The 144,179-nt window shown below is 49.7% G+C and overlaps 3 protein-coding genes across 5 annotated transcripts in view; 1 reads left to right on the top strand and 2 right to left on the bottom strand.

Annotated features, from left to right (window-relative positions):
* Positions 1–19,181: 19,181 nt before the first annotated feature.
* Positions 19,182–58,461, top strand: arsa (arylsulfatase A). Of its 3 annotated transcripts, XM_086010561.1 has the most exons (8): positions 19,182–19,506; positions 27,717–28,176; positions 29,174–29,343; positions 33,157–33,281; positions 33,969–34,096; positions 42,629–42,731; positions 45,718–45,893; positions 56,682–58,461. In XM_086010561.1, the coding sequence occupies exons 1-8, from the start codon at positions 19,298–19,300 to the stop codon at positions 56,694–56,696; spliced, it is 1,386 nt and encodes a 461-aa protein (XP_085866687.1). In that variant the 5' UTR covers positions 19,182–19,297; the 3' UTR covers positions 56,697–58,461. The 3 variants fall into 3 exon arrangements, 2 of the variants coding, with proteins under 2 accessions (XP_085866687.1, XP_085866686.1); XM_086010560.1 differs by lacking the exon at positions 56,682–58,461 and having other exon boundaries at positions 19,184–19,506; positions 45,718–47,797; XR_015081590.1 differs by lacking the exons at positions 19,182–19,506; positions 27,717–28,176; positions 29,174–29,343; ... (1 more) ...; positions 33,969–34,096; positions 56,682–58,461 and adding an exon at positions 34,103–38,308 and having other exon boundaries at positions 45,718–45,849.
* LOC147105802 (acrosin-like) lies at positions 57,592–80,885 on the bottom strand. The gene is made up of 5 exons (XM_086010562.1): positions 80,720–80,885; positions 63,418–63,631; positions 60,261–60,526; positions 58,288–58,430; positions 57,592–57,985 (listed from the first exon to the last, which is right to left on the bottom strand). The coding sequence occupies exons 1-5, from the start codon at positions 80,802–80,804 to the stop codon at positions 57,695–57,697; spliced, it is 999 nt and encodes a 332-aa protein (XP_085866688.1). The 5' UTR covers positions 80,805–80,885; the 3' UTR covers positions 57,592–57,694.
* Positions 80,886–114,431: 33,546 nt separating this feature from the next.
* Positions 114,432–144,179, bottom strand: part of LOC147105803 (protein tyrosine phosphatase domain-containing protein 1) — a 77,458-nt gene continuing 47,710 nt past the window's right edge. The window contains exons 5-12 of the mRNA XM_086010564.1: positions 140,427–140,564; positions 134,522–135,135; positions 132,922–133,155; positions 131,097–131,240; positions 126,514–126,615; positions 123,794–123,874; positions 122,915–123,025; positions 114,432–120,159 (exon numbers count right to left, since the gene is read on the bottom strand). Of these exons, the coding sequence (XP_085866690.1) occupies positions 120,010–120,159; positions 122,915–123,025; positions 123,794–123,874; positions 126,514–126,615; positions 131,097–131,240; positions 132,922–133,155; positions 134,522–135,135; positions 140,427–140,564 (1,574 nt within the window). The 3' untranslated portion in view covers positions 114,432–120,009. The remainder of the gene's footprint in view (positions 120,160–122,914; positions 123,026–123,793; positions 123,875–126,513; positions 126,616–131,096; positions 131,241–132,921; positions 133,156–134,521; positions 135,136–140,426; positions 140,565–144,179) is intronic.

Consider the following 144,179-nt stretch of genomic DNA (forward strand, 5'->3'; position numbering starts at 1 on the left):
TCTCTCATCCCCATTACTCCCCCTGGATTACTCTCTCTCTCTCCCTCATCACTCCCCCTGAATAACTCTCTCTCCCCCCATTACTCTCCCTGGATTATTGTCTCTCTCCCATTACTCCCCCTGGATTACTCTCTCGCTCCCCCATTACTCCCACTGGATTACTCTCTCTCTCTCTCTCCCATTACTCCCACTGGATTACTCTCTCTCTCTCTCTCCCATTACTCCCACTGGATTACTCTCTCTCCCCCAGTACTCCCCCTGGATTACTCTGTCCCCCATTACTCCCCTGGTTTATTCTCTATTACTCGCTCTCTCTCTCTCCCTCTGTCTGTTTGGCCGATCCCATGGCGCCGCTCTGCCCACTGCTGCTGCTCCTGGGCCTGGCCACCGCCGGCCACGGGGTGGTGGTGGTGTTCCTGGCCGATGACCTCGGGTACGGGGACCTGGGCTGCTTCGGACACCCGAGCTCCCGGACCTCCAATCTGGACCGACTGGCGGTGGTGGGCCGGAGATTCAGCGACTTCTACAGTGCGGCCAGTATCTGCAGCCCGTCCCGGTGAGAGAGACGAGCTGGGGAGAGACAGGGCGGGGACCCGGGGAGAGACAGGCTGGGGAGCCGGGGAGAGACGGGCCGGGGAGCTGGTGGGAGACGGGCCAGGGAGCTGGTGACCCCATTACTCCCCCTGGATTACTCGCTCGCTCCCCCATTACGCCCCCTGGATTATTCTCTCTCTCCCCCATTACTCCACATGGATTACTCTCTCTCCCCCATTACTCCCCCTGGATTACTCTCACTCCCTCATTACTCCCCCTGGATTATTCTCTATTACTCTCTCCCATTACTCCCCCTTTATTACTCTCATCCCCATTACGCACCCTGGATTACTCACTCTCTCCCCCATTACTCCCCCTGAATTACTCTCTCTGCCATTACTCCCCCTGGATTACTCTCTCACTCTCTCTCCCCCATTACTCCCCCTGGATTACTCTCTCTCTCCCCCATTACGCCCCCTGGATTACTCGCTCTCTCATCCTCATTACTCCCCCTGGAGTACTCACGCTCTCCACCATTACTCCCCCTGGATTACCCTCTCTCTCTCATTACTCCCCCTGGATTACTCACTCTCTCCACCATTACTCCCCCCTGGAGTACTCACGCTCTCCACCATTACTCCCCCTGGATTACCCTCTCTCTCCCATTACTCCCCCTGGATTACTCTCTCACTCCCTCATTACTCCCCCTGGATTATTCTCTATTACTCTCTCCCATTACTCCCCCTTTATTACTCTCATCCCCATTACGCCCCCTGGATTACTCACTCTCTCCCCCATTACTCCCCCTGAATTACTCTCTCCCCCATTACTCCCCCTGGATTACTCTCTCGCTCTCTCTCCCTCATTACTCCCCCTGGATTACTCTCTCTCTCCCCCATTACTCCCCCTGGATTGCTCTCTCACTCCCCCATTACTCCCCCTGGATTACTCGCTCCCCCATTACTCCCCCTGGATGACTCTCTCTCTCTCTCTCCCCCATTACTCCCCTGGATTACTCTCTCTCATTACTCCCCCTGGATTACTCTCTCTCTCTCATTACTCCCCCTGGATTACTCTCTCGCTCTCTCTCCCTCATTACTCCCCCTGGATTACTCTCTCACTCCCCCATTACTCCCCCTGGATTACTCTCTCCCCCATTACTCCCCCTGGATGACTCTCTCTCTCTCCCCCATTACTCCCCCTGGATTACTCTCTCTCTCTCATTACTCCCCCTGGATTACTCTCTCTCTCATTACTCCCCCTGGATTACTCTCTCTCTCTCTCTCTCCCATTACTCCCCTGGATATCTCTCTCTCTCTCTCCTATTACTCCCCCTGGATTACTCTCTCACTCCCATTACTCCCCCTTTATTACTCTCTCTCATCCCCATTACTCCCCCTGGATTACTCTCTCTCTCTCCCTCATCACTCCCCCTGAATAACTCTCTCTCCCCCCATTACTCCCCCTGGATTATTGTCTCTCTCCCATTACTCCCCCTGGATTACTCTCTCGCTCCCCCATTACTCCCACTGGATTACTCTCTCTCTCTCTCTCCCATTACTCCCACTGGATTACTCTCTCTCTCTCTCTCTCCCATTACTCCCACTGGATTACTCTCTCTCCCCCAGTACTCCCCCTGGATTACTCTGTCCCCCATTACTCCCCTGGTTTATTCTCTATTACTCGCTCTCTCTCTCTCCCTCTGTCTGTTTGGCCGATCCCATGGCGCCGCGCTGCCCGCTGCTGCTGCTCCTGGGCCTGGCCACCGCCGGCCACGGGGTGGTGGTGGTGTTCCTGGCCGATGACCTCGGGTACGGGGACCTGGGCTGCTTCGGACACCCGAGCTCCCGGACCTCCAATCTGGACCGGCTGGCGGTGGTGGGCCGGAGATTCAGCGACTTCTACAGTGCGGCCAGTATCTGCAGCCCGTCCCGGTGAGAGAGACGAGCTGGGGAGAGACAGGGCGGGGACCCGGGGAGAGACAGGCTGGGGAGCTGGGGAGAGACGGGCCGGGGAGCTGGTGGGAGACGGGCCAGGGAGCTGGTGACCCCATTACTCCCCCTGGATTACTCGCTCGCTCCCCCATTACGCCCCCTGGATTATTCTCTCTCTCCCCCATTACTCCACATGGATTACTCTCTCTCCCCCATTACTCCCCCTGGATTACTCTCACTCCCTCATTACTCCCCCTGGATTATTCTCTATTACTCTCTCCCATTACTCCCCCTTTATTACTCTCATCCCCATTACGCACCCTGGATTACTCACTCTCTCCCCCATTACTCCCCCTGAATTACTCTCTCTGCCATTACTCCCCCTGGATTACTCTCTCGCTCTCTCTCCCCCATTACTCCCCCTGGATTACTCTCTCTCTCCCCCATTACTCCCCCTGGATTACTCGCTCTCTCATCCTCATTACTCCCCCTGGAGTACTCACGCTCTCCACCATTACTCCCCCTGGATTACCCTCTCTCTCTCATTACTCCCCCTGGATTACTCACTCTCTCCACCATTACTCCCCCCTGGAGTACTCACGCTCTCCACCATTACTCCCCCTGGATTACCCTCTCTCTCCCATTACTCCCCCTGGATTACTCTCTCACTCCCTCATTACTCCCCCTGGATTATTCTCTATTACTCTCTCCCATTACTCCCCCTTTATTACTCTCATCCCCATTACGCCCCCTGGATTACTCACTCTCTCCCCCATTACTCCCCCTGAATTACTCTCTCTCTCTCTCCCCCATTACTCCCCCTCAATTACTCTCTCCCCCATTACTCCCCCTGGATTACTCTCTCTCTCCCCCCAATTACACCCCTGGATTTTTCTCTCACTCCCTCATTACTCCCCCTGGATTATTCTCTCTCTCCCCCAGAATTCCCCTGGATTACTCTCTCTCTCCCCATCTCTATCCCATTACTCCCCCTGGATTATTCTCTATTACTCTCTCCCATTACTCCCCCTTTGTTACTCTCTCTCTCCCCCCCATTACTCCCCCTGGATTTTTCTCTCCCTCCCTCATTACTCCCCCTGGATTATTCTCTCTCTCCCCCAGTACTCCCCCTGGATTACTCTCTCCATTACTCCCCCTCAATTACTCTCTCCCCCATTACTCCCCCTGAATTACTCTCTCTCTCTCCCCCCCATTACTCCCCCTGGATTTTTCTCTCCCTCCCTCTTTACTCCCCCTGGATTATTCTCTCTCGTCCCCCATAACTCCCCCTGGATTGCTCGTTCTCTCCCCCATTACTCCCCCCGTATTACTCTCTCTCTCCCCCATTACTCCCCCTGGATTACTCTCTCTCTCTCCCCCATTACTCCCCCTGGATTACTCTCTCTCGTCCCCCATTACTCCCCCTGGATTACTCTCTCTCTCCCCCATTACTCCCCCTGGATTATTCTCTCTCGTCCCCCATAACTCCCCCTGGATTGCTCGCTCTCTCCCCCATTACTCCCCCTGGATTACTCTCTCTCATCCCCCATTACTCCCCCTGGATTATTCTCTCACTCCCCCTGGATTAATCTCTATTACTCTCTCCCATTACTCCCCCTTTAATACTCTCTCTCTCCCATTACTCGCCCTGGATTACTCTCTCTCTCTCTCTCCCATTACTCCCCCCTGGATTACTCACCCTGGATTATTCTCTTTCTCCCCATTACACCCCCTGGATTACTCTCTCACTCCCTCATCACTCCCCCTGGATTATTCTCTCTTACTCTCTCCCATTACTCCCCCTTTATTACTCTCTCTCTCATCCCCATTACTCCCCCTGGATTACTCTCTCTCTCTCCCCATTATTCCCCCAAGATTACTCTCTCACTCTCTCTCCATTATTCATCCTGGATTACTCTCTCTCCCCACCCCATTACTCCCCCTGGATTACTCTCTCACTCCCTCATTACTCCCCCTGGATTATTCTCTATTGCTGTCTCCCATTACTCCCCCTTTATTACTCTCTCTCTCTCCCCCAGGAATTTACTCTCTCCCGCATTACTCCACTGGATTACTCTCTCGCTCCCCCATTACTCCCCCTGGATTACTCTCTCTCTCCCCCATTACTCCCCCTGGATTACTCTCTCTCCCCCCCCCAAATTACTCCCCCTGGATTACTCTCTCTCCCCCTTAATTACTCACTCTCTCCACCATTACTCCCCCTGGATTACCCTCTCTCTCCCATTACTCCCCCTGGATTACTCTCTCACTCCCTCATTACTCCCCCTGGATTATTCTCTATTACTCTCTCCCATTACTCCCCCTTTATTACTCTCATCCCCATTACACCCCCTGGATTACTCTCTCTCTCCCCCATTACTCCCCCTGAATTACTCCCCCTGGATTACTCTCTCTCTCTCTCCCCCCCATTACTCCCCCTGGATTACTCTCTCTCTCCCCCATTACTCCCCCTGGATTACTCACTCTCTCCCCCATTACTCCCCCTGGATTACTCTCTCTCTCCCATTACTCCCCCTGGATTATTCTCTCACTCCCTCATCACTCCCCCTGGATTACTCTCTCTCTCTCTCTCTCTCCCCCAGTACTCCCCCTGGATTACTCTCTCTCTCTCCCCCAGTACTCCTGCTGGATTACTCTCTATCCCCCGTTACTCCCCCTGAATTACTCTCTCTGCCATTACTCCCCCTGGATTACTCTCTCGCTCTCTCTCCCCCATTACTCCCACTGGATTACTCTCTCTCTCCCCCATTACTCCCCCTGGATTACTCGCTCTCTCATCCCCATTACTCCCCCTGGATTACTCACTCTCTTCCCCCATTACTCCCCCTGGATTACTCTCTCTCTCCCATTACTCCCCCTGGATTATTATCTCACTCCCCCTGGATTATTCTCTATTACTCTCTCCCATTACTCCCCCTTTATTACTCTCTCTCTCTCTCATTCCCATTACTCCCCCTGGATCTCTCTCTCTCTCTCTCTCACTCTCCCATTACTCCCCCTGGATTACTCTCTCTCTCTCTTTCCCATTACTCCCCCCTGGATTACTCCCCCTGGATTATTCTCTTTCTCCCCATTACACCCCCTGGATTACTCACTCTCTTCCCCCATTACTCCCCCTGCATTACTCTCTCACTCCCTCATCACTCCCCCTGGATTATTCTCTCTTACTCTCTCCCATTACTCCCCCTTTATTACTCTCTCTCTCATCCCCATTACACCCCCTGGATTACTCTCTCTCTCTCCCTCATTACTCCCCCTGAATAACTCTTCTTTCCCCATTACTCCCCCTGGATTACTCTCTCTCTCTCTCTCCCCATTACTCCCCCAGGATTACTCTCTCTCCATTATTCCTCCTGGATTACTCTCTCTCCCCACCCCATTACTCCCCCTGGATTACTCTCTCACTCCCTCATTACTCCCCCTGGATTATTCTCTATTGCTGTCTCCCATTACTCCCCCTTTATTACTCTCTCTCTCTCTCCCCCAGTACTCCCCCTGGATTTTACTCTCTCCCCCATTACTCCCCTGGATTACTCTCTCGCTCCCCCATTACTCCCCCTGGATTACTCGCTCTCTCATCCTCATTACTCTCCCTGGATTACTCTCTCTCCCCCATTACTCCCCCTGGATTACTCTCTCTCTCCCCCATTACTCCCCCTGGATTACTCTCTCTCCCCCTTAATTACTCACTCTCTCCCCCATTACTCCACATGGATTACTCTCTCTCCCCCATTACACCCCCTGGATTACTCTCTCGCACCCCCATTACTCCCCCTGGATTATTCTCTCTCTCTCTCCCCCTTAATTACTCACTCTCTCCACCATTACTCCCCCTGGATTACCCTCTCTCTCCCATTACTCCCCCTGGATTACTCTCTCACTCCCTCATTACTCCCCCTGTATTATTCTCTATTACTCTCTCCCATTACTCCCCCTTTATTACTCTCATCCCCATTACGCCCCCTGGATTACTCTCTCTCTCCCCCATTACTCCACCTGAATTACTCTCTCCCCCATTAGTCCCCCTGGATTACCCTCTCTCTCTCTCCCCCATTACTCCCCCTGGATTACTCTCTCTCTCTCTCTCCATTACTCCCCCTGGATTACTCTCTCTCTCCCCCCCCCATTACTCCCCCTGGATTACTCACTCTCTCCCCCATTACTCCCCCTGGATTACTCACTCTCTCCCCCATTACTCCCCCTGGATTACTCTCTCTCTCTCTCTCCCATTACTCCCCCTGGATTATTCTCTCACTCCCTCATCACTCCCCCTGGATTATTCTCTATTACTCTCTCCCATTACTCCCCCTTTATTACTCTCTCTCTCATCCCCATTACTCCCCCTGGATTACTCACTCTCTCCATTACTCCCCCTGGATTACTCTCTCTCTGTCTCCCATTAATCTCCCTGGATTATTCTCTCACTCCCTCAACACTCCCGCTGGATTGTTCTCTATTACTCTCTCCCATTACTCCCCCTTTATTACTCTCTCTCATCCCCATTACTCCCCCTGGATATCGCTCTCTCTCTCTCCCATTACTCCCCCTGGGTTACTCTCTCGCTCCCTCATTACTCCCCCTGGATTATTCTCTTTCTCCCCAGTACTCCCCCTCGATTTTACACTCTCCCCCATTACTCCCCTGGATTACTCTCTCGCTCCCCCATTACTCCCCCTGGATTACTCTCTCCCTCCCCCATTACTCCCCCTGGATTACTCTCTCTCCCCCCCATTACTCCCCCTGGATTACACACTCCCTCCCCCATTACTCCCCCTGGATTACTCTCTCTCCCTCCCCCATTACTCCCCCTGGATTATTCTGTCTCCCCCATTACTCCCCCTGGATTACTCTCTCCCTCCCCCATTGCTCCCACTGGATTACTCTCTCTCTCCCCCATTACTCCCACTGGATTATTCTGTCTCCCCCATTACTCCCCCTGGATTACTCTCTCCCTCCCCCATTACTCCCACTGGATTATTCTGTCTCCCCCATTACTCCCCCTGGATTATTCTCTATTACTCTCTCCCATTACTCCCCCTGGATTACTCTCTCTCTCTCCCATTACTCCCCTTGGATTACTCTCTCCCTCCCCCATTACTCCCCCTGGATTACTCTCTCCCTCACCCATTACTCCCCCTGGATTACTCTCTCCCTCCCCCATTACTCCCACTGGATTATTCTGTCTCCCCCATTACTCCCCCTGGATTACTCTCCCTCTCTCTCCATTACTTCCCCTGGATTACTCTCTCATCCTCCATTACGCCCCCTGGATTACTCTCTCGTCCCCCATTACTCCCCCTGGATTACTCTCTCTCTCTCCCCCATTACTCCCCCTGGATTACTCTCTCGTCCCCCATTACTTCCCCTGGATTACTCTCTCTCTCCCCCATTACTCCCCCTGGATTACTCTCTCCCCCATTACTCCCCCTGGATGACTCTCTCTCTCTCCCCCATTACTCCCCCTGGATTACTCTCTCTCTCTCTCTCATTACTCCCCCTGGATTACTCTCTCTCTCATTACTCCCCCTGGATTACTCTCTCTCTCTCTCTCTCTCTCCCATTACTCCCCTGGATATCTCTCTCTCTCTCTCCTATTACTCCCCCTGGATTACTCTCTCACTCCCATTACTCCCCCTTTATTACTCTCTCTCATCCCCATTACTCCCCCTGGATTACTCTCTCTCTCTCCCTCATCACTCCCCCTGAATAACTCTCTCTCCCCCCATTACTCTCCCTGGATTATTGTCTCTCTCCCATTACTCCCCCTGGATTACTCTCTCGCTCCCCCATTACTCCCACTGGATTACTCTCTCTCTCTCTCTCCCATTACTCCCACTGGATTACTCTCTCTCTCTCTCTCCCATTACTCCCACTGGATTACTCTCTCTCCCCCAGTACTCCCCCTGGATTACTCTGTCCCCCATTACTCCCCTGGTTTATTCTCTATTACTCGCTCTCTCTCTCTCCCTCTGTCTGTTTGGCCGATCCCATGGCGCCGCTCTGCCCACTGCTGCTGCTCCTGGGCCTGGCCACCGCCGGCCACGGGGTGGTGGTGGTGTTCCTGGCCGATGACCTCGGGTACGGGGACCTGGGCTGCTTCGGACACCCGAGCTCCCGGACCTCCAATCTGGACCGACTGGCGGTGGTGGGCCGGAGATTCAGCGACTTCTACAGTGCGGCCAGTATCTGCAGCCCGTCCCGGTGAGAGAGACGAGCTGGGGAGAGACAGGGCGGGGACCCGGGGAGAGACAGGCTGGGGAGCCGGGGAGAGACGGGCCGGGGAGCTGGTGGGAGACGGGCCAGGGAGCTGGTGACCCCATTACTCCCCCTGGATTACTCGCTCGCTCCCCCATTACGCCCCCTGGATTATTCTCTCTCTCCCCCATTACTCCACATGGATTACTCTCTCTCCCCCATTACTCCCCCTGGATTACTCTCACTCCCTCATTACTCCCCCTGGATTATTCTCTATTACTCTCTCCCATTACTCCCCCTTTATTACTCTCATCCCCATTACGCACCCTGGATTACTCACTCTCTCCCCCATTACTCCCCCTGAATTACTCTCTCTGCCATTACTCCCCCTGGATTACTCTCTCACTCTCTCTCCCCCATTACTCCCCCTGGATTACTCTCTCTCTCCCCCATTACGCCCCCTGGATTACTCGCTCTCTCATCCTCATTACTCCCCCTGGAGTACTCACGCTCTCCACCATTACTCCCCCTGGATTACCCTCTCTCTCTCATTACTCCCCCTGGATTACTCACTCTCTCCACCATTACTCCCCCCTGGAGTACTCACGCTCTCCACCATTACTCCCCCTGGATTACCCTCTCTCTCCCATTACTCCCCCTGGATTACTCTCTCACTCCCTCATTACTCCCCCTGGATTATTCTCTATTACTCTCTCCCATTACTCCCCCTTTATTACTCTCATCCCCATTACGCCCCCTGGATTACTCACTCTCTCCCCCATTACTCCCCCTGAATTACTCTCTCCCCCATTACTCCCCCTGGATTACTCTCTCGCTCTCTCTCCCTCATTACTCCCCCTGGATTACTCTCTCTCTCCCCCATTACTCCCCCTGTATTGCTCTCTCACTCCCCCATTACTCCCCCTGGATTACTCGCTCCCCCATTACTCCCCCTGGATGACTCTCTCTCTCTCTCTCCCCCATTACTCCCCTGGATTACTCTCTCTCATTACTCCCCCTGGATTACTCTCTCTCTCTCATTACTCCCCCTGGATTACTCTCTCGCTCTCTCTCCCTCATTACTCCCCCTGGATTACTCTCTCACTCCCCCATTACTCCCCCTGGATTACTCTCTCCCCCATTACTCCCCCTGGATGACTCTCTCTCTCTCCCCCATTACTCCCCCTGGATTACTCTCTCTCTCTCATTACTCCCCCTGGATTACTCTCTCTCTCATTACTCCCCCTGGATTACTCTCTCTCTCTCTCTCTCCCATTACTCCCCTGGATATCTCTCTCTCTCTCTCCTATTACTCCCCCTGGATTACTCTCTCACTCCCATTACTCCCCCTTTATTACTCTCTCTCATCCCCATTACTCCCCCTGGATTACTCTCTCTCTCTCCCTCATCACTCCCCCTGAATAACTCTCTCTCCCCCCATTACTCCCCCTGGATTATTGTCTCTCTCCCATTACTCCCCCTGGATTACTCTCTCGCTCCCCCATTACTCCCACTGGATTACTCTCTCTCTCTCTCTCCCATTACTCCCACTGGATTACTCTCTCTCTCTCTCTCCCATTACTCCCACTGGATTACTCTCTCTCCCCCAGTACTCCCCCTGGATTACTCTGTCCCCCATTACTCCCCTGGTTTATTCTCTATTACTCGCTCTCTCTCTCTCCCTCTGTCTGTTTGGCCGATCCCATGGCGCCGCGCTGCCCGCTGCTGCTGCTCCTGGGCCTGGCCACCGCCGGCCACGGGGTGGTGGTGGTGTTCCTGGCCGATGACCTCGGGTACGGGGACCTGGGCTGCTTCGGACACCCGAGCTCCCGGACCTCCAATCTGGACCGGCTGGCGGTGGTGGGCCGGAGATTCAGCGACTTCTACAGTGCGGCCAGTATCTGCAGCCCGTCCCGGTGAGAGAGACGAGCTGGGGAGAGACAGGGCGGGGACCCGGGGAGAGACAGGCTGGGGAGCTGGGGAGAGACGGGCCGGGGAGCTGGTGGGAGACGGGCCAGGGAGCTGGTGACCCCATTACTCCCCCTGGATTACTCGCTCGCTCCCCCATTACGCCCCCTGGATTATTCTCTCTCTCCCCCATTACTCCACATGGATTACTCTCTCTCCCCCATTACTCCCCCTGGATTACTCTCACTCCCTCATTACTCCCCCTGGATTATTCTCTATTACTCTCTCCCATTACTCCCCCTTTATTACTCTCATCCCCATTACGCACCCTGGATTACTCACTCTCTCCCCCATTACTCCCCCTGAATTACTCTCTCTGCCATTACTCCCCCTGGATTACTCTCTCGCTCTCTCTCCCCCATTACTCCCCCTGGATTACTCTCTCTCTCCCCCATTACTCCCCCTGGATTACTCGCTCTCTCATCCTCATTACTCCCCCTGGAGTACTCACGCTCTCCACCATTACTCCCCCTGGATTACCCTCTCTCTCTCATTACTCCCCCTGGATTACTCACTCTCTCCACCATTACTCCCCCCTGGAGTACTCACGCTCTCCACCATTACTCCCCCTGGATTACCCTCTCTCTCCCATTACTCCCCCTGGATTACTCTCTCACTCCCTCATTACTCCCCCTGGATTATTCTCTATTACTCTCTCCCATTACTCCCCCTTTATTACTCTCATCCCCATTACGCCCCCTGGATTACTCACTCTCTCCCCCATTACTCCCCCTGAATTACTCTCTCTCTCTCTCCCCCATTACTCCCCCTCAATTACTCTCTCCCCCATTACTCCCCCTGGATTACTCTCTCTCTCCCCCCAATTACACCCCTGGATTTTTCTCTCACTCCCTCATTACTCCCCCTGGATTATTCTCTCTCTCCCCCAGAATTCCCCTGGATTACTCTCTCTCTCCCCATCTCTATCCCATTACTCCCCCTGGATTATTCTCTATTACTCTCTCCCATTACTCCCCCTTTGTTACTCTCTCTCTCCCCCCCATTACTCCCCCTGGATTTTTCTCTCCCTCCCTCATTACTCCCCCTGGATTATTCTCTCTCTCCCCCAGTACTCCCCCTGGATTACTCTCTCCATTACTCCCCCTCAATTACTCTCTCCCCCATTACTCCCCCTGAATTACTCTCTCTCTCTCCCCCCCATTACTCCCCCTGGATTTTTCTCTCCCTCCCTCTTTACTCCCCCTGGATTATTCTCTCTCGTCCCCCATAACTCCCCCTGGATTGCTCGTTCTCTCCCCCATTACTCCCCCCGTATTACTCTCTCTCTCCCCCATTACTCCCCCTGGATTACTCTCTCTCTCTCCCCCATTACTCCCCCTGGATTACTCTCTCTCGTCCCCCATTACTCCCCCTGGATTACTCTCTCTCTCCCCCATTACTCCCCCTGGATTATTCTCTCTCGTCCCCCATAACTCCCCCTGGATTGCTCGCTCTCTCCCCCATTACTCCCCCTGGATTACTCTCTCTCATCCCCCATTACTCCCCCTGGATTATTCTCTCACTCCCCCTGGATTAATCTCTATTACTCTCTCCCATTACTCCCCCTTTAATACTCTCTCTCTCCCATTACTCGCCCTGGATTACTCTCTCTCTCTCTCTCCCATTACTCCCCCCTGGATTACTCACCCTGGATTATTCTCTTTCTCCCCATTACACCCCCTGGATTACTCTCTCACTCCCTCATCACTCCCCCTGGATTATTCTCTCTTACTCTCTCCCATTACTCCCCCTTTATTACTCTCTCTCTCATCCCCATTACTCCCCCTGGATTACTCTCTCTCTCTCCCCATTATTCCCCCAAGATTACTCTCTCACTCTCTCTCCATTATTCATCCTGGATTACTCTCTCTCCCCACCCCATTACTCCCCCTGGATTACTCTCTCACTCCCTCATTACTCCCCCTGGATTATTCTCTATTGCTGTCTCCCATTACTCCCCCTTTATTACTCTCTCTCTCTCCCCCAGGAATTTACTCTCTCCCGCATTACTCCACTGGATTACTCTCTCGCTCCCCCATTACTCCCCCTGGATTACTCTCTCTCTCCCCCATTACTCCCCCTGGATTACTCTCTCTCCCCCCCCCAAATTACTCCCCCTGGATTACTCTCTCTCCCCCTTAATTACTCACTCTCTCCACCATTACTCCCCCTGGATTACCCTCTCTCTCCCATTACTCCCCCTGGATTACTCTCTCACTCCCTCATTACTCCCCCTGGATTATTCTCTATTACTCTCTCCCATTACTCCCCCTTTATTACTCTCATCCCCATTACACCCCCTGGATTACTCTCTCTCTCCCCCATTACTCCCCCTGAATTACTCCCCCTGGATTACTCTCTCTCTCTCTCCCCCCCATTACTCCCCCTGGATTACTCTCTCTCTCCCCCATTACTCCCCCTGGATTACTCACTCTCTCCCCCATTACTCCCCCTGGATTACTCTCTCTCTCCCATTACTCCCCCTGGATTATTCTCTCACTCCCTCATCACTCCCCCTGGATTACTCTCTCTCTCTCTCTCCCCCAGTACTCCCCCTGGATTACTCTCTCTCTCTCCCCCAGTACTCCTGCTGGATTACTCTCTATCCCCCGTTACTCCCCCTGAATTACTCTCTCTGCCATTACTCCCCCTGGATTACTCTCTCGCTCTCTCTCCCCCATTACTCCCACTGGATTACTCTCTCTCTCCCCCATTACTCCCCCTGGATTACTCGCTCTCTCATCCCCATTACTCCCCCTGGATTACTCACTCTCTCCCCCATTACTCCCCCTGGATTACTCTCTCTCTCCCATTACTCCCCCTGGATTATTATCTCACTCCCCCTGGATTATTCTCTATTACTCTCTCCCATTACTCCCCCTTTATTACTCTCTCTCTCTCTCATTCCCATTACTCCCCCTGGATCTCTCTCTCTCTCTCTCTCACTCTCCCATTACTCCCCCTGGATTACTCTCTCTCTCTCTTTCCCATTACTCCCCCCTGGATTACTCCCCCTGGATTATTCTCTTTCTCCCCATTACACCCCCTGGATTACTCACTCTCTTCCCCCATTACTCCCCCTGCATTACTCTCTCACTCCCTCATCACTCCCCCTGGATTATTCTCTCTTACTCTCTCCCATTACTCCCCCTTTATTACTCTCTCTCTCATCCCCATTACACCCCCTGGATTACTCTCTCTCTCTCCCTCATTACTCCCCCTGAATAACTCTTCTTTCCCCATTACTCCCCCTGGATTACTCTCTCTCTCTCTCTCCCCATTACTCCCCCAGGATTACTCTCTCTCCATTATTCCTCCTGGATTACTCTCTCTCCCCACCCCATTACTCCCCCTGGATTACTCTCTCACTCCCTCATTACTCCCCCTGGATTATTCTCTATTGCTGTCTCCCATTACTCCCCCTTTATTACTCTCTCTCTCTCTCCCCCAGTACTCCCCCTGGATTTTACTCTCTCCCCCATTACTCCCCTGGATTACTCTCTCGCTCCCCCATTACTCCCCCTGGATTACTCGCTCTCTCATCCTCATTACTCTCCCTGGATTACTCTCTCTCCCCCATTACTCCCCCTGGATTACTCTCTCTCTCCCCCATTACTCCCCCTGGATTACTCTCTCTCCCCCTTAATTACTCACTCTCTCCCCCATTACTCCACATGGATTACTCTCTCTCCCCCATTACACCCCCTGGATTACTCTCTCGCACCCCCATTACTCCCCCTGGATTATTCTCTCTCTCTCTCCCCCTTAATTACTCACTCTCTCCACCATTACTCCCCCTGGATTACCCTCTCTCTCCCATTACTCCCCCTGGATTACTCTCTCACTCCCTCATTACTCCCCCTGTATTATTCTCTATTACTCTCTCCCATTACTCCCCCTTTATTACTCTCATCCCCATTACGCCCCCTGGATTACTCTCTCTCTCCCCCATTACTCCACCTGAATTACTCTCTCCCCCATTAGTCCCCCTGGATTACCCTCTCTCTCTCTCCCCCATTACTCCCCCTGGATTACTCTCTCTCTCTCTCTCCATTACTCCCCCTGGATTACTCTCTCTCTCCCCCCCCCATTACTCCCCCTGGATTACTCACTCTCTCCCCCATTACTCCCCCTGGATTACTCACTCTCTCCCCCATTACTCTCTCTCTCTCTCTCCCATTACTCCCCCTGGATTATTCTCTCACTCCCTCATCACTCCCCCTGGATTATTCTCTATTACTCTCTCCCATTACTCCCCCTTTATTACTCTCTCTCTCATCCCCATTACTCCCCCTGGATTACTCACTCTCTCCATTACTCCCCCTGGATTACTCTCTCTCTGTCTCCCATTAATCTCCCTGGATTATTCTCTCACTCCCTCAACACTCCCGCTGGATTGTTCTCTATTACTCTCTCCCATTACTCCCCCTTTATTACTCTCTCTCATCCCCATTACTCCCCCTGGATATCGCTCTCTCTCTCTCCCATTACTCCCCCTGGGTTACTCTCTCGCTCCCTCATTACTCCCCCTGGATTATTCTCTTTCTCCCCAGTACTCCCCCTCGATTTTACACTCTCCCCCATTACTCCCCTGGATTACTCTCTCGCTCCCCCATTACTCCCCCTGGATTACTCTCTCCCTCCCCCATTACTCCCCCTGGATTACTCTCTCTCCCCCCCATTACTCCCCCTGGATTACACACTCCCTCCCCCATTACTCCCCCTGGATTACTCTCTCTCCCTCCCCCATTACTCCCCCTGGATTATTCTGTCTCCCCCATTACTCCCCCTGGATTACTCTCTCCCTCCCCCATTGCTCCCACTGGATTACTCTCTCTCTCCCCCATTACTCCCACTGGATTATTCTGTCTCCCCCATTACTCCCCCTGGATTACTCTCTCCCTCCCCCATTACTCCCACTGGATTATTCTGTCTCCCCCATTACTCCCCCTGGATTATTCTCTATTACTCTCTCCCATTACTCCCCCTGGATTACTCTCTCTCTCTCCCATTACTCCCCTTGGATTACTCTCTCCCTCCCCCATTACTCCCCCTGGATTACTCTCTCCCTCACCCATTACTCCCCCTGGATTACTCTCTCCCTCCCCCATTACTCCCACTGGATTATTCTGTCTCCCCCATTACTCCCCCTGGATTACTCTCCCTCTCTCTCCATTACTTCCCCTGGATTACTCTCTCATCCTCCATTACGCCCCCTGGATTACTCTCTCGTCCCCCATTACTCCCCCTGGATTACTCTCTCTCTCTCCCCCATTACTCCCCCTGGATTACTCTCTCGTCCCCCATTACTTCCCCTGGATTACTCTCTCTCTCCCCCATTACTCCCCCTCAATTACTCTCTCCCCCATTACTCCCCCTGGATTATTCTCTCTCTCTCCCTCCCCATTACTCCCCCTGGATTTTTCTCTCACTCCGTCATTACTTCCCCTGGATTATTCTCTCTTTCCTCCAGTACTCCCCCTGGATTACTCTCTCTCTCTCTCTCTATCCCATTACTCCCCCTGGATTATTCTCTATTACTCTCTCCCATTACTCCCCCTTTATTACTCTCTCTCTCATCCCCATTACTCCCCCTGGATTACTCTTTCATCCCCCATTACTGCCACTGGATTACTCTCTTGTCCCCCATTACTCCCCCTGGATTACTCTCTCTCTCTCCCCCATTACTCCCCTCAATTACTCTCTCCCCCATTACTCCCCCTGGATTACTCTCTCTCCCCCCCCCATTACTCCCCCTGGATTTTTCTCTCACTCCCTCATTACTTCCCCTGGATTATTATCTCTCTCCCCCAGTACTCCCCCTGGATTACTCTCTCTCTCTCTCTCTCTATCCCATTACTCCCCCTGGATTATTCTCTATTACTCTCTCCCATTACTCCCCCTTTATTACTCTCTCTCTCATCCTCATTACTCCCCCTGGATTACTCTCTCATCCCCCATTACTGCCCCTGGATTACTCTCTCGTCCCCCAGTACTCCCCCTGGATTACTCTCTCTCCCCCATTACTCCCCCTGGATTACTCTCTCTCCCCCATTACTCCCCCTGGATTACTCACTCTCTCCCCCAGTAGTCCCCCTGGATTATTCTCTCTCGTCCCCCATAACTCCCCCTGGATTACTCTCTCCCTCCCCCATTACTCCCCCTGGATTACTCTCTCTCCCCCATTACTCCCCCTGGATTACTCTCTCTCATCCCCCATTACTCCCCCTGGATTACTCTCTCTCTCCCCCATTACTCCCCCTGGATTACTCTCTCTCGTCCCCCATTACTCCCCCTGGATTACTCTCTCTCTCCCCCATTACTCCCCCTGGATTACTCTCTCTCTCCCCCATTACTCCCCCTGGATTACTCTCTCTCCCCCATTACTCCCCCTGGATTATTCTCTTTCCCCCCATTACACCCCCTGGATTACTTACTCTCTCCTCCATTACTCCCCCTGGATTACTCTCTCACTCGCTCATCACTCCCCCTGGATTATTCTCTATTACTCTCTCCCATTACTCCCACTTTATTACTCTCTCTCATATCCCCATTACTCCCCCTGGATTACTCTCTCATCCTCAATTACGCCCCCTGGATTACTCTCTCGTCCCCCATTACTCCCCCCAGATTACTCTCTCTCTCTCCCCCATTACTCCCCCTGGATTACTCTCTCGTCCCCCATTACTCCCCCTGGATTACTCTCTCTCTCTCCCACCCCCATTACTCCTCCTCAATTACTCTCTCCCCCATTACTCCCCCTGGATTATTCTCTCTCTCTCCCCCCCCATTACTCCTCCTGGATTTTTCTCTCACTCCCTCATTACTCCCCCTGGATTATTCTCTCTCTCCCCCAGTACTCCCCCTGGATTACTCTCTCTCTCTCTATCCAATTACTCCCCCTGGATTATTCTCTATTACTCTCTCCCATTACTCCCCCTTTATTACTCTCTCTCTCATACCCATTACTCCCCCTGGATTACTCTCTCGTCCCCCATTACTCCCCCTGGATTACTCTCTCTCTCGCTCCCCCATTACTCCCCCTCAATTACTCTCTCCCCCATTACTCCCCCTGGATTACTCTCTCTCTCCTCCAGAATTCCCCTGGATTACTCTCTCTCTCCCCATCTCTATCCCATTACTCCCCCTGGATTATTCTCTATTACTCTCTCCCATTACTCCCCCTTTGTTACTCTCTCTCTCCCCCCCATTACTCCCCCTGGATTACTCTCTCATCCCCCATTACTGCCACTGGATTACTCTCTCGTCCCCCATTACTCCCCCTGGATTACTCTCTCTCTCTCTCCATTACTCTCCCTCAATTACTCTCTCCCCCATCACTCCCCCTGAATTACTCTCTCTCACTCCCCCCCATTACTCCCCCCGGATTTTTCTCTCCCTCCCTCATTACTCCCCCTGGATTATTCTCTCTCTCCCCCAGTACTCCCCCTGGATTATTCTCTCTCGTCCCCCATAACTCCCCCTGGATTACTCTCTCATCCCCCATTACTGCCACTGGATTACTCTCTCGTCCCCCATTACTCCCCCTGGATTACTCTCTCTCTCTCTCCCCCATTACTCCCCCTCAATTACTCTCTCCCCCATTACTCCCCCTGGATTACTCTCTCTCTCCCCTCAATTACACCCCTGGATTTTTCTCTCACTCCCTCATTACTCCCCCTGGATTATTCTCTCTCTCCCCCAGAATTCCCCTGGATTACTCTCTCTCTCCCCATCTCTATCCCATTACTCCCCCTGGATTATTCTCTCTCTCCCCCAGTACTCCCCCTGGATTATTCTCTCTCGTCCCCCATAACTCCCCCTGGATTGCTCGCTCTCTCCCCCATTACTCCCCCCGTATTACTCTCTCTCTCCCCCATTACTCCCCCTGGATTACTCTCTCTCTCTCCCCCATTACTCCCCCTGGATTACTCTCTCTCGTCCCCCATTACTCCCCCTGGATTACTCTCTCTCTCCCCCATTACTCCCCCTGGATTACTCTCTCCCCCATTACTCCCCCTGGATTACTCTCTCTCTCTCTCCCCCATTACTCCCCCTGGATTACTCTCTCTCTCCCTCCCCCATTACTCCCCCTGGATTACTCTCTCCCCCATTACTCACCCAGGATTACTCTCTCTCTCTCCCCCATTACTCACCCAGGATTACTCTCTCTCTCTCCCCCATTACTCCCCCTGGATTACTCTCTCTCTCCCCCATTACTCCCCCTGGATTATTCTCTCTCGTCCCCCATTACTCCCCCTGGATTACTCTCTCTCCCCCCCATTACTCCCCCTGGATTACTCTCTCTCTCCCCCATTACTACCCCTGGATTACTCTCTCTCTCCCCCATTACTCCCCCTGGATTACTCTCTCTCCCCCATTACTCCCCCTGGATTACTCTCTCTCCCCCATTACTCCCCCTGGATTACTCTCTCCCCCATTACTCCCCCTGGATTACTCTCTCTCTCTCCTCCATTACTCCCCCTGGATTACTCTCTCTCTCTCCCCCATTACTCCCCCTGGATTACTCTCTCTCTCCTCCTCCATTACTCCCCCTGGATTACTCTCTCTCTCTCCCACATTACTCCCCTGGTTTATTCTCTATTACTCTCTCTCTCTCTCTCTCTGTCTGTTTGGCCGATCCCATGGCGCCGCTCTGCCCGCTGCTGCTGCTCCTGGGCCTGGCTGCCGCCGGCCCCGGGGTGGTGTTGTTCCTGGCCGATGACCTCGGGTACGGGGACCTGGGCTGCTTCGGGCACCCGAGCTCCCGGACCCCCAATCTGGACCGACTGGCGGCGGCGGGCCGGAGATTCAGCGACTTCTACAGCGCGGCCAGCATCTGCAGCCCGTCCCGGTGAGATACCGACTGGGGACACGGGGAGAGACAGGCCGGGGACCGGGGGAGAGACAGGCCGGGGACCCGGGGAGAGACCGACAGGCCGGGGTTATGCAATAATCTGTTAATATATGATAATTAATATGCAATTGATATATAATCTGCAATGATTAATATAGAAGAAGCTACTTAGATTAACATGCAATAATCTGATTAGTATACAATAACTAATCTCTATTATAGCAAAATACTGCAGATGCCGGAAATCCAAAATAACAAAGGGTTTGACCCGAAACGTTGACTCTATTTTCTCTCCAGGGATGTTGCCTGGCCTGTTGAGTTTTTCCAGCATTTTCTGTTGCTATACTAATCTGTATTGATTAATATGCATTAATCCAGAATCATAGAATGGTTACAGCACAGAAGGCCCATGAGCCCTTGCCGGCTCTCTGCAAGAGCACTTCAGCTAGTCCCACTCCCCGGCCCTTTCCCCATAACCCTACAAATTGTTTTCTTTCAGGTACTTATCCAATTCCCTTTTGAAAGTCACAATTAAGATCACCTTAAATCTGTGTCCTCTGGTTCTCGATCCTTTTGCCAATGGGAACAGTTTCTCTCTACTCTTGTCTATTTTGAATACCTCTATCAAATCTCCTCTCAATCTTCTCTGCTCTAAGGAGAACAACCCCAGCTTCTCAAGTCTATCCACATAACTAAAGTCCCTCATCCCTGGAATCATTCTTGTAAATCTTTTCTGCACTCTCTCTAAGGCCTTCACATCCTTCCTAAAGTGCAGTGCCCAGAATTGGACTCAATACTCCATTTGTGGCTGAAACAGTGTTATATTAAGGTTCATCATAACTTCCTTGCTTTTGTACTCTATGCCTCTATTTATGAAGCCCAGGATCCCGTAAGCTTTTTTTTAACCGCTTTCTTAACCTGCCCTGTCACCTTCAATGATTTGTGCACATATACCCCCCAGGTCTCTCTGTCTCTGCACCCACTTTAGAATTGTACCCTTTAGTTTATATTGCCTCTCCTCGTTCTTCCTACCAAAATGTATCACTTTGCAATTTTCTGCATTTAACTTCATCTGCCACGTGTCCTCTTGAAGTCTATTCCTATCCTCCTCACTGTTCACTACTCTTTCAAGTTTTGTGTCATCTGTAAATTTTACAATAGAGCCCTGTACACCTAAGTCCAAATCATTAATATATATCAAGAAAAGCAGTGGTCCTAGTACCGACCCCTGGGGAACACCATTGTATACCTTCCTCCAATCCGAAAAACAATCGTTCACCACTACCCTCTGTTTCCTGTCACTTAGCCAATTTTGTATCCATGCTGCCACTGTCCATTTTATCCCATGGGCTTCAACTTTGCTAGCAAACCTATTATGTGGCACTTTATCAAACGCCTTTTGGAAGTCTATGTACCCCACTTTTTTTATTAGTTCATAGGATGTGGGCGTCGCTGGCAAGGCCAACATTTATTGCTCATCCCTAGTTGCCCTTCAGAAGGTGGTGGTGAGCCGTCTTCTTGAACCGCTACAATCCGTGTGATGAAGGTACTCCCACAGTGCTGTTAGGGAGGGAGTTCCAAGATTTTGACCCAGCGACGATGAAGGAACGGCGATCTACTTCCAAGTCAGGATGGTGTGTAACTTGGAGGGGAACTTGGATGTGGTGGTGTTCCCATGCGCCTGCTGCCCTTGTCCTTCTCGGTGGTGGAGGTTGCGGGTTTGGGAGGTGCTGCCGAAGAAGCCTTGGCGAGTTGCTGCAGTGCATCTTGTAGATGGTACACACTGCAGCCATGGTACGCCAGTGGTGGAGGGAGTAAATGTTTAAGCTGGTGGATGGGGTGCCAATCAAGCGGGCTGTTTTGTCTTGGATGATGTTGAGCTTTTTGAATGTTGTTGGAGCTGCATTCATCCAGGCAAGTGGAGAGTATTCCATCACACTCCTCATTTGTGCCTTGTAGATGGTGGAAAGGCTTTGGGGAGTCAGGAGATGAGACACTCACCACAGAATACCCAGCCTCTGGCCTGCTCTTGTTACCACAGTATTTATGTGGCTGGTCCAGTTAAGTTTCTGGTCAATGGTGACCCCCAGGATATTGATTGTAGGGGATTCGGCGATGGTAATGCCATTGAATGTCAAGGGCCGGTGATTAGACGCTCACTTGTTAGAGATAGTCATTGCCTGGCACTTGTGCGGCACGAATGTTACCTGCCACTTAACAGCCCAAGCCGAATGTCGTCCAGGTCTTGCTGCATGCGGGCATGGACTGCTTCATTATCTGAGGAGTTGCGAAGGGAACTAAACACTGTGCAGTCATCAGCAAACATCCCCACTTCTGACCTTATGATGGAGGGAAGGTCATTGATGAAGCAGCTGAAGATGGTTGGGCCTAGGACACTGCCCTGAGAAACTCTTGCAGCGATGTCCTGGGGCTGTGATGATTGACCTCCAACCATCACAACCATCTTCTTTTGTGCTAGGTATGACTCCAGCCAGTGGAGAGTTTCCCCCCCGATTCCCATTGACTTCAGTTTTACTAGGGCTCCTTGGTGCCACACTCGGTCAAATGCTGCCTTGATGTCAAGGGCAGTCACTCTCGTCTCACCTCTGGAATTCAGCTTTTTTGTCCATGTTTGGACCAAGGCTGTAATGAGGTCTGGAGCCGAGTGGTCCTGGCGGAACCCAAACTGGGCATCGGTGAGCAGGTTATTGGTGAGTAAGTGCTTCTTCATAGCACGGTTGATGACACCTTCCATCACTTTGCTGATGATTGAGAGTAGACTGATGGGGCGGTAATTGGCCGCATTGGATTTATCCTGCTTTTTGTGGACAGGACATACCTGGGCAGTTTTCCACATTGTCGGATAGATGCCAGTGTTGTAGCTGTACTGGAACAGCTTGGCTAGAGGCGCGGCTAGTTCTGGAGCACAAGTCTTCAGCACGACAGCTGGGGTGTTGTTGGGGCCCATAGCCTTTGCTGTATTCAGTGCGCTCAGCCATTTCTTGATATCACGTGGAGTGAATTGAATTGGCTGAAGACTGGCTTCTGTGATGGTGGGGACCTCAGGAGGAGGCCGATAAGGATCATCCACTCGGCACTTCTGGCTGAAGATAGTTGCAAACGCTTCAGCCTTGTCTTTTGCACTCCACCATCATTGAGGATGGGGATATTCATGGAGCCTCCTCCTCCCATTAGTTGTTTAATGGTCCACCACCATTCACGACTGGATGTGGCAGGACCGCAGAGCTTTGAACTGATCCATTGATTGTGGGATCGCTTAGCCCTGTCTATAGCATGCTGCTTTCGCTTTTTAGTATGCATGTAGTCCTGTGTTGCAGCTTTCCCAGGTTGGCACCTCATTTTTAGGTAGTCCTGGTGCTGCTCCTGGCATATTCTTCTGCACTCCTCATTGAACCAGGGTTGGTCCCCTGGCTTGATGGTAATGGTAGAGTGAGGGATATGACCAGCCATGAGGTTACAGTTCTTGCACCTCTGTAATTTCCCTGCAAATTTGCTCCTCTGTATCCTTCCCATGAGTAGGTGGCCTACAGAATACACCTAGTGGTGTAATGGCACCTCTATTGTTTCTTAACTCTAACCAAATAGATTCTGTCCTTGACCCCTCCAGGACATCCTCTCTCTCCAGCACTGTAATATTCTCCTTAATCAATACTGCCACCCTACCTCCTTTCTTTCCTTCCCTATCTTTCCTGAGCACCTTATATCCAGGAATGTTTAATACCCAATCCTGCCCTTTTTTTGAGCCAGGTCTCCGTTATCACCACAACATCATATTCCCATGTAGCTATTTGCGCCTACAGCTCACCAATCTTATTTACCTCACTTCGTGCGTTTACATACATGCACTGTAAACCTATCTTAGACCTTCTTGTATTTTCCCTTAGTCTGACCCCACCTAATACCATACTATCTTTTACTCTATGCTATCTTTATCTCCCACTCTTTTGTGTACTATATTTCTCCTTTTGAATGCTACATCCTGGTGCCCATCCCCCTGCCAAATTAGTTTAAACCCTCCCCAACAGCTCTAGCAAACCCCCCCTGCGAGTATATTGGTCCCGGCTCTGTTTATGTGCAACCCGTCCGACCTGTACAGGTCCCACCTCCCCCAGAACCAGTCCCAATGTCCCAGGAATCTAAAGCCCTCCCTCCTGCACCATCTCACCAGCCACGCTCTATCCTCCTATTTCTATACTCACTAGCTCATGGCACCGGGAGTAATCCGGAGATCACTACCTTTGAGGTGCTGCTTTTTAATCTCTTTCCTAGCTCCCTAAAATCTGCCTGCATGACGTCATCCCTCTTTCTACCTATGTCGTTGATACCGATATGGACCACGACCTCTGGCTGTTCACCCTCCCCCATCAGAATGTTCTGCAGCCGCTCAATGACATCCTTGACCCTGGCACCAGGGAGGCAACATACCATCCTGGAATCATGTCTGCGGCCGCAGAAACGCCTGTCTGTTCCCCTAACTATTGAATCCCCTATCACTTTCGCTTTCCTGACCTTCCTCCTTCCCTCCCCGTACAGCTGAGCCACCTGTGGTGCCATGGACATGGCTCTGGCTGTACTCCCCAAAGGAACCATCGACCTCACTGGTTAGAGAGTCATGCAATCAGGGGACTCTTGCACTACCTGCCTGCTCCTCCTTTTCTGTCTGGCGGTCATCCATTCCCTCTCTGCCTGCATACTCTGGGGTGACCACCTCCTGAAACATGCTATCCACGTACCTCTCGGCCTCACGGATGCACCGCAGTGACACCAGCTGTTGCTCAAGCTCTGAAACCCGGAACTCGAGCTCCTCCAGCTGACGACACTTCTTGCACATGTGGTTGTCCAGGACATGGGAAACGTCCTGGATTTCCCACATGGGACTGAGGTGCCCTGCCCTGCCTCTATTTAATAGACTATTAACTAACTTAGCAGAAATAAACTTAAGACTTTAAAAAATCACCAGCTACTCACCAATCAGCTCCTTCCCTTGTGCTGATGTCACTTTAGGTTTTCTTACTCTGACGTCACTCTTTCAAATTCTGCCTGTGTTGATTTGCTCCTAGTTCCGTTCCCGCTCAGGTTCGCTCCTTCTGTTGATTAATATGTAATAATCTGTTGATTAATATATAATATTCTGTATTGATTAGTATGCAGTAATATTCAGTCATTAATATGCAATAATCTGCATTGATTAATATGAAAGATGACTTGCATTTGTACAGCACCTTTCAGGACGTCCCAAAGCACTTTACAGCCATTCAAGTATTTTTGAAGTGTAGTCACAGTTGTAATGTAAGAAACTCAGCAGCCAATTTGTGCACAGCAAGCTCCCACAAACAGCAATGTGATGATGACCAGATCATCTGTGGTGTAGATTAAGGGATAAATATTGGCCAGAACATCAGAGAGAACTCTCCTATTTTCTTCGAATAGTGCCGTAGGATCTTTTACACCCACCTGAGAGGGCATGTGAGGCCTCGATTTAACTCTTCATCCGAAAGACAGTGCAGCTCCCTCAGTATATAGATATGTGAAGAGGAAAAAGATTGGTGAAGTCAAACGTAGGTCCCTTGCAGTCAGAATCAGGGGACTTTATAATGGGGAACAAAGAAATGGCAGACCAATTAAATACATATTTTGGTTCTGTCTTCACAAAGGAGGACACAAATAACCTCCCAGAGATGTCGGGGAACATAGGGTCTAATGAGGGGGAGGAACTGAAAGAAATCAGTATTTGTAGGGAAATGGTGTTAGGGAAATTGATGGGATTGAAGGCCGATAAATCCCCAGGGCCTGATAATCTACATCCTAGGGTACTTAAGGAAGTGGCCCTAGAAATAGTTGATGCTTTGCTGATCATCTTCCAGCATTCGATGGAATCTGGAACAGTACCCATGGATTGGAGGGTAGCTAATGTTACCCCACTATTCAAAAAAGGTGGTAGAGAGAAAACGGGGATTTACAGACCGGTAAGCCTGACATCGGTAGTGGGGAAAATGCTAGAGTCCATTATAAAAGATATAATAGCAGAGCACTTGAAAAACAGTGACGGGATCGGACAAAGTCAACATGGATTTACAAAAGGTAAATTGTGCTTGACTAATCTACTGGAATTTTTTGAGGCTGTAACTGGTAAAATAGATAAGGGAGAACCAGTGGATGTGGTGTATTTGGACTTTCAGAAGGCTTTCGATAAGGTCCCGCATAAGAGATTAGCGTGTAAAGTTAAGGCACATGGGATTGGTGGCAAGGTATTGACTTGGATAGAGAACTGGTTGGCAGACAGAAAGCAAAGAGTTGGAATAAACGGGTCTTTTTCCGAGTGGCAGGCAGTGACTAGTGGGGTACCGCAGGGATCGTTCCTTGGGCCCCAGCTAGTCACAATATATATTAATAATCTAAACAAGGGAACTAGATGTATTATCTCCAAATTTGCAGACGACACAAAGCTGGGTGGGCGTGTGTGCTGTGAGGAGGATGCCGAGAAACTCCAGGATGATTTTGACAGGTTGGGTGATTGGGCAAAAGCATGGCAGATGCAATATAACGTGGATAAATGCGAGGTTATCCACTTTGGTGGCAAAAACAGGAAGGCAGATTATTATCTGAATGGCAATAGATTGGGAGAAGGGGAAGTGCAACGAGACCTGGGTGTCCTTGTGCACCAGTCGCTGAAGGTAAGCATGCAGGTGCAGCAGGCGGTTAAGAAGGCAAATGGCATGTTGACCAGGTAGCGAGAGGGTTTGAGTACAGGAACAAGGATGTCTTGCTGCAGTTATACAGGACCTTGGTGAGACCACATCTTGAGTATTGTGTGCAGTTTTGGTCACCTTATCTGAGGAAGGATGTTCTTGCCATGGAAGGAGTTCAGCGAAGATTCACCAGGCTGATACCTGGGATGGCAGGAATGACGTATGAGGAGAGATTGGGTCAATTGGGCTTGTACTCGCTGGAGTTTAGAAGAATGAGAGGGAATCTCATTGAAACTTATAAAATTCTGACAGGACTGGACAGACTAGATGCTGGAAGGATGTTCCCGATGGTCGGGGAGTCCAGAACCAGGGGTCACAGTCTAAGGATAAGGGGTAAGCCATTTAGGACAGAAATGAGGAGGAATTTCTTCACCCAGAGAGTGGTGAACCTGTGGAATTCTCTACCACAGAAGGCAGTAGAGGCCAATACATTAAATATATTCAAGAAGGAGTTGGATATATTTCTTAAGGCTAAAGGGATCAAGGGGTATGGGGAGAAAGCAGGGACCGGGTACTGAATTTGTATGATCAGCCATGATCGCATTGAATGGCGGAGCAGGCTCAAGGGGCCGAATGGCCTACTCCTGCTCCTATCTTCTGTGTTTCCTTGTACTGCACTGGACTGTAATGGACAGTGATTAATATCCATTAATCTGCAATGAACAATATGCAGTAATTGGAATGAATAATGTGCAGTAATTGCATTAAATAATATCAGCATCTTTGAAGATTGCAGGAGGGAGAAAGAGGCAAATGAGAGTCACAGGCTTTTTGAGGGAGCGGTGGAGAGATTAGACAAAGGAGAGGTTTAAGGGGCAGAGTGAGGAAAGGACTGGAGACGAGAAGGAGGTTGTTTTACGTATCTTCTCGCTCTTCCCCTGGAGAACAGTGTGAAGTCGTGGACGGGTTCATAAGTCTGACAGGCCGCGACGTCAATGCTCCTTCCATGGCTGTAACCATTTTTATATAAGCCGAAAGGGAGGTTAGTCCAATTGACAGGGTGGTAGGGTAGAGGTTTATGGGCTCCCACAACCCATACGATGAGGAGAGTCCACCCACACCCACCGGGCATGAGTATCCCGCTGGATGTTAACCCAGAATTCGGACTCCATTTGCTAGAAATGTCTGGAGCCGGGTTTGAACCCTGCCCCTACTGACTCAGAGGCAGGAATGGTCCCACTGAGCCAAAGGCTCGCTCCAAGGATCAGGTGTTGAGACACAACCGGACTCTCATAGTTGATCAAGAATTGCTGCTTAGCATCACCCAGTCACTGCTGCTTAAAAGATCTCCCTTTGTCTCCTGCACTGTTCCCCGTTGCTGGTGTCCTGCACTGTGAGTCTACACCTGGGTTACTCAGTATCTTAGAATGAAAGTGTAGTGTAGGTAATTATTTTTACATTAGTCGGCAATCTTCCTGTTTTACTTCTCCATCTTAGGGCAGCCTTGCTCACAGGCCGTTACCCCACTCGGTCGGGGATTTACCCAGGCGTGTTCTACCCTGGGTCAAGGGGTGGGCTCCCGCTCAATGAAACCACCGTCGCTGAGCTGTTGAAACAGCAAGGATACGTCACAGCGATGCTGGGGAAGTGGCACTTAGGCTACGGGCCTAACGGGAGCTACCTACCCATCCACCAGGGCTTCGATGAATTCTTGGGCGTCCCGTACTCCCACGACCAGGGGCCCTGCCAGAACCTGACATGTTTCCCACCAGACACCAAGTGCTACGGAAAGTGCGACCAAGGTGTGGTCCTCTTGCCCCTGGTCAAGAATAACAAGATTATCCGGCAGCCGGTCGACTTTCCCACGCTCACTCCACTGTATGATCGCTTTGCGAGAGACTTCATTCTGAGAGCAGCAAAGCAGCGCAAACCGTTCTTCCTTTACTACGCATCACACGTGAGTATAGCCTCTCCATCGTATCTTGGCAAAATTTCAACTCGGGCTGACCTGGCCCACCAATGCCTCAAATTTAAAATTCTCATTGTTGTGTTCAAATCCCTCCATGGATTCGCCCCTCCCTATCTCTCTAACCTCCTCCAACCCTCTGAGATCTCTGCGCTCCCCCAATTTAGGCTTCTTGTGCATTCCTGATTTTCATGACTCCACCATTGGCAGCCGTGCCTTCAGCTGCCTCAGCCCTAAGCTCTGGAATTCCCTCCCTAAACCTCTCTGACTCTCCGCCTCTCTCTCCTCCTTTAAGTAGCTCCTTAAAACCTACTTCTTTGACCAAGCTTTTAGTCACCTGTAATATCACCTTATATGGCTCGGTGTCCATCTTTGATAATGCTTCTGTGAACATTGCTATTGAAAGGTTGGAACGGGGACTGGGCAGTACATTGGCTTAGACACTGACATGTGGGGCTGTGACACAACACTGTCTTTAATTTGGCACAAATGTATCATTATTAGTTGATGTGGCCATTGTGGAAATGCCACATCGATGTAGTGAAGCCTTCTGAGGCTGGGCTGAGGGATAAAGGTGGGTCAGTGTCGAGGGATATTTACTGTGCAGATAACCTGCGTGCCACCTCACGCTGCGCGCACTAACATCCTGCACACAAGAACAAATTCACAGATCAAGATTGCGCAGGAATTTGTACTTTTTGAAGGCACCGATCACGATAAGATTCTGACACATTGCCCTGTAATGCTCCGTACCCCTCACTGTATTCTTTTATGTGTATCGTACAGCTCCTTCTCTAATGGAGGCACAGTGCCCTCTATCACGCCACGCATTAGCGGGTGGAAAATTGCGCCGGGCGGCCAGTAACTCGCCGATAAGCCCTCCCAACGGGTGAGGCTCCATACGGGGAGCCCGCGCTGGTAAAATTCACCACAGGGTGTAGATGCCGCCCGTGACTGCAGTTCTAATGTTCTGTTCCTATGTTTGCAGCACACCCACTATCCACAGTTTGCTAGTGTGGACTTCGCGGGAAAGTCCAAGAGGGGTCCTCTGGGGGACGCGCTGATGGAATTTGACGGATCGGTGGGGGTGATAATGAAGGCTTTACATGACGCCGGAGTGGAGAATAACACGCTAGTCTTCCTCACCAGTGACAACGGGTACATTGGATTAGAGATACACGGATTCTGTTCATTATCCGTGACCGAGATTTGTTAGAATATGAAGGTCTTTTTAATTCTATTTATTCATTCACGGGATGTGGGCGTCGCTGGCAAGGCCAGCATTTATTGCCCGTCCCTAGTTGTCTGAAAAGGTGGTGGTTTGTACAACTGACTATCTTGCTAGGCCATTTCGGAGGGCTGTTAAAAGTCAACCACATTGGTATGGGACTGGTCACATATAATCCAGTCCGGGTAAGCACGGCAGATTTCCTTCCCTAAAGGACCTCAGCAGTGAGACACACCAGTTGGGTTTTTATGACAACAGCTTCATGGTCACTTTTACTGATACCAACTCTTTATTTCCCGACTTCTTAAACTGAATTGGCATTCTCAAACTGCCACAGTAGGACTTGAACTCACGTTCTCTGACTTATTAGCCCAGTAACATAACCGCAACACTACCATATCCGACTACTGCCCTAGGTCCATGTACGTGAATCTTTCGCTGCTGTGTTGTGTTAGAAGTCAACATTTCGTATCTTCGCACTCTTCCCATGGAGAACAGTGTGAAGTAGTGGAAGGGTTCGCAGGTTGATTAACAGTCTGACAGGCCACGACGTCAAGGCTCCTTCCATGGCTGCAACCATCTCTATACCAGCTGATAGGGGGAATTATTCCTGTACGGCGGAAGGGTTTTATGGGCTCCCACAACCCATACGATGAGAGGGGGCCTCCCACATCCACTGGACGTGGGTATCCCAGAATCCGCAACTGGTTCTCTGCTCTTCTGGAGTGGGATTCGAACCTGCACCTTCTGACTCAGTGGCTCCCGCTCAAAGCCTCACTACGTATGTTAGAGGCGCACTGCTATACATACCACCCCTCCCAGTCATGGTCTCACTGGCTAGTCCACCACCTGGTGTGATACTGAGCCATACAGACTAGCAGGACTCCTGTTGAGACTGTGTCAGCTATTCTCTAAGGTAAGCACCATTGTCCTCAATGACCCAGCATTGACAGTGATTAGATGTACACTCATGAGGTGGCACAGTGTGTTGGATTGTTTATCACTGGGACTGAAGCTCTCGTCCATTTGAAATGAGTTTGGCCAGTCTCAACCCAAGTCCTAGCGGGCATGTGAGCACAGCAGTGAGACAGACCAGAAACATCAGGCGAGAGTAGGGGGAGCATTACTCTGAAATCAGTATTTGGAGGGAAATGGTGTTAGGGAAATTGACGGGATTGAAGGCTGATAAATCCCCAGGGCCTGATAATCTACATCCTAGGGTACTTAAGGAAGTGGCCCTAGAAATAGTAGATGCATTGCTGGTCATCTTCCAAAATTCTGTAGACTCTGGAACAGTACCCATGGATTGGCGGATAGCTAATGTAACCCCACTATTCAAAAAAGGTGGTAGAGAGAAAATGGGGAATTATAGACCGGTAAGCCTGACATCGGTAGTGGGGAAAATGCTAGAGTCCATTATAAAAGATGTAATAGCAGAGCACTTGGAAAACAGTGACAGGATCGGACAAAGTCAACATGGATTTACAAAAGGTAAATCATGCTTGACTAATCTACTGGAATCGTTTGAGGATGTAACTGGTAGAATAGATAAGGGAGAACCAGTGGATGTGGTGTATTTGGACTTTCAGAAGGCTTTCGATAAGGTCCCGCATAAGAGATTAGCGTGTAAAGTTAAAGCACACGGGATTGGGGGTAAGGTACTGTCTTGGATAGAGAACTGGTTGGCAGACAGGAAGCAAAGAGTTGGAATAAATGGGTCTTTTTCCGAGTGGCAGGCAGTGATTAGTGGGGTACCACAGGGATCGGCGCTAGGACCCCAGCTATTCATTTAGTATATATAAATGATCTAGACAAGGGAACTAGATGTAATATCTCCAAGTTCGCAGACGACACAAAGCTGGGTGGATGTGTGTACTGTGATGAGGATGCAGAGAAACTCCAGTATGATTTGGACAGGTTGGGTGATTGGGCAGTTTCATGGCAAATGCAGTATAATGTAGATAAATGCGAGGTTATCCACTTCGGTGGCAAAAACAGAAAGACAAATTATTATCTGAATGGCAATAGATTGGGAAAAGGGGAAGTGCAACAAGACCTGGGTGTCCTTGTGCACCAGTCACTGAAGGTAAACATGCAGGTGCAGCAGACGGTTAAGAAGGAAAATGGCATGTTGGCCTTCATAGCGAGAGGATTCGAGTACAGGAACAAGGATGTCTTGCTGCAGTTGTACAGGGCCTTGGTGAGACCACACCTTGAGTATTGTGTGCAGTTTTGGTCACCTTATGTGAGGAAGGATGTTCTTGCCATGGAGAGAGTGCAGCGAAGACTCACCAGACTGATACCTGGGATGGCAGGAATGACGTATGAGGAGAGATTGGGTCGACTAGGCTTATATTCGCTAGAGTTTAGAAGAATGAGGGGGGATCTCATTGAAACTTATAAAATTCTAACAGGACTAGACAGACTAGATGCAGGAAGGATGTTCCCGATGGGGGCGGGGGGGGGGGAGTCCAGAACCAGGGGTCACAGTCTAAGGATAAGGGGTAAGCCATTTAGGACAGAGATGAGGAGGAATTTATTCACCCAGAGAGTGGTGAACCTGTGGAATTCTCTACCACAGAAGGCAGTTGAGGCCAATTCATTAAATGTATTCAAGAAGGAGTTAGATATATTTCTTAAGGCTAAAGGGATCAAGGGATATGGGGAGAAAGCAGGGACAGGGTACTGAATTTGGATGATCAGCCATGATCTCATTAAATGGCGGAACAGGCTCGAGGGGCCGAATGGCCTACTTCTGCTCCTATCTTCTATGTTTCTGTATCTAACCCATATGCTATACCTGCCTTGGGAGCGTTTGATGTGACAGTGTAGAGGGAGCTTTACTCTGTATCTAACCTGTGCTGTACCTGCCCTGGGAGTGTTTGAAGGGGCAGTGTAGAGGGAGCTTTACTCTGTATCTAACCCATGCTGTACCTGCCCTGGGAGTGTTTGATGGGACAATGTAGAGGGAGGTTTACTCTGTATCTAACCCGTGCTGTACCTGCCCTGGGAGTGTTTGATGGGACAGTGTAGAGGGCCCTTTACTCTGTATCTAACCCGTGCTGTACCTGCCCTGGGAGTGTTTGATGGGACAGTGTAGAGGGAGCTTTACTCTGTATCTAACCCGTGCTGTACTTGCCCTGGGAGTGTTTGATGGGACAGTGTAGAGGGAGCTTTACTCTGTAACTAACCCGTGCTGTACCTGCCCTGGGAGTGTTTGATGGGACAGTGTAGAGGGCCCTTTACTCTGTATCTAACCCGTGCTGTACCTGCCCTGGGAGTGTTTGATGGGACAGTGTAGAGGGAGCTTTACTCTGTATCTAACCCGTGCTGTACCTGCCCTGGGAGTGTTTGATGGGACAGTGTAGAGGGAGCTTTACTCTGTAACTAACCCGTGCTGTACCTGCCCTGGGAGTGTTTGATGGGACAGTGTAGAGGGCCCTTTACTCTGTATCTAACCCGTGCTGTACCTGCCCTGGGAGTGTTTGATGGGACAGTGTAGAGGGAGCTTTACTCTGTATCTAACCCGTGCTGTACCTGCCCTGGGAGTGTTTGATGGGACAGGGTAGAGGGAGCTTTACTCTGTAACTAACCCGTGCTGTACTTGCCCTGGGAGTGTTTACCCGACAGTGGGTGCAAGAAGTGTGAAAAGCCCCGAGTTTCCCAAGGCAGAGGTGTCCTATTTAATTAGTTATTGTGGCAGTAAGAATCCACCTTCAACTGACTTTCTATTTTGTCTTCAGCCCGGAGCTGATGCGGAGATCGCGTGGTGGGAACGCAGGGCTGCTGAAGTGCGGCAAAGCCACCACGTATGAAGGAGGAATGAGGGAACCTGCTGTTGCCTACTGGCCTGGTCAGATCGCTCCAGGTCCGTCACTTGTAGGTGTCCAGCTGCCTAAATGTTGGTCAAGCTCCAAGCTGGAACGTGTAATTTTGCTGGTAACACAGCCCAGAGCCCTTTAATACCACGCCCCAATCGGGATTCCAGTCAACTACAGACAGGACCGGTGGAAAAAACATTGGCCAAAGCCCTGTTACTCGTTCAGTGGCTGATCTGTACCTCAACTCCATTTACTGCCTTTGCTCCATATCCCTCAATACCCAACAAATATCTATTGTCAATTTCAATTGGCCCCCAGCATCCACAGCTTTTGTGGGAGAGAGTTTGAGATTTCTACTACTGAAACAGCTTGGCTCTAATTTTAAGATTTCACCCCCTTGTTCTGAACTCCCCCACCAGAGGAAATAGTGTCTCTCGATCTACCCTGTCAACTACTTTTATCAGTTTGAAGACCTCGATTAGATCCCCCCTCAATCGTATCTTTGGTTCTCTCTTTGAAAACATCCGTTTTTATTTTTTGCCTGGCAGTGTTCCTCTACAAAACACTTGTACTAAATCTCTTTCTGCACACTTTGAACACAGATGTTATCGAGATTGTTTTAAACAGGGTTTTGTTAAACATTTCAGCAGCAACAGCGCCAGTCAGAAATGATGCATACCAGGAATGATACGTCATCTTTCAGATAATAACGGGTATGTTTGCTCTGTTTACAGGTGTGACCCATGAGCTGGCCAGCACCCTGGACATCCTGCCAACAATTGCTAGCCTCTCGGGGGCGAAGCTTCCACAGGTCAAACTAGACGGATATGACATGAGTGAAATCCTCTTCAATAATGGGAAGGTGCGGGTTGTCACATCTCAGACCGTACATTACCCTGGGGCTCAGTGCTGGGACCATGGCTCATCTCTCTATCTGTCTGCCTGTCAGCATCTGTCTGTCTCTCTATCTGTCAGTCTGCTTGTGTCTGTCTCTCTCTATCTGTCAGTCTGCTTGTGTCTGTCTATCTTATACATAATGGCTTGGGTATAGGGGGCACAATATTAGCATTTGCAGATGACAATACTAAAGGCATGTGATTAACTAAGGGGGACTGTAAGGTACTTCAGGAGGACAGAGACAGGGTAGGAGGTTAGGCAGAAAGATGTCAGATGACATTTAACAGGGAAATGAGAAGTGACACATTTTGGGACAATAAATAAGGAGAGGAGTGTACAGTGAATGTGAAACATTAAATGGAGCAGAGAGACTTGTAAATCTGTAGAAAAGCAGGAAGGCAATTTGATAAAGCTGTAAAAATAAAAAGCATATGGGATCCGAGGTTTTCTAAACGGGGATATAGGGTACAAAAGCAAAGAGATAATGGTGAACCTGTACAAGCCATTGCCTAGGCTGCCTAGAATATTGTATCGGTTACTTGGGCGCGTTACTTCAGGAAGGATGTCAAGGCCATGGAGTGGGTGCAGTGTGATTTACTGAGATGATCCCAGGGATTAGAGGGTTTAGTTACTATGAGAGATGAGAGAAACTGGGGCTCTTTACATTAGAACAGATAAGGTTCAGAGAAGATCTGATAGAGGGCCTGAAAATTATGAGAAGTTTTGATGAAGTAAATGGGGATGAATTATTTCCACTGGTCAGTGAGTCAGTAACTAGAGGGCATCAATTTAAAATCATCACCAACAAAACAAAGGGAGAGGTTATGAGAAATATTTTTGTGCAGAGGGTTGTTAGGTTACAGTCTGTCTAACCAGAAAGAGTGGGAGAAGCGGAATCCAGAATAACTTTTAAAAGTGTTGGGGATAAATATTTGAAAGAGAAGTGCGAGGTAATGCATTTGGGGAGGGCTAACAATGCAAGGGAATACACAATAAATGGTAGGGCACTGAGAAGTGCAGAGGATCAGAGGAATGCACATCCACAGATCCCTGAAGGTAGCAGGACAGGTAGATAAGGTGGTTAAGAAGGCATACGGGTTACTTTCCTTTATTAGCTGAGGCATAGAATATAAGAGCAGGGAGGTTATACTTGAACTGTACAAAACACTAGTTAGGCCACAGCTAGAGTACTGTGCACAGTTCTGGTCACTACATTACAGGAAAGATGTGATTGCACTAGAGAGGGTACAGAGGAGATTTACGAGGATGTTGCCAGGACTGGAGAATTTCAGCTATGAGGAAAGATTGGATAGGCTGGGGTTGTTTTCTTTGGAACAGAGGAGACTGAGGGGAGACTTGATTGAGGTGTATAAAATTATGAGGGGCCTAGATAGAGTGGATAGGAAGGACCTATTTCTGTTGTGTATGTAATATGTATGTTGCTTTAGACCTATGGCCAGGGCAGCACTACTTTGTAGGGCGTAGTGATACCGTAGTACCACCCCTGGCCATAGGGGTATAAATAGTACTGTGGGCACTGATTTCCCCTCAGTTCCCGCCTGTTGGTATGAAGTAAAGACCTACGTTGAATCTTCCAAGCTGTCTCTTCATTATTGAATTAAGTATAGACACATACTTTACACTGGCGACGAGTTACGTTCGAACTCACCAGTACACGGTGCAACAAAGCAACGGCAGCAGTACGGAGAGAGAAGAAGAGAGGCTTCTTACCAGCCAGCCTGCACGGTCCAGCGGCGACCAAGGGAAATCGACCAACACTCCAAGTGCGAGAGGTACACAGCCCAGCAGCGACCAAGCGAAATCGACCAACACTCGAGAGGTGCAGAGCCAGCGGCGACCAAGAGAAATCGACCAACACTCGAGAGGTGCAGAGCCAGCGGCGACCAAGAGAAATCGACGAGAGGTGCAGAGCCAGCGGCGACCAAGTGAAATTGACCAACACTCGAGAGGTGCAGAGCCAGCGGCGACCAAGAGAAATCGACCAGCACTACAGGTACCAAAAAGAGCAGCAGCAACAGAGAGGGGCGCTCCAGCCACGGGGCAAAAGTCCAGGTAACTGAAATCCTTCCAGGGAACGGCTGCTGCAAGGAACGGGCAGGCGAGCTCGGGAATAAACTGAGCCACGAGGGCTAACACGCCATCTAGTGGACAAAAGGGAATTTTTTTTTCATCCAGCAGTAAAAAAAACAGCGCGATCTAGTGGACAAAAGGGGAAAAGTTTTTTTTTCTCTCCAAAGTTTTTTTCTCTTCACCAATTAAAAATGTCTAAAGACGGGTGGTTGGCACCATTTGTGGAGGACACAGAAGAATGGGAGGCCTATATCGAAAGGCATGAATTTTATTGCATAGTGAACAAGGTGGAAGATGATCAAAAGGTAGCAACCTTATTAAATTTCATGGGGCCAAAAACATACGGGCTGCTGAGAAATCTTCTTACTCCAGAAAAGCCAGCGGACAAAACGTACACCCAAATTGTTGATACGTTAAGGGAACATTTAAACCCTAAGCCACCATTTATAGCGGAAAGGTACCGCTTCTACAGACGCGACCAAAGGAATGATGAGTCACAGGCAGCATATTTAGCTGAGCTCAGAAGGTTGTCCAAACATTGCCAGTTTGGAGCCATATTGACGGACGCGATCAGAGACAGATTTGTCTGTGGCATGTTAAATGAGAATACACGTAAACGGTTGCTAGCCAAGAAACAGCTCAGCCTAGATCAGGCGATTGAAATAGCATCGGCCCATGAAGCAGCAGCACAGGGTGCGGCCCAAATACGACAAAACACAACCAGCTATGACACCCATGAGGTGACACTTCACAAAGGTAAATGCTACCGTTGTGGCAAAACCACCCACGACCAAAGTAATTGTTGGTTTCATGATAAAATATGCCGGCAGTGTGGTAAAAAGGGGCATATAGCGAAAGTTTGTCGGTCTGGTACGAAACCCAATCGTGGGGGCAATCCGAGCAGTACCAAGGCAAGGACAACAATACATAAGCTGTCTGACAGTAGCTCAGACGAGTCACAGGAAGGCACAACAGCAGAGCCTAAAGGTCTAGGATGTCTCAAGTTATATGGTGTAGACAAAACGGAGGACCACAGCACAATGTGGGTTAAAATGACGGTAGCAGGCATCGAAGTTAATATGGAGCTAGACACGGGTTCAGCCCTATCAGTAATTAATGAACAAGATTATAACAGGCTGTTCAAAAGCATTCCCTTAAAGGATACGGAAATTAAATTAAAAACATATACTGGACAAAAAGTTTACCCGAAGGGAAAAATGCAAGTAACAGTTAAATACAACGGCTCAAAAGTGCCAGGACTTTATTTATACGTCCTACCAAACGGTGGACCACCACTTTTGGGTAGGGAATGGATAAGAAAAATCCACTTCGACTGGAAGTCGACACACGAGTTAAAAGTAGAGACCACCACGGATGATACAACCATTACAAGCAGGCTGTCGAAACTATTGGCAAAAACGCCAGAGGTGTTCCAACAAGGGCTGGGGACCTTAAAGGACATTAGAGCAAAAATAACTATTGCTCAAGACGCAAACCCCAAGTTTTGTAAGGCCAGACCTGTGCCTTATGCCATTCGGCCAGCGGTGGAAGCAGAACTGGACGCCTTAGAGAGTGCAGGTGTCCTTACAAAGATTGAGTGGAGCGAGTGGGCCACGCCCATCGTCCCAGTTATAAAGAAATCTGCAATTAACACACCGGGGGAACCAAAGAAGGTTCGCATTTGCGGGGATTTTAAGATAACTATTAACCCAGTCCTGCACACGGCACAGTATCCGCTGCCGCGGATAGAAGACATATTCGCATCGTTAGCTGGGGGTAGACACTTTACGAAGATTGACCTTTGTCAAGCTTATTTACAGATGGAGGTGGAGCAGGACTTGAAAAAGCTCCTAACGATTAACACACACAAGGGATTGTACCAGTACAATCGCCTGGTATTTGGTGTGGCGTCCGCCCCGGCAATATGGCAGAGGACCATGGAACAGGTCCTACAGGGCATTCCAGGAACGCAATGCTACCTGGATGACATCCTGGTGACAGGACAAACGGATAACGACCACCTCGCTAACCTGGAGCGAGTACTTCTGCGGTTACAACAATACGGACTCGGCGAACAAGCAGAAATGTGAGTTTTTCCAGGAACGTATCTCATACTGTGGTCACATAGATAAGGAAGGCCTGCATAAGTCCCCGGAAAAGATCGCGGCAGTAGTGAAGGCCCCGCCCCCTGAGAATGTATCTCAGTTACGATCATTCTTAGGCCTTATAAACTATTACCATAAGTTCCTCCCGAACTTATCGTCCATTTTACATCCACTAAATTCATTGCTACAAAAGGGAGTCTCCTGGAATTGGGACGAAACGTGTGAGGCTGCTTTTAAAAAGGGTAAACAACTCATCACATCAAAGGAAGTGCTCGCACACTTTGACCCAAAAATGCCAATGAGGTTGGCATGTGACGCCTCCCCGTACGGTATAGGGGCAGTGTTGTCACACAAATTTCCCAACGGGACGGAGAGGCCAATAGCATTTGCCTCAAGGTCGTTAACTACAGCTGAAAGAAACTATGCGCAAATCGACAGGGAGGCCCTCAGTCTGGTGTGGGGTGTAAAAAAATTCCACCACTACCTGCATGGGCAACGTTTCACACTACTGACGGATCATCAACCGTTGGTGTCGATATTTAATCCAACAAAAGGGGTGCCCCTGATGACGGCCCAAAGGCTACAGAGATGGTCACTGTTCTTAGGAGCACACCAGTACCTTATCGAATATAAGGGTACCAAACAGCATGGCAATGCGGATGGCCTGTTGCGGCTACCCTTGCCTACCGAGATCGAAGAGATAGTACAGGACCCCGTTGAAATATATCATACAGCTGTTATGGAACACTTGCCCATCACCAGCCAATGTATCGAGCGGGAAACACGGAACGACCCGACATTGGCAAGGGTTTACGAACTAACCATGAAAGGCTGGCTGGCACAGGGTGACGCATCATTGCCGGCGTTTTCAGCAAGGAAGGACCAGCTGTCCGTCTGCCGGGGCACATTGATGTGCGGAGCCAGGGTAGTGGTCCCTCAAAAATTACAACATAAAGTGTTGCAGGACTTACACGAAGGTCATCTGGGGGGTGTCAAAATGAAAAGCCTCGCCAGAGCCTACGTCTGGTGGCCCGGCATTGACAGGGACATTGAGGAAGTAGCAAAAGCGTGCCAAGGATGCCAGATGGTACAGAACGTACCACCACAAGCCCCACTACATCCGTGGGAGTGGCCCTCAACGCCGTGGCAAAGGATCCACGTGGACTTCGCTGGCCCCTTCCTGGATGCGATGTTCCTCATTGTAGTGGACGCCCATTCAAAATGTCCGGAAGTCATAAAGATGTCATCAACGACAGCCGAAAAGACGGTCACAGTCTTAAGGACCATTTTTGCCCGAAACGGGGTGCCCGAGCAAGTCTGTTCGGACAATGGGCCACAATTTGTGGCAGAAGAATTTCAAGCATTCCTAAAAAGGAATGGAGTGCGACATTATACGTCCGCACCATATCATCTGGCTACAAATGGGCTGGCAGAGCGATTTGTACAGACTTTTAAAAAGGCCATCAAGGCGATGGGAGAGGAAAGGTTGCCACTACAACACAAGGTGGACAACTTCCTATTCGCATACCGTAATGCTGCACATACGGTGACCAACCAGGCCCCCGCCGTCATGTTCTTTAATAGAAGGTTAAGGTCTCGCCTTGAATTGCTTAAACCAAACATTCGGAGAGATGTGGAAAACCGAGTATTTTGTAGGGCCCCTGACAGACAGACACGGAGCTTCGAGGTGGGGCAGCAAGTGTTGGCCCGTGATTATAGGAAGGAAAAGTGGCGAACTGGTACGATCAAGGCCCGCCAGGGACCCTTGATGTACACAGTTAAGACAGGGGAAGGCATAATCAGACGACATGCTGATCAACTTGTGGAGTCCAGAAACCCAACTGATCCACTACCTCAAACGTCTCAGCACATTATTACGGCGGAATCACAGCCCAGCTCGTCGTTACAGAGGCCTCAGGATGGCGAGGAGTTCAGCACTCCAGTGATCTCCACGGCACAGGATGTGCCATCAGACACCGATGAGTCCAGCGACGAAGGGGTGACGGAAGTACCACCGCCTACACCGAGACCGACTAGAGAAAGACGTTATCCTAGTCGAGACAGGAGGCCTCCTCAGAGACTGAATCTATAACCTGTTCTGCTTATATGTATATAAGTAGACAACTCTTGATGTAAATATGTTATGCAGATTGTGTTACCAAATGTTATTAGCCCTAATTATGGGGTGTGGTAAACCACTGTAGTTCACTGTGTTCACTGTTGTTGTTGTTGTTGTTGTCGTTCACTCTTGTTTCACTGTTGTGCCTGACTATGCCTCAGCTGACTCCGCCCCTGGGCTACCGAGTATAAGAGCGGCCGCATGGCAGCTCCTGGCATTCGGTCGTCCACTAGAGGCATAGTCCTGATCTGTCTGAAGTGCAATTCAGTAGTTAATAAAAGCCTGTTGTTCTGAACTCTGCCTAGCCTTTTATTAGAATTGATAGCGCATCATGGGGCATCCATTGACTTAATTGCACGGGTACGTTTTAATTAAAAGGGGAGGAATGTTGTGTATGTAATATGTATGTTGCTTTAGACCTATGGCCAGGGCAGCACTACTTTGTAGGGCGTAGTGATACCGTAGTACCACCCCTAGCCATAGGGGTATAAATAGTACTGTGGGCACTGATTTCCCCTCAGTTCCCGCCTGTTGGTATGAAGTAAAGACCTACGTTGAATCTTCCAAGCTGTCTCTTCATTATTGAATTAAGTATAGACACATACTTTACAATTTCCCCTGGCAGTGAGGTCAATCACCAGGGGGCATAGATTTAAAGTAATTGGTTGAAGGATTAGAGGGGAGTTGAGGAGAACTTTTTTCACCCAGAGGGTGGGGGGGTCTTTAACTCACTGCCTGAAAGGGTGGTAGAGGCAGAGACCCTCATCACATTTAAAAAGTACTTGGACATGTACTTGAAGTGCCGTAACCTACAAGGCTACGGACCAAGAGCTGGAAAGTGGGATTAGGCTGGATAGCTTTTTTTTGGCCAGCACAGACAAGATGGGTCGAATGGCCTCCTTCTGTGCCGTAAATTTCTATGATTCTATAAGAATGTAAAAGGGCCTGGGGAAAGAGCAGAGGAACGGGAGTAAGTGGAGAGCTTGTTCAGAGAGCTGGTACACGCACAATGGGCCGAATGGCCTCTTTCCCTGCTGTAAAATTCCCAGATTCTGAGCAACCCAACATAACCTGTTAAATGGGAAGACCTTAGGAGGAGAGGGGAAAGGCAGCTCTTAAGGTGCTTTGTCATTTTTTAAATTTTTGTGAGGTATTGGGATTGCTTTCATAGTGCCCCCATTACAGGACTTCACGCAGAAGGTCAAAGAGGGCAAACCCGTCTTTCAGATGAGACTTTAAACCGAGGCCCCGTCTGCCCTCAGGTGGACGTAAAAGACCCCATGGCAGCACGGTGGCATAGTGGTTAGCACCGTTGCCTCACAGCGCCAGGGACCCGGGTTCGAATCCGGCCTCGGGTGACTGTCTGTGTGGAGTTTGCACATTCTCCCCGTGCTTGCGTGGGTTTCCTCCGGGTGCTCCGGTTTCCTCCCACAGTCCAAAGATGTGCGGGTTAGGTTGATTGGCTATGATAAATTGACCCTTAGTGTTAGGGGGATTAAATACATGGGGTTCCGGGGATAGAGTGGGATATGTGTTGGTGTAGGGGTTACGGGGATCGGGTGGGATATGTGTCGGTGCAGGCTCGATGGGCCGAACTGGCCTCTATCTGCACTGTGGGGTTTCTGTGATTTCTGTGACACTATTTCAAAGAAGAGCAAGGGAGTTCCCCCCGGTGTCCTGGCCAATAATTATCCCTCAACCAACATCAGATTATCTGGCCATTATCTCTGCTGTTTGTGGGAGCTTGCTGTGGGCAGATTGGCTGCCATGTTTCCTCCCATTACAACAGTGACCACAGTTCAAAATTATTTCATTGACTGTAAAACGCTTTGGGTCGTCCTAAGGTTATGCAAGACGCGTTATAAATGCAAGTCTTTCTCCCAGGGAAATCAGCGGGGCACCCTGGACAGCCAAGCCGCCATTAAAGTACTGACTACCTTAGCAGGGCCACGCTTACCTCGGTGCCTGTGCACAGTCGCTCTGCCTTTGCAGGCTCTAGGTCAGCAGCAAGGCAGGTACTGCACTGTGCCAGCTGCCGCGCTCAGACCTGCAGCACAGAGGGAGCACCGGCGATGGCATTCAAAGTGACCATGTCCCTCAACTTGGTAAATGGAACTAGTTCCCATTTCTGGCTGGTGTACTCTCTCACCAACGTTCTCTTGTGTCTGTTAATGTTTTGCAGAGCAAACGGGAGACCATGTTTTACTATCCGGTAGCCCCCAGCAAGAAGCTGGGAGTTTTTGCTGTACGCTACGGGCAGTACAAGGCCCATTACTTCACTCAAGGTAAGTCAGCTCAGATTCACATCCCAGTCACAGAGAGTGAAAGACTAAACGTGCCCTGCACGGGATGGGAGGCATGTGATACACACTCGGGCAGCAGAATGTGTTAAACTGTGACTACACCTATGTGAAACAAAGGCTATCACACTGTGTGTGTGAGAGAGTGTCGCTGTGTGTGTGAAAGAGTGTCGCTGTGTGTGCGAGAGAGTGTCGCTGTGCGCGAGAGAGTGTCGCTGTGCGCGAGAGAGTGTCGCTGTGCGCGCGAGAGAGTGTCGCTGTGCGCGCGAGAGAGTGTCGCTGTGCGCGCGAGAGAGTGTCGCTGTGCGCGCGAGAGAGTGTCGCTGTGCGCGCGAGAGAGTGTCGCTGTGCGCGCGAGAGAGTGTCGCTGTGCGCGCGAGAGAGTGTCGCTGTGCGCGCGAGAGTGTCGCTGTGCGCGCGAGAGAGTGGCGCTGTGCGCGCGAGAGAGTGACGCTGTGCGCGCAAGAGAGGGGCTGTGCGCGCGAGAGAGAGTGGGGCTGTGCGCGCGAGAGAGAATGAGGCTGTGCGCGCGAGAGAGAGTGGGGCTGTGCGCGCGAGAGAGTGGGGCTGTGCGCGCGAGAGAGTGGGGCTGTGCGCGCGAGAGAGAGTGGGGCTGTGCGCGCGAGAGAGAGTGGGGCTGTGCGCGAGAGAGAGTGGGGCTGTGCGCGAGAGAGAGTGGGGCTGTGCGCGCGAGAGAGTGGGGCTGTGCGCGCGAGAGAGTGGGGCTGTGCGCGCGAGAGAGTGGGGCTGTGCGCGCGAGAGAGAGTGGGGCTGTGCGCGAGAGAGAGTGGGGCTGTGCGCGAGAGAGAGTGGGGCTGTGCGCGCGAGAGAGTGGGGCTGTGCGCGCGAGAGAGTGGGGCTGTGCGCGCGAGAGAGTGGGGCTGTGCGCGCGAGAGAGTGGGGCTGTGCGCGCGAGAGAGAGTGGGGCTGTGCGCGCGAGAGAGTGGGGCTGTGTGCGCGCGAGAGTGGCACTGAGAGAGTGGCGCCGTGAGAGAGTGGCGCCGTGAGAGAGTGGCGCCGAGAGAGTGGCGCTGTGCGCGCGAGGGGGCGGCGCTGTGCGCGAGAGGGGGGCGAGGCTGTGCGCGAGAGGGGGCGGGGCTGTGCGCGAGAGTGGGCGGGGCTGTGCGCGAGGGGGCGGGGCTGTGCGCAAGAGGGGGCGGGGCTGTGCGCGAGAGAGAGGGGCGCTGCGCGCGAGAGAGTGGGGCTGTGAGAAGAGATTGCACGCTGTTTGTCCAGTTGTAACTGTGTGAGTGGGACACCAAGTGACACAGGCTGGCGCGAGAGAGGGTGGGGCTGTGCGCGAGAGAGTGGGGCTGTGCGCGAGGGAGAGGGGCGCTGCGCGCGAGAGAGAGTGGGGCTGTGCGCGAGGGAGAGGGGCGCTGCGCGCGAGAGAGTGGGGCTGTGCGCGAGAGAGTGGGGCTGTGTGCGAGGGAGAGGGGCGCTGCGCACGAGAGAGAGTGGGGCTGTGCGCGAGGGAGAGGGGCGCTGCGCACGAGAGAGAGTGGGGCTGTGCGCGAGGGAGAGGGGCGCTGCGCGCGAGAGAGTGTGGGGCTCTGAGAGAGATGCACGCTGTTTGTCCAGTTGTAACTGTGTGTGAGTGGGACACCAAGTGACACAGGCTGGCACGAGAGAGAGTGGGGCTGTGAGAGAGATGCACGCCGTTTGTCCAGTTGTAACCGTGTGTGAGTGGGACACCGAGTGACACAGGCTGGTGCGAGAGAGGGTGGGGCTGTGAGAGAGATGCACGCTGTTTGTCCAGTTGTAACTGTGTGTGAGTGGGACACCGAGTGACACAGGCTGGTGCGAGAGAGGGTGGGGCTGTGAGAGAGATGCACGCTGTTTGTCCAGTTGTAACTGTGTGTGAGTGGGACACCGAGTGACACAGGCTGGTGCAAGAGAGGGTGGGGCTGTGAGAGAGATGCAGGCTGTTTGTCCAGTTGTAACTGTGTGTGAGTGGGACACCGAGTGACACAGGCTGGTGCGAGAGAGGGTGGGGCTGTGAGAGAGATGCACGCTGTTTGTCCAGTTGTAACTGTGTGTGAGTGGGACACCGAGTGACACAGGCTGGTGCGAGAGAGGGTGGGGCTGTGAGAGAGATGCACGCTGTTTGTCCAGTTGTAACTGTGTGTGAGTGGGACACCGAGTGACACAGGCTGGTGCGAGAGAGGGTGGGGCTGTGAGAGAGATTGCACGCTGTTTGTCCAGTTGTAACTGTGTGTGAGTGGGACACCGAGTGACACAGGCTGGTGCGAGAGAGGGTGGGGCTGTGAGAGAGATGTACGCTGTTTGTCCAGTTGTAACTGTGTGTGAGTGGGACACCGAGTGACACAGGCTGGTGCGAGAGAGGGTGGGGCTGTGCGCGAGGGAGAGGGGCGCTGCGCGCGAGAGAGGGTGGGGCTGTGAGAGATTGCACGCTGTTTGTCCAGTTGTAACTGTGTGTGAGTGGGACACCGAGTGACACAGGCTGGTGCGAGAGAGGGTGGGGCTGTGCGCGCGAGAGAGTGTGGGGCTGTGAGAGAGATGCACGCTGTTTGTCCAGTTGTAACTGTGTGTGAGTGGGACACCGAGTGACACAGGCTGGCGCGAGGGAGAGTGGGGCTGTGAGAGAGATGCACGCTGTTTGTCCAGTTGTAACTGTGTGTGAGTGGGACACCGAGTGACACAGGCTGGTGCGAGAGAGGGTGGGGCTGTGCGCGCGAGAGAGTGTGGGGCTGTGAGAGAGATGCACGCTGTTTGTCCAGTTGTAACTGTGTGTGAGTGGGACACCGAGTGACACAGGCTGGCGCGAGGGAGAGTGGGGCTGTGAGAGAGATGCACGCTGTTTGTCCAGTTGTAACTGTGTGTGAGTGGGACACCGAGTGACACAGGCTGGCGTTAGTGTTTGAGACGCTGCGAGACAGACCATCCAAAGCATTTATTCCAGTATGTGAAGGAAAGCTTTGACAGGTATTTTCATTCCTCCCTCCACCAGGCGACATCCTAAGTGGCAGTACCCCGGACCGTGACTGCCACTGGACCGCACCACTCACCTTTCATGACCCTCCGCTGCTCTTTGACTTAGAAGCAGATCCTTCCGAGAACTACCACCTCAGCAGCTCTGACATTCCCAATTACAGCTACATAATTGAGCAGATCAACAAGGAAAAGGTCAAGTTTGAGTCGGGAATGAAGTTTGGGGAAAGCCAAATTGAGAGGGGAGTTGACCCAGCTCTTGAACCCTGCATTAACCCCGGGTGCAGCCCACGGCCTGGCTGCTGCATTCAGACTTAAACTGGAAGAAGGAAGGAAGGCAAAATGTCGCCTAACAACCGCTTGGTTAAAATTAATGACTGCTTCTAACCCCTAAAGGACAATTGCTGATCTCAAGCTGTGCTTCTCTGAGGCAGTGCTTACTTGGTGTGAGGGGAGGGGAGTGCTCACTCAGGGGAACACCGGCTGTGTCCTGGAAGGCTGGAATCTGAGGCGCAGTCCGTGGGCTCCCTGGGGCGATTGAGGATGAAATAGAGAGGAAGGAAAATCCCAGCAAGAATGAGCCAGGCACTCGGCACCGCGAAGAATCAAATCATTCCATTGAATTCTGATTAATTACAGCATTCTTTTATTTTTCTCACTATTGTTTCTTGGTGTATTTTTGTTTGACCAGTCAGCGTTGATAATATCATTGCGATCTTAAGTTCCAAATCCCCTGTCCCTGCAATCCTCACTGCGTTGAAATCGAGACGCATTGCAACTATAACTCATGCTTCAACAGGACCTTAACACTGAAACTCCTGCCCTCGCCCAGTCCGCCCTGGCCCAGTCCCCCCTGGCCCAGTCCCCCCTGGCCCAGTCCGCCCTGGCCCAGTCCGCCCTGGCCCTGTCCGCCCTGGCCCAGTCTGCCTCCGCCCTCGCCCAGTCCCCCCTCGCCCAGCCCCCCCTCGCCCAGTCCCCCCTCGCCCAGCCCACCCTCGCCCAGTCCGCCTCCGCCCTCTCCCAGTCCGCCCTCTCCCAGTCCGCCCTCGCCCAGTCCGCCCTCGCCCAGTCCGCCCTCGCCCAGTCTGCCCTCGCCCTGTCCGCCCTCGCCCTGTCCGCCCTCGCCCAGTCCGCCCTCGCCCAGTCCACCCTCGCCCTGTCCGCCTCCGCCCTCCCTCGCCCAGTCTCCCCTCCCCCTACAGTCAACAGGCTTTTAAAACCCAACCTTGGTGACAGTTAAACAATACTTTACTTCATCTTTTCTGCTTCCTCTAACCTTGATGTTCTCCTGCACCAAGGGTCTTGGGCTTGGACAAGGGCCCTCCTGGTTTTTTCTCGGTGGAGAGAGGAGAGGAGCTTAGGAACAGGAGAAGCCCATTCAGCCCCTCGAACCTGTTCCACCATCCTATTAGATCACGGCTGATCTGTACCTCAACTCCATTTACCCACCTTTGTTCCATATCCCTGATACCCTTAACCGACAAAAATCTATCAATCTCAGTCTTGAAAGCTCCAGTTGACCCCCAGCATCTGCAGCCTTTTGGGAAAGACAGTTTCAGATTTCCACTACCCTTTGTGTGAAGAGGTGCTTTCTCATTTCACTCTTGAACAGTCTGGCTCTAATTATAAGATGATGCCCTCTTGTTCTGGAAATAGTTTCTCTCTCTATCTGCCCTATCGAATCACTTAATTGTTTTAAATGCTTCCATTAGATCTTCCCTGAACCTTCTAAACTCAAGGGAATCCAAACCAGAGGGTGTGATATTTTAGCAGACAGATTTTTAATGTGGGCGTATATTGAATCTTGGGCATCTGACCAATTCTTGGTTTGACTTTTACTGGATGTAGATGTTTGGTGATCGGAGGAGGTTGGTGTTGTTGGTTTGAGGTGCTGCAGTGTGTGATGCACTGCCGGGAATGTTTGTTAATGAGTTTAATGGCCTCCTCTGAAAGGGAATCAGTTTGTAAAGTTAACTCGCAGTGATTATTTCACTATGGTCAGCAAAGCTTAAAATGTTTGAAGGGAGAATTAACTGCACTAATTAATCATGGGTTGATTGTTTGGTATACTTGTGATTTAATAAAAATATATATATATATCCCGTTGGAGAAATTATTTTTGTAAACTAGTAGGTTGCAGTTCCTTGAATGAGTAAGAGCTGCCCTAATTGGCTCGGCTGCCCGATATGGCACTGAAGCCTACAGACCAGGAAGGTTGAGGTTCCATTCTGGCTATGCTGGGCTTTCCAACCTCACCTGCCAAGGGTGCAAGAGTGACCATTGGTGCCCCGGGCTAGAGAGGGTTCCTGCTACCGGTCTCTGACCATGGACCCCTGCAGTGGCGCGCACGTGTGTGGGCAGCAGATGAAGACACAGTTGACTTTGCAGTGATGCACCCAGTCCCAATAACCTGCTGACACTCACCTGAGGAATGACCACTCAAGTGAGGTACCAAAGCACTCCCGGTGTCTGTGGAACTGGACCCCAACACGAGTCAGCAGCTTCAGGAGAGGGGAGAGTGAACCTCAACATGAGTCAGCACCTTCAGGAGAGGGAAGAGTGAACCCTAACATGAGTCAGCACCTTCAGGAGAGGGGAGAGTGAACCCTAACATGAGTCAGCACCTTCAGGAGAGGGGAGAGTGAACCCCAACATGAGTCAGCACCTTCAGGAGAGGGGAGAGTGAACCCCAACATGAGTCAGCACCTTCAGGAAAAGGGAGAGTGAACCCCAACATGAGTCAGCACCTTCAGGAGAGGGGAGAGTGAACCCCAACATGAGTCAGCACCTTCAGGAGAGGGGAGAGTGAACCCTAACATGAGTCAGCACCTTCAGGAGAGGGGAGAGTGAACCTCAACATGAGTCAGCACCTTCAGGAGAGGAGAGAGTGAACCCCAACATGAGTCAGCACCTTCAGGAAAAGGGAGAGTGAACCCCAACATGAGTCAGCACCTTCAGGAGAGGGGAGAGTGAACCCCAACATGAGTCAGCACCTTCAGGAAAAGGGAGAGTGAACCCCAACATGAGTCAGCACCTTCAGGAGAGGGGAGAGTGAACCCTAACATGAGTCAGCACCTTCAGGAGAGGGGAGAGTGAACCTCAACATGAGTCAGCACCTTCAGGAGAGGGGAGAGTGAACCCCAACACGAGTCAGCAGCTTCAGGAGAGGGGAGAGTGAACCTCAACATGAGTCAGCACCTTCAGGAGAGGGGAGAGTGAACCCTAACATGAGTCAGCACCTTCAGGAGAGGGGAGAGTGAACCCTAACATGAGTCAGCACCTTCAGGAGAGGGGAGAGTGAACCCCAACATGAGTCAGCACCTTCAGGAAAAGGGAGAGTGAACCCCAACATGAGTCAGCACCTTCAGGAAAAGGGAGAGTGAACCTCAACATGAGTCAGCACCTTCAGGAGAGGGGAGAGTGAACCCTAACATGAGTCAGCACCTTCAGGAGAGGGGAGAGTGAACCCCAACATGAGTCAGCACCTTCAGGAAAAGGGAGAGTGAACCCCAACATGAGTCAGCACCTTCAGGAGAGGGGAGAGTGAACCTCAACATGAGTCAGCACCTTCAGGAAAAAGGAGCGTGAACCCCAACATGAGTCAGCACCTTCAGGAGAGGAGAGAGTGAACCCTAACACGAGTCAGCACCTTCAGGAGAGGAGAGAGTGAACCCCAACATGAGTCAGCACCTTCAGGAAAGGAGAGAGTGAACCCCAACATGAGTCAGCACCTTCAGGAGAGGGGAGAGTGAACTCCAACATGAGTCAGCACCTTCAGGAGAGGAGAGAGTGAACCCTAACATGAGTCAGCACCTTCAGGAGAGGAGTGAACCTTAACATGAGTCAGCACCTTCAGGAGAGGGGAGAGTTAACCTCCAACATGAGTCAGCATCTTCAGGAGAGGAGTGAGTGAACCCCAACATGAGTCAGCACCTTCAGGAGAGGGGAGAGTGAACCCCAACATGAGTCAGCACCTTCAGGAGTGGAGAGAGTGAACCCCAACTTGAGTCATAAGAAATAGGAGCAGGAGTAGGCCATTTGGCCCTTCGAGCCTGCTCCGCCATTCAATAAGATCGTGGCTGATCTTCTACCTCATCTCCACTTTCCTGAACTATCCCCATATCCCTTGATTCCCTTAATATTCAAAAATCTATCGATCTCTGCCTTGAATATACTCAACGACTGAGCCTCCACAGCCCTCTGGGGTAGAGAATTCCAAAGATTCACCACCCTCTGAGTGAAGAAATTTCTCCTCATCTCAGCCCTAAATGACCATCCCCTTATTTTGAGACTGTTGAGATACCGCGGCAAACGTGGGAGTCGAGACCAGAGCTATTGAAGACACAACTGCTTTATTCCAACCACATGAAAAACAGGAACTAGAAAAGCCCGCGCATCCACTTAAATACTTCCCAGACAGGAAGTGCTCCCGGCAGCCTGTCCCTGCGGGAAACAAGTTGCTGGACGAAAGGGCCCCCGGCTGGGGGCTTCTGCTTAGACTGTCTGTGCCGCCGTGAGCGGATTATGTCCAGTGGTGGCGTGTCGCCACAGAGCTCCCCCCAGAATCCGCTTAGGAGGAGTGGACGAGTCGTGACGGTGGTCTAATGGTTCTGCCGCAGCGGCTCTGAGTGGTTGCCGGTCTGGTTGGTTGGGTCGGGCGGTTCGCCGCCGGCTGTGCTGGCTTGCCGGGGGGACGGCCTCTAGTTGGAGGCTGAGCCACGGGGACCTGTTCCCCTGGTTCTGTGTGTGCTGGTTTGAGCCGGTCGATGGAGACTGTCTCGACCCTGTCGCCGAGTCGCAGCTTGAAGACCTTGTCCCCGGTTTGTAGTACCTCGTACGGACCGTCGTACGGGGGTCGCAGGGGCCCGCGGTGCGCGTCGTGTCGCACGAAGACGAAGCGCGCCTGCTGTAAATTTGGCGGGACGTGAGGTGCGAGTTCGCCGTGTCGGTTGACCGGAAGTGGGGCGAACTGCTGAGCGGAAGAGAAAGAGTCGAGCCGCTGCTGTTCGGCCGACCAAGGCTTGGTAGGCTCCGGAAGGAATTCGCCTGGGACGCGCAGCGGTTGTCCGTAGACTAACTCCGCTGCCGAGGACTGGAGGTCTTCCTTGACCGCGGTGCGTAGGCCGAGTAGCACCCACGGTAGGCGGTCAGTCCAGGTACTGTCCTGCAGGCCGGCGCGGAGTGAGGCCTTGAGTGACCTGTGGAAGCGTTCACAAAGTCCGTTGGCCTGCGGGTGGTACGCCGTGGTGCGGTGGAGCGTCACCCCGAGGTTGCGTGCTGTGGCCGTCCAGAGTTCGGAGGTGAACTGGGCGCCTCTGTCGGAGGTTATGTCGGCCGGTACGCCGAACCTCGCAACCCAGGTGTTAACGAACGCCCTGGTGATGTCGGCTGTGGTGGTGGAGGTCAGCGGCACTGCCTCAGGCCAGCGTGTGTAGCGGTCGACCATCGTGAGGAGATAAGTTTGGCCTTGCGATGGCGGCAGGGGACCGACGATGTCGACGTGTACGTGGTCGAAGCGGCGGCTGGGTACCTCGAAGTCTCCCAGGGGTGCTTTGGTGTGCAGCTGTACCTTAGCCCGTTGGCAGGCGAGGCAGGAGGTGGCCCAAGTCCGAACATCTCTGCTGAGGCCGCGCCAGACGAAGCGCTTGGAGAGGAGTTTGACGGATGCGCGGGAACCCGGGTGAGAGAGCCCGTGGAGCGCGTCGAAAACGCGGCGGCGCCAGGTCTCAGGGACGACCGGCCTGGGTTGGCCGAGTGAGACGTCGCACGTGACTGCCGTGGCTTCGGGCCCGTGCGCGACCTTGGCTAGGCGTAGCCCAGGCAGGCTGGTAGCCGCCGAGAGGAGGTCTGGGTCCGTGAGCTGGGCCGCTGCTAGTTGTGCGTAGTCGACCGCGAGGTGATTCGCACAGACGGCGGGACGGGAAAGGCAGTTGGCGACCACGTTGTCTCTACCGGAGACGTGCTGAATGTCCGTAGTAAACTCGGAGACGGCCGCGAGCTGGCGTTGCTGCCGAGCGGACCAGGGTTCGGTGTGCTTGGCCATCGCGTATGTGAGTGGCTTGTGGTCCACATACGCGGTGAAGGGGCGGCCTTCCAGGAGGAACCTGAAATGGCGGACCGACAGGTGGAGTGCGAGAAGCTCGCGGTCGAAAGTGGAGTATTTGACCTCCGGGGGGCGCAGTTGGCGGCTGTAGAAGGCAAGTGGCTGCCACGCGCCATTGACCCACTGCTCGAACACGGCCCCGACCGCGTGGTCGGAGGCGTCGGTGGTGAGCGCGACCCGGGCATCGGCCCTCGGGTGCGCGAGCAGAGTGGCGTCGGCGAGCGCGTTTTTGGTGGCGTCGAAGGCGGCTGCCGTGTCAGTGGTCCAGGCTACGTCCATCTTGCCGGATTTTCCTCGGAGGGAGTCGTATAGGGGCTTCATGAGGGCTGCGGCTCTGGGGATGAACCTGTTGTAGAAGTTCACCATCCAGAGGAACTCCTGGAGGCCCTTGATGGTTGTGGGGCGGGGGAATTGCTGGACAGCCTGCACCTTGTTGGGCAGGGGGACGGCCCCAGCAGGGGTGATGTGGTGACCGAGAAAATCGATCTCGGTTAGGCCGAATTGGCACTTCGCCGGGCTGAGGATGAGCCCGTGTTGGGCTAGGCGCCCGAACAGGATGCGAAGGTGTTCGAGGTGTTCCTGTTTGGAGGAGCTGGCCACGAGAATGTCGTCTAGATAGACGAATAGGAAGTTCAGGTCCCGGAGGACTGAGTCCATAAGGCGCTGGAAAGCCTGTGCTGCATTCTTGAGGCCGAAGGGCATCCTCAGGAACTCGAACAGGCCGAATGGGGTGATGACGGCCGTTTTGGGGATGTCCGCGGGGTGTACGGGGACTTGGTAACCGCGCACCAGGTCGACTTTGGAAAAGACGGTTCGTCCGGCCAGTCGGGCCGAGAAGTCCTGGATGTGTGGCACCGGGTATCGATCGGGGGTGGTGGCGTCGTTGAGGCGGCGGTAGTCCCCGCAAGGGCGCCAGCCTCCGCCGGGCTTGGGGGCGATGTGGAGGGGCGAGGCCCAAGGGCTGCTGGAGCGGCGGATGATGCCGAGTTGTTCCATGGTGGTGAACTCGGCCCGCGCGATTTCCAGCTTGGCCGGGTTGAGTCTGCGGGCGTGGGCAGAAACTGGGGGGCCGGTGGTGGGGATATAGTGTTCCACACCGTGCTTGGCGGCTTTGGCCGAAAAGGTTGGGTTAGTGAGGGCGGGAAACTCAGCTAGGAGTGCCGAGTAGTCGTCCGTGGCTCTGGCGAGGCAGTAGGTCGTCAGGCCGGCCGAACGGGCTGGGGTAAAGGCGCCGGGGATGGGGGCCATAGTGTTGATGTCGATGAGGCGGTGCCTCGGAATGTCGACAAGGAGGCCGTGGGCGCGTAGGAAGTCGGCGCCGATGAGTGGGCAGAGGACCTTGGCTGTGAGGAACTCCCAGCGGTAGCGGTGGCCCGCGAGGTCGAGCATGACCATGCGGGTGCCATATGTGCGGATTTCAGAGCCGTTGGCTGCAGCCAGTGTGATACCCCATGTACCGCGTTGGATCTCGAGGGCGGAGGCGGGGGTGATGCTGTGCTGGGCCCCTGTGTCGCACAGAAATCGGCGGTTGGTTCTGTCGTCAGTGACGTACAGTAGGGGCTCCTTCTGCCCCGCGGCCATCGCGGGGGGCGGTGCGGGGGGGCGTTTGAAGGTACACGGTGGTGTGCAGCGTTGAGCCCTAGCGCCAAAACGGGTGTGGTAGTAGCAGTGACCCGGAGTGGTAGGGCGGTCGGGCCTAGCGGCCCGGGAAGACCGCGTGGTCGTTGCCGTGAGGTCGGGCGCGACGTCGCGAGCGGCCTGTGCAGAGAGCAGCCGGTCGGCCTTTTCGGCTATATCATTCAGGTCCGTGGAGTCAGACTCCACAATGAGCGGGCGGATGCTGGCGGGGAGCTGCCGAATGAAAAGCGTGCGAAAAAGGGCGCCGGGGTTTTTGTCGTCTGAGAGGGACAGCATGTGGGAAAGCAGGTCTGATGGTGAAGCGTCACCAAGGCCGGGGAGGTCCAGGAGTTGGCAGTGGCGCTGGTAAGAGGACGTTTGAAATTTTTTAAGTAGCGCAGCCTTCAGATGTTCGTACTTGCCCTCTGTTGGTGGATTCTGCAGCGCTGCCCAAACCTTGGGGACTGTAGCGTAGGTGAGCGAGGCGACGAGGTAATCGTACTTCGTGGCGTCGACTGTAATGCCTTTCAGCCGGAATCTGGACTCAGCTTGAATGAACCAGGCTTCGGCGAGGTTCTCCCAAAAGTCTGGTAATTTAACCGTGACTGCGTTTGTATCCGCCATGCTAGCTTAGGATTCGTCCTGAGCGTCGGGGTCACCAGTGTTGAGATACCGCGGCAAACGTGGGAGTCGAGACCAGAGCTATTGAAGACACAACTGCTTTATTCCAACCACATGAAAAACAGGAACTAGAAAAGCCCGCGCATCCACTTAAATACTTCCCAGACAGGAAGTGCTCCCGGCAGCCTGTCCCTGCGGGAAACAAGTTGCTGGACGAAAGGGCCCCCGGCTGGGGGCTTCTGCTTAGACTGTCTGTGCCGCCGTGAGCGGATTATGTCCAGTGGTGGCGTGTCGCCACAAGACTGTGATCCCTGGTTCTGGACTCCCCAGCCAGGGGAAACATCCTCCCTGCATCTACCCTGTCAAGCCCTGTAAGAATTGTGTATGTTTCAGTGAGATCACCTCTCATTCTTCTAAACTCTAGAGAATATAGGCCTAGTCTACTCAATCTCTCCTCATAGGACAATCCCCCCATCCCAGGAACCAGTCTGGTGAACCTTTGTTGCACTCCCTCTATGCCAAGTATATCCTTCCTTAGGTAAGGAGACCAAAACTGTACACAATACTCCAGGTGTGGTCTCACCAGGGCCCTATATAATTGCAGTAAGACGTCTTTACTCTTATACTCAAATCCTCTTGTAATAAAGGCCAACATACCATTTGCTTTTCTAATTGCTTGCTGTACCTACATGTTAACTTTCCGTGATTCGCGTACAAGGACACCCAGGTCCCTCTGAACAACATTTCCCAATCTCTCACCATTTAAAAAATACTCTGCTTTTCTATTTTTCCTACCAAAGTTGATAACATTACATTTTTCCACATTATATTCCATTTGCCATGTTCTTGCCCATTCACTTAGCCTGTCTATAAATTACATGAAATAAATATTTTAAACAATAATTTACATTTTTGAAAATATTAATTACATTTTCTAACGGGGCTAAAAATAAACTTACCTTTCTTTAAAGTACTTAAAAATAATAAACCTGTGGAAAAAATGTTTTAATTTTAATTAATTCACCACTTACACTTTTAAAAAGCAGGCGCAAGGCCTGCTTTTAACAAGGTAACGGCTGGAGACATACCCTCCCGGAGAAACCTGCAAAAAAAACGTAAGTTCGATGCGCACGCACTGCCTCTCCGGCGCACGCGTTCTACCTGTCAACCCCTTTAGGGGAACGGAAGTTCCGGTTTCCCGCGCATGCGCAGTGCATGCACGAAACCGGCACTTTCGTTGAGCCTACGGGTGAGTACCCCGTGCGTACTCACGCGTTGGGACCCGAATTTCTGGACCATTACATTTGGTCCCCTCATCCAAATCATTGATATAGATTGTGAATAGCTGAGGCCCAAGCACTGATCCTTGCGGTACCCCACTGGTTACAGCCTGCCAACCTGAAAATGACCCATTTATTCCTACTCTCTGTTTTCTGTCCATTAACCAATCCTCAATCCATGCTAGTATATTACCCCCATACCCATGAGCCCTAATTTTGTTTAATAACCTTTTGTGTGGCACCTTATCGAATGCCTTCTGAAAATCCAAATACAGTACATCCACTGGTTCTCCCCTTATCTATTCTGCTAGTTACAACCTCAAAAAACTCCAACAGATTTGTCAAACACGATTTCCCTTTCATAAATCCGTGTTGACTCTGCCCAATTCTATTATTATTTTCTAAGCACCCTGTTACCACATCCTTAATAATAGATTCTAGCATTTTCCCTATTACTGATGTCAGGCTAACTGGACTGTAGTTCCCCATTTTTTTCTCTCCCTCCTTTCTTAAATAGTGGGGTTACATTTGCTACCTTCCAATCCACAGGAACCATTCCAGAATCTATGGAATTTTGGAAAATGATAACCAATGCATCCACTATCTCTATAGCCAACTCTTTCAAAACCCTAGGATGTAGGCCATCAGGTCCATGGGATTTATCGGCTTTCAGTCCCATTAATTTTTCCAGTACTACTTTTTTTACTAATACTAATATTTTTCAGTTCATTCTCGCTAGACCCTTGGTTGTCCACTATTTCCGGGAAGTTTTTTGCGTCTTCTTCTGTGAAGACAGAGACAAAGTATTTGTTTAATTTCTCTGCCATTTGCTTATTCCCCATTATAATTTCTCCTGTCTCAGCCTGTAAGGGACCCACATTTACTTTCGCTAATCTTTTCCTTTTTACATACCTATAGAAGCTTTTACAGTCTGCTTTTATGTCTCTCGCTAGTTTACTTCAATTCTATTTTCCCGTTCTTTCTCAATTTCTTGGTCCTTCTTTGCTGAATTCTAAAATCATCCCACTCCCCAGGCTTACTACTCTTTTTGGCAGCATTATAAGCATCTTCCTTTGATCTAATACTATCTTTAACTTCTCGTTAGCCACGGTTGGACCACTTTTCCTGTGGGGTTTTTGTGCCTTAAAGGAATGTATATTTGTTGTAAATGATCTATTAACTCTTTAAATGCTAGCCATTGCTCATCCACTGTCATATATTTTAATGTAGTTATCATACCTTTTAATGTAGTCAGCACCTTCAGGAGAGGAGAGAGTGAACCCCAACATGAAATGAAATGGAATGTTTCTCTGTCTTTTCACTAATGTTGTTCAATGTGTTCCGATTTCTCCCCAAAAACAGACCTCAGGAAGATGATCGACTGTCTCAGGACTGTGCCAGGAATAATTTGGGAGAGTTGGCACCAGTGAGCAGCATTCCACATCACCTCAGGAGCTTGGAGAAGGCGTCAGGCTGCTTCCAATGAGCTCCAATTCTATTCACTCGGTCAGGCTCACGGTGTCATAGCCGTTGTTTTTTCATTTGTTCTCGGGTTGCGGACGTCACTGGCAAGGCCAGCATTTATTGTCCATCCCTAATTGCCTTGAGTTGAAATGACCGTAACAGCCTGGGGATCGGCCATGGGTAGTTTGTGAGCTGTTAGTGGAGGTTGTACATCAGTCCCGGTGCTTTGAGCAGAGTGTGGGTCTGGCAAGACAGGTGCCCCTGGATGAAGATATCTGCCCACCCCACTTGCCAGTTTTGGGGATTTATTGCTGGCCTTAGTTTGGTGATCCCTAAAGGTAGATATCGGGTGCTGAAAGTGCTGGGTGTTTCCATGGAAGTTGTGGTTTATGAGCGGGAGAACTTCCACCATAAATCCACCCCTCACCCCCTACTCCGTATCTTGGAGCGATCCAAGCACAGACTCCTTAAAATAGGGTGAATGCCAAACTTCCCTATGTACTGGTGTGAGCGGCACTGCTTGGTGACTGATGGTCTCTCGTTGACACGCGGTTGGAGCTCCATGTCCTCCTCCTCCCCCCACCCCCCAACGTTTGCCCTGGCACAGGCACGATGGGCAGAATGGCCTCATTCTGTGCTGTATCATCCTATGATTCTACTTACTGTGCCACCTAAGTCGACAGCATCAAATGCAGTAAATGCATCAAGCGGAGAGAGTTACACACGCCAATTAGCCTCCTCTTGTCCTTGCCTCACGATCCATCAGTTTGAGCAAATGACACGAGACCCCAATGAATAAATTGTACAGTTTCATTGCTTTAAAACTTTATTGACATAGAAGCTATCATCAAAAAAAGCAGACAACGAAAGACATCTCTGTAAACCTGTGGGTGCAGATCAGACAGGTGTCTTTAGATAAAGAGAGACACCAGACCAAATACCATGAGACAGCCAGAAACGTGTGAACGGATGGCACTGTTTTCCATGTGTGATGGTGGTGCCATGCGAGCACTCTCGGCCGCCATTTGCTTTTGGCCCAACTTCGATGTCTTCCACTCGATCCACTCGATGTATTTCCGGACAGACGTGTAGATGCCCGGGTGGACCTTCTGGCCACAGCCCAAGCCCCAGTTGGTGACTCCTAGTTGATAGAATTTACCCCCTCCGAGCACTTTACAGACCAAAGGGCCTCCGCTATCTGACTGCAATAAAACAGGAAGAGAGTGATTGTAAGGCCAGTGTCTGACCCACCGCCCCACCCAGCTCTCCCATCAGAGAAGAGGAGACTACCTTCTCTGGGATGGATTTGAACCCAGGTCCCAGAGGTGTAAGGACAATCTCCATCCCATCGCCCAGTCCCCCATTAGAGAGAGTGGGGTATCCTTTCTATTTGGGCTAGAGTTGAACCCATGCCCCAGGGGGCTAAAGCCTGTGTGTAACTCCACCACCTCACCCAGTTCCCCTCAACATTCACAAGTTTCGATTCTATGCGTTAAGTACATACCTGACACCTGTCCGGTCCCGCCCATTTAAATCCAGCGCACAAGACTTGGTCAGACAGCGAGCCATTGTACCAGTCGCCTTGGTTACAGATAGCTGTCGGGATGATACTGATCTCTTGCTCCTGTAAAATATCCATTCGTTTACCTAAGGTAAATAAAACCAACTTGTAAGGTCAGTTATGGTATATTGATTTTGTGGAGATTGAAATGAGAAGGTCAGCACTGGGAACTTACCCAGCAAGCTCCCTGCCTCACTCATGCACTAGTGGTTGTGGTTTCCCAATGAATGTTCACTTGGTCTGATGATTGTCTAACTTTTAGAGAAATTATCCCCCTCCCAGATTAAAATCAAACCAACCGATGCTTTACCAACATCCAGCACATCTCAAGAGGGTGTCTGCTTAAAATCTATAGATTGTGCAGTGAAACTCTCACACATTTATTGGGCTTTAGACAATAGCTTTACCCATCAGTGAAGAAAACCACCCTCTTAAATCCCAATACTATGCTAATTAACTCTTTTGAGAAGGAGATGGGAGAGTATCTGCCTCCTAATCTGTAATTTAATTATTTCAGAATCTTGTGCAAAATGCAAATATTACACTGGGTGCAGTAGACTGCTGAACACTGAGGGTTCAGGCAGATCATTGAACAGTGTAGAGGGAGCTTTACTCTGTATCTAACCCGTGCTGTACCTGCCCTGGGAGTGTTTGATGGGACAGTGTAGAAAGAGGTTTACTCTGTATCTAACCAGTGCTGTACCTGCCCTGGGAGTGTTTGATGGGACAGTGTAGAGGGAGCTTTACTCTGTATCTAACCCGTGCTGTACCTGCCCTGGGAGTGTTTGATGGGACAGTGTAGAGGGAGCTTTACTCTGTATCTAACCAGTGCTGTACCTGCCCTGGGAGTGTTTGATGGGACAGTGTAGAGGGAGCTTTACTCTGTATCTAACCTGTGCTGTACCTGCCCTGGAAGTGTTTGATGGGGCAGTGTAGAGGGAGCTTTACTCTGTATCTAACCCGTGCTGTACCTGCTCTGGAAGTATTTGATGGGACAGTGTAAAGAGAGGTTTACTCCACATCTAACCCATGCTATAACTCAGTTGGAACAGCTCGAAGTGATTGGGTTCTAACATCCCCTCCCCCTTTGGGTCCCCATTGAACCTCAGTAAGGGATGGATGGTCAGGACAGCTCAATACTTGTTGATCTCTCCAAACAAGAGAGTGCCACATCCTGTAACCTGTGCTGTACCGTGGCCGGAATTGGCTCCAACTCACAGACTGGAACATTAGATATTATGCAACCGCACCCCAATGCCAAAGCTAAATAAAGTGGAATCATATGCTATCGTCAAACAGGGTTCTGCTTCTTATTAACAAGTTGATGAAGCTGTTCTGGAATTCTATACCAAAAATGAGTTAACCCTAACAAGGTCTCTCGCTCCGTTTGGTTGAACGCCGCTGAAGCAGTCAATGGCTGGGGATGCCTCACCTCAGGGTGCAGCCTCTCGTTTCCCACCTGAATTTGCCGTGAATGGAGATAGTTTCCTTTATTGTTCTTGAGATTTAGATGACGCACTTATTGTCCATCTCTGAGCAGCTGGTGGTGGGCCGCCTTCTTGATGGGCTGGCTAAGCCAATTCAGAGGGCATCAAGAGTAAACCACACAACATAAGACTGGAGTGACATGTTGGCCGGACCAGACCAGGTAGGAGGAGCAGGTTCCCTCCCTGAGGGACATTGGTGAACCAGCTGAGTTTTAAAGACAGCTTTCACGTTAATTTATTCTAGTGCCTGCCCAATTTGCCGTGGTGAGATTGGCTCTCCACGACTTCTGGATTGCTAGAAGTTACCATGACCTATATGCTACCATACCCGCATCCATCTCTTAGGACCCTGAGCCAAAACCAACCGCGGCTATCTCCTTGTGCAGTCGGCAAGAAAGTGAGTGCTACACAAACTGGCACGTATCTTACCTCTCCCCTCCACCATGCCCCAACCAGCAGTGACACAGGGCTTCAGTTCAGCAATGTCGAGTCTCTGGTACTGAAGGCACACAGGCTGCACATAGTCGGTGAACACAATGGGGTCGGTGACCTTGATGAGGGCAATGTCATTAGACTCTGTGTCCGGATTGTAATTCTCGTGCTTGATGACCTCTGCAACCGGTCTGGCATATGTGTCTTCACTAAACCTCGAGATCTGTTCTAATCCAAACACCAGCATAATTTTCTCCACGTTGCTTAAGGAGGATATAAGGAAATTCATATAAATTAGTGGGACATGAGTAGCAGCTGTTTTGCCAAACTGAAGATAACTTGGACAGCTCCCTCGCTCAATAACTGAATGATACTGAGACTTAGAAACTCCATCGTTTGAGTCAGTCTCTAACTTAACTGATCCCAGTTGGGTTGGGGAATTGTTGGGGACACTACAAATTGGGTCTCAACGTTCCTGAGCTTGTGGGAGGAGGTGGGGTGGGGGGAGAATCAGCCCGGGTTCCTACTTCTGATTGCTATCAGTGATCTCAGGAGGGATGGGGAGGAGAAGAAAACTGGGTTAAAAAAAGGGAAGAGTGGAGCCTGTACGATTGATGTACAAGACTAAAATCCTTCAAGCCTTCCATGCTTATCTTCCATTTGGCAAGACAGTACATGACTAGTCTACTGTAGTTACTGAAGCACATCTTAAAACAGGAGTATCCAAGCTTTCTTTTTACAAACTATGGGCCTCGGGGGTCACACAGGAAGGTTAAATCTGAACACCCCATAATTTGCACACCCCTCAAGCTGCTGATGCTAAGCAATCTCAGTGTTCTGATTTAAGGACTTATCCACTAGTGAGGCAACAGCTCTTTCCAAACCTACAGGCCCACAAAGTCCAAACAGGACTGGGCATCACTTCAACATACACACATGTTCTCTGTTCTGTTGTACATTGCCATACATTTACCTACATCTGCCGGGATATCCCCTTAGCCCATCCACTTAACGCAGTTATTTATTTTTTGGTCAGTCAGGTGCTAACGTGCATGGAAACCGATCTCCAGGCTGGAGTCTCGAAATCCCGCTGCTGAGAAACCTGCACAGCTGTAATTTCTACATTGCTTGCACACTGTCTCCTTGTAGGGAGAAGTCCCCGGTCTAATGAGCAGGTTGTCGGGTACAAGGCTTTGGGACCTCAAGAGTACACAGGGGTAGTGCTGGAGTGTAGCCAGCACAGCAATGGCGGTCTTCCTACTGCTTGTCCAGCCCGGACCACCCTATCAATTAGGGCGGGGTCTTGAAGACTTATCTGGAGCTGAGTGAGAAGAATCCCAACTGCTAGATCTACTTAATTGATCCAGATTCCTTTGAATGGAACAAGGCCCCTTCACCTTGTAGTTTGATGTTATCAGCATAATATCCCCGGAGTTTTCCCTGGTGTCCTGGACAATATTTATCCCTCAATCAACATCACGAAAAAAGACTGATTATCTGGTCATTTATCTCATTGCTATTTGTAGGAGCTTGCTGTGCGCAAATTGACTGCCGCATTTCCCTACATTATAACAGTAATTACACATCAAAAGTATTTCATTGGTTGTAGAGCACTTTGGGATGTCCTGAGGTTGTGAAAGGTGCTTTTTATGAAGGATTAAGTTCAAATGACAAGGGATAGGATGGGCTGTTGTCTGTCATACGTGTAAGGTTATTAGGTGCTCGCGTTTGCTTCTGGACTTCTTTCAATCAAGAGGTTCTGTAATTTGGCTTAGAACAGCTTAGGCAGGCTCTCGGCCCTTATTGTTGCTATGGCGATGGCAAGTCCAAGTCATGCATCCTTCAAACTGATAGTGAAAGCCATTGCCCCTTCAGTGTAACAGAAGAAGTCATTGGTATTCTGGAGGCATAGGGCATCATCAAGTAGCACAGTGCCACCCACGTACATAGACCAGTTTAAGGTCTGTCCATGTGGAGTTGGATGTGCTTGGCCCCTTTCCTTGAGTTGGCACCAGCATTAACGCACAATCCAACACAAACACAGCCAGCTGGCACACCCGCCGAGGGGAAGAATACTAACAACAACAACTTGTATTTATATAGCACCTTTAACATACTAAAACATCCCAAAGCGCTTCACAGGAGCGTTATAAAACAAAATTTGACACCGAGCCACACAAGGCAATATTCGGGCAGATGAAGGTTTTAAGGAGCGTCTTGAAAGAGAGCTAGAGAGGCGAAGAGGTTTAGGGAGGGAATTCCAGAGCTTAGGGCCTTGGCAGCTGAAGGCACGGCCACCAATTGTTGAGCAATTAAATTCAGGGATGCTCAAGAGGCCAGAATTTGAGGAGCGCAGCTATCTCGGGAGGGTTGTGGGGCTGGAGGAAATTACAGAGGTAGGGAGGGGTGAGGCCATGGAGGGATTTGAAAACAAGGATGAGAATTTTAAAATTGAGCCAATGTAGGTCAGTGAGCACAGGGGTGATGGGTGAATGAGACTTGGTGCGAGTTAGAACATGGGCAGCAGAGTTTTGGAGGACCTAAAGTTTATGGAGGGTAGGTACAGGTAATACCCGTGGAGGTGTGGCTCCCAGAAGAGGGTACAGGTACCAGTCTGTACAGGTGTGGGTCCTAGGAAAGGGGACAGGTACCAGCCCTGTACAGGTGTGGGTCCTAGGAAAGGGGTACAGGTACCAGCCCTGTACAGGTGTGGGTCCTAGGGAAGGGGTACAGGTACCAGCCCTGTACAGATGTGGGTCCTAGGAAAGGTGTACAGGTACCAGCCCTGTACAGGTGTGGGTCCTAGGAAAGGGTACGGGTACCAGCCCTGTACAGGTGTGGGTCCTAGGAAAGGGTACGGGTACCAGCCCTGTACAGGTGTGGGTCCTAGGAAAGGGTACAGGTACCAGCCCTGTACAGGTGTGGGTCCTAGGAAAGGGTACAGGTACCAGCCCTGTACAGGTGCGAATCTTGCTTGCGGGGTAGGTAATGGTAACCAATAGCGGCCCCAAAATCGTTACCAAACGAGAGGCTGATCTGGGGGTTGAATCTATGGCTGGTTGGTGGGGGTTGTTCTGTATGGTAACACAAGTCACTGAGTTAATTTGTAATTAGTAGCTGATTTATCAGGTGGGATCACAGATTGTCTCCTTACTTAGCTACTTTGGCCTTGAAGCAGTGAGCAGCTGTCAGCACCCAGTAGTTGTCGATGACAGATCCTCCACAGGTGTGACCATAAGTGCCATCCTTCGATGCGATCTGTACACTGACCAGCCAGGGCCAGGCGCCCGGATCAGCATCGTGATTCCCCAGAGTCTCCGAACTCAGGTCTTCCTCTTCTTCGTTCACCACCGGTCGGCGGCTGCATTCTACAAAAGGAAAGGACAACCTTATTTTAGAGTGAACTAGTTGTCGCCATCATGGAAGGTTAGTGGCACAAACCTCCTCTGCTCTTCTCTACAGGCAGCAGGGTCCCTCCATCAAGCAGCTGCTCATGGTGTCGGCTGTGGCTCAGTGGGCAGCACTCTTGCCTCTGAGTCAGAAAGTCATGGGTTCATAGTCCCACTCCAGAGACTAGAGCACAAAATCTATACTGACACTCCCAGTGCAGTACTGGGGGAGTGCTGCACTGTCAGAGGTGCCGACTTTCGGATGAGACGTTAAAGCCAAGGCCCCATCTGCCATCTCAGGCGGACTATTCCAAAAAATGCAGGGGAGTTCCCCCCAGTGTCCTGGCCAATATTTATCCCTCAACTGACATCACCATAAAACAATGGTCTGGTCATTTATCACATTGCTGTTTGTGGGAGCTTGCTGTGCATAAATTGGCTGATGCATTTCTTCCATTAAAACAGTGACTGCATTTCAAAAGTACTTCATTGGCTGTAAAATGCTTTGAGACATCCTTTAAATGTGAGCCCAGAAAGTGACCATTGGCATCACAGCTAAGTGCAATCTAGTGACCCCTTGCCTATTGTCTCCCGGACAGAGGATCATATCCTGTCTTCAGTCATACAGGAGTCTGAATGTACAGTACCCAGCCGGTCAATGGGTCACACTCAATGCCTCATTCATTGGCTCTCCTTTTGCACAAGCACATCGCTCTAGTACCCTAACTCTTCCATTGAAGCCCATCCCTCTAGTACTCTAACTCTCCAATCGAAGCCTATCCTATAGTACCGTAACTCTCCCATTGAAGCCCATCCCTCTAGTACCCTAATTCCAATCAAAGTCCATCCATCTAGTACCCTAACTTTTCCATTATAGCCCATCCCTTTAATAACTTCTCACATCAAAGCCCCTCCCTCTAAGAACATAAGAATATAAGAAATAGGAGCAGTAAAACTCTATGACTCTATGACTCTATGAGTAGGCTATTCGGCCCTTTAAGCCTGCTCCGCCATTCAATAAGATCATGGCTGATCTTCTACCTCATCTCCACTTTCCTGAACTATCCCCATATCCCTTGATTCCCTTTTCAAGAATCTATCGATCTCTGTCTTGAATATACTCAACGACTGAGCCTCCACAGCCCTCTGGGGTAGAGAATTCCAAAGATTCACCACCCTCTGAGTGAAGAAATTTCTCCTCATCTCAGTCCTAAATGGCCGACCCCTTATTCTGAGACTGTGACCCATGGTTCTGGACTCCCCAGCCAGGGGAAACATCCTCCCTGCGTCTACCCTGTCAAGCCCTGTAAGAATTGTGTACGTTTCAATGAGATCACCTCTCATTCTTCTAAACTCTAGAGAATATAGGCCTAGTCTACTCAATCTCTCCTCATAGGACAATCCCCCCATCCCAGGAATCAGTCTGGTGAACCTTCGTTGCACTCCCTCTATGGCAAGTATATTCTTCCTTAGGTAAGGAGACCAAAACTGTACACAATACTCCAGGTGTGGTCTCACCAGGGCCCTATATAATTGCAGTAAGACGTCTTTACTCTTATACTCAAATCCTCTTGTAATAAAGGCCAAAATACCATTTGCTTTCCTAATTGCTTGCTGTACCTACATGTTAACTTTCAGTGATTCGTGTACAAGGACACCCAGGTCCCTCTGAACACCAACATTTCCCAATCTCTCACCATTTAAAAAATACTCTGCTTTTCTATTTTTCCTACCAAGGTGGATAACTTCACATTTCGCCACATTATATTCCATTTGCCATGTTCTTGCTCACTCACTTAGCCTGTCTATATCCCCTTGAAGCCTCTTTGCATCCTCCTCACAACTTACATTCCCACCCAGCTTTGTATCATCAGCAAACTTGGATATATTACATTTGGTCCCCTCATCCAAATCATTGATATAGATTGTGAATAGCTGAGGCCCAAGCACTGATCCTTGCGGTTCCCCACTAGTTACAGCCTGCCAACCCGAAAATGACCCGTTTATTCCTACTCTCTGTTTTCTGTCCGTTAACCAATCCTCAATCCATGCTGGTATATTACACCCAATCCCATGAGCCCTAATTTTGTTTAATAACCTTTTGTGTGGCACCTTATCGAATGCCTTCTGAAAATCCAAATACACCACATCCACTGGTTCCCCCTTATCTATTCTGCTAGTTACAACCTCAAAAAACTCCAACAGATTTGTCAAACACGATTTCCCTTTCATAAATCCGTGTTGACTCTGCCCAATCCTATTATTATTTTCTAAGTGCCCTGTTACCACATCCTTAATAATAGATTCTAGCATTTTCCCTATTACTGATGTCAGGCTAACTGGTCTGTAGTTCCCCATTTTCTCTCTCCCTCCTTTCTTAAATAGTGGGGTTACATTTGCTACCTTCCAATCCGCGGGAACCATTCTAGAATCTATGGAATTTTGGAAAATGACAACCAATGCATCCACTATCTCTATAGCCAGCTCTTTCAAAACCCGAGGATGTAGGCCATCAGGTCCAGGGGATTTATCAGCTTTCAGTCCCATTAATTTCTTCAGTACTACTTTTTTACTAATACTAATTTCTTTCAGTTCCTATTTCCAGGAAGTTTTTTGCGTCTTCTTCTGTGAAGACAGATACAAAGGGCTGGATTTTACTCACTGAGATGCGTTGGGGGCGGGACTGCTGCCTTCCGGGTTCTAGTCCCGCCCCCTGCGATGTCTGATGAACAGACGCTATTTACCCCTGTTTGGCCTTGTTAAGCCCACCCTGCGGGCTTGCCAGCCAATTAAGGGAAAGCCGGTGTCAGATATCAGTTGATGACGCTTCATCTGCCGGTTTTCTTAAAGGCATATGCACCACACTTGTTTGACAGATGATTTGACAGTGTTTGACAGCATTGAGGTGCTGTCAAACACTGACAATCACTGTCCAAAGGTGAGCCCTTTCACCCAGGCTCTCCAGTTACTTCTCCTTAGGATAAAACAGATGACAGTTGCAGCTGAGATGAGGCTACACAAACACTTCACAGCTTGTCACCTGAAGAAATATCTAACCACATTAAAAATTACTTTCACAACATTTCCTTACCTCTGATACTAACCAGTGTCCCATTGCATCCTTCACAACAATTCTGCAGCTGTCATCCAAACACCAACATAACAACAGAGCCACAGCATGCCTCACTTACCCTGGCGGGGTTCCCCGACATCAGGAAGCCCGCAGCAACAGTCGATATAATCATCTTCCCACCGCTAGGAGTCGGGTCCCTGCGCAAATCGGGGACCCGACTCCCGGGATGATTGATTGGAGGCGGATTGGGAGCAGGTTTGGGACCTGCTCCCATTTTTGGGGATTTTCCCAGCAATCCTGCCTCCAAAGGGCTAGCAAAATCCAGCCCAAAATATTTGTTTAATTTCTCTGCCATTTCCTTATTTCCCATTATAATGGGCCAGAAATTCAGATCGGGGGCTTGCCGCGCGTGCAAGCCCCTGATATGCACTTACCCGACGCGCTGGCCGTTGACCTCCAGGGACGCCTGGAATTCAATTTTGAAAAAGAAGAATCCCGGGCAGCGTATGACGTCACGCCGCCCAGGAGTGCAGCCAGCACGAAGCCTGTAGCGCGCTGTGCAACTGAGACACGCCCCTTGAGGTCTCAGTTTAACAGGACACGCCCCCAATGTTTCTGCCAAGCTGCTAAGCATTTTTACATGCAAAGCAGCAGTTTAAATAGGTTTTTGGAAGTTTTTTGAAGATTTTGGTAACTTTTATAAACTTTTAAAAACGTTTACATTATTTTGAAGAATCTGAAGTAGTTTTAAACAGAATTAAAGCAATTTAAAGACTTTTAAAAGCCCTAAAAGAATTTTTTAAATTCCATTTATTTATTTAGCAATGTCGTCGTCATACGTGTCTTCACACTGTTCCTTTTGGGGAACTGTATGAAGTGGTGGAAGGATTTATGGCCATGATTAACGCTCATTCCGTGACCGTAACCATCTTTGAACCAGCCATTAGGGCGGTTAGTCCTATGGCGGGAGGGTTTTACGGGCTCCCACAAGCTAAATAAGGAGGGGGGGCCACCCACACCCACGGACGCAAATATCCCACTGGATGTCAACCCAGAATTTAGAGCCGGAGCTCCGACTCCACTTGCCGGGACTGTCTGGAGCGGGGTTCGAAACCCTACCCTGATCTGGCCCAGCGGCAGGGATCCTACCGCTATGCCAAAGGCCCAATCCGATTAGCAAAGTGAAATGGCTGGAATGAGCACAATTCACGGCATTAAAAGAACTCGCAATTGAACTGATGATGACCTCAGCAATCTCCTCAAGGAGGTGGAGGCGCAGCGCCTGCTCATCATTGGTAATGAGAAGTCAAAGGCGCCGCAAAAAGGGCAGATGATAGCTTGGTCTTTCAAGTGGCAGCATAGGGCTCCAGTCACGGGGAGGGAAAAGGCGCAGGAAACGTATGGGTGTCACCTTTTGTGCGGAGTGGGCCTTTTGCGTAGCAGTAAGCATCCCTGCCGCTGGGCCAGAAGGAGTAGGGTTTCGAACCCCACTCCAGACAGTCCCGGCAAGTGGAGTCGGAGCTCCAACTATAAATTCTGGGTGGACATCCAGCGGGATACTTGCGTCCGTGGGTGCGGGTGGCCCCCCCCCCCTCAGATGGGTTGTGGGAGCCCGTAAAACCCTCACGCCATAGGACTAACCACCCTAATGGCTGGTTCAAAGATGGTTACGGTCACGGAATGAGCGTTAATCACGGCCATAAATCCTCCCACCACTTCATACAGTTCCCGAAAGGGAACAGTGTGAGGATACGTACGACGATGACCTCTTGCGCAATGCACCTCCTTGGACCCTCAGTTGCAGATGCGAGGGGGCAAATCATGCAATTGTTAAATTTTTCATTTTATTGACATGTAAAATGTTGGCCCAGTAATTCCCTTCCAAATGCGCGAGTACGGTCGGGGTACTTACGCGTCTGGCCGGAGGAAATGCCGGTTTTCAGCATGCACAGTGCATGTGGGGAAAACCGGCATTTCCTGTCCTCTGAACGAAGGGGTTCAGAGGCAGAACGCGTGTGACTGCACAGGCAGCGCGTGCGCAGTAAAATTCGCCACTTTCATTCATGCTTTCAGTGAGGTCAAGTCCTTACAACTTACACATGAAAAAAGCATGGGTACAGTTGCTCCAGAGGCTGCGGAGGAAGATATTTATCGTGGAGCTTCTGAAAGTATGTATGTCTGTATATATTCCTTTGCGTGTTATGTATATATTCCTTTACTTATGTGTATGAATGTATTATTTAATTATGACTTTCAGAGAAAGTAACTTATTGGAAAATCATAATTAAAAACATACATTCATACACATAAGTAAAGGAATACAAAACATACATACATATACGTAAAGGAATATATGCGGACATACATACATAATTACTTATTACTGATGAAAAGTTTCTTTCTTAAAAGTGCTGGAAATGTTACATTACTCATTTTAGAACACTCATTTTCACATTCCATTCACACAGCCACAATTGCTCCTTCTACCTACCGTTCTGAAAACCCGTTTAAAAAAAAAAAAAAATTTAAACTTTAAAACTTACTTAAAATTTCTTAAAATAACTTCCCTCCCTTTCCCAAACAAAAATATTGCCTTTCAGAAGCTCCACGATAAAATATATCTTCCTCCGCAGCCTTGGAACAACTTTACACATGCTTTTTTCAAGTGTAACTTGTAAGGACTTACCCTCACTGAATCCATGAATGAAATCGACGAAGTTCACTGCGCAAGCGCTGCCTGTGCAGCCGCACGCGCTGTGCCTCTGAACCCCTTCGTTCAGAGGACTGGAAATGCCGGCGTTCCCCGCATGCGCTGTGCATGCTGAACGCTGGCATTTCCATCGGCCAGATGCGTGAGTACCCAGACCGTACTCACGCATTTGGACCCGAATTTCTGGCCCAATGTCTCCTGTCTCAGCCTGTAAGGGACCCACATTTACTTTTGCTAATCTTTTCCTTTATAGAAGCTTCTACAGTCTGTTTTTATGTCTCTCGCTAGTTTACTCTCATATTCTATTTTCCCTTTCTTTATCAATTTCTTGGTCCTCCTTTGCTGAATTCTAAAATCCTCCCAATCCTCAGGCTTACTATTCTTTTTGGCAGCGTTATAAGCCTCTTCCTTTGATCTAATGCTATCTTTAACTTCTCTTGTTAGCCACGGTTGGATCACTTTTCCTGTGGGATTTTTGTGCCTTAAATGAATGTATATTTGTGATAAATTATGTATTCATTCTTTAAATGCTAGCCATTGCACATCCACTGTCATACCTTTTAATGTAGTTTCCCAATCTACCTTAGCCAACTCGCCCCTCATACCTACATAGTTTTCTTTGTTTAGATTTAAGACCCTAGTTTCAGATTTAACTAAGTCACTTTCAAACTCAATATAAAATTCTATCATATTATGGTTATTCTTCCCTAAAGGCCCCTTTACTACAAGGTTATTAATTAACCCTTTCTCATTGCACAATACTAGATTTAAAATAGCCTGTTCCCTAGTTGGTTCCTCAACATGCTGATCTAGAAAACTATTCTTGCATACATTCCATGAATTTGTCCTCCACCTTATTACTGCAAATTTGGTTTGCCCAGTCTATATGTTGATTAAAGTCCCCCATGATTACTGTATTACCCTTGTTACATGCGCCTCTAATTTCCTGATTTATACTCTGCCCTACATTACAACTACTGTTTGGGGGCCTATAAACAACTCCCACCAATGTTTTCTGCCCCTTGCTGTTTCTTAGCTCCACCCAAACTCTAGTAGCCTAACTCTTCAATTGAAGCCAATCCCTCTAGTACCCCATCTCGCATTGAAGCCCATACCTCTGGTACTGCTAGCCCATGGGATTAAAGGGGCAGGGGCTGTTAAATCTGTGAGTTGTTCAAGTAATTAATACTCAGACTTAATCAGTAACAATAAAACAGGTCTTTACTGGTTGGAGGTAGGGACTATACGTAGGTCTTTACTTCATGCCCACAGGCGGGAACTGAGGGGAGATCAGTACCCACAGTACTATTTATACCCCTATGGCCAGGAGTGGTACTGCGTATCACTACGCCCAACAAGTAGTGCAGTCCTGTCCATAGGTTCAAAGTAGCACACATATTACATACACAACATTCCTCCCTTCCTAGCTTTACAGTCATCTCCCCATTTAACATAACGTAATAACATATATACATATATAACTTCAGGTTTACATAACAGAATAACATAGATACATAGATAACTTCATGTCAAAACAGATCACAGATTCAGTCTCTGCGGAAAACAGTTCACAGATTCAATCTCTGTGGTGGAGTCGGTTCACGTTGCTGGAGTGACTCATTCAATAGTCCTTCCATGGATTTAACAGTTTGAACTTCCGAACTGAATTGGCTCCGTTCGGAGGGACCACGTGTGTGATCTGGTAGAGGTGATAATGGTTCAGATGGGTCATCTTCTGTTTTTACTTTTCCTTTTCTGCTTCTTGGAGACTCTCTGGGCTCCATTGACAGCTGCCAGCTGCATGCGCAGTTCCTCCTTCTCTTCCTCCTGTTTCCGTCGTAGAGCCAGCTTCTCCCGATGTTCCGTAGACTTTTGGTGCTCCTCCATGATTTCTGCACTTTGGGAGTCGAAGTTACAAGCTGGGCAGGACAGGACATCGTAATATTCGGTGTCGTCCACCAGGTCATAGTAATATTCGGTGTCGTCCTGAGCTAGACCAGTGAGAGGGTCGTCTATTTCCTCCATACCCAGCTGGACGTTAGCCAGCTCTTGTTCCAAATCCAGACATCTTTCCTGAAGAGACTTCTTCATGTGTACCTCTGCATCCAGCTTTTTCTGGGCTTTCAGCAAGTCGTTTACTAGTGACCTCATTTGTGATTTTAATACTTCAACTTCCTTTGGAGATTGATTGATCGGACTATGCAATCCCTCTACCGGAGCAGCTGTTTCAGCGGTCTGTTGTTCTACGTTGACGTGAGTCAGCGTACTTTTGGCATCCAAGGGCTGCTCTGTTGCAGTCATCTCAGTCTGTGTTGCCACCTCAGCTCTTCCAATAACCTTTGAGAGCTCCGAACCCCTTTCGTTTGAATATTGAAGTTCGTGTTCAAGTTTTTCCCATTTCAGAGTCCTGTCCTTCAGCATATGCAGGAGTTGGCTGACCGTTAACTCCTCTGACATCAGACGTTTTGTGTGCTCCTGTTCCATTTTCTCCATCAGCTGCTTCTGTTGTCTTTCCAGATTCTCCAACTCCATATCAAAGAACTCTTTCGTTGCATTCAACTCTTGCTCACAACGGCGAAGCATTTGTTCTAATTGCTGTTGTAGTTTGAAATGGAGTTGAGTTCGAGCCCGGTGTCCCTCAGAAATGGGCACATCAGTAGACTTACCAGACTCAGAATCCACAGTTAAACTATGTTGTTGTTGCTCAGTGGAATTCTGCGCTGAAACTTTGTCTTTTGCACCTGAGTTGGGCTTACCATCATCCGTTCCAGAGTCTGGGCCGACTATCTTCACCGAGTTCTCACTCGTTATTGTTTGTAGGAAATGCCAGTCCATATTCATTTTCCTAATCCACTCCCGTCCTAGTAGTGGAGGACCTCCTTCAGATATCACATATAAGTCCATTATTTGACTGTCTTCGCCCTTGTGGACCACTGCAACCTCTATTTTCCCGATGGGGTACACTCTTTGCCCCGTGTATGTTTCCAATATAATCCCCGTATCCTGTAGGGGAATATGTTGGAATAACTTTCCGTAATCTTTCTTATTTATGACCGTCAATGCCGATCCAGTGTCCAATTCCAGTTTTACTTGGACTCCTTCTATCTGAAGAGTGACCCAAATTGTCTGGAGGTCTGCACCCTTACCAGCGTTGAGTACTCTTAAGCTAGCCAGTTCATTACTGCTAGCGTCTGAATCGGACTCCTGTTCGGTCACCTTGTGTACCTTTGCGTATTTTCCTTGCGGTGACTTCTTGTTGCTGGTCTTCTTCGCTGACCTGCATACTCTAGCTATATGTCCAAGCCTACCACAAGTTCTACATTCTTGGTTTTTAAACCAACACTGGTTCTGATCATGCGTTGTCTTTCCACAACGATAACATTTGCCAGAACTCACACCCAATTTGTGTGCACTGAGCTCCGGTGACCGTAGCTGCATTACTGCCGTGCCTCTCGCTGCGGCTTCGTGTGCTGCTGCCATAGTGACCGCCTTCTCAAGCGTCAGCTCATTCTCCTCGAGCAGTCGCTTTTGTGTATCCTGTTTAAATAAACCACACACAAATTTGTCTCGAAGTGCCTCTGTCAGTCCCGTTCCAAACTGGCAATATTTCGCTAATTTACGCAATTCCAGCAAATAATCAGCATTGCTTTCATGCTGTAGCTGCCTTCTGTCGTAAAATTTAAATCATTCCGCTAGCATCAGCGGCGTGGGGTTTAGATGATCTTTCAGGACAGTAACAATCTCATCGAACGTCTTATCCGCCGGTTCATCTGGTGATAACAGGTGTTTCAATTGCCCGTATGTCTTCGCACCCATTAAATTTAATAATGTTAGAGCTTTATCTTGGTCACGAATTTTATTGGCCTTACAATAATTTTTTACTCTTTCAACATATATGGCCCAATCTTCGAGGTCACTATCAAAGGTGCTAATATTCCCGTGTTTAGGCATTGTAGATTTGCAATTTCTCAGATTTTTTTTTTTTTTACTGCTATCCAAGATGGCGGCTTCCCGCTCTTGCCGTCGTCCTCCGCCCACAAAATGGCGGTTTTCCCGCGCTTGGCGGTCTTCACCCATCCCCCAACGCCGTCTCCCTTCAGCCCCCGAGTGCGGCCCTTATCTTCGCCGCGATCGCCCGAGTGCGGCCCTTATCAGCGGATGCGATCGCTGGATCGCGAAGCAGCTCTCGGCTCTTATCAGGAGATGCGATCGCTCCGTTGAAACGCCTCCCGCTCGAAGCGGCTCTCGCGCCCTATTCCTCCAGCTCCCCCAGCCCCGTTCGTGCGGCCAACGCGGTCGACTGCCTGTCGCGTCGCTGCCCGGCTCAGACAACGGCTTACCCACCACCAAGCTGGAGAAGAAGCTGACGGTCGCCGATGGAGGCTCCGAGGTCAGGATGTCTTCCAGTGGGGTGGAGAGGGTGGAAACCTCTCTGCAACGTCCTGGCTGTGGACGAAGCTGCCGTGGAGTGACTGCCGCAGGGTCCGAATCAGACTCGTCGCCAGTGTTAAATCTGTGAGTTGTTCAAGTAATTAATACTCAGACTTAATCAGTAACAATAAAACAGGTCTTTACTGGTTGGAGGTAGGGACTATACGTAGGTCTTTACTTCATGCCCACAGGCGGGAACTGAGGGGAGATCAGTACCCACAGTACTATTTATACCCCTATGGCCAGGAGTGGTACTGCGTATCACTACGCCCAACAAGTAGTGCAGTCCTGTCCATAGGTTCAAAGTAGCACACATATTACATACACAACAGGGGCAGCATGGATATAAAATTGGTTAAGAGACAGAAAGCAGAGAGTAGTGGTGAATGGTTGTTTATCAGATGGGAGGAAAGTATACAGTAGTGTCCCCCAGGGGTCAGTATTAGGACCACAGCTCTTTTTGATGTATAGAAATTGTCTCGACTTGGGTATAAAGAGCATAATTTCAAAGTTTGCAGCTGACACAAAGCTTGGAAATGTAGTAAACAATGAGGAGGATAGTAACAGACTTAAGAAAGACATAGACAGACTGATGAAGTGGGCAGACACATGGCAAATGACATTTAAAGCAGAGAAGTGTGAAGTAATACATTTTGGAAGGAAGAATGAGGAAAAAAGCATATGGGTTCCTTGGCTTTATAAATAGAGGCATAGGGCTGGATTTTGCCAGGCCCGAGGAGGCGGGAATGGAGGTGTGTGGGGTGTTAAAATTGCAAAAAGTGGCGGGCGGGCCCGACCCCGCCTCCATCCCGCCTCCAAGCAATTTTCCCAAATGCGTGCTTTCTGATCCCATCTCCGTCCCGCCTCCAAGAGGCGGGATAGGCCCTTAACAACCACTAAATTGCCTCTATAGTCCCATTTTGAGAGGCCTTTCTGATTTTAACACGTTTCCCACGTGATTCACGTCTCCTCTGAAACACGACGGTGCAACCTGACGGGAGCACAATTGGATTGCTGACTATCAGCTGCAGCTCCACCATTAAAGAGGAAATTTGATCAGTCATCATTTGCAGGTGGCAGGACTTTGTTGTTTCAGGTCTGGGGGAACTTTTAGCAGGCATAACCACAGCTGTGGAAGTTTGGAGCCTGACACCCATCTCCAGTGTGACCTCCTGGGAATACCCCTCTCCCCACCTTGACTGAGCACTTCCTCAACTGAGGCATCTACCAGAAGCATGGGAACCATTTATTTCCTTTCTTCCTGGACATCAGATGAGGACGCAGACTAGCCGCGGCAGCAGCAGAACCATGAACAACAGCAGCACCAACAGCAGCGGCAACAACAGGAGCGCCAAGCTGCTGCTCACCCACCTGAAGCTGCACAGGCCAGAAGGCACCAGCCCATGGAAGCCCGTCGGCGCAGGAGATACCCCCCAAACAGGGTCTACAGAGGATCAGCTACCTCAATATGAGTGAGCAGCAGTGCCAAAGGTGGCTCCGACTTTCACGAGAGGTAGTGGGTGACATCTGTGCAATGGTGCAGCAAGACCTGGAGCCCAGAGGAGCAGGTGGATACCCCTTACCAGTGGCCGTCAAAGCCACCACCGCACTTAACTTTTTTGCTTCAGGCTCATTCCAGGGATCAGCAGCAGACATCAGTGGCATCTCCCAGGTGGCCGCACACACTTGCATCACGCAGCTAACCGATGCCCTCTTTGCCATCGCGCAAAATCACATCCATTGCTCCAAGGACCAAGCAAGTGTCATGGCGCGTGCGGTTGGATTAGCTAATCTGGCAGGCTTTCCAAGGGTGCAGGGCGTTGTTGACTGCACACATATGGCCCTTAAGGCACCCCATCGTAATCCAGGTATTTTAGTCAACCGCAAGGGCTTCCACTCCCTCAACGTGCAGCTGGTATGTGACCACAAGAAGGAAATTTTGCATGTTTGTGCCAAGTACCCTGGCAGTTGCCATGACTCCTTCATACTGCGCCAGTCTAGTGTTCCTCCGCTTTTCAGTCCGCCAGACCAACTTAACGGATGGCTACTTAGAGACACGGGCTATCCCCTGAAGACATGGCTAATGACGCCGTTGAGGAGCCCATCCAACGAAGCTGAGGAGAACTACAACTACAGCCACATTTCCACCAGATCCATAATTGAGCAAACCATCGGCATGCTGAAGATGCGCGTCAGATGCCTGGATCGATCAGGTGGAGCCCTGCAGTACTCAGCAGCCAGGGTCTCCAGAATCATCGTGGTTTGCTGTGCACTTCACAACATGGCACAGCATCGTGGCTTGCAGATTCTTGAGGACCAAGTGGCTCCTCACATATCCTCCTCAGATGAAGAGGAGGGGAGGAGGAGGAGAGCGAAAACGAACATCTTGCAGAGGCCCATCAACTAGCGGCAGCAGTACGCGAGAACATTGCTGCCCGGGATGCAAGGAACGCACTCATCTTGGCCAGATTTGCTTCGCCTAGCCAATCAAGCACTTTTGCCTCGCAGCTTCTTACCAGGGCATCGACAATGGCCAAGAACCAGAGGATTCCTAACGCGCTGACCATTATACTGACAATTGCAAGTAATCCTAAGCCCTCAATGTGGAAGTCCCATTTGCGAAATGACATTATAAAAATAAACACATTTCACCCAAGTGACTACCCTTGTGACTATTTGTGCAGTATATCTTTCTCTTACGCGTGCTCCTATGTAGTGCTTCCCCTGTGGCTTCAGCAGATGTGGAGGCCCCTTGCTCACTTTCTTGCTGCTCCTGTCTCGACACCTTTGGCGGGCGTCCTCTGGGGTTGCGAACCTGTGAGGGCTCATCAACAGTCTGCTGCTCCTGGGGCTGTGCAGGGGTTGAGACGCCAATCTCAGTTGGGTGGGGACTCTGGTGGGGCTCTGACTGAGGGCTCTGCAGTGGCAGGGAAGTGTGAGCGCTTGGAGAGGAGCCCCCACTTCCTTGATGTCTGCCACCAACTTCCCTCTCATGGGTCAGGTCCCCCTCAGCACTTGCAAGTGGCTTGAAAGCACCTTGCTGCACATCAGGGGGGACATGGGGACCCATATCTGCACTGGCAGTCCTACTCAGAAGGACGTCCATGAAGCTCTGGTTTCTCTGTTCAATAGCTGACCATTGCTCCTCCAGAGATGTCAGTCTATTCTGAATACTCACCATGTTTTCCTCACTCCGGCGACTTACTGCCTCCATGGCCGTAGCCAGCCTTTCCACGGAGGTTGCCATCCTTTCTGTGGTGCTTCGTTCATGTGCCAATGACTCCACAAAGGCTCTGCTCATGTTCGCGATGGACTCCTCCATTCGCTCCACACTCGCAGCGACCCTGGAGACAAAACCTGCCAGCGACTCCTGCACCTGTTCCTGGAGTTCCAGCACCGCTGATCTTCTGGATGGACCCAGAGGCAGAGGGTCGACATGCAGCTGAGCTGAGCTGGGAGAGTCCTGCGCCCTCTGACTAGGACTCTCCACTGCTGTCCCTGTCTCCACAATCTGCTGATGCTCACTTGTGAGGTGTGATACACCAGGTGACAACACTACTCTATCTCGCGATGGTCCCACCGAGGTGTGTTTGCGCTGGTGCTGGGTTGGCTGAATTCTGCTGATGCTGCGCCCTCAGAGGTTGCAGCTTCCTCTGAGGAGTCTGGAGACTCAGGCTGTTCCTCCTGGATAGTGGGGATGGGTGCTTGCGATGGTCCTGTGGGGGAGTAAAGGAAAGAGTCAGAGATGTGAGGCCAAGGTTACATGTATATTGCAGATGATCATAAGTCCATCTGTTAGAGCTTTAGAATCATTATCAGCGACTCATGCAATGTCAATGAGAGAGATGAAAAACTATTCTGTCACCAGCTTGCTGTGACGCACCTGTCTGTCCGTCCCCCACTTGCGCATCGTCCTCGAGTCCCACGATCTCCAGGACCGCCTCCTCCCAAGGGGTGAGGTGGGCTACTGAGGGTGGCCCTCCTCCTGTCCTCGCTCTTTCCCTCTTATTGAGAGCTCTCTTTTCCTGCAATGAGGGAGACAAGTGGAGTTTGAGTGAGAATGAAGGAGTGAGTGTAGAGAATCCATAGCATAGTTACTTAGAAGAGACAAAGATCGAGTGAGTGGGCAAGACCAAGGGCCCTCCCTGTGTTTTGTAAGTTGTTTTTATAGCATCACAGTGATAGGGAGTGTGAGGACTGCATCGTCGAATAGTTAGGTGAATGTGACCATAGAGAGAGAGGGAATGGGTAAGGGTGCAGGGATGTCAGTGTCAAGTGGGATGTGGAGGAAGAGGTTGCTAAAGCTGAGTGCTGGTGAGGAGAGGCAATGGGGATCAGATTGAGGGTGATGGGAAAGTCATACTCACTTTTCCAGTGCGCAGAAGGTCATGAAACCTCTTCCTGCACTGAAGCCAGGTTCTGCGGATGTGGGACAACAAGTTCACCTCCTGGGCCACCTGGACCCACACAGCCTTCGTTTGCTGGGGAGGCTTCTTCCTCCCTGAAGAAGGGATGAGCACCTCTTTATTGGCTCTTGCTCCCTCCACCAAAGCTTGCAGGGCAACGTCATCAAATCTGGGAGCAGACTTAGGTCTCCCGCTGCTCATTCTGCCTCCAGGTCCCTCTCACTGCAAAGGCCAAAAGGTTGGCAGTCTGCAGAAGAAGCAAGGCTTCTTACAGACCTTAAATGCAACAGCAATGATGACGCCAACAGAGGCAAGTTTCAGACTGTAAAAGCTAATTGGGCCACGGGTTCCCACACGCTGGAACTCAATTGCCCAATTACGTGAAAATCGCATCAATCTCCCACATCGATTTGGAATCGGGTGGCTAACACGAAAAGTGGATGACACGACCCCAGCCCGCCCCAATGACAAAATCCAGCCCATAGAATACAAAAGCAAGGAAGTTATGGTAAACCTTTATAACTCACTGGTTAGGCCCCAGCTGGAGTATTGTGTACAATTCTGGGCACCACAGTTATCCAATTTGAAGGATGTCAAGGCCTTAGAGAGGGTGCAGAGGAAATTTACTAGAATGGTACCAGGGATGAGGAACTTCAATTATGTGAAGAGACTGGAGAAGCTGGGATTATTCTCCTTAGAGCAGAGAAGGTTAAGGGAAGATTGAATAGAGGTGTTCAAAATTATGAGGGGTTTTGATAGAGTAGATGCTAAAAATTTGTTTGCACTGGCATAAGGATTGGCAACCAGAGGACACAGGTTTAAAGTAACTGGTAAAAAATTCCAGATGGGGATGAGAATTTTTTTTACGCTGAGAGTTGTTATGATCTGGAATGCACTGCCTGAAAGAGTGGTGGAAGCAGATTCAATAGTAACTTTCAAAAGGGAATTGGATAAATACTTGAAGGAGAAATTTGAAGCGTTATTGGCAAAGAGCAGGGGAGTGGGATTAATTGGATAGCTCTTTCAAAGACACGATGGGCCAAATGGCCTCCTTTGGTGCTGTATGATTCTATGATTTCATGATACTCTAACTCTCCCACTGAAGCTCATCCCTCTAGTACTGTAATCCTAACATGGTAGCACAGTATAAGAGCAGACACTGTAAACACTGACAGGTATACATCCATATGCAGCAGACTGTCTGCTCTCTCTGATGAGGATGGGTTGGTACAATGGGACAGGCACAGACAGGCCTTTTAACTCACAGCCTTGAGCTCCTTCCACCCAGAGAGTGAAGGTGAAGGTCTCCTCTCCCAGGTAGCGGAACAATCCCAGAGAAAGGGATTTGTGCAGTCTCAGTTCAGCTGATGTGGGAAATTAAAATCTCTTAACAGTGGGACTGAGTTCTGTATCTAAGATGTGCTGTACCTGATCTGGGAGCTTTACTCTGTATCTAACCCGTATCTAACCTGTGCTGTACCTGCCCTGGGAGTGTTTGATGGGACAGTGTAGAGGGAGCTTTACTCTGCATCTAACCCATGCTGTACCTGCCCTGGGTGTGTTTGATGGGACAGTGTAGAGGGAGCTTTACTCTGTATCTAAACCATGCTGTACCTGTCTTGGGAGTGCATGTTGTAACTGAGTCATTCCTGACCTGCCATAATCTTTGCCACACCACCCCACCCCCCCCCCACACCCATAATCTTCAGTTCTGCCGTCATGCCCTATTTTCATGTTAACTCAATCCAGTTGCGTTGTTCACTATGGGAATTTTGAGAGGTCATTCTGTTAAAGGCCAATGGAGAGTTTGAGTGGGTTCCCCCAGTGTGGGCAGGTGAAACAAAATATAAACCCAGGCTGCCAACAAAATCCAATTCAGTGCAAGAAAACCTTATTTTCAATAAAGTCAAGAGTCAAGTCCCTTCTCCTATAAAACACGTCCCACTGCAGCTCCGATCTCCAACAACCGTTGATTAAAACTTTCAAAGTCCTTCATTTAACATTGATTCTTAAAACATAAAGTATTCCCTTTTCTAAGGCTACAATCATTTATTATCAATACCCAGTCCCAGACAGATACAGTGGGAACCCCACTAAAGTTAGATGTACCACTGAGAACTAGATCAATAAACACTGAATAAAACATGTCGACCTCAGTCATTGATCAGAGTCCGCTACACCTCTACCTTAGTGTTGAGTAAATAAGCAGCGAATCTGCCCCTCTCGGCCTAAACAGACAACAGTCCCAGTGTTTGCTGCTGACACTGGGTGCCTGAAACGGAACATGTCCCATTCCCGTAGACGCCCCCTCAGCCTCGACCAGCACATAAATCAAGAAATAAAAATAAAATCCACTGCAAAGTCAGACAGGTAATTCCAGCTTCCCCTCTCCCCCACACCGCCCCCACCCCGCCACCAGTATTTCACTCGTCTCTCCACTCACTTACCAGAGTCTGGTTGCTCAGACGCAGTAACGGCACAACACAAACCCAGAAGGAAGAGGTGAAAGAAGGCAGGTTTCAATAATTGCATGCTTTCAATTTCTTACTGAAACTCAAAGGCCCACCCAACTGGGCTTATCGCTTGTGACTCAGACATGTATTGTTCACCTGGGGGAATGGCTTCCTGCCCAGCTTCATTGTTACACCAAGTGACGTCACAGCCGCTATTGTTACACTGAGTGACGTCGTAGGTAGTCATCGCTGCTAGAGGGATGTCACAGCCCCAGACTGACCAAAGATGTTGTGCACAGAGATTATTGCATTGGGTGAAAAGTGATAGGATTATCAGCAGAATGGCTTCAACTCCAGCCCGGATTGATGGATTGCAAGACTCCTCTCTCTGCTGGTGGCAAGATTCCAATGAGTCTTAATCCAGTTCCTAGTGAGTAGCAGCCTACAGTATAAGGCAGCACCTCCCAACCCCATCACCTCCACCATCTAGAAGGACAAGGACGTGGGAACATCATCACATCCAAGTTCCCCTCCAAGTCACACAACATCCCGACTTGAAAATACATCGCCGTTCCTTCATCTTCACTGGGTCAAAATCCTGGAACTCCCTCCCTAACAGCACTGTGGGAGAGCCTTCACCACACGAACTGCAGCAGTTCAAGAAGACGGCCCACCACCACCTTCTCAAGGGCAACTAGGGATCAGGAATAAATGCTGGCCTTGCCAGTGACGCCCACATCCCAAGACTGAATTTTTTTTAAAGGCCGCCGGATGGTTCGTGTGGGATATGTAAAATTGCCACAAAGGTGCAATAGTTGGCTGAGAGCGGGCGTTTGAATTGGAACATGTCTCATTCCACACTGCGAATATCCCTCACCTTGATGAGCAGAAAATTCCCAAAAGTTTAAATTGGAGAACCAGTGTGAGAGTGATCAGCAAGATGGGAAGATCACAGCCATGATAAGTTACCTGGGAATGAGCTCCACGTTGGTTACCAGATCCTTAGCAGGCTTGGGCCAATGGCACAAGATTGCCCTCAAGTTGGTCCTAGGTGTCAGCCATGGCTCAGTTGGCAGCACTCTCACCTCTGAGTCAGAAGGTTATAGGTTCAAGTCCCACTCCAGAAGCTTGAGCACGAAATCTAGGCTGACACTGCAGTGCAGTCCCGAGTGCTCCACTGTCGGAGATGCCATGAGATGTTACACTGTGACTCTGTCTGCTCTTCTATGTGGACATAAAAGATCCCATGGCACTATTCCAAGAAGAGCAGTGGAGTTCTCCCTGGTATCCTGGCCAATATTCATCTCTCAAAAACAGATTACTTGGTCATTATCACATTGCTGTTTGTGGGAGCTTTCTGTGCGCATATTGGCTGCCACATTTTCTACATTATAAAAATGACTACACTTTGATGCGCTATCAATTCTAATAAAAGGCTGAGCAGAGTTCAGAACGACAGGCTTTTATTAACTACTGAATTGCACTTCAGACAGATCAGGACTATGCCTCTAGTGGACGACCGAATGCCAGGAGCTGCCATGCGGCCGCTCTTATACTCGGTAGCCCAGGGGCGGAGTCAGCTGAGGCGTAGTCAGGCACAACAGTGAAACAAGAGTGAACGACAACAACAACAACAACAACAACAGTGAACACAGTGAACTACAGTGGTTTACCACATTCACCCCTCGTTTAAAATTAAGTCCGGCGGGGTGAAGTGTATCAAAAGTTCGAGTAGGCGAGTCTGTCGGGCGGCCTCGTTTGCCGTCGAGATCTTCGTGGCGACGGTTGCGATGGTACAGCTTCCCGCGACGCGTCTTGAGCGGGGTCCAGCACCGGCGTATCGTCCCCTTTGGTGTTGGGTGGGCGAGTGGACTCCGGCTGGTCCTGGGGTCGCGGCATGCCGTCTACTGGGGTGGAATGGACAGGGGTGAGAATTGGGTCTACTGAATTTTGGGCCGTGTCGGAGGGGGTCGTGGTGGAGGGCAATGGTGACGGGTCAGTGGACCCCGAGGGTGCCAGATCTCTAATGGAGACTGTATCCTCCCGCCCGTCCGGGTATGCCACGTAGGCGTACTGGGGGTTGGCATGGAGGAGGTGAACCTTCTCTACCAGGGGAGCCGTTTTGTGGGACCTTACATGCTTCCTCAGCAGGACGGGCCCTGGGGACGTCAGCCAGTGTGGTAGTGAGTTACCGGATGTGGACCTCCGGGGAAAAACAAACATTCGCTCATGGGGGGTTGCGTTGGTGGCTGTACACAGCAGTGACCGGATGGAGTGGAGCGCATCGGGTAGGACATCCTGCCAACGGGAGGTCGGAAGGCCCCTAGATTTTAAGGCTAGGAGGGCCGCCTTCCAGACCGTCGCGTTCTCTCTTTCAACCTGTCCGTTCCCCCGGGGGTTGTAGCTGGTGGTCCGGCTTGAGGCAATACCTCTCATGAGCAGGTACTGACGGAGTTCGTCGCTCATGAAGGACGAGCCCCGGTCGCTATGAATGTAGCTGGGAAAACCGAACAGAGCAAAGAGGTTGTGCAGGCATTTAATGACCGTAGCGGTGGTCATGTCCGGGCAGGGGATGGCAAAAGGGAAACGGGAGTACTCATCAACTATGTTGAGGAAGTACACATTGCGGTCAGAGGAGGGGAGGGGCCCTTTAAAGTCGACACTCAGGCGCTCAAAGGGGCGGGTGGCCTTGATCAGGTTTGCTCTGTCAGGCATATAGAAGCGCGGCTTGCACTCTGCACAGACTGGGCAGCTCCTGGTCATGGTCCTGACCTCCTCGATGGAGTAAGGCAGGTTGCGGCCCTTAATGAAATGGAAGAACCTGGTGACCCCCAGGTGGCAGAGGTCGTTGTGGAGGCCCCGTAGTCTATCGATCTGCGCGGTGGCGCATGTGCCTCGCGATAGAGCATCTGAGGGTTCGTTGAGTTTCCCTGGCCGGTACAAGATGTCGTAATTGTAGGTGGAAAGTTCGATTCTCCACCTCAAAATCTTGTCATTTTTGATTTTACCCCTCTGCTTGTTGTTGAACATGAAAGCAACTGAACGCTGGTCAGTAAGCAGGGTAAATCGTTTTCCAGCCAGGTAGTGCCGCCAGTGGCGCACCGCCTCCACAATGGCCTGGGCCTCTTTTTCCACAGAGGAGTGTCTGAGTTCGGAGCCCTGGAGGGTTCGTGAAAAGAAGGCCACGGGTCTTCCCGCCTGGTTAAGGGTAGCGGCCAGGGCAAAGTCGGATGCATCGCTCTCCACCTGGAAGGGGATGGACTCGTCTACCGAGTGCATGGTGGCCTTGGCAATGTCATCTTTTATACGGTGAAAGGCTAAGCGGGCCTCCGCCGTCAGGGGGAAGGAAGTGGACTTGATAAGTGGACGGGCTTTGTCCGCATAATGAGGGACCCACTGGGCGTAATAGGAAAAGAAGCCCAGGCACCTTTTGAGGGCCTTGAGACAGTGGGGCAGGGGAAGTTCCATCAACGGGCGCATCCGGTCAGGGTCAGGACTGATGACTCCGTGTTTCACCACGCAACCAAGGATAGCGAGGCGGGCTGTGCGGAATATGCACTTTTCCTTCTTGTACGTGAGGTTTAGGAGTTGGGCCGTGCGGAGGAACTTATCAAGATTGGCGTCATGGTCCTGCAGGTCATGGCCGCAGATGGTCACGTTGTCCAGGTAGGGAAACGTGGCCTGTAACGCATTCTCGTCGACCATCCGGTCCATCTCCCTCTGGAAGACGGAGACACCGTTGGTGACGCCAAAAGGAACCCTGAGGAAGTGAAAAAGGCGGCCGTTTGCCTCGAAAGCTGTGTACTGGCGGTCCTCAGGGCGGATAGGGATTTGGTGGTATGCTGCCTTGAGGTCAATGGTCGAGAAAACGCGGTATTGCGCTATCTTATTAACCATGTCGGCTATGCGGGGGAGGGGGTATGCGTCCAACTGGGTGTACTTGTTGATAGTCTGGCTGTAGTCGATGACTAGGCGCTGCTTGTTGCCAGTCTTAACGACTACCACCTGGGCTCGCCAGGGGCTGGTACTATCCTCAATAATCCCCTCTTTCAGGAGCCGCGTCACCTCAGATCTTATGAAGGATCTGTCCCCGGTGCTGTATCGCCTGCTCTTTGTGGCGATAGACTTGCAGTCACGGGTGAGGTTGGCGAACGGGGGGGGGGGGTGATTTTGAGGGTGGAGAGACTACAGGTGGGGCGTGGCTGGCAATTTAAAAACTGCTGGTTGCAGACAGTGAGCGGGGGAAGAGGTCCACCGTATGTCAAGGTGACACTCTTAAAGTGACAATGAAAGTCCAACCCTAGCAGAACGGCAGCGCAGAGATGTGGCAGGACGAATAGCTTTACATTTTTATATACGGAGCCCTTCACCGAGAGGGTCACTACGCAGTAGCCGCCGACGTCTGCTGAGTGGGATTTCGAGGCCATGGAGATCCGATGGCGCGTTGGCCGGACCGAGAGAGAATAGCGCCGTACTGTATCAGGGTGTATGAAGCTCTCCGTGCTCCCGGAATCAAAAAGGCAAGTTGTGGCGCGGCCATTTACCTGGATGTCCATCGTGGACCTGGCTAGCTGATGGGGTCTGGATTGATCCAGCGTGATGGAGGCCGCTGTGGAGTCGGTAGCGTCGCTGTAGAACCCCGGTGAGGTGGCGGTGGGTGAGTCGGGGGCCCGTTGGCAGAATGGCAGACAAGATGGCGGCGTCGGAGAGGAAGGACAAAATGGCGGCGCCCATGACGATCCCGATCCCCACGAGGCTGGAGGGAGGCAAGATGGCCGCTCCCACGAATCGCACGCGGCGCTGCTGGAGGTAGGGGTCTTCTGGCTTCTGCAGACGCCAGCGTAGTGTCCCTTCTTACCGCAGGCAGAGCAGACCGCGTTTTTCGCCGGGCAGCGTGCCCTGGGGTGTTTGGTTTGGCCACAGAAATAACATTTCTGGCTCTGGCGGGACATCGCTGCAGCAGTTGAGGCCAGGGCCCGTGGCGGCGCTGCGTCCCAAGGTGGCGGCGGCTGCGGCATCCACGAGGCGGCCGCGCGGTCCGGGGAGTAGGCCTCCATGTTCCGGTGGGCTACGTCCAACGAGAGGGTGAGTGAAATCGCCTTCTTCAGGTCGAGCTCGCTACTTTCCAGCAGTCGCTGCCGTGTGTGAGTGGACCTGAGGCCCGCCACGAGGGCGTCCCGGATGAGCTCCTCCGTATGTTCCGTGGCTGTTACTTGCTTGCATTCGCAGGCTCGGCCGAGTTCCTTCAGCGCCCGTATGTATGCTTCTGTGGGTTCCCCGGGCTGTTGTTTGCGAGACCCCAGGAGATGTCTTGCGTAAACATAGTTGACCGGGCGTGCGTATTGCTCCTTCAAGATGTCGATAGCCCCCTGGTAGCTCGTAGCGTCCCGGATAAGGGCAAAAGCTCGGTGGTTTACTTTAGAGTTCAGCACCCTGAGCTTGTCGGCATCGGCGGCGACGGTCTCGCCGGATGCAGTCAGAAAGGACTCAAAACAGTGCAGCCAGTGCGAGAACTTAGCAGTCGAGTCCGGTTCTTGCGGGTCGAGTTCCAGGCACTTGATCTTAAGAATCTGCAGCATCGTTTTTTTTTTCAGTAGTTAATAAAATTGATGCGCTATCAATTCTAATAAAAGGCTGAGCAGAGTTCAGAACGACAGGCTTTTATTAACTACTGAATTGCACTTCAGACAGATCAGGACTATGCCTCTAGTGGACGACCGAATGCCAGGAGCTGCCATGCGGCCGCTCTTATACTCGGTAGCCCAGGGGCGGAGTCAGCTGAGGCATAGTCAGGCACAACAGTGAAACAAGAGTGAACGACAACAACAACAACAACAACCGTGAACACAGTGAACTACAGTGGTTTACCACACACTTCAAAAGTGCTTCATTGGCTGTAAAGTGCTTTCGGACACCCTGAGGTTGTGTAAGGTGCTAAATAAATGCAAGTCTTTTCTTTCTGGTTGGTGCTCTACTTGGGAGAGGCCACGGGATGCGCCAGACAGCCCAGTCCGGTTGTGCAAATATGAACACGGAACCCTTTTTTCTGTCTGGTTGCTAATTACTGGACTATCTGGTTCAGAAGCAGGCAAGTGGTCACCCAACTCACAGGCAGTTCTCAAGGTGCCTCCGGTGATTATAACCCTTCACAGTGGGCCTGAGAATTAAACCACCATGTTAAGTTTCAGCGCTCTGGGCCTGAATCACAAAGCCTAATGATGAATCATATCCAGGGGCAGGTCAGCATAGGACTATCTGGAATCACCCAATTACATTAACTCCAACAATATGGAAGATATAGTAAAGCTTACCCAACAAAGATCTATCAATCTCAGTATTGAAAGCGCCAATCGACACCCAACATTTGCAGCCTTTTGAGGGAGAGAGTTCCAGATTTCCACTGCCCTTTGTGTGAAGAAGTGCCTCCTGAATTCACTCCTGAACGGCCTCGCTCTGATTTTATGATGATGCCCTTTTGTTCTTGATTCCCCCACCAGTGGAAATAGTTTCTCTGTATCTACTCTATCAAAACCTTTTATAATTTTAAACACCTTAATTGGATCACCCCTCAACTTTCTAAACTCAAGGGAATTCAAGCCAAGTTTATGCAAATTGTCCTCATAATTTAACCCTTTAAGCCCTGGTGAATCTGCGCTGTACCCACTCCAAGGCCAATATATCCTTCCGGAGGTGCAGTGCCCAGAACTGAATACAGTATTTCAGATGGGATGTGACCAAGGCTTTGTGCAACTAAAGCATCATTTTTTCCACTTTGTATTCTAGCCCCTTCGAGATAAAGGCCAACATTCCAAGAGCCTTTTGGTTTTGTACCTGTCCAGCTTTTAGTGATTTGTGAACATGAACACCCAAATCTCTTTGCTCCTCCACAGCTCCTAGTTTCTGACTATTTAGAAAATACTCCGATTTGTCTTTCTTGGATCCAAAGTGGATGACCTCACACTTCCTTGCCAAAGCAGAGATGGCTGATCTCAACCGGAATGTTGAGCAGTGATCTTAGGATAATCTTCGTTAATGGTACCATGCCTGGTACGACCCTCAGGATACTGAGGCCAACTGGTAGAGCTCGCACGGTTGGCTCAACTGAGGCCCGCTAACTGAGAACAGACCAGGGATCCAACCTGGGATCTTATGGTCCGAATGGCTCAGTACTGCACTGGGCAGCACACTGAGACATCGGGAGTGCCTCACTGTGGCAAGGACATTCTAATAGTTACTCTCAGCGCGGAGGGAGTTTAGGGGAAAAATTCAGTTGGTAGTGCCACCCGTTAGCGCCTTAAGAGGGTGCTAAGTGGGGTGCAAACCAACTAGCACCCGGGTGTGGCACTGCCCACGCCTCCCGCAAAATTCAGCGGGAGGTTAGTGGTGGTGCTAACCGGTAGCGCCCCGCGGCACTGCGCCACTGGCGATGACGTCATTGGTGTGCGCAGTGCCCCGCTCACGCCCCGGCCACGATCTTCGGGAGTGCCCCCTGTTTTACCGCTGGACGCTATGTCCGACAGGGTCAGGGGGGCATACCTGCGGCTGGGGAGGTGCAATTTAAAGGCGAGGTGCGGGGCGGCCATTTTTGTTGCTGGCCGCCTGCCAGCACCTGCCTGCGCTCCCGTCCCCGGCCTCCTGAACCCCCCCCCCCACCGCGGAGTGCCGGCTGTGCTCCAAGAGCCCGGCACTTCTCTTGGGTGCCGGGCTCTTTTGCCTGCACTCCCGATCCCCGGGGGCCCAGCTGGGCCCCAGGTCGCGCTGCACAAGGCCCCTCCCCTTTAAGAAGGGGAGGAAGGCCTGCAATACCGCGGCATGTAGCGCCACGATCTTCACTCGCAGCGCCCCAAGAGGGAGACGGGGCGCTTCCAGTAGCGCCCCGCTTCCCTCTTGGGGCGCAACCACTCAATTAATGGCGCGGGGGCGCTAATTTTTCCGGGGTGCTACTTTTAGCGCCCCGGCGAAGTTAGCGCCTCAATTGGGGCACTACTCAATTTTTAGCCCTTTATATTTACAGTCTGTATAGTCAGCGCCAGTAATATTGGGCTCATCTCACACATCGGCTGTGCACTTGGGGTGCATCCACGTAATACATCAAAAGTATTACATAGAGAATTACATCGAGTCTACAGCACAGAAACAGGCCATTCGGCCCAACTGGTCTGTAATGATATCAGCAAATAGTGATGGTATTTGCCTGTTTGATTATTATGCCTTACCAGCATATTTGCCTGTTTGATTATTTATGCCTGACCAGCAGAGGACATGTGAGAGAGAGAGTTTAGTTTTAGTTTCGGTTTTAGATGGATCTCTAAGATGGTGTCTCCTGTAATGCTGTTAACTTAGATGAACAAGCTTTAGATTAAAAGACATTCTCTTTCATCAATGTGTCGTCATTGAACCCACATAGAAATCAATACATGATGTCAGAAGTGATTGAAAGAGATGAAGAGGAAAAATCTGAAGTTAGCAACTCGACGAGATAGTGGCAAGTAAGCTACCCAGCGAAATCAGCTCTCCACATATTAGCGAGCCAAAAGAGAACATCGTTACTTACCTTTGGAGAATAGCTAACGAAGTGAAAAATGGTAGGATTACACCCACCGGCGAAGCTTCAGTTGACAGGTAATGTGGCTGAAAATTGGAGGAGATTCAAACAACGTTTGGAGTTGTATTTAGCAGCAATCGGAGCTGACGAGAAAAGTGATAAAATGAAAGCGTCAGTGTTCTTACATGTCGTGGGTGATGAAGCGCTGGAGGTGTATAATAACTTCACATTCGCTGCTGATGGGGACAAAATGAAGCTGGATAAAATAATGGAACAGTTTGAGGCCTACTGCATACCTAAACGTAACGTGACGTTTGAGAGGCACAGATTTTTCACATGTGTACAGAAAACAGGAGAGACTATTGATCAGTATGTGACTGAACTGAAAAACAGAAGCAAAACGTGTGAATTTGGAGGACTGACAGACTCGCTGATAAAAGACAGACTGGTGTGTGGTATTCCAGATAATGGTCTAAGGGAAAGACTGCTAAGAGAGCAAAATCTAGACCTGGGAAAAGCCATAGCACTGTGTAGGGCTACAGAGATTGTGAATTCGCAGGCAAAGGAGCTGTTCAGTGACAGTAGCTGCAACGTGGATGCAGTGAGAAAGAACGGACACAAACTGTTTAACAAAAAGAGCGCCAATGTGAAAAAAGAGGCGTGGCCAGCGAACAAAAATGAAAGGGACAATCGAAAGTCATGTAGTCGATGCGGTACACAGCATCCACCAAAAAAGTGTCCAGCATATGGTAAAACATGCAATAGTTGCAACAAAAACAACCATTATGCCCGTTGCTGTAAGAACCAAGCGCAACAAAGCAAGGTCCATGCAGTAGATGAAAGCGGGATAGAGGAGTTCTATGTGGATGTTGTGTCTGAAAACATAAAAGAAAAAAGAGACTGGATGTTGACACTAAAAGTGAATGACATACACATTCCATTTAAATTGGATACTGGAGCACAAGTTAATGTGATATCAGAGACTGATTTTAAGAAAATTAAACCCAGACCAAAGATACATGGAATAAAAGTGAAAGTGACAGGATACTCAGGTACTGATATACCAGTGAAAGGAAGATGCATTGTCAAAGTGACACACAAGGACAGAGAGCACACGCTAGCATTAATCGTGGTGCCAAAGGATGTGCAGGCCATACTAGGCTTAATAGCCTGTGAGAGACTGAACCTAGTAAAGAGAGTCCTCATTGTGGAAAGCGAAGGAGAGACAGTCTATGATGAACTCATGAAAGAGTACAACGACCTATTTCAGGGTCTAGGCTGCCTTCCAGGAGAACACACGATCAGAGTAGATAAAAGTATGCCAACGGTCATACATCCATGCAGAAAAGTTCCGTTTGCTCTTCAAAAGCAACTGAAGGCAGAGTTGGACAGGATGGAAAGCCTGAACGTGATTCAGAAGATAGATGAGCCAACTGAGTGGGTGAGTTCCCTCGTCGTTGTGGACAAAAAGAATGGAAAGCTCAGAATTTGCCTGGATCCAAGAGATCTAAACAGAGCAATAAAGAGAGAGCACTTCAAGCTTCCTACACGTGAGGAAATCATGTCACAGTTTGCAAATGCAAAGTATTTCAGCAAGTTAGATGCATCATCAGGATTTTGGCAGATGAAACTGGACGAGGCAAGTTCAAGACTGTGCACGTTCAACAATCCATTTGGCAGATACAGATTCCTAAGGTTACCATTTGGCATTGCCTCAGCTCCTGAAGTGTATCACAAAACGATCCATATGATCTATGAGCACCTGGAGGGAGTTGATACATCAATGGATGACATCATAGTATGGGGAACCACGAGAACTGAGCATGACGAGAGACTGAAAAAAGTGCTGGAAGCAACAAGGAAAACAAACCTGAAGCTGAATAGAGAGAAATGCCAGCTCGGGGTGACAGAACTGACATTCGTGGGAGATATCCTTAGCGGTGAGGGCATCAGACCAGATCCCAGAAAGGTGTCCGCCATTGAGAATATGCCGAAGCCACAATGCAAAAAGGACATGCAGAGGTTTAATGGAATGATCAACTACATGGATAAATTCATATCCAACCTCTCAGAAAAGATGGCGCCACTGAGATGACTAACTGAAAAGAACATAGAATGGGAATGGAATCATGAGCATGAGAAGTCATGGAGCAATCTAAAGAAACTGCTCACAGAGGAGCCAGTTCTGAGGTTTTATGACCCAGCGAGACCCATCAAGATATCATCAGATGCATCACAGAGTGGGCTCGGTGCCGTTCTTCTGCAAAAATATGATTACTGGCAACCTATTGCATATGCATCGCGCTCAATGACAGACGCGGAGACGCGATATGCTCAAATAGAAAAGGAGCTGCTCAGCATCACATACGCCTGTGAAAGATTTCACCAGTTTGTGTCAGGACAAGCAATCAGTGTAGAGACTGACCATAAGCCCTTGATTGCATTGTTCCAAAAGCCACTAAATGGGTGTCCACTTAGAATACAAAGAATGATTATCAGGCTGCAACGCTATACACTGAATGTTGCGTACACACCGGGTAAGGTGATGTATACAGCAGACACGTTGTCCAGAGCTGTTGACCCAAGTGAGCCCGCAAACACCAAAATGGATGAAAAAGTGAACGCCTACGTGGACATGATCACAAGTGCACTGCCCATAGCAGATGCAAAAATGGAGCTCATAAAGATAGAGACAAACAAAGATGAAACAATGAGACGACTGAGGAAAAGCATCTTGGATGGATGGCCCAACATGAAGCAAGACTGCTCACCTGACATGGCAGAGTACTGGAACTGCAGGACGGAACTATCACTGGTCGAAGACATCATCTACAAAGGAAGTAAAATAGTTATCCCAAAGAGTCTGAGAAAAGAGATGCTAAAAAGGATCCATGGAGGACATCTGGGAATCGAAAAGTGTAAGAAAAGAGCACGAGAGGTGATGTACTGGCCACGAATCAACCAAGATGTGACAAATGAGGTGTCAAACTGCACAATATGCCTGAAATATCGAGCAAGCAATCCAGTAGAACCACTAAAGCCACACCCAGCGCCAGACAGACCTTACCAGAAGGTAGGCGCTGACCTATTCATATGTCAAGGGAAGGACTATCTTGTAGTCACAGACTATTACTCCCTGTATCCAGAGGTTTGTAGACTGTACACCACCACTGCAGATGCTGTGATAACATGTATGAAAGCCATATTCTCCAGACATGGCGTGGCAAGCGAGGTCTTCACAGACAACAGACCCCAGTTTTACAATGCAAGTTTCCGACACTTTGCCAAAGAGTGGGACTTTGTCCACACAACATCAAGTCCTCACTTTCCACAGTCCAATGGACTAGTGGAAAAATCGGTCCAGACAGTGAAAAGACTGATGTACAAGGCAAAAGACAGTGGAACTGACTTCTACCAGAGCATGCTTGTATACCGCACAACGCCGCTCGAGTGTGGTATGTCACCAGCCCAACTCCTTATGGGACATCTGCTAAGGTCAAACCTACCCATCCCGGAGAACCTCCTGAAAACAAAAGAGGGGGAGAAAGTGAGGAAGTTCAAAGAACAGAAAGAAAAGCAAAAGTACTACTATGATAGAGGAACACAAAACCTACCTGAACTCCACACTGGTGACCAAGTAAGGTTCAAAGACAAAACAAACATATGGACTCAGAAGGGAACTGTCCTGAGTGAAGTTCAACCAAGATCATACACCATTCAGACAGATGAGGGTGCTGTTCTGCGAAGAAATCGTCGGGATCTTCTCATTGGACCAGCCACAGCAAGTCAAAAGACTGATACTGTTGAACAACTTGATCACACAGCAGGTCAAAAGACTGATACTGTTGAACAACCTGATCACACAGCTGAGAAATCATCATCTGAGGCAACAACTCAGATTCAAGGACAATCAATCAGAAAATCCTCAAGACACGTGAAGCCTCCTGAGAGACTCATTGAGCAAATTTAAGGACTCTTGTTATAGAAGGAAGTAATGTTATCTTATTCTTTCTTCAAGTTCTGGTGTATTTACATATTTCATGTGAACACACAAAACAAGGTTAAAAAACCTTGATCATGATAATGATAATGTAAGTTCATTAAGTGTTACAGTTAAAATGCAGAGTAATACAAAGAAAACATGTTGTTAGATAAAAGTAAAATACTTTTGTTTTAAGAAAGGGAGATGTAATGATATCAGCAAATAGTGATGGTATTTGCCTGTTTGATTATTATGCCTTACCAGCATATTTGCCTGTTTGATTATTTATGCCCGACCAGCAGAGGGCATGTGAGAGAGAGAGTTTAGTTTCAGTTTCGGTTTTAGATGGATCTCTAAGATGGTGTCCCCTGTAATGCTGTTAACTTAGATGAACAAGCTTTAGATTAAAAGACATCATCAATGTGTCGTCATTGAACCCACATAGAAATCAATACATGGTCCATGCTGGCGTTTATGCTCCACACAAGTCTCCTCCCACCCCTCTTCTCCTCAACCACTCCCTGTGGTAGTGACTTCCACATTCTCACCACTCTCTGGGTAAAGACGTTTCTCCTGAATTCCCTATTGGATTTATTAGTGACCATCATTTTGGTCGGCCACACAAGCGGAAACATCTTCTCTATGTCTACCCTATCGAACCCCTTCATAATCTTAAAGACCTCTATTACCTCTCACCCCTCAGCCTTCTCTTTTTCTAGAGAAAAGAACCCCAGCTTGTTCAGTCTTTCCTGATAGTTCTAACCTCTCATTTCTGGTATCATCCTTGTGAACCTTTTTTGCACCATCTCTGGTGCTGCTATATCCTTTTTATAATATGATGAAGACTAGAACTGTGCAAAGTACTCCAGTGTGGCCTAATCAAGGTTCGATACAAGTTTAACATCACTTCTCTGCTTTTCAATTCCGTCCATCTAGAAATGAACCCCAGTGCTTTGTTTGCTTTTTTTATAGCCTTATTAACCCGCGTCGCAACTTTTAGTGATATAAATCTGGCTAATAGTTTGCAGGTAGTACCATCATACAGGCCACACAACACAGCCAAGTGGCATTAATATAGTCCTGTTCCTTCATTTCTATCCCCTTTTACCCTCTTATTTCTTTGCCTCCCATTTTGGCTGTATTTATCATTCTCACTTCACAGTTCACCTATGATTGTTTTGCTGGAAAGCAAGAGGCAGCTATGGAGTTGGGGATATCCCAGCAGTCTACTGAAACTATAGCTGAGTATTTAACTCCTGCTCATCATGACCCTACTCATCTACTTCATTCACCATAATACAAACCAATAATTCAGGCTAGTCTCAGTAGGTGTCAGCCATGCCTCAGAGTCAGAAGGTTGTGGGTGTCAAGTCCCACTCAAGAGACTTGAGAGCTAAATCTAGCCTGACACTCCCAGTGCAGTACTGAGGGAGTGCTGCACTGTCGAAGGTGCCGTCTTTCAGACTGCGACGTTAAACTGAGGCCCTATCTGCCCTCTCAGGTAGATGAAAAAGATCTCATGCCACTATTTTGAAGAAGAGCAGGAGAGTTCTCCCTGGAGTCCTGGCCAATGTTTATCTCTCAACCAACATCACCAAAACAGATTATCTGGCCATTATCTCATTGATGTTTAAGGGACTTTGCTGTGCACAGATTGGCTTCTGCTTTTCCTACATTACAACAATGACTACACTTCAGATATCTGTTATTCTATATATATACCTCCCAAACATTTCAATTAGAACCCAGCCTGTAACTCACTCTTGGGTATCTGTTATTCTATATATAAACCACCTAAACCCCTCGATTAAATTCCAGCCTGTAACTCACTCCTGGGTATCTGTTATTCTATATATAAATCCCCCAAACCCCTCGATTAGATTCCAGCCTGTAACTCACTCTTGGGTATCTGTTATTCTATATATAAGCCACCCGAACCACTCAATTTGATTCCAGCTTATAACTCACTCCCGGGTATCTGTTATTCTATATATAAATCACCTAAACCTCTCTGAGTCCAATCTGTAACTCACTCCTGGGTATGTTATTTTATATATAAAACCCCCGAACCACTCGATTAGATTCCAGCCTGTAACTCATTCTTGGGTATCTGTTATTCTATATATAAGCCACCCGAATCCCTCGATTAGATTCCAATCTGTAACTCACTCCCGGGTATCTGTTATTTTATATATAAGCCCCCCGAACCACTCAATTCGATTCCAGCTTATAACTCACTCCCGGGTATGTTATTCTATATATAAATCACCGAAACCTCTCGATTAGAGTCCAATCTGTAACTCACTCCTGGGTATGTTATTATTTTATATATAAAACCCCTGAACCACTCGATTAGATTCCAGCCTGTAACTCACTGCCAGGTATTTGTTATTTCTATATATAAACCATCCGAACCCCTCGATTAGCAGACTGGGAGAATATTGAAAACTCAATTGTATTCATTCTAAAGTAACGGCCAAAGATGTGTATGGCTGTATTGTGCTATTTATTGTATGAGTTGCGTTTAATCATATGTTGCAACTTTCTTCACTGATCAATGACCTGTTGTTCAAAAACCTGCTGACTGGCCAGAAGCAGGATAGTGCAGCACACAGCAATGTGCTGATCAGATTGACAGACCATGCGCTCTCCACCAGAGGGGAAAGCGCCATGATAACTTTCCTAATCGAATTCTCAATTAGCACGTGTTCTGTTTCTTTGGCAGGGTTTTCAGCGTCATCTTCCATACACTCTTCACTCAGTCTCGTGCTCCCAGTGTTGATGCTGTACTTTTGTTCACTCAGTCTCGTACTCCTGGTGTTGTCTTCTCTATGCTGTTCACTCACTCTCGTACTCCCAGTGTTGTTGCTATTCTGCTCTTCACTCACTCCCATATGCTCCCAAACACCAACTTCCAGTTCCATGTCACTCCTTCTCTTTTTTAACTCCTGTTGTCTCTGTCATTTCACTCCCTAATCGGCAGTGGCCATTGTGGGCGCTGGGCCCTGGCACTAGACCTTTCTTCAAACACTGAATCCGAATACAATGATCTTCTTCAAGTCTTCGTCTCTGAGCTTCCGTGGGCCTCACTGACCGCCTGAAACAACAAGAGTTTAAGGTTTAAGCCTTCAGTGCCAATGCTGCCTGCAATTGTATCGGAATTGTGACAGTAATGTTACTGTTAGCAAATGGAGAGAACACATCAAAAACACCTCAGTTTCATTCAGGGACTGCTGGATGGTAAATTAACTCTTAGGGGCCTTGCAACTTCAGGGAATTCTGAGATCTCTGGTTCAGCCAATTTCAATTATCACTCTCAGCTCTATACTATGTTAGAAATCCCCTGAATGTCCCTCCCCCAATTTTCTCTCCTCTCCCGCAGTTACTTGTTTTGAAAATTAAATACCACAGAGCACGTTTTCCCAATTCATGCTCCTGGGATAGTGATTCCAGTGAACAGTGCAAGAGCACAACAGGAATTGGGGATCAGAGGTCAGTGGGCCTGGACCACAAGGTCATAGAGCCTGGACCACAAGGTCATAGAGTTTATCTTTATATTTAAAATGTGAGGACACTTCACCAGGGACTGGATGGTTCAGTGGGTTAGGCCATTATCCTTTTATCTCTGATGCCTTGGTTTCAATCTAGCCCACACTGATTGGAGTCTGAGGTTGTCTCAATCCAGTTCATTTTGGGCAAAGCTCCACAGCATAAAATGGGCAGCAACTAGCACTAAATTGTCAGTCTCAGTCAGAGAGCTCGCAAGACTGGCTGGTGTGAGGAATGAAAAACTCACAGTGGTGCAGTAGGAGGCACTCTTCTGAGGGGTAGGGGTGAAGATATGTCAATGGGACAGTGTAGAAGGAGCTCTGTATCTAGCCCGTGCTGTACCTGCCCTGGGAGTGTTTGATGGGACAGTGTAGAGGGAGCTTTACTCTGTATCTAACCCGTGCTGTACCTGCCCTGGGAGTGTGTTATGGGACATTGTAGAGAGAGCTTTACTCTGTATCTAACCCATGCTGTACCTGCCCTGGGAGTGTTTGATGGGGCAGTGTAGAGAGAGCTTTACTCTGTATCTAACCCATGCTGTAAGTGCCCTGGGAGTGTTTGATAGGATAGTGTAGAGGGCTGGATTTTGTCAATGAGGACGTGATGGAGGCGGGACTCCCACTTTTTGGGTTGTAGTCCCACCTCCATCAATTTGTGGCCAACCCACGCGATTTTCCCTTGATTGACCTTGTTGAGCCCGCTCAGTGGGCTCAGCAGGCCAATTAAGAGACACCCGGTTACAGGTGATGTCAGGGATTGACATTTCATCTGTCAAGAGCTTTTGACAGATGAAATATCAGCATTTGACAGCTCTGTGAAGCTGTCAAACACTGACAATCTGACTTCTAACTTGAGTCCTTTTCCACAGACTCAGTTAGAAATCTCTCCAGAACAGAAAGCAGAGGCTGCAACTTTTGACAGCTCGCGGCCATTCTGCTTTCTGTGACGGTGAGATGAGGGACTCCCGAGACCTGAAGGAAGGAAGCCTGCATTAGTAAGTAAAGGTATGTAAAACTTATTTAAACACTTTACACACACCAAACACACTTACCTCTGCACTCATGCACCCATTACTCACCTGAACACTGGACATTTCGAACCCTCCAAGCCCTTCAGTCCAACGGTCCGCCTTGCTAACTTGGCATGGTTTGGAGCCGTCGGGAAGCCCACACTTCAGGGATAAAAATAGGGATTAGGCCAAAAACTGCCTGTTAACTACCTGTTAACAGGCAGTTAATTGGTACTAATCCCCTTCCCGCCTTGGGGAGGCGGCTCCCAGCACAGGTCGGGTACCCTCCTCCTGGGAAACGGGCATGAAGGTGGGTTGGGGGCGGGAAAGTTTCATGCCCCCCGATTCTGCAATTTTAACACCCCACACGCCTCCATTCCCCTGGGAAATTCGAGCCATTACTCTGTATCTAACCTGTGCTGTACCTGCCCTGGGAGTGTTTGATGGGACAGTGTAGAGGGAGCTTTACTCTGTATCTAACCCATGCTGTACCTGCCCTGGGAGTGTTTGATGGGACAGTGTAGAGGGAACTTTACTCTGTATCTAACCTGTGCTGTACCTGCCCTGGGAGTGTTTGATGGGACAGTGTAGAGGGAACTTTACTCTGTATCTAACCCATGCTGTACCTGCCCTGGGAGTGTTTGATGGGACAGTGTAGAGGGAGCTTTACTCTGTATCTAACCTGTGCTGTACTTGCCCTGGGAGTGTTTGATGAGACGTTGTAGAGGGAGCTTTACTCTGTATCTAACCCGTGTTGTACCTGCCCTGGGAATGTTTGATGGGACAGTGTAGAAGGAGCTTTACTCTGTATTTAGCCTGTGTTTTACTTGCACATCACCTGAGAAAGAAAATTTTCAACCCTTGTCTGTGCTCAATTTGAACCTGGGTGAAAGGACAGTGTTTGCCCCACAACAATTATTTTTCTGTATTTTAATCTTACACAACAGACTCTTCTTACCTGTGGGAAATGCAAGTGCTGTCAGTAATGACGATGGAGAACAGCACCAATGCTAGCAATGTCCGAGGCAATTAGGTTCATCCTTGGCTCCTGTGTCCGAGTTCACTGTCTGAGTGGAACATAGCAGTAACTCAGTTCTTGGCTAGCAAACTTTGTGATATCATCTACAACACCAACCATCACAATGAGATGGCATAGGTCATCATCAGTTACTGGGTGTAATGCTCCTGCATATTTATTACATAATTACACACTGTGTATTACTGGGTGTAACACTCCTGTATATATTATAATAATTACACACTGTTACTAGTTGTAACCGGAGTGGGCCTTTGGCGCAGCGGTAGCATCCCCGCCGCTGGGCCAGAAGGCGTAGGGTTTCGAACCCCGCTCCAGACAGTCCTGGCAAGTGGAGTCGGAGCTCCGGCTCTAAATTCTGGGTTGACATCCAGCGGGATACTTGCGTCCGTGGGTGTGGGTGGTCCCCCCCCTCGTATGGGTTGTGGGAGCCCGTAAAACCCTCCCGCCATAGGACTAACCACCCTAATGGCTGGTACGAAGATGGTTACGGTCACGGAAGGAGTGTTAATCACGGCCAGAAATCCTTCCACCACTTCATACAGTTCCCCAAAGGGAACAGTGTGAAGACACGTACGACGACGACTAGTTGTAACACTCCTGTATATGTATCATATAACACGGAGAAATTGGGTATGTCGCGTCACCTATTAGCGCCTAAAGAGGGCAGTCAGTGGCTGAAGCGCCACTGGCCGCGCCTCCCATGATATTCAGCGGGGGCGCTAATGGTGGCGTTAGCCTGTTGCGCTGCGCTGCCACCGATGACGTCATCGGTGTGCGCAGCGCCCCGATCGCGATATTTGGTAGCGAACGCCGCTGTAGCGCCGTTCGCTACCCGCGCCCGGTTCACGGGGCCTTGCTGTGCCGGCAGTGGCGCAAGTTAAGGTGGAGGTGCGGGGCAGCCGCCTGCCAGCACCTCTGTCCTCAGCCTCCTGACCCCTCCCCCCCACCCCCCGCGGCATTGCCGGCTGTTTCCCGAGAGCCCGGCACTTCTCCTCGGTGCCGGTACTCACGATCGGGGATCGCGCTGTTGCAGGCCCCTCCCCATTAACAATGGGAGGGAGGCCTTCAGTGCTGCGGCACGTTGCGCTGCGATATTCAGTTTCAGCGTCCTAAGAGGGACGCGGAGCGCCTCGAACCTCGCCCCGTCTCCCTCTAGGGGCGCTGAAACTGAATTTCTGATGTTCGCTAATGCTCCGAACGCTGCGCAAAAATCAGCACCCAGGCGAACTTGGCGCCACTTTGGCGCCTCAACCCAATTTCTAGGCCACTGTGTGTTACTGGATATAACACTCCTGTACACAGTCTATAATAAAATGCTGTATTGCTGGGCTAAAATGCCCATGTACACCCAAGGGTGATTGGCGAGAGGCTAGAGAGGCCCCATCACCTTTAGCCAGCTTCTCTCCTCCCCTCACTTCACGTATCTTTCCACAAGGGTAAGGGTAAATTGCTCATCGACCTTCCAGGGTCCATAATCCTCAGTTCATTCAAAACTCTGCTGCCCGTACCCTAACCCGCACCAGGTCCTGCTCACCCATCACCCTTGTACTCATTGACATTGCCTGATGGTCCACCAATTTCTCAAATTTAAAATGCTCATCCTCGCGTTCAAAACTTTTCATGTTCTTGCCCCTCCCTATCCCTATAACCTATTACAACCCTCTGCAAACTGTGTTCCTCCAACTCTAGCCCCCCCATGTATCCCCCACTCCCTTCACCCCACCATTGGCGGATATGCCCTCAGCCATCTAGGCCCTTAGCATTGGAATTCCCTTCCTAAACCTCTCTGCCTCAGTCTCCTCATTTAAGACACTCCTTAAAACCGACCTCTTTGACCAAACGCTTAGTCCTTCTTTAGCTCTGTCAATATTTGTCTGATTACGCATCTGTGAAGCAACTTGGAATATTTTTCTAAGTTTGAGGCACTATATAAATGCAAGTTGTTGTGTTATTTGTAAGAACTGCTGCCAATAACAATTAAGAGATGAATATCGGGTAGCCAAGGTAATGCTTACTGAACACCAATTCTTGTTTGTTTTGGTTACATTTTTATTTAAAAAGCTGGTGACCAAACTGTGCATGATTTTCCCGCCCTTTTCTCCTGTGGAAGATGGTAATTCTGACCGTAAGTTTTTGTAGCCTCTTGTGCCTCAAAACATTAATAGAAGTGGTTGTAAATCCTCTAGTACAACTGTATTTGTGGTAGGTCGAAATTGTTGGTGGGTGAGTGCTGGGGGTATGGTGCTGTGGGTAGTGTGTGCAGACTGTGGTTCAGATGGTGGTATGTAGCATTTGTTGAAGCATTTACTCACCCTGACCATCCAAGTGAGGTTGTTAAATTTCTTCCTGCACTGTGTGTGGGTCCTGGGGACCGCAGTGCTGCCCGAGACGTGCTGCGCTTCCTCCCTTCACATGGTGTGGAAAACTTGCAGCGAGGACCTCCTGCCACTTGTCGGGTAGAGCACCGCCCTCCGTCTCTCCACAGCCAACACCAACGCCTCCAATGCTTGACTGCAGAATCTGCAGGCTCTCCCTGAGGTGTGGATCTGCCATGAGTACAGTTGCTTCAGTCCTCTGGCTCATTCTCCCTGACAATGCTGGGAATGAGGTTCTGCAGCATCAATGAACCTCCCCTTTAAGAACTGTAAAAAGCCTGTGGCAATCATGACTTGCAATTAGACTGCACCTGATATTGGTCCACCCTTTGAGTGCAATGCCAATGAGCTTGGGCATAAAGACTTGAATTAGCACTCCAATCATTTCTTTGAGCAGTGAGCACGAATTTTGCATGTAGTCTAAAGCATTAGTGCCTGGCGCTAATTCTCCAACTTTTCTAATGATACCGCCCATTCCTGGGCTATAATGAATTTCTCACCCAAAGTGTCAAATTGTGAACATAATGGGGGGAATTTAAATGTTTTGACCCACAGGTTTCCCGCCCAGAAGTCAGCCTGATTGACAGGCTGGCTTCCAGTCGGGCAGGCATGCTGGAGAAGAGGCCACAGTAGGTCCGATCCTTGACCCGGGTGGTGGGAGGGTCCGATTCAGGAAGGGGGGCTGCCCGCTCTGGGTGGGGGGGGGGGGTCCTATCCAATGTTCCCCGTAATTTTTTTTGATGCATGGCCCCTTTAAGGGACTTGATCTTTAACATTGCAAAAGCCAGTCCTGGGCTGTGCGGGACTGGTAGAGAGTTGCTCGGCCATGCGACCACACAGCTTATAGGGAACGTTGGTCCTATCCACAACCCCGGGGAGAAGGTGTCTGATCTTGGGCGTGGTCCGATCCCTGACTCCGGGGAGGGGGAGGGGGGTCCGATCACAAGAAGGTCCAAACCTAGGCGGGGGGTCTGATGGTGGTGAGCTTGGGGGGCTGGGGGGAAGCACTCCTGCTCCTCCCAGCCCACAAGGAGTGCTCCCCGAGGCTGTCCTCACCTTGCTTCAGCTGCCGGGATTCCCGAGGCTCAGGAACCCCGGCCAGCCGCAGCGAAGCCGAGGCTTCCAGTCTCATTATCATATTTACATACCAACCTGCCTCCTGGGAGCGGGTTGGCTGCCCGCCCCTTGTCCAGCCTAAGTAAAAGCCAGAAGTTGGTAGGTTGGAGCCAGCTTCCCGACACACTTGCAATTTTTCCCCATTTAACCCCCCACTCCCACTGCTCACCTATGTTCAAATTCCCCCTAATGTGTTCCAAGCACCAGTGCATGGATGATACAGAACTAAGAGTCCAGGATTTGTTGGAGACATTCTTGGTGCAGTCCAAAGAATTTCTATTTACATAAAACCCTAAAATCAGTGCTTGTGAAAAGGATAATGGCAAACTACTCACACACAAATGGTGTTGCCTTTAGATTCTGCCACTTTGCTACCTTACTCTGTTTCTCATTTCTCATTACTAATTATATGTTATTTTATTACGATTTGATTTTACAGTGTTGTGACAGAAGTTATTAGCTTCCTGTGTTTTTATTTGTCTAATATTTGCTACTTGTAGGGTGAGAGGAGGCTGGTGTGGAGCATAAACACCGGCACAGATTGCTGTAATTTCTATGTACCCTGTAATTCTTTGTAAATTAGAATGAGGAAATAAACTGCCTGTCTGCCTTTTTCTCCAGTGTCTTTTTGGGTCCCTGTCTCGTTCTCTCTATCACTCTCCCTGTCCCACAGGTGCAAGTGATTAGCATTGATCTTTTTAACTGTCAATAAAGTCCAGGTGAGATAAATACAGTCCCCACTGCACATAACAGGCAGGTTCGTGCTGAAGCGATTTGCCAGTTATACATGATGAACGATTTATATGGATTTAGTTATGTTCAACATTTTTGTATTCCCCAAACTATTAAGTGAAACAAAATTCCACTGGAGTTGCCAATTCATGTTTCAAGGCAAGCTTCTGTGCTTCAATAATTCCCTCCCCGCTTAGAGAGGATTAATCATCTGCGCTGCTCATCTTTTCCAGGACTAGAGGCTGCCTAATGAGCGTCTACCCCAAATTCTCTCTCAGTCCAGCCTCTGTCTCTCACAACCTCTCTCTCTCTCTCTCAGCTTAATACACTTTCTAAAATGTATAGCATACAAAACAAAAGTTACAAGTGTGTAATCAGAAGTCAGAAAATGCTGGAGAAACTCAGCAGGTCAGGCAGCATCTGTGAAGAGAGAAACAGAGTTAACGTTTCAGGTCGATGACCTTTCGTCAGAACTGGAAAAAAGCAGGAAATGGAACAGATTTTGAAGCAAGTGTAGAGGCTGGGAAATGGGGGGAGGGGATGAGAGAACAAAAGGGAAGGTCTGTGATAGGATAGAAGGCGGAAGAGGTTAAGAGACATTAAGAGATATTCAAGGCAAAAGGAGATGGTAATGGGACAGGTTAAGAAACAAAGGATGGCTCTAGATGAAGTGTAAATTGCGCTGGCAGAATGAAGGACAGCTGCCATGTGGGAGAGAAGGAAAAAGTCAACGAGTGTGGATAAAAAATATATATATATGATAGGGGCCGAGGTTATGATCTGAAATTGTTGAACTCTATGTTGAGTCCAGAAGGCTGTAAAGTGCCTAATCAAAAGATGGGGTGCTGTTCCTCGAGCTTACGCTGAGCTTACGTGGAACAATGCAAGAGGTTTATCCTATCACAGACCTTCCCTTCTGTTCTTTCATCCCCTCCCCCCTTTCCCAGCCTCTACACTTGCTTCAAAATCTGTTCCATTTCCTGCTTTTTTCCAGTTCTGACGAAAGGTCATCGACCTGAAACGTTAACTCTGTTTCTCTCTTCACAGATGCTGCCTGACCTGCTGAGTTTCTCTAGCATTTTTTGTTTTTATTTCAGATTTCCAGCATCTGCAGTATTTTCTTTTTGTAATCAGAAGTCATTTTTTTCTCATTCTCTCTCAGACACACACAGCCTCTCTTTTTTTAACAAAACACAGCCTCTCTTTTTTTAACAAAACACACTCAATATAACTTTTAACCTCATTAAGCTTTTGAAATTTGTCCAACAGTTGTTCAAAAATATTTGAAGAGCAGCTACTGAGCGAAAAGTGCTGGAAGCTGTGGAAAAATATTCCATCAGGACAGCTAATTTTGTTGAAGAATTATCTCATCTCCGTGGTGACATCATGCAAATATGTTTTACAATCTGGGCTTTTTAAAGTGATTCTTGATCAAAGAGCCTGCCTACTGGTTCCTTACAATCTGAAACATTTATCTGCCATTTTCTGCCCTTGCAGAGATAACGGGGTCGATTTTAACTCAGGTGCGGGCAATTGTCGGGTTCCCTGAATTTCGTGCTTCCCACACGAATCTAAATGGATGTGTGAGAGTGATGCAATTTTAACTCAATTGGCCAATTGATTTCCAACGCGTGGGAAGCTTTTGCAAATGGGTTTTTCATGACTGCAAGTCCCCTCCGATGACGTCATTATTGCTGCTGCATTTAAGGTCCACAGCAAGCCTTGCTTCCTCTGCAGGCTTCCAAGCGTTCCCCTTATGATGGCACAGGAGCCTGCAGGAACAATGGCCAGCGGGAGGGCAGGAGCTGCGCCTAAATTTGATGAGGCATCACTGCAGGCATTGTTGGATGGGGCTAGGGCCCACAGGGAGGTCCTGTTCCCTTCTTCAGGGAGGAAGAGGCCTCCCAGTCAGACGAAGGCTGTATGGCTACAGGTGGCTGGGGAAGTTAACTCCTTGGGGCTCACATGGCGCACCTGGATGCAATGCAGGAAAAGATTCCATGATCTTCATCGCACTGGAAAAGTAAGTATGAAGTTTCCATCACCCTCAATCTGATCCCCATTGCCTTTCCTCACCAGCACTCAGCTTTAGCAATCTCTTCCTCCACATCCCACTTGACACTCACATCCATGCACCCTTAGCCATTCCCTCTCTCTCTATGCTCACATTCACCTAACTATTCGACCATGCAGCCCTCACACTCCCTCTCACTCTGATGCTTTGAACACAACTGACAACACACAGGGAGAGCCCTTGGTCTTGCAACCTCACTCCATCTTTGTCTCCTTCTAAGTATCTATGATATGCAATCTCTACACTCACTCCTTCATTCTCACTCAACCTCCACTTGTCTCCCTCATTGCAGGAGAAGAGAGCTCACAACAGGAGAGAGCGAGCCAGGACAGGAGGAGGGCCACCCTCATTGGCCCAGCATACCCCTTGGGAGGAAGCCGTCCTGGAGATTGTCGGGGCTGATACAGATGCGGAAGTTGGGGAAGGACAGACAGGTGCATCCCCGTAAGCTGGTGACAGAATAGTTTTCCATCTCTCTCACTGACATTGCATAAGTCGCTGATAATGATTCTGAAGCTACATCATATGGACTTATGATCATCTGCAAAATGCAATGTGCATGTAACCTTGGCATCACATCTCTAACTTTTTCCTTGACTCCCCCACAGGACCATCGAGAGCCCCCATCCCCACTGTGCAGGAGGAAGAGCTTGAGATTCCAGACTCCTCAGCGGAATTTGCAACCTCTGAGGGCGCAGCGTCAGCAGAAATAAGCACACCCAGCACCAGCGCAGACACTCACACCTCGGGGGGTATCACAGCTCACAAGTGAGCATCAGCAGATTGTGGAGACAGGGACAGCAGTGGAGAGTCCTCGTAAGAGGGCGCAGGACTCTGCCAGCTCGGCTCAGCTGCATGTCGACCCTCTGCCTCTGGGTCCATCCATAAGATCAGAGGTGATGGAACTCCATGCACAGATGCAGGAATCTCTGGCAGGTTTTGTCTCCAGGGTCGCTGTGAGTGTGGAGCGAATGGAGGAGTCCATAGTGAACATGAGCAGAGCCTTTGTGGAGTCAGTGGCGCATGAACGCATCAACATGGAAAGGATGGCTACCTACATGGAAATGATTGCTGCCTCCGTGGCAAGGCTGGCTACGGTAGAGGAGAAGAGGGCTACGACCATGGAGGAGGTTAGTCGCCAGGGTATGGAAAACATGGTGAGTGTTCAGAGTAGAATGACATCTCTTGAGGAGCGATGGGCATCTATTGAACAGAGACCAGACCTTCATGGAAGTCCTTCTGAGTAGGACTGCCATTGCAGATACGGGTCCCCATGGCCCCCCTGATGTGCAGCAAGGTGCTCTCAAGCAACTTGCAGGCGCGGAGGGGGAGCTGACCCATGAAAGGGAGGTTGGTGGCAGGCCTCAAGGAAGTGGGGGTTCCTCTCCAAGCGCTCACACTTCCATGCCACTTCAGAGCCCTCGGTCAGAGCCCCGCCGGAGTCCACACCCAAGTGAGATAGATGTCTCAACCCCTGCACAGCCGCAGGAGCAGCAGACTGCTGACGAGCCCTCACAGGCTCGCCACACCAGAGGATGCCCGCCAAAGGTGTCGAGACAGGAGCAGCAGGAAAGTGAGTAAGGGGCCTCCACATCTGCTGAAGCCACAGGGGAACCACTACGTAGGAGCACGCGTAAGAGGAAAATAAAGCACAAGTAGTCACAAGGGCAGTCACTTGGGTGAAATGTTGTGTATATTGTAAAAACGCCATCAGTTGGTTCTTGTGCATAAAAATTCTGATGGCAACTGTTGCAGTTCTGGCGTGTGTCATTTCGCGAATGGGGCTTTCACATTGAGGGCTTAGGATTACTTGCAGTTGTCAGGATGCTGGTCAAATAGCTAGGAATCCGCAGGGTTTGGCCATTGTCGATGCTCAGGTAAGAAGCTGCGAAACAAAAGAGTTTGATTTACTAGGCTAATAGGCTAAGCAAATCTAGCCAGGATGAGTGCGTTCCTTGCATCCTGGGCAGCAATGTTCTCGTGTAATGCTGCTGCTGGTTGATCATCATCTCCATCTCCATCTCCTCCTCCATCTCCTCCTCCTCCTCATCATCATCTGAGGAGGCTATGTGAGGAGCCACTTGGTCCTCAGGAATCTGCAAGCCACGACGCTGTGCCATATTGTGGAGTGCACAGCAAACCACAACGATTCTGGAGATCCTGGCTGCTGAGTACTGTAGGGCTCCACCTGATCTATCCAGGCATCTGAAGCGCATCTTCAGCAAGCCGATGGTTTGCTCGATTATGGATCTGTTGGAAATGTGGCTGGAGTTGTAGCGCTCCTCAACTTCGCTGGCTGGCCTCCTCAACGGCGTCATTAGCCAAGTCTTCAGGGGATAGCCCTTGTCTCCAAGTAGCCATCCGTGAAGTTGGTCTGGCAGCCTGAATAGCGGAGGCACACTAGACTGGCGCAGTATGAAGGAGTCATGGCAACTGCCAGGGTACTTGGCACAAACATGCAAAATTTCCTTCTTGTGGTCACACACCAGCTGAACGTTAAGGGAGTGGAAGCCCTTGCGGTTGACAAAAATACCTGGATTGCGATGGGGTGCCCTAAGGGCCACATGTGTGCAGTCAATGACGCCCTGCACCCTTGGAAAGTTTGCCAGATGAGCTAATCCAACCACTCGCGCCGTCACATTTGCACGATCCCTGGTGAAATGGATGTGATTGTGTGCGAGGGCAAAGAGGGCATCGGTTACCTGCGTGATGCAAGTGTGTGCGGCCGACTGGGAGATGCCGCTGATGTCTGCTGATGATCCCTGGAATGTGCCTGAGGCAAAAAAGTTGAGTGCGGTGGTGACTTTGATGGCCACTGGTAAGGAGTGTCCACCTGGTCCTCTGGGCAGCAGGTCTTGCTGTATCATTACACAGATGTCAGTCACTACCTGTCGCGAAAGTCGGAGCCGCCTTTGGCACTGCTGCTCAGTCATGTTGAGGTAGCTGACCCTGTGTCTGTAGACCCTGTTTGGGGGTATCTCCTGCACCGATGGGCTTCCATGCACTGGCCCCTTCTGGCCTGTGCTGCCTCAGGTGGGTGAGCAGCAGTCTGTCGCTCCTGCTGCTGCTGCTGCTGTTCCTGGTTCTGCTGCTGTCGTGCCTGGTGCTTGAGCTCCTCTAATGCCAAGAAGGGAAGGAGAAAAATGGCTCCCATGCTTCTGGCATATGCCTCCACTGAGGAAGCGCTGAGTGAGGGTGGCGAGAGGGGTTTCCCAGGAGTTCACACTGGAGATGTGTGTGAGGCTCCAACCTTCCACAGGTGTGGTTAAGCCTGGTAAAAGTTGCCCCAGGCCTGAGATAAAAAGTCCTGCCACCTGCAAATGATGGCTGAACAAATCTCTTTAATGGTTGACCTGCAGCTGATAGTCAGCAAGCCAATAGTGCTCACGCCAGGTTTCACAGGCGTGTGCCCCACCAGGCGTGTTTTACGTGGGAAAAGGGTTAAAAATGCAAGGGCCTGTTAAAATGGCATTATTAAGGCCAATTATTGCTGATTATGGGCCTTAAAGACCAGTCCCGCCTGTTGGAGGCAGGACTGATTCGGGACCATCAGACACGCCTGGGTTAAAATGGCTCGGGGTCGGGAACTAGGCTGGGGGCGGGGGTCCCCCCGCCAGTTTTAGCGATTTTAACCCCCCACACGGCTCAAAGCCCACCTCACGGCTCAGTTAAAATCGACCCCAACTTATCCCTGGTCTAACAGTTACTTAGAATTACATAGAATGTACAGCACAGAGACAGGTCATTCAGCCCGAAAGGTCATGTCGGTGTTTATGCTCCACACGAGCCTCCTACCACCTAACCTTATCAGCATCACTTCTAACCTTATCAGCATATCCTTCTATTCCTTTCTCCCTCATGTACTTATCTAGCCCCCACTAAAATTCATCTATTGTAGGAACGTGGGTTCCTAACTAAAAGACTGAGCATTTGGCTCATGAGCTCTGGCGGTTTGGAGTCCCCGAGGCCGGGCATAGCGAGGAGCCGGCGAGCGCGTTCTGACTTTGAGAGCCCGAAGACCTGTAGCAACCGCGCCTTTAACGTATCATACTTGCTGTCAGTAGGAGGACGACCGAGGAGGCTGACGATCCGCGAGGCAGTGGCGCTATTGAGGGCGGAGACCACGTAGTAATAACGGGTCTGATCCGCGACGATGTTCCTGATGGCGAACTGGGCTTCAGCCTGGATAAACCACGCGGCTGGTTGTTGCTCCCAGAACTGTGGCAGTTTCTGCGTCACAGCGTTCGTGTCCATGCTGAAGATCTTCCGCGAAAACCGTTCACGAAAGTCGGGGTCACCAATGTAGGAACGCGGGTTCCTAACTAAAAGACTGAGTTCTACTCAGGCGATCAAACAAAACGAACTTTAATGAAACAAACTGGCTTTAACAAGAAACTGCAGGATAACAGCGAATGTAGGTCTGCTCTCTCTGGAGGCTCCACGAGGACTGCCCCTGCAGTCCCGTGGCTGACGTCATGACGTCATCACGTTTTCCCGCCAGTGGGGGATCACGTGATGAGCGGCGTGACGTCATCACGTTTTAGCCGCGCTGTTAAAGTAACCACACTCTGTACAGTTAAACAGCATAAATAAAGATACAGACTCAGACTGTAGCTAACATGTTGTTAAAGGAATTATATACAAACGATCTGAGTCCTTTGGTGGCTCTGCCACATGCGCCCCCCCAGAATTGTCTTTAACAGCAAAAGTGAGACGTCGAGGAGGCCTGACAAGTCTGTCCGAGCGACTTCGGTAACCCTGCAGAGGAAGCTGATGGACGGTGGTCGAGCTGGCGGGCGGTTGTGGTTGAGCTGGTGCAGCGAGTGTGGTCGAGCTGGCGGGCGGCTGTGGTTGATCTGGCATGGCGGCTGTGGGCGGTCGGCCACATTTTGGCGGTTGAGCGACGACGACTGGGCGGTCCAGGTCCAGGTGAGCCGGCTTCAACCGGTCCACCGAAATGTGATCCGTCTTTCCTCCGATGTCGACCGAAAAGGATTTGTCTCCTGATTCGATGACGCGGAAAGGACCAGTGTAAGGGGGCTTGAGCGGATCCCGGTGAGCGTCGTGGCAGATAAATACGTACTCGGCGTTCTTCAGCTCCGCTGGCACGTGGGAGCTCTGTAGGCCGTGATTTGATGTAGGCACCAGAGCGAAGCATCTGGCCGCTTCCTGGTGGCTGACGAGTTGCTGGGAGGCGGACCATGGCTCTGTGGGAGAAGGGAGGAAATCCCCTGGTACTCGGAGCGGTTGGCCATAAACGAGTTCAGCCGAGGACGATTGCAGGTCTTCTTTGGGCACCGTACGAAGACCCAAAAGGACCCATGGGAGTCTGTCCACCCATCCCGCACCTTGAAGACTGGCCCGTAGGGCGGCTTTAAGCGACCTGTGGAATCTATCGCAAAGGCCGTTCGCCTGTGGATGATAGGCGGTGGTGCGATGAAGTTTGGGCCGAGCCCCTGAGCTACAGCATTCCAGAGCTCCGAGGAAAATTGTGGCCCACGATCAGAAGAGATGTCCGTCGGTACCCCGAAACGAGCAACCCAACAGGAGATGAAAGCTCTAGCGATGTCTGCCGAAGTGGTGGAAACCAAAGGAATTGCCTCTGGCCACCTAGTGGTGCGGTCCACCATGGTGAGGAGATGCGTATAACCATGAGAAGGCGGAAGTGGCCCCACAGGGTCCACATGCACGTGGTCGAAACGACGCTCCAGAATAGCGAACATAGCCACTGGAGCTTTTACATGATGCTGAACCTTGGCCTTCTGGCAGACCACGCAGGTATTAGCCCAGTCACAGACATCGAGGTGCATACCCTTCCAGACGAACTTTGCCGACATTAGCCATTGTGAAGCCTTCATACCAGGGTGCGACAACCCATGTATGGCGTCAAACACCTTCCGGCGCCATGCGACTGGCATGATAGGTCGGGGAACGCCCATGGAGACGTCGCAAAGGAGCGTGGTGCCTGCAGCCTGGAAACTGACGTCGGTCGCTTGGAAACTAGAGGGGATGGTTCTGTATGATTGAACCTCTGGGTCCGAGGCCTGATCCGCAGCCATGAGGGCGTAGTCAATCCCCAGGTGAACCGCATGGACCGTCGCGTGGGAAAGGCAATCCGCCACCAGGTTGTCTTTACCAGACACATGTTGAATGTCCGTGGTAAATTCAGAAATAAACATCAGGTGACGTTGTTGATGAGTGGACCACGGTTTGGTGGTCTTGTCCATGGCGAACGTTAGAGGCTTGTGGTCGACAAAAGCCGTGAAGGGACGTCATTCTAATAAGAACCGGAAATGGCAAATGGCTAGGAAAAGGGCCAGTAACTCTCGATCGAAGGTGCTGTATTTTCTTTCATTTTTCCGTAGTTGACGGCTGAAAAACGCCAGCGGTTGCCACGTGCCGTTCACCCACTGCTCCTGCACTGCGCCGATGGCGTAGTCTGACGCATCTGTGGTAAGGGCGATGGTGGCACCTGGAAGTGGGTGCGCCAGCATGGTTGTGTTGGCCAAAGCGCTCTTGGTGTTGACGAACGCCTGGTCCATCTTGGCCGTTCAGCTGATTAGATCTTTACCAGACTTGCCCTTGAGGGCCCCGTACAAAGGCTGCATTAGCTGAGCTGCCTTAGGGACGAATCGGTGATAGAAATTGACCATCCCCAGGAACTCTTGCAGGGCCTTGATGGTTGGCGGGCGCGGGAAAGAGGTAACAGCTTCCACCTTCGTCAGTAAGGGGACGGCGCCGTCTGATGTTATGCGGTGTCCCAAGAAATCGATCCGCTGCAGGCCGAACTGGCACTTGGCCGGGTTGATGATCAAACCGTGCTGGCTGAGGTGTGTAAAGAGGGTATGCAAATGACAGATGTGCTCTTCCTTGCTAGCGCTGGCGATGAGAATGTCGTCAAGGTAGACGAAGATGAAGTTTAGGTCTCGGAGCACAGAGTCCATTAAGCGCTGGAAAGCCTGTGCCGCGTTCTTCAAGCCAAACGGCATCCGCAGGAACTCAAAAAGGCCGAAAGGGGTGATGACTGCGATTTTCGGGACATCTTGAGGGTGCATGGGAACCTGGTGATACCCCCGGATGAGGTCGACTTTAGAAAAGATAGAATTTCCCGCCAAATGGGCCGAGAAATCCTGATTATGCGGGATCGGGTACCGATTAGGAGTAGTGGCGTCGTTCAGGCGTCGGTAGTCACCGCATGGCCGCCAGCCGCCGCCCGGTTTTGGAACAATGTGGAGAGGTGAAGACCAGGGACTATTCGACTGGCGAATAATCCCCAGTCGCTCCATTGTGTTGAACTCCGCTTTCGCAGCCGCGAGCTTGCCGGGTTCGAGCCTTCTAGCCCGTGCATAAACCGGGGAGCCAGTAGTGGTGATATGATGTTCCAACACCATGCTTCGTGGCCGAGGAGGAGAAAGTGGGCCTTGTCAGCTCCGGGAACTCTCCAAGGAGCCAAGTGAAGTCATCCAGAGAAGGGAAAGCGCAGGCGATAGAGCGCGCCACGGTGGTACCGTGGTGGCACGGAATCGAGTGGAAGGTGGCCACGTTGATCAACCGGCGGTGCCGGACATCGACGAGGAGGCCGTTGGCACACAGAAAATCCGCCCCTAGGATGGCCTGCGAGACTGTGGCCGTGACGAATTCCTAATGGAAGCGCTGACCGCCGAAACAGATTGGACCCGCTGCTTTCGGAAAGTTCGAATGGCTGCGCCATTAGCCGCAACGAGGGAAAAACCGTGGTTCCCAGCTTGCATATCGAGATTCGACGCAGGTAAGATGCTACACTGCGCCCCGGTGTCACAAAGGAAACGTCGACCCGATAGGGAATCGGTGATGTAAAGAAGTTTCCCCGTAGATCCGATGGCCATGGCAGCCGCGGAGCGCCCGTTAGACCCGGTCCTCCTTCGCCAGGAACACTGCAGGAGCTTTGTTTTTTTGGGCGAAAAACTGCAGGGAGAGCGGCGCCAAAGCCCGCTGCAAGAGGAGCTGGAGCCGCGTCTGTGGGGGATGGGCGCCGCGTGGCCGCGCAGCACTGCTGGGTTACTGTGAAAATCTTATCTGCTTCGGCAGCAAGCTCGGCGCAGTCTGTAATCTCGGATCTGGCTAGGGCAGCCTGCACCTGCTCCGGCAGTTGGCAGAGGAATAGCTCCCGGAAGAGGAAGCATTCTGGTTCGGCACCTAAGAGCGTGAGCATTTGGCTCATGAGCTTGGACGGTTTGGAGTCCCCGAGGCCGGGCATAGCGAGGAGCCGGCGAGCGCGTTCTGACTTCGAGAGCCCGAAGACCTGTAGCAACCGCGCCTTTAACGTATCATACTTGCTGTCAGTAGGAGGACTACCGAGGAGGCTGACGATCCGCGAGGCAGTGGCGCTATCGAGGGCGGAGACCACGTAGTAATAACGGGTCTGATCCGCGACGATGTCCCTGATGGCGAACTGGGCTTCAGCCTGGATAAACCACGCGGCTGGTTGTTGCTCCCAGAACTGTGGCAGTTTCTGCGTCACAGCGTTCGTGTCCATGCTGAAGATCTTCCGCGAAAACCGTTCACGAAAGTCGGGGTCACCAATGTAGGAACGTGGGTTCCTAACTAAAAGACTGAGTTCTACTCAGGCGATCAAACAAAACGAACTTTAATGAAACAAACTGGCTTTAACAAAAAATGCAGGATAACAGCGAATGTAGGTCTGCTCTCTCTGGAGGCTCCACGAGGACTGCCCCTGCAGTCCCGTGGCTGACGTCATGACGTCATCACGTTTTCCCGCCAGTGGGGGATCACGTGATGAGCGGCGTGACGTCATCACGTTTTAGCCGCGCTGTTAAAGTAACCACACTCTGTACAGTTAAACAGCATAAATAAAGATACAGACTCAGACTGTAGCTAACATGTTGTTAAAGGAATTATATACAAACGATCTGAGTCCTTTGGTGGCTCCGCCACACTATGCTATTTGCCTCAACTACTCCCTGTGGTAGCAAGTTCCACATTCTAACCACTCTCTGAGTAAAGAAGTTCCTCCTGAATTCCCTATTGGATTTATTAGCAACTATCTTATATTTATGACCCCTAGTTTTGGTCTCCCCACAAGGGTAAACACCTTCTCTACGCCTACCCTATCAAACCCTTCCATGATCTTAAAGACCGCATTCAGGTCACCCCACAGCTTTCTATTTTCTAGAGAAAAGAGCACCACCCTGTTCAGCCTTTCTTAAGTCTAAAACGTAATACTGGCATTACATAGGATTCCCACTGTCTATCAGATGGTGGAAAATATCACACACTAAACCAGAGTTATACAGGATAAAACCATTTATGGAATTTATTTACAATTAAATACTATACAGAAGCAAAGATATTATACAGTACAAGGCAGTTTTTTTAAATACACAAACTTAGGAGGTCCCTTTAAAGAAGTATTTGCTCTCTCTGTTACTTCTTACAGTCTATTGGAATTAAAAGATTCCACACCACATCCCTCAGGTAGGAGGCTTCACCTGAATACACCTGAATGACATTGTGCTGTAAATTCTCAAAATGAAAGTGGAGCCTGAAATCACTGAATCACAGTTTGTAACTGAGTCAAAAGACCTAGGAGGAGAAACTCGGTATAGCCCCGTTAAGTTGAAAAATTCGCGTCAAGCTCTAAGCATTCTCGCCTCCCGCGAAATTTCGTTTTAGTGCTCCAAGAGGGAAGTGCAGCGCTAAATCAAGCACTAACCCTTAGGTTGGCTTAGGGCGCTAACGTCCGAGAGTGGGGTGGTAGCGGCACAGCGCTAAACAATTTTGAGCACATTGTAAACAGCGCTCTTTCATTACAGAGGCTGCTTCCCTCGTTTAAAGGGAAGGGCCAATGATGCTGCACAAGCTAGTTGTCGTCAGTTCTGTTTTGCAAGGTGACCTGGGCGGGTACCGTTACAGCCCCAAACACTCTCACACAGTGGAGGGCTTGGACATCTCGCACCAATGAAACATTAAAAACTTTGTGCAGGCACCAGACTGATGCAAGTAATCAAGGTTGCGTTGGCTGAAAAGCTTTCCCTTTAATCACTGCTCCCGAAGCGGCCCAGTCGAGTTCACAACGCCTCCTCTTGCTGGCGTTGGCGCGAGGTGATAAAGCAGGGGGCGCGACTGAATTTTCCATCCGGGGCAATAACGGTGCGCTGCGCACTTTATGACGTCACGATCCGCGAGGCACTAGAGGCCCAGGTGCTAAGAGTTAGTGCCAACGCTAAACCGGCAGTGAAGTTCGCGGACGTCACTGCATTCGCCGCGCCCGGGCGCTAACCCCTTAGCGCCCCTTTGGCACCCTCACCAGGTGCTAATGGGAGGTGTTAACATACCGAATTTCTAGCCCTTTAAAGTATGTTCAAACTCCCAAACTAACTGTGCAGATGAACAACAGCCACCCTCCGTAAACCCAGATTTGCATGAGTAGCAATAGGACTTTTCTTACCGATATCTGTGCATATTCTTTGGAGCTTTTATTTTTTGCTGTAAATTCTACATAATGTAACACACCACACATGCTGCCAGATAGTGGAACTGAATGGATTCAGCAACTAACATTCCATGTAACGCTTTAACATTAGCCACCTGACATAATATCACAGCAGGCACAGAGCCAAGTAGTGAGGAAAGAAGTTGTCCTTTGTAGCTCTTGTCGTAATATTTACACTCAAAATAAAACAGCACCTTTGACAATTTGTGAATGTTGTCTCCAGCACCTCCCCTCAGTGCATTTTAAAATTATGCAGATGTCACATTTCAGAATGTTCTATCCATTTTCCCTTCAGAGAATATTTGAATGAATGACTTATATTAATGTGTTTTTAAGCAAGTGTATTCTCACAAGGCTCCTGGACGAAAGGTGCGTAATATGTTAATTAGAAGTTGTTTCCCTAAAAGTTACACAATAAGCAATTTGTTAGCTTGTCCAGGTAATTGGGAAAAAACCCACCTCACACACATTGTGTTGGTAACCCCTCTGATCTCTTTCTGTGAACAGAAAGGTAAATGAGAGAGTGAGTGAGAGCGAGAGCTGGGCAGTAGGGCAGAATGCAGAGGAGTTATTCTGTTTAAGTTAAGTAAGATAGGGATACTGCAGTAGGATAGCAAAGCATCTTTGTTATTTTTATATCATTACACAAAGATAAGTTTTATTGATTAAACAAAATGAATCTGATCATAAATCATGCTGTTCACATTACAAACAATTCATTTCAGGCCACACCTCACTTACCTTAGTGGTAACTCAGTCTGTCACTGGAGAGACTGAAGAAATATATGTGTGAAATACGAGTATCCGAGCAAGATGGTGAATGAATACTATTGTTACACCCTCCCCTCAGGTTATGCTATTGTGGAAATAGATATTGGGCATAAACGTAAAATGTTCAGACAACTTAAGGGAGTGACTGAGGCCACTGAACCCAAGAAGGCATCTACAGAAGACCTGAATTCTTAACCACAGAGTTTCCGTTTATTCAGCAGGGTAAGGATTACTCTCTGTGTAACTGTAGAGAGTCACTGTTTATTCAGGGTAAGGATTAACTGAACAGGCTTCAGTCACGGTGGATGCGAGCAATGTTCCCTCTAAGCTGCGCGTGTGCACGGTCGCGCAGTAATCAGGAAAGTACTGTGCAGGCCGCTCACAAGCTGTTCCCTCTAAGATACAGCGCACACAAAAAAATTAGAGGGAACATTGGATGTGAGGCAGTGACAGATTTACTTGACTTTATTCCCTTAAAATAAATTAATAAATTACAACTCAGGCAGAATTTAGAATGCACCCTTGATGGCTAAACTATGTCATTAAAGACTGCAGCAAATACATAGGTACAATTATACAAAAACTGTTACTGTTGCACATTCAACATTATCTCAATAACATCAGTAAAGGGATGACTAGGACCTTGGGTCTCTCCCGCGCAATCTCCATTCGAACACTCCCAGGACAGGTACAGCACGGGTTAGATACAGAGTAAAGCTCCCTCTGCACTGTCCCATCAAACACTCCCAGGGCAGGTACAGCACAGGTTAGATACAGAGTAAAACTCCCTCTACACTGTCCCATCAAACACTCCCAGGACAGGTACAGTATGGGTTAGATACAGAGTAAAGCTCCCTCTGCACTGTCCCATCAAACACTCCCAGGGCAGGTACAGCATGGGTTAAATACAGAGTAAAGCTCCCTCTGCACTGTCCCATCAAACACTCCCAGGGCAGGTACAGGACGGGTTAGATACAGAGTAAAGCTCCCTCTACACTGTCCCATCAAACACTGCCAGGGCAGGTACAGCACGGGTTAGATACAGAGTAATGCTCCCTCTGCACTGTCCCATCAAACACTCCCAGGGCAGGTACAGGACGGGTTAGATACAGAGTAAAGCTCCCTCTACACTGTCCCATCAAACACTCCCAGGGCAGGTACAGGACGGGTTAGATACAGAGTAAAGCTCCCTCTACACTGTCCCATCAAACACTCCCAGGGCAGGTACAGCACGGGTTAGATACAGAGTAAAGCTCCCTCTGCACTGTCCCATCAAACACTCCCAGGGCAGGTACAGCACAGGTTAGATACAGAGTAAAACTCCCTCTACACTGTCCCATCAAACACTCCCAGGACAGGTACAGTATGGGTTAGATACAGAGTAAAGCTCCCTCTGCACTGTCCCATCAAACACTCCCAGGGCAGGTACAGCATGGGTTAAATACAGAGTAAAGCTCCCTCTGCACTGTCCCATCAAACACTCCCAGGGCAGGTACAGGACGGGTTAGATACAGAGTAAAGCTCCCTCTACACTGTCCCATCAAACACTGCCAGGGCAGGTACAGCACGGGTTAGATACAGAGTAATGCTCCCTCTGCACTGTCCCATCAAACACTCCCAGGGCAGGTACAGGACGGGTTAGATACAGAGTAAAGCTCCCTCTACACTGTCCCATCAAACACTCCCAGGGCAGGTACAGGACGGGTTAGATACAGAGTAAAGCTCCCTCTACACTGTCCCATCAAACACTCCCAGGGCAGGTACAGCACGGGTTAGATACAGAGTAAAGCTCCCTCTGCACTGTCCCATCAAACACTCCCAGGGCAGGTACAGCACAGGTTAGATACAGAGTAAAACTCCCTCTACACTGTCCCATCAAACACTCCCAGGACAGGTACTGTATGGGTTAGATACAGAGTAAAGCTCCCTCTGCACTGTCCCATCAAACACTCCCAGGGCAGGTACAGCATGGGTTAAATACAGAGTAAAGCTCCCTCTGCACTGTCCCATCAAACACTCCCAGGGCAGGTACAGGACGGGTTAGATACAGAGTAAAGCTCCCTCTACACTGTCCCATCAAACACTGCCAGGGCAGGTACAGCACGGGTTAGATACAGAGTAATGCTCCCTCTGCACTGTCCCATCAAACACTCCCAGGGCAGGTACAGGACGGGTTAGATACAGAGTAAAGCTCCCTCTACACTGTCCCATCAAACACTCCCAGGGCAGGTACAGGACGGGTTAGATACAGAGTAAAGCTCCCTCTACACTGTCCCATCAAACACTCCCAGGGCAGGTACAGCACGGGTTAGATACAGAGTAAAGCTCCCTCTACACTGTCCCATCAAACACTCCCAGGGCAGGTACAGCACGGGTTAGATACAGAGTAAACCTCTCTCTACACTGTCCCATCAAACACTCCCAGGGCAGGTACAGCACGGGTTAGATACAGAGCAAAGCTCCCTCTACACTGTCCCATCAAACACTCCCAGGGCAGGTACAGGACGGGTTAGATACAGAGTAAAGCTCCCTCTACACTGTCCCATCAAACACTCCCAGGGCAGGTACAGGACGGGTTAGATACAGAGTAAAGCTCCCTCTACACTGTCCCATCAAACACTCCCAGGGCAGGTACAGGACGGGTTAGATACAGAGTAAAGCTCCCTCTACACTGTCCCATCAAACACTCCCAGGGCAGGTACAGCACGGGTTAGATACAAAGTAATGCTCCCTCTACACTGTCCCATCAAACACTCCCAGGGCAGGTACAGGACGGGTTAGATACAGAGTAAACCTCTCTCTACACTGTCCCATCAAACACTCCCAGGGCAGGTACAGCACGGGTTAGATACAGAGTAAAGCTCCCTCTACACTGTCCCATCAAACACTCCCAGGGCAGGTACAGCACGGGTTAGATACAGAGTAAACCTCTCTCTACACTGTCCCATCAAACACTCCCAGGGCAGGTACAGCACGGGTTAGATACAGAGCAAAGCTCCCTCTACACTGTCCCAAGTATCTACACTGTGCGATATTTCACCCTTTTTCACACTAACCACAGGCCGCAATGTCAACGCTCCTTCCATGGTCTTAACCATCTTTATCCCCACCTGCATCGCACAGGGGGGAATGTTTTATGGGCTCCCACATCCCACACGATGAGGCAGGGGGAACCCACACCCACTGGACGCAAGTATGCCGCTGGATGTCAACCCAGAATTCAGAGCTGGGACCGTCTGAAGTGGGGTTTGAGCACTGCACCTTCTGACTTAAAGGTGGGAATGCTCTCACTGAGCCATAGGCTCACAGCTTATGGGGGGAATGATAGGGTTGCTAATTTAGAGGAATTAAACCAAAATGGCCAAAAGTCCTTCCTTATCAGAGCTTATCCTGGGCTATGACCTGGGAAGGACAAGGAGACATACTGATCCATGATCCAGGAGGTTAACTGCCTCATTTCAGTAGACATCTATCTCTAGCTATCCTCTACCCACCTTCCCTCCCCCTCCACCACATACACTAAAAACTCCAAAACACCCCCATTCTATTTGGCAGCAATTGGGAAGATTTATGAGGGCTTCAAACCGGAGAATTTTGCTTTCATTGGCTCTTCCCGTGCGAGGATATCTTCATCAATGCTGCTGTTTTTACCACGCCTCTGGTGAAGAGATAATGCGAGCGTTTTTCTCTGATGATCGTTTTCAGTTTCTGCGACAAAGCACCGAAATGCATCACGTCCTCTTCTCCACTCTGTGACAATAAGGCAAAGTCAATAACATTCATTGTTTGCTGTCATATAGGGGAAGAGTCATGGTTCAAAGTGAAGGATACCAGGTGAAGGGGCATGGCTGATCTTCGACCTCAACTCCACCTTCCCACTCAATCCCCATATCCCTTGATTCCCCGAGAGTCCAAAAATCTATCGACCTCTGTCTTGAGTATACTCAACGACTGAGCATCCACAACCCTCTAAGGTAGAGAATTCCAAAGATTCACAACCCTTTGAGTGAAGACATTTCTCCTCATCTCAGTCCCAAATGGCCGACCCCTTATTCTGAGACTGTGACCCCTGGTTCTAGACTCCCCAGCCAGAGGAAACATTTTTCCAGCATCTACCCTGTCAAGTCTGGTAAGAATTTTATATGCTTCAATGAGATCACCTCTTATTCTTCCACATTCTAGGGAATATAAGCACAGTCTCCTCAATTTCTTCTCATAGGACAATCTCCCCATCCGAGGAATTAGTCTGGTGAACCTTCGTTGCACTCCCTCTAAGGCAAGTATAAAACTGTACACAGAATTCCAGGTGTGGTCTCACCAAGGGCTCTATATAATTGCAGTCAGACTTATTCCTAGCCTTTTGTAATAAAGGCTAACATACCATTTGCTTTCCTAATTGCTTGCTGTACCTGCATGTTAACTTTCAGTGATTTGTGTACAAGGACACCCAGGTCCCTCTGAACACCAACATTTCCCAATCTCTCACCATTTAAAAAATATTCTGCTTTTCTATTTTTCCTACCAAAGTGAATAACTTCACACTTCTCCGCATTATATTCTTTCCCCCATGTTCTTGCCCACTCACTTAACCTTTGCTGTCTCTTTGCATCCTCCTCACAAATTACTTTCCCACCTAGTTTTGTATCGTCAGCAAACTTGGATACATTGCACTCGGTCCCCTAAGCCATCTAAATCATTGATATAGATTGTAAATAGCTGAGACCCAAGCACTGATCCTTGCGGGTCATAGTGAAGGACGCCAGGTGAAGGGTCAAGGGCCAGAATGAAGGACACCAGGTAAAGACACATAGTGCAGGGTCTATCGTAGTCAAAAGAGTAGGAGAGCAAGCAAGCTAAACCAGGAAGTAGCTTGTTTGTGCTGAATTTGGATTTTAGAAGCCAGCAGATTGAAGGAGGAAGGCAAAACTGGGGGAATTCCACAGTTCTGAAAACATGGGAAAGAATGAGTTAGAGTAGGAGACAATGTGATCAATCTTGATTTGAACACAGTGAGGAGGCAGGGAGGAAGTTCTGTGTGGGACGGGATATATGGAGCTTAGGAGTAACAAGAGGAGTGTGTTTAAAGGAGGCGGAGACTAAATGTGAGAGGGAGCGTCAGACAGACCAACTATTCTTCCATTCGTTGGAGGAGCTTGAGAGGAGTCTCCCCAGTTATAAGAAATAACTTACATACATACATAGCACCTTTCATTATAGTCACTGTTGTGATGTAGGGAAACATGGCAGCCAAGTTGTGCACAGCAAGGTCCCACAAACAGCAATGAGATAAATTACCAGATAATGGCCTAGAAATTAGGTTTGCCTCCGCCAGGGCTTTTGCGCCCGAAATTTTGCGCCCGCGATAATTGCCGCTGCGCCCGCCAAAAATTCAGCTGCCCCGCGCCCAGACGGCTGCGGGCGCTAATGGAGGGTTTCAGCGCCTCGCTATGGGCGCTGAATGCAGGTTTGCGGCGCTAATCCCCCGCTGCGGCACCCGATGCGGTGCGGCAGGCTGGGGTACTGCAGGCCTCCTCCTTCTGTTAAGGAGGAGCTGCCTGCAGCCGACCGCTGACCGGTCGATTCGCCCGACAAATGAGCCCGGCACCTCGGAGAAGTGCCGGGCTCGCGGGCCACACACATCAGTGCTGCGGGGGGGTGGTGGAGGAGTCCGGGGAGGGAGGTGCGGGCAGGCGGCCGCCGGGAAAGCGGCCGGCCGCCGCTCCGCCTTAATGCGCCGGCGCTACGTGCTGCAACATCCCGTTGAACAATCGTTGGTTGCGGCTGCCACGGGCGAGGCAGCCGCAACTGAATTTGGGCGTCCGGCCGCGTTACCACGGCAACCGGGACGCTGCGCACACCGATGACGTCATCGGTGCCGGCGCAGCGCTACCGGCTAACGCCGATGGTAGGGCCCAATGCAATTTCGATCGCGGCTATAATTCCGGCGCAAGGCCCTCTAACGCCTCTAATTGGGCGCTAACCCCACCGAATTTCTAGGCCAATCTGTTTTAGTCATGTTGGTTTAGGGATAAATATTGGCCAGGACACTGGGGAGAACTCTCCTGCTCTTCTTTGAAATAGTGCCATTGGGCCTTTAACGTCCACCTGAGAGGGCAGACGGGGCCTCAGTTTAACGTTTCATCCGAAAGACGGCACCTCCGACAGTGCAGTACTCCCTCAGTGTGGCACTGGAGTATCAGTCTAGTTTATGGGCTCAAGTCTCTGAAGTTGGACTTGAACCCATGACCTAGAGCACCACCACCAAGTCAAAGCTGACACCTTCAATGGAATCAATATTCAAGTCTTTGATAAACTTGGGCTTTATGTGCGTGCGTGTGTGTGCGTGTGTGAGTGTGTGCCCAAGTATATGTACGCGTACATGTGTGTGACTCTGTATGTGTATGTGAGCTGAATTTGAATGCAGGCCAAGAGGTGAAAGGTCAGGGTGTACCCCACTGTGGCTCCCAGTTCCTACCTGACCTGTGATAGTTATCGAAGTTCCTACCTGAGTCAGTGCTCGGATCAGTCGGTGAATTATGGGATCTTCCAGTGCAGAAGGCAAGCTGGTCAGTTTACTGATACAATCCAAGATGCAGCTGATTGTTGCTTCCTGACACTGAGGAACGAAGGGACAAAGGGTTGGGAAAAAGTTGAGGATCATTCTGTGATGCAGCAATGGATAGTTGCCCAGATTCCCAGATCTAGGCACAAAAAAATCACTAAGGGCCCAACCACATGGAGGCTGAAATTCCTTGGAATTCCTGCTGGTCTTCCACTGTATCTGAGAGTTCCCACGTGGCCTGGCGAGGGGTGCAACCTTCAATGAAATCTTTTGTCTCCCCCTTATCCGGGCACCCCCAGCAGAGGGGTGGTGGAATTAAGGGCGAGGTCTCCCAATCTTGGGAATCCCTGCGCCCTTGGCCTATAGGGGACCTAGAGTCAGACTGGAAGCTGATAGAGCGAGACCTTTGGCCTCCAATCCCGGTGTGTGGTTCACTGGGGGAGTGGAGGGTCCTGGGTAAATCCCCAAGAGATTGCAAGGAGTTCACAGACTCTGTTTAGAGGAGGGACATCAATCACCCTTCCCCGCACCACCACACCGCCCCCACCCGTGACTTATGCTGCCTCATTCGGGCAGCCAGGCCCCACTGCCCCCGACTTCATGATATACCCACCTGCATACTTTCAGGTACACACACACTAACGCACACATTATACACTATCACATATACACAGACACTAACACCTATGTGGACACTGCGTGACCTTATTCTATGCCATGGCTGAGCTTTCAATAGCTTCAGACAACTCCTGCTGTGTTACTCCGAGTGCAGAAGGTTGGGGGTCATGATGTGTATGAACCCTATTTTGAAGGAGCACTCACCTTTTCCAGATCCCACAGACTCTGTTTGGCTGTGGACTTAGACAGGAGTGTCGCTACATCCTCCGATCTCAGCACTGGCTCCTGCAGAGGGGAATAAAGAGGTTCAATCACCAGCCGACTCAGAGACAGAATCTACCCTGTTATTTTCTCTCTCTCCCAACAGGAGTTCCCAGAGAGTGATCAGGACCTGCAACCCGGGCAGATTCCACCCCTGCTGAGCCCAGAGGCACTGAGGTCAATAAACAACTCCTTCCGCCACGTCGCACTGTTCTCCAAGGGAAGATATGAAATGATGTTGACTTCTAACGCACCACAGCAGCGAAAGATTCACATACACAGACCCAGGGCAGTAGTAGGACATGGTAGTGTGGTGGTTATATTACTGTACTAGTAATCCAGAGGCCTGCACTAATAATCCAGAGAACTTGAGATCAAATCCCACTGTGGCAGTTTGAGAATTCCAATTCAGTTTGAAAAATCGGGAAATAAAAAGCTGGGATCAGTAAAAGTGACCAATAAGCTATCGGATTGTCATTACAAAAATACAACAGGTTCACTTATGTCTTTTAGGGAACAAAAACCTGCCGTCCTTATCTGGTCTGGGCCTATATGTGACTCCAGACCCACACCAACGTGGTTGACTCTTAATTGCCTTCTGAAGTGGCCAAGCAAACCCCTCAATTGTATCAATCCTCAATGATGGTGGAGCCCAGCACGTGAGTGCAAAAGACAAGGCTGAAACATTTGCAACCAACTTCAGCCAGAAGTGCCGAGTGGATGTTCCATATTGGCCTATTCCCGAGGTCCCCACCATCACAGAAGCCAGTCTTCAGCCAATTCGATTCACTCCACGTGATATCAAGAAACGGCTGAGCGCACTGGATACAGCAAAGGCTATGGGCCCTGACAACATCCTGGCTGTCGTGCTGAAGACTTGTGCTCCAGAACTAGCTGCGCCTCTAGCCAAGCTGTTCCAGTACAGCTACAACACTGGCAACTATCCGACAATGTGGAAAACTGCCCAGGTATGTCCTGTCCACAAAAAGCAGGACAAATCCAACCCAGCCAATTACCGCCCCATCAGTCTACTCTCAATCATCAGCAAAGTGATGGAAGGCGTCATCGACGGTGCTATCAAGCGGCACTTACTCACCAATAACCTGCTCTCTGATGCCCAGTTTGGGTTCCGCCAAGACCACTCGGCTCCCGACCTCATTACAACCAACAAAGGAGCTGAATTCCAGAGGTGAGGTGAGAGTGGCTGCCCTTGACATCAAGGCAGCATTTGACCGAGTGTGGCATCAAGGAGCCCGAGTAAAACGGAAGTCAATGGGAATCGGGGGAAAACGCTCCACTGGCTGGAGTCATACCTAGCACAAAGGAAGATGGTTGTGGTGGTTGAAGGTCAATTATCACAGCCCCAGGACATTGCTGCAGGGGCTCCTCAAGGCAGTGTCCTAGGCCCAATCATCTTCAGCTGCTTCATCAATGACCTTCCCTCCAACTTAAGGTCAGAAATGGGGATGTTTGCTGATGAATGCACAGTGTTCAGCGCCAATCACAACTCCACAGATAATGAAGCAGTCCATGCCCGCATGCAACAAGACCTGGACGATGTTCAGGCTTGGGCTGACAAGTGGCAGGTAATATTCATGCCACACAAGTGCCAGGCAATGACTATCTCCAACAAGTGAGGGTCTAACCACCTCCCCTTGACATTCAATGGCATTACCATCGCTGAATCCCCCACTATCAACATCCTGGGGGTCACCATTGACCAGAAACTTAACTGGACCAGCCACATAAATACTATGGCAACAAGAGCAGGTCAGAGGCTAGGTATTCTGTGGCGAGTGTCTCACCTCCTGTATCCCCAAAGCCTTTCCACCATCTACAAGGCACAAGTAAGGAGTGTGATGGAATACTCTCCACTTGCCTGGATGAGTGCAGCTCCAATAACACTCAAGAAGCTCGACACCATCCAAGACAAAGCAGCCCGCTTGATTGGCACCCTATCCACCACCTTAAACATTCACTCCCTCCACCACCGGCGTACCGTGGCTGCAGTGTGTACCATCTGCACGATGCACTGCAGCAACTTGCCAAGGCTTCTTCGGCAGCACCTCCCAAATCCGTGACCTCTACCACCTAGAAGGACAAGGGCAGCAGGCGCATGGGAACACCACCACCTGCAAGTTCTCCTCCAAGTCACACACCATCCTGACTTAGAAGTATATCGCTGATCCTTCATCATCACTGGGTCAAAATCCAGGAACTCCCTACCTAACAGCACTGTGGTAGTACCATCACCACACGGACTGCAGTGGTTCAAGAAGGTGGCTCACCACCAACTTCTCAAGGGCAACTAGGGATGGGCAATAAATGCTGGCCTTGCCAGCGATGCCCATATCTCGGGAATTAATAAAAAAATGTTGGGAGTTCCTTCTAGACCATTTATCTTAAAATTGAGGGCAAATGCATGAGGATTTTGCCATTGGCTGTGGAAGCCTGTAACTGGGAATCAATTTGATACAGCACCATGGTACAGTGCTTCAGTCCTGTTGGATTTATGGGTTGGGTACAATGTTTCCGCTAAGCTGGTTGCGCAGCGGTCTGGAGGCCCCGCGCAGACCGCTCACCGCTGCCACTTAAAGGGACCGCACACCAAAAAAAAATAAGAGGAAACATTGGTTGTGTCCTGTTCAGACGGACAAATCGACCTTGAGGTGCTCCAGCCAGCTCCACATCAGCGCGCTGAGAATCCTGGGATCTTCCTCTGCGGCCAGATGGCCCCAAGCCCCCTCATTCTCGTTTAGCTCCACCTTCGGGAGAAGGAGAAAGAACAAAGAAATAACAACAGAAAATGCTGGAAACACTCAGCAGGTCAGGCAGCATTCTTGGAGAAATGCTCTCTCTCACAGATGCTGCCTGACCTGCTGAGTGGTTCTAGCATTTTCTGTTAGTATTTCAGATTTCCAGCATTTGCGGTATTTTGCTATTGTTGAGAAAGAACAGAGACCTGCTAAAGCTGCAGTAGGACAGACTGGGTCAGGGAGACAAGAGAGAGAGAGTCAGAGAGAGAGAGAGAGACAGACAGAGAGAGAGAGACAGAGAGAGAGACAGACAGAGAGAGACAGAGAGAGAGAGAGAAAGAGAGGCAGAGAGAGAGAGACAGACAGACAGAGAGAAAGAGAGAGAGACAGAGACAGACAGAGAGAAAGAGAGACAGAGAGAGAGACAGAGACAGACAGAGAGAGAGAGACAAAGAGAGAGACAGACAGAGAGAGAGAGACAGAGAGACCAACAGAGAGACAGACAGAGAGAGAGAGACAGGCAGACAGACAGACAGACAGAGAGAAAGAGAGACAGAGAGAGAGACAGAGAAAGAGAGACACACACACAGACAGAGAAAGAGAGAGACAGACAGACAGAGAGAGACAAAGAGAGAGACAGAGAGAGATAGAGAGGGAGACAGAGACAGACAGAGAGAGACAGAAAGAGAGAGAGAGACATAGAAAGAGAGAGAGACAGAGAGAGAGAGAGAGCAAGAAAGAGACAGAGGGAGACAGACAGACAGAGATAGAGACACAGAGAGATAGAGACAGAGAGAGATAGAGAGACAGAGAGAGAGACAAACAGAGAGAGACAGACAGAGAGACACAGAGAGATAGACATAGAGACAGAGACAGAGAGACAGAAAGAGAAAGACAGACAGATAGAGAGAGAGATAGAGACAGAGTGAGAGAGAGAGATAGAGACAGAGTGAGAGAGAGAGAAAGAGAGAGAGATAGAGACAGAGAGACAGAGACATAGAAAGAGAGAGACAGAGTGAGTCAGAGAGAGAGACACGGAGCGAGAGACAGAGAGAGACAAAGAGACAGAGAGATAGAGACACAGAGAGAGATAGAGACAGAGATAGAGATAGCGAGAGAGAGAGAGAGACATATAGAGAGACAGAAAGATAGAGAGAGACAGAGACAGAGAGAGTCAGAGAGAGGTACAGACAAACAGAAAGAGATATTTGGGAGTGACAGAGAGAAAGAGAGACAGAGAGTCAGAGAGAGATAGAGAGACAGAGATGGAGGCAGAGAGAAAGAGATAGAAAGATAGAGAGAACTAGAAAAAGAGATAGAGAGACAGACAGAGTGAGAGACACAGAGATAGAAAGAGAGAGACAGAATGGAGAGAGAGCCACCCGGAGAGAAACACATAGAAAGAGGGAGAGATAGACAGACAGAAAGAGAGACAATGAGATAGTGAGAGAGAGGGGAACAGAAATAGAGAGTTGGATAAAGAGTCAGAGCAATGGAGAGAGAGAGACAGACAGATAGAGAGACAAACAGACAGAGAGAGAAAGACAGACAGAAAGAGTGTGAGGGAACCAGAGAGTGAGAGAGACGGAAAGAAAAAGGCAGCACAAGGGTAGTTGGTGCTACACCACAGTTTTTTAATTCATTCTATGGATGTGGACGTTGCTGACAAGGCAGGCATTTACCTCGGGACGCCCCAAAGCACTTTACAGCCATTGAAGTGTAGTCACTGTTGTAATGTGGGAAACGCGGCAGCCAATTTGCGCACAGCAAGATCCCACTAACAACGAGGTAAATGACCAGATAATCAGTTTTTAGGTGTTGGTTGATCTTTTACATCCACCTGAGAGGGCAGACAGGGCCTCGGTTTAATGACTCATCCGAAAGACGGTTCCTCTGACAGTGCAGCACTCCCTCAGTACTGCACTGGGCGTGTCGAACTAGAATATGTGCTCAAATCCCTGGAGTGGGACTTGAACCCACAACCTTCTGACTTGAGGCGAGAGCAAATCTTTCTTTACTACAACTGAGCCATGGCTGACAGCTGAGGAGTGGAGTCACTAGGGGAGTATACAGGATAGAGCAGGGTGTGGAATATGGGGGTGGTGGGGGTGGGGGGTGCTGGTTAAGCACAACCTACCCACCCCCGCCCCCTTTCCTGCCTCCTTGAGACCTCTCGGCACAATATAAAATGCCAGAATTGACATCAGCTAATCATCTGAATGTCGAACATTTCCACAGTTTGCAGTTGGTTTCTTGTGATTGTTTGAGTGGCCACCAGAGGGTGCTGCCCACAAGGAGAAGCCAGCACTGGTCTCCGGGGAGATCTCTGGTAGAAGGAGTTCAAAGCACTCGTGTCACATTCCTCCGTCTGCTATGTTAATGCAGCCGTTAAAACATAGCACCTTTACTAAAATAGCGAACAAAGAAATGTTACACTAAAAGGTTAAAGAATCTAAATGGGGTAGAGGAGCAAAGAGATCTAGGAATACAGATACATAAATTACTAAAAGTAGCGATGCAAGTTGATTAGAAAGAACCTGGATTTATATAGTGGCTTTCACGACCTGACCAGTGCACTGTACAGTTTGACCATTTGTAGGGGAGACCAAAACTAGGGTCCATAAATATAAGGTAGTGACCAATAAATCCAATAGGGAATTCAGGTGATACTTCTTTACCCAGAGAATGGTTAGAATGTGGAACTCACTACAACATGGAGTAGGTGAGGCGACGAGCATAGATGCATTTAAGGGAAACCTAGATAAACACATGAGGGAGAAAGGAATAGAAGGATACGCTGATAGAGTTAAATGAAGTAGGGTGGGAGGAGGCTCGTGTGAAGCAAGCACCAGTTGGGCCGAATAGCCTTTTCTGTGCTGTAAGTACCACGTAATACTATGTAACATCAGTGGCCATTACCCCTGAGAGCCTGGGCAGTGAGATCTGGTAGGCTATTTCTCCATGGGATCATCACAGCCTAACCTCGATCCTGTCCTTACCTGATGTCCAGACAAACGTACTGTCCATGAGGGAGCACTGGCTCAACATCCTATTGTATTTGTTGATCACTGCTCTGCATTGGTTGGTGTTTAGTGTCACGTTACTAAGATTCCTGGGCATCTTCCATCTGCATCCTCAGCTCTTTCACTCCATTCATGGAGTAGGGGTGCCACCCATTTTTCCTTCCTATGTGCAGTACTTTACACTTCTACGCATTCCATTCCATCGCCCATTGTTCTGCCCACTCAAATATTTTATCTTTGATATTTCCCAGGTTGGCTATTCAGAATCGATTGCCTCTGCAAATCTGTCCAATTTGAATGGAGTTTTTAGAATCCCAGTGGTTTATATAAATTACAAACAGTTAGGTTCCTAATACCAATCCCGGGGACACCCCACTCGCCACCCCCCCCACCCCCACCCCACCCCACCCCACCCCAACATTGATCCTCAAACCCTAATGCAGCTTCCCACCCATCAGACACTTTCCTGGCCATTCCCAAGATTCACCCTGAATCTCACAGCTTGGAGATTAACTCATAATATTTCCCGATAAACTTTATCAAAAATCTTGGAGAGGTCTCCCAGTACACCACATGGTAGCACCTTCCGCAGTCCTCTAGGGAGGGTCACTCACTCTTTTCTCTAGAAAAGAAAAGGCTGAGAGGCGTCCTAATAGAGGTCTTTAAACTTATGAAGGGTAGACGTAGAGAAGATGTTTCCACTTGTGGAGGAGTCCAAAACTAGGGGCCTTAAATATAAGATAGTCACTAATAAATCCAATAAGAAATGTGGAAGTCGCTGCCAGAAGGAGTAATTGAGGCGACGAGCATAGATGCCTTTAAGGGAAGCTAGATAAACACATGCGGGAGAAGGGAATAGAAGGATATGTAGTTAGGGTTAGACGAAGAGGGGTGGGAAGAGGCTCGTGTGGAGCATAAACACCGGCATAGACGTAAAAAGACCACAGTCGCCCTCTGCCTTCCTGATAAAAAGAAAAAAGACTTGCATTTATATAGCGCCTTTCACGGCCTCAGAACGGGCCAAAGCGCTTTACAGTCAATGAAGTACTTCTGAAGTGTAGTCACTGTTGTAATGTAGGAAATGTGGCAGCCATTTTGCGCACACAAACAGCAATGTCCTAATGGCCAGATAATCTGTTTTTTTAGTGCTATTGATTGAGGGATAAATACTGGCAAGCATTATACAATAATAATGGAGTTGTTGACTAATCATAGCCATCAATCTCTATCATTTAGGCTACAACAGATCCAGCCATGAGGCGAGGAAAACCCCCAGCGGTGGAGAGCTTTGGGCACCATAGGTCCAAAGTCACCTGTTCCTCCTGAGCATGCTACACTTACCACATGCCATGTCTCAAATTACTCACATACTGTATCCTAAAATATTATTTTCTGAAAGAAATTGATCTAATTTGCCTTTGAGTGAATCAACAATCCCAGAGCGGACAACGCCCGCTGACTCATTACCTGCCAGAGATGGACTTTAGTCAACAAGTCGCTCTGCACTGGTGGTCCTTCTGACATCGCCCTGGCAACCGTTTCCAGGAGAGACCCATGTCCATCCGTTTTTCTGACTGATCCTTTTACTGAGGGGCTCCCACGGACTTTGCCCTAAAGAATAAAAATAAGAGTAAAATGACAGACTCTAGGCTTTGCGATTGGTTTGTGACCAACCCTGCAAGCAGCTCCCAGACCCCTCACTAGCGACCAAGCTCAGGGACTGACACTATGGGCTGGTGTCCCTCTTGCCCCTTCCCCCAGTACCCACCTAATCTGACGCAGCATCACTTGTGCAAGTTTACACTATTAGCCAGAGCTCAGATTGAGACAGATGTGGGGCCCACTCCAATCTCTGACCCTCCGTCAGTGGAGGCGTTAGGGCCCATTACCAATAGACCATTCCCAGGAGGCAGCTACACTCCCTGGACACATCAGTTGGGAAATAGCAGAGAATAGTTGGGAAGAAAACAGGGGCTGCCGGACAGCGATTTCCTGGCCAATGCGCCCTGTGAACGTCATTCCTCAAAGGAACAGGTGTCAGCTGTGGCTCAGTGGGTATCGCTCTTATCTCTGAGTCAGAAGGTCATGGGTTCAATTCCCACCTGAGACTTGAGCACATAATCCAGGCTGACACTCCAGTGCAGTACTGAGGAAGTGCTGCACTGTCAGAGATGCTGTCTTTCAGATGAGACGTTAAGCCAAGGCCCCGTCTGCCCTCTCAGATGGACGTAAAAGATCCCATGGCACTATTTTGAAGAAAGGCAGTGGAGTTCTCCACCGTGTCCTGGCCAAAATTTATCCCTCAACCAACATCATTAAAACAGATGATCTGATCATTTATCTCATTGCTGTTTGTGGGACCTTGCTGTGTGCAAAATGGCTGCTGCATTTCCTACATTACAACACTCCAAAAAAGTAACTCATTGGCTGTAAAGTGCTTTCGGATATCCTAAGATCATGAAAAGTGCTATAAAAATGCAAGTCCTTTCTTTCTTTTTCTTTATTGACCAGAGCTCAACCAGGAATCTATAAGCTAACCACAGTAGATCAATGGATTTATCCAATGAGTATCTGAGACCCAAGTTTGATCCTTGGTCTGTGCTGAGTTAGCCAATCACAGATGGGGTAACAGTAAGGGAGGTACACTGGGGCTCAGTATCGCTAAGGGGGGGAAGTGAACCCACCCATTTGCTATCCAGTGACCTCTGCTGCAAAGAACGCGCTCGTGTGTGGGCATCTAGCGAGGACAGGGTTGGGAGCGACTATGATCCCCCTTTGCAGTCATTTCTACAGCGCCTTTCACAACCTCAGGACGTCCCAAAACACTTTACAGCCAATGAAGTGCTTTTGAAGTGTAGTCACTGTTGTAATGTAGGAAACGTGGCAGTCTATATGCCTACAGCAAGCTCCCACAAACAGCAATGTGATAAATGATTAGATAATCTGTTTTTAATGATGTTGGTTAAGGGATAAATATTGGTCAGGACACCGGGAAGAACTCCCCTGCTCTTCTTCGAAATAGTGCCGTGGGGTCTTTCACGTCCACGGTAAGAGGGCAGACGGTTTAACGTCTCATCCGAAAGATGCCATCCCTATTGAGTAACTGTACCTCAGCAAAGATTAAACATCTTGAATAAAGCAGAAGTTGAGGTGATTGGCAAGAGGTCAATTTTTTTTTAAAAAAACAAGATCAAAGTGGGTAAAGGACAAAGGGGAAAAGCAGGTCCAGTGTGCGTGTGTGTGGTGTGGGTTGACTTTTATCACTATACCTTCTCTCGATGCCAGTCCATACCTTCCTCTCGGCTGTAGACACAAGGCTGGAGTTGGTCAGTAGAGAGTTTCCTTGTCTGGGGAGGATGATTCCTGCTGTCTGGTCAGTCGGTGCCAGGCTCCTGTCTCCCACAAAGTTCCCCTTCCCTTCACAGCTGATGGAATGTTTCACTGGATTGTTCAGCCCATCGAGGACAAGCTCCGAAGTTTCAGCTCGACTCTGACCTACTGACAAAGGCCGCTGCCCACTGGCGTCCTTAAAGGAGAATTTACCACAGGTTTAGTCACTCAACATGTTTGGGTTGGTGGGACTGAGAGTGTTAAATTGTCCGCAGCTTTCATCTGTCCCTGCTCTATGTCAATGTTAAACTGAACCTCCAGAAAAGTGACATAACTACCAGGTTACTAAAACTGACCACTGCTCTCCTTGGCCAATATTAAAAGTCAGGAAGCATCTTAAATAAAAAACTCATCCTTTTCCATCTCGCAGCGAAACCCTTCGACCTCAGCTATGCCATTTCATAGCCAACATCAAAACATCGGCAGACACAGAATGAGAAAAGGCCACTCGGCCCAGCAACACTAATCCTCCCACACTCTACCCTATCATGGACTCTACCCACCCATTTAATCTCCTCCCACAGCCCGTGTACACTTTACCCTATCACAGAGTCTACAAACCCATTTAATCTCCTCCCACAGCCCATGTACACTTTACCCTATCATGGACTCTACCCACCCATTTAATCTCCTCCCACAGCCCATGTACACTTTACCCTATCATGGACTCTACCCACCCATTTAATCTCCTCCCACAGCCCGTGTACACTTTACTCTATCATGGACTCTACCCACTCATTTAATCTCCTCCCACAGCCCATGTGCACTCTACCCTATCATGGACTCTACCCACCCATTTAATCTCCTCCCACAGCCCGTGTACACTTTACTCTATCATGGACTCTACCCACTCATTTAATCTCCTCCCACAGCCCATGTACACTCTACCCTATCATGGACTCTACCCACCCATTTAATCTCCTCCCACAGCCCATGTACACTTTACCCTATCATGGACTCTACCCACCCATTTAACCTCCTCCCACAGCCAATGTGCACTCTACCCACCAATTTAATCTCCTCCCACAGCCCGTGTACACTCTACCCTATCATGGACTCTACCCACCCATTTAATCTCCTCCCACAAACCATGTACACTCTACCCGATCGTGGACTTTATCTACCCATTTAATCTCCTCCCACAGTCCGTGTATACTCTACCCTATCATGGATTCTCCTACCCATTTAATCTCCTTCCACAGCCCATGTACACTCTACCCTATCACAGAGTCTACAAACGCATTTAATCTCCTTCCACAGCCCATGCACTCTCTACCTTATCGTGGACTACATCTAGCCGAACCCCTCGATCAGATCCCAGCCTGTAACTCACTCCCAGGTATCTGTTATTCTATATATAAACCAACCAAACCCCTGGATCAGATCCCAGCCTGTAACTCACTCTGTAACTCACTCCCAGGAACTCTCCTTGTTGCTCGGTACGGGTCCTGGGTTACAGTCGATCCCTGACAGTGACCTGGCCCTGCCATGTCTCAGGTTACCTGTGTTTGATGTGTGTGAGTGATTCCGGAGAGGTTGGAGTCACTGAGGGGCCGTGATAATCTTGGCGTTTCGCTGGGTTGAGTCTCTGTTGTCCCAGTGGGCAAAGTGCCCGGTTCAAACGAGCCAGCCGCACCTGCGGGAGGCCGCAGCGCATTGTCAGCGTCTTCTGGCTCCTGGTTTTCCTGGAGAAAGTCTGGCGAGGTGATGAAGGAAGTGATGGTCTCTCTGATGTGCAGGGTCAAGGTGCGGTTGCTCTCCTCCCTTTGTATCTCCCCCTGCACCGTGACGCAGTCCTGCCTGTCAAACGCCGCCTGCAGAAGCCCCTTGCAGGCGAAGTCCACCATTTTGGGCACGTGCTTGAGAAGCCGTGCCTCGTAGCCATGCAGGAGGTGTCGCTGGCGGTGGAGGTGCTGCCGCAGGGTGGCGGGGTGGGCGTGCGAACTCACGTTGGTGAAAACCGTCCTGTGAGAGTCCACAAACTGGGCAAAGTCAAAGACCAGGTTAATCTGAGTGCGTGTCTGGATGGAGCAGGGGCGCTTGATTCGGACAAAGTGTACGGCTTCGCAGGGGCTGACTCGCGTGGCGTAAACCAGGTAACAGGCGATCAGGACTCCTGTCGGAGAGCAAGGAAAGGGACGGTGAATTTCTATTATTTTGGATGGTTTTTTTTGTGCTCAGTGAAGTGAGGGTTAAAACAACAACTTGCATTTTCTAGCGCCTTTAACCTAGTAAAACGTCCCAAGGTGCTTCACAGGAGCGTTATCAAACAAAAATTGACACTGAGCCACATAAGGAGATAGTAGGACAGGTGACCAAAAGCTTGGTCAAAGAGGTAGGATTTAAGGTGCAACTTAAAGGAGGAGAGAGAGGTAGAGAGGCGGGAGAGGTTTAGGGAGGGAATTCCAGAGTTTGGGCCTAGGCAGCTGAAGGCACGGCCACCAATGGTGGAGCGATGGAAATCGGGGATGAAGAACGGAACACTTTGCATATCTTTGAACCCAGTGAGTTCCTGCCTCTTCTCTTTACAGATGCTGAATGACCCAAAGTATTTACGTAAATTTCCTTCTCTTAGTTCCATCTCATGCTGAGTTAAGTGTAACTGTGTGTTCACGGGAAAAGTCAAGGGTCGGTTGTCAACTATTGGGTTGAAACTGCTCCAAACTCAACCATATAAACTACATCTCCTGCACTTTCTATCTATCCAATCAGTCGCTTCTTCAAAAGAATTCTATTTGTTAAACACTAACTTGCTTTTTACAAATCCATGCTGGCTGACCTGCTCAATAATTTTATCTCGAATTGAGATGTAATGGTGAATCTATATAAAACCTCAGTAAGACCACAGTTGGGGTACTGTGTGCAGCATTGAGGTAGGTCCACACTGTAGGAGGGATGTTGAAGCAATGGAGAGGGTACAGCACAGATTCACCAGCATGCTGCCTGGTATGAGGAAATACAAATACAAAGAATAACTTAAAGAATTGGGCTGTTTCTGTTAGAACAGAGGAGAGTACGGGCCGATTTGATAGAGGTGTTTAAAATTATGAAGCGTTGTGGCAGGGTAGATGGAAGCAGACTGTTTTCAGTGATTGAGGGGTCCACATTGAGGAGACATAAATATAAGATTAATTGTCGGAGATTTAGGACAGAGAGCAGGAACATTTTTTTTTACACTGAGGGTTGTGTGGCTGTGGAATGCACCAGTGGAGCAGAGACTATGTCAATATTTAAGAACAGGTTAGAATCATAGTGTTGTGTATGTACCTTTAAGAGAATAACTGGTCTCAGACTGCAGTACCGGCAGTGACCACCCCTGTATAAAAGGCGCTAGAGAGCCTCTGTTGTTTAGTTTCGTTTATGCCTTTCACCAGTAAAGATCTGTTTGTTTTCTCTCCTGCTAGTCCGTGTCTCAATCATTCACGGACTTAACACATAGAATCATAGAAACTTCCAGTACAGAAAGAGGCCATTTGGCCCGTCGTGCCTATGGTGGCTCTTTGAAAGTGCGGTCGTGCTGAGCCCCACACCCTTGCTTTTTTTCCGTAATCCTGTAAGTTCCTCATCCTCAAGTACCTGTCCAACTCCATTTTAAAATTATTTATGGAATCAGTTTCCATCACCTTTTCAGGTAGAGCTTTCCAGATCCCGACAACTCTCTGAGTGAAAAAATTTCTCCTCATCTCCGCTCTAGATCTTTTACCAATGATTTTAAATCTATGACCTCTGGTTATTGTCCCACTCGCAGAAGGAATAGTTTTTCTTTGTCTAGTCTTTCAAAATCTCTCATCATCTTGAAAAACTCTATTAGGTCACCTCCTAACCTTCTCTCTTTTTTTTTATTCGTTCATGGGATGTGGGCGTCGCTGGCAAGGCCAGCATTTATTGCCCGTCCCTAGTTGCCCTCGAGAAGGTGGTGGTGAGCCGCCTTCTTGAACCGCTGAAGTCCGTGTGGTGAAGGTACTCCCACAGTGCTGTTAGGGAGGGAGTTCCAGGATTTTGACCCAGCGACGATGAAGGAACGGCGATATACTTCCAAGTCAGGATGGTGTGTGACTTGGTGGGGAACTTGGGGGTGGTGGTGTTCCCATGCGCCTGCTGCCCTTGTCCTTCTAGGTGGAAGAGGTCGCGGGTTTGGGAGGTGCTGCCGAAGAAGCCTTGGCGAGTTGCTGCAGCGCATCTTGTAGATGGTACACACTGCAGCCACGGTACGCCGGTGGTGGAGGGAGTGAATGTTTAAGGTGGTGAATGGGGTGCCAATCAAGCGGGCTGCTTTGTCTTGGATGGTGTCGAGCTTCTTGAGTGTTGTTGGAGCGGCACTCATCCAGGCAAGTGGAGAGTATTCCATCACACTCCTGACTTGTGACTTGTAGATGGTGGAAACGCTTTGGGGAGTCAGGAGGTGAGACACTCACCGCAGAATACCCAGCCTCTGACCTGATCTCATTGTCACAGTATTTATGTGGCTGGTCCAGTTAAGTTACTGGTCAATGATGATCCCCGGGATGTTGATGGTGGGGGATTCAGCTATTGTACTGCCGTTGAATGTCAAGGGGCAGTGGTTAGACTCTCGCTTGTTGGAGAAAGTCATTGCCTGGCACTTGTGTGGCGCAAATATTACCTGCCACTTATCAGCCCAAGCCTGAATGTCATGCAGGTCTTGCTGCATGCGGACATGGACTGCTTCATTATCTGAGGAGTTATGAATGGTGCTGAACACTATGCAGTCATCAGCGAACATCCCCACTTCTGACCTTTTGATGGACAGAAGGTCATTGATGAAGCAGTTTTGAAGATGGTTCTGCCTAGGATACTGCCCTGAGGAACGCCTGCAGCGATGTCCTAGGGCTGTGATGATTGACCACCAACCACCACAACCATCTTCCTTTGTGCTAGGTATGACTCCAGCCAGTGGAGAGTTTTTCCCCCGATTCCCACTGACTTCAGTTTTACTAGGGCTCCTTGGTGCCACACTCGGTCAAATGCTACCTTGATGTCAAGGGCAGTCAATCTCACCTCACCTCTGGAATTCAGCTCTTTTGTCCATGTTTGGACCAAGGCTGTAATGAGGTCGGGAGCCGAGTGGTCCAGGCGGAACCCAAACTGAGCGTCGGTGAACAGGTTATTGGTGAGTAAGTGCCGCTTGATAGCACTGTCGATGACACCTTCCATCATTTTACTGATGATTGAGAGTAGACTGATGGGGCAGTAATTGGACGGATTGGATTTGTCCTGCTTTTTGTGGACAGAACATACCTGGGCAGTTTTCCACATTGTCAGATAGATGGCAGCGTTGTAGCTGTACTGGAACAGCTTGGCTAGAGGCGCGGCTAGTTCTGGAGCACAAGTCTTCAGCACGACAGCCGGGATGTTGTCAAGGCCCATAGCCTTTGCTGTATCCAGTGGGCTCAGCCATTTCTTGATATCACGTGGAGTGAATCGAATTGGCTGAAGACTGGCTTCTGTGATGTTAGGGACCTCAGGAGGAGGCCGATATGGATCATCCACTCGGCACTTCTGGCTGAAGATTGTTGCAAACGCTTCAGCTTTATTTTTTGCACTCACGTGCTGGGCTCCACCATCATCATGGAGATATTCTTGGAGCCTCCTCCTCCCGTTAGTTGTTTACTGGTCTACCACCATCCACGACTAGTTGTGGCAGGACTGCAGAGCTTTGATCTGATCTGTTGATTGTGGGATCGCTTAGCCTTGTCTATAGCATGCTGCTTTCACTTTTTAGCATGCATGTAGTCCTGTGTTGCAGCTTCCCCAGGTTGGCACCGCATTTTTAGGTACGCCTGGTGCTGCTCCTGGCATGCTCTTCTGCACTCCTTGTTGAACCAGGGTTGGTCCCCTGGCTTCATGGTAATGGTAGAGTGAGGGATATGCCGGGCCATGAGGTTACAGATTGTGGTGGAATACAATTCTGCTGCTGCTGATGGCCCACAGCGCCTCATGGATGCCCAGTTTTGAGCTGCTAGACCTGTTCTGAATCTATCCCATTTAGCACGCTGGTAATGCCACACAACACGATGGAGGGTGCCCTCAGTGTGACGACGGGACTTTGTCTCCACAATGACTGTGCGGTGGTCACTGCTACCAATGCTGTCATGGACAGATGCCTCTGCGACAGGTAGATTGGTGAGGACGAGGTCAAGTGGGTTCTAAGGAGAAGTCTTAATTTCTATGTAATTCTATGAATCATGGATACTTAAGATTTTTCCCACTACTAACATTAGACTAACTGGCTATAGTCACCCAGTTTATCTTCTCTCTTCTTGAAAAATTGTGACCAGAGCCTCTGCTGTCTCCTCTCTGACGTCTTTCACCAGCGGATGGTGCAGCCATTAGGGCTCAGTGAGTGATCCACTGCGAGTTCTGTTGATTGTTTCAGGATCAATTGAGGCTACCCATAGATAGAATCTTGTCACTAAGTGTTTGTATCAAAAGCTGCGCTGATTGGAATATACACCCTGAAATTCAATCAGCTTTCACTTTCAATACCCATTGAGAAAAAATCAGCAAATCTGTTGCACCCGATTACACGGAATGAGTGAGTCCGTAACTATTTTTGATAACACATCACAGGTAACCAACCGGTCTGCTCGATTAGTTACTTGCATTTCTATAGCGCCTTTCACAACCTCAGGATGTCCCAAAACGCTTTACAGCCAATGAACTACTTTTTTTGAAATGTAGTCACTGTTGTAATGTAGGAAACGAGGCAGCCAATTTGCGCACAGCAAGGTCCCACAAACAGCAATGCGATAATGACCAGATGATCTGTTTTTTTTAGGTGATTTTGGTTAAGGGATAAACATTGACCAGGACACCTGGGAGAACTCCCCAGCTCTTCTTTGAATAGTGCCATGGGATCTTTTAGCTGAGAGAGCAGACGGGGCCTCGGTTTAACGTGTCATCCGAAAGACGGCACCTTCAGCAGTGCAGCACTCCCTCAGTACTGTACTGGAGTATCAGCCTAGATTTTGTGCTCAAGGCTCTGAATTGGGACTTGAATCCATGACTTTCTGACTCAGAGGCGAGAGAGCTAACCACTGAGGCACGGCTGACACGAGAGGAATAGAACAAGTTTTCCCAGTGTATGTACGTAGGAACAGGAGGAGGCATTCAGCCCCTTGAGTCTGTTCCACCATTCAATTGTATCATGGCTGATCTGTATCCTAACTCCATCCACCCGCCTTTGCTCCATCTCCCTTGATATCCTTACCCAACAAAAATCTATCGACCTCAGTCTAGAAAGTTTTAATTGACCCCCAGCAACCTTTTGGTTGTGAAGTGGGGTCAGTTTCTGACACGAGATCCCTCTCTATAACTCCCTTTCAGGAGCTGATCAACCTGCTGTGTGTCTCTAGCAACTTTATTAGAGGAACTGTTCTCCTGACAGACCTGTTCTCCCGAGTCCCGCATGGCAATGCACAGCCACCTTCCCCTCCTGTACGGCAAACGTTGTCACCTTCACTGCGTCCAGCACACGAACCAGCGAGGAGACTCCGAAATCCGCCATTCCAAAGTTAAAGAAGTAAACTGCAAATGAGAAAAGAGGGTGGGATATAAAAGAGGGCCAGTGGACCAGGAAAGGAAGTTCCTCCCTATAACAAACTGGGAGAAGTCCGGCTCCTAATACAATTATTTTGAGTATCCTTGTAGCAGTCAGTCTACTATGAGGTGTGTGTCTGTAGCACAGTGACACTGTACCCATCTAAACTACAGCAGGATACACAAACCAGTCAGGTGCCCACTGTGTCTCAGCCTCTGTCAAACACAGGCACACACTCTGCTGCTCAGATAGTCAAACTAACTCACCCAGGCACCAACCTAACGTATACACACACTTACACACACACACACACACACACACTAACTCACCCAGGCACCAACCTAACGTATACACACACTTACACACTTACACACACACTAATTCACCCAGGCACCAACCTAACGTATACACACACTTACACACACTAACTCACCCAGGCACCAGCCTAACGTTTTGAGTCAGAAGGTTGAATTTCAAGTCCCATTCCAGAGTCTTGATCACAAAAATCTAGTACTGAGGAAGCGCTGCACTGGTGGACGTGCTGTCTTTCAGATGAGACGTTAAACCGAGGCCCCGTCTGCTCTCCCAGGTGGACGTAAAAGATCCCATGGAGAAGAGAAGGGGAGTTATCCCCAGTGTCCTGGCCAATATTTATCCCTCAACCAACATAACAAAAACAGATTATCTGGTCATTATCATATTGGTGCTTGTGGGAGCTTGATGTGTGCAAATTGGCTGCCGCATTTCCTACATTACAACAGTGACTGCACTTCAAAAGTACTTCATTGTCTGTAAAGCGCTTTGAGACATCCTGAGGTCGTGAAAGGTGCTATATAAATGCAATTTTTTCTTTTTTCTTTATACACACTGTAATGAAATCTGTTTGTCTTGCCTGTATTCGTTTTGCACTCATGTATATTACCCTCCCCCACACGGTGTATAGTTTCACTTCCTCTTTCCTGACTAACCTGGAAGGTTCCAGGTCTTGGCTCTTGGCTCCGCCCCTGACTTCTCTTACTTAAAGATCTCAGGATCTGTATGACTCATTCCTGTGAGCCAGTCGGTGTGTTGAGATGTTAGCTCTGATCTTAGTGATTAAAAGCCAACTTGTTAAAGTCTATAACTTCTAGTTTTGTGGTTATTGAAGGCACATCACACACTCTTATAGACACACACACTAACTCACCCAGGCACCAGCCTAACACACACACACGCACTAACTCACAGTTCACTGTTAAAATATTCACTCTCACACACGCACTTTCACTTTCATATAGACACTCTTTCAAACTCACACACACTTTCACGCCCTCAACCAACATCACCAAAAAATGGATTAACTGATCATTTATCTCATTACTGCTTGTGGGATCCTGCTGTGCACAACATTTACATACATAATGTCAAAGTAATTTGTCTGATGAAAACACTTTGAGACGTTTCTGACAGATTTGATAAGATTCCATCTGGGGCCTGTCTTTCTCTCTCTCATTCTCTTTCGCTAGCTCTCTGTCTCTCTCTGACATTCTTTCTCTATCCCTTTTCCTTCTCTCTTACTTTCTCTCTCTCCTTTCCTTTCTTGCTGATTCAAAAACTGAACGGTGCAGCCCATGATTAGACAGCCTGCTGGCCTGACAGGATCCACGTGCAGAGACAATAAAGGAGCGCATTCCGAGTAATTTAATCTGGGAGGACTTGAGTCCGTTAAACCACAGAATTGATGCGCTAGTCTATATACACAATAAAAAAATAATTATAATAATCATTTATAAGTCATGAGCTTCGCAGTCCTGGTAATCAGTGTCAGCCAACAAGCCCAGACAACGAGCTCAGTCCCCATCTCCCAGACATTCAGGGAAGTGATAGCTAGCCTTGTGTATTCGATCCCTTAGACAAGGACACTTACTGCTGAGCCAAGTGTAAATAGAAACGGAGATCTTTAATTACTGGCAGGGAGCTTACAGTGTCAGCCTGTAACTGGAGCCTGCAGGACCTGTTTGCTGTGTGAATGAATGTAAGGAGGGAGAGGAGAGATGGCATAGGGGAATCATGCATCTTTTTGTGTTCATCAAGATAAATTACTATTGGCAATTAAATACTTCCCATTCTAGGCATCCAGTGTCCCATCAAACACTCCAAGGGCAGGTACAGCACGGGTTAGATACAGAGTAAAGCTCCCTCTGCACTGTCCCATCAAACACTCCCAGGGCAGGTACAGCACGGGTTAGATACAGAGTAAAGCTCCCTCTACACTGCCCTATCAAACACTCCCAGGGCAGGTGCAGCACGGGTTAGACACAGAGTAAAGCTCCCTCTACACTGTCCCATCAAACACTCCCAGGGCAGGTACAGCACAGGTTAGATACAGAGTAAAGCTCCCTCTACACTGTCCCATCAAACACTCCCAGGGCAGGTACAGCACAGGTTAGATACATCGGTTGGAAATTCAATGACGCTGTGCGGTTTTATAAAGACTCCAATATGGCGGGCAGCGTGCACACATTCTGAGCCGGAGGTGCACCGCTGCTATATTGGTATATAATAGGCATCAAAAGAGGCGTCTAGGGCCCATGCCTGAAACAGGCGGTAAGTGCTTGTCATATGTGAATAAGGAGTTTAAGGCCTGTTTGATGCCTCCTTTCCCTCGTCAGGCCGGCTGCATTCAGGAAAACTTGGTCAACACGTAGCCTAACAGGCGGGCCTCAAAGGGACCAGCACCAAATAGGTCAGCGTTCAATATTGGGTGGGCCCCGGGCCTACTTGTTCCAGCACAGGCTCGTCCCCTGCGCCCAGTTTGTGCCAGCCTGCCAATGCCATTGAGCTTTAGTCCTACCCTCACCCACTATTGGGTCAGAGTAACACATTTCCATTAAACCACAACAGGTAAACTGAAGCTTCTGCAAGTGAGATTGTCAATCTAGTTCCGATTATAAAGAAAGGACTTGCGTTTATATAGTGCCTTTCACATCCTCAAGACGTATCAAAGTGCTTCACAGCCAATGAATTACTGTTGAGCTGTGGTCACTGTTGTATTAACGGAAACACAGAATTAGTGTGCAACAGTGAGATGAATGACCAGTTAATTTGTTTCAGTGATGTTGATTGAGAGAGGAATGTTGGCAGAACTTTGCTCTTTTTTGAAATAGTGCCACGGGATCTTCTACATCCACCCGAGAGGGCAGACAGGGCCTTGGTTTAATGTCTCATCCGAAAGAGAGCACCTCTGACACTGCAGTGCTCCCTCAGTACTGCACCGGGAGTGTCAGCCTAGGTTACGTGCTCAAGTCTCTGGAGTGGGACTTAAACCTATGACCTTCTAACTCAGAGGCGAGAGCGCTACCAAGTGAGCCAAACTTACAATTAATCATGGATTTTTTTTGTGCCAGAGATCAAGCCCACAAGAAGTGGGTTGAGACTGGCCAAACTCATTTCACATCCGATCCTCAGAGATTAAAGTGAATCTGACATTCCCTGCGTTAAATTCACACCAAATTGATATTAAAGGGGACAAATGTTTCCGCCAGACTTTCTTTTCATTATATAGAATCATGTAACAGGACAATATCTTTTGCATGCGGTGGCAGGTTGCCATGGTTACAGCT

The sequence above is a fragment of the Somniosus microcephalus genome, chromosome 17 (genome assembly GCF_052327205.1).
Source record: "Somniosus microcephalus isolate GS21.2 chromosome 17, FLI_Smic_1.0, whole genome shotgun sequence".
Classification (NCBI taxonomy): Eukaryota; Metazoa; Chordata; class Chondrichthyes; order Squaliformes; family Somniosidae; genus Somniosus; species Somniosus microcephalus.

Excerpts from the sequence above, each read along its gene's own strand:
- arsa (XM_086010560.1), top strand. The coding sequence starts at position 19,298 with ATGGCGCCGCTCTGCCCGCTGCTGCTGCTCCTGGGCCTGGCTGCCGCC. Across the intron at positions 28,177-29,173 it reads TCCTTTACTACGCATCACAC|CACACCCACTATCCACAGTT; the intron begins GTGAGTATAGCC and ends CTATGTTTGCAG. Across the intron at positions 29,344-33,156 it reads TTCCTCACCAGTGACAACGG|CCCGGAGCTGATGCGGAGAT; the intron begins GTACATTGGATT and ends TTTTGTCTTCAG.
- LOC147105802 (XM_086010562.1), bottom strand. The coding sequence starts at position 80,804 with ATGCAATTATTGAAACCTGCCTTCTTTCACCTCTTCCTTCTGGGTTTG. Across the intron at positions 58,431-60,260 it reads GGGCATGGTGGAGGGGAGAG|GTAAACGAATGGATATTTTA; the intron begins GTAAGATACGTG and ends TATTTACCTTAG. Across the intron at positions 57,986-58,287 it reads CGGGACCGGACAGGTGTCAG|TCAGATAGCGGAGGCCCTTT; the intron begins GTATGTACTTAA and ends GTTTTATTGCAG.